The sequence below is a fragment of the Somniosus microcephalus genome, chromosome 2, assembly GCF_052327205.1.
Source record: "Somniosus microcephalus isolate GS21.2 chromosome 2, FLI_Smic_1.0, whole genome shotgun sequence".
NCBI lineage: Eukaryota > Metazoa > Chordata > Chondrichthyes > Squaliformes > Somniosidae > Somniosus > Somniosus microcephalus.
The window spans coordinates 275,882,320-276,026,498 of NC_140988.1; positions in this window are offsets into that span (position 1 = coordinate 275,882,320).

Consider the following 144,179-nt stretch of genomic DNA (forward strand, 5'->3'; position numbering starts at 1 on the left):
GGGCGGAAAACATTGGTGGGAGTTGTGTATAGGCCAGCAAACAGTAATGGTAATGTAAGGCAAAGTATCAAGCAAGAGATTAGAAGTACATATAACAAGGGCAAATCAAATTACCACTAATGGTGTGGAGGACAAATTCTTGGAATGCATGCAAGATGGTTTCCTGGATCAGTATGTGGAGGAACCAACCAGGGTTAATCAATAATCTTGTGGTAAAGGGGCCTTTAGGGACAAGTGACCATAATATGATTGAATTTTACATTAAGTTTGAGAATGATGTAGTCCAATCTGAAACTAAGGTCGTCAATCTAAACAGAGGAAACTACAAGGGTATGAGGGACAAGTTGGCCATGGTAGATTGGGAGACTACACTAAAAGGTATGAAGGTAGACATACAATGGCTAACATTCAAGGAAGTAATGCATAATTTGCAACAAACATATATTCCTCTAGGGCATAAAAACCCAAAAGGAAAAGTGATCCAACCATGACTAACAAGAGAAATTAAAGCTAGTATTAAGTCAAAGGAGGAAGCTTATAAAGTTGCCAGAAAAAGCAGTCAGCCTGAGGATTGGGATCTTTTTAGGAATCAGCAAAGGGGGACCAAGAAATTGATAAAGAAAGGGAAAATGGAATATGAGCACAAACTAGCCAAAAATATAAAAACGGATTGTAAAAGCTTCGATAGGTATGTGAAAAGGAAAAGACTGGCCAAGATAAATGTAGGTCCTTTACAGTCAGAGACGGGAGAATTTATAATGGGGAATGAGGAAAAGGCAGAGAAATTAAATAAATACTTTGTTTCTGTCTTCACGGAGGAAGACACAAAAAAACTCCCAGAAATATGAGAAAACCAAGGGTGTGACGAGAATGAGGAACTTAAAGAAATTATTATTAGTTAAAAAAAAGTACTAGCAAAATTAATGGAACTAAAAGTCGACAAATCCCAAGATGACCTACATCCTAGGGTTTTGAAAGAGGTGGCCATTGGAATAGTGGACCCATTGGTTGTCATCATCCAAAATGCTATAGGTTCTGGAACGGTTCCTGCAGATTGGAGGATAGCAAATGCAACCTCGCTATTTAAGAAAGGAGGGGGAGAGAAAACGGGGAACTACAGACCTGTTAGCCTCACATCAATAGTTGGGAAAATGCTGGAATCTATCATAAAGGATGCAGTAACTGGGCACTTAGAAACTAATAGTAAGATTGGACAGAGTCAACAGGGATTTATGAAAGGAAAATCCTGTTTAACAAACCTATTGGAGTTCTTTGAGGATGTAACTAGTGGAGTAGACAAAGGGGAACCGGTAGATGTGGTGTATCTGGATTTTCAGAAGGCCTTCGATAAGGTCCCACACAAGAGGTTGGTGAACAAAATTAGGGCACATGGAATTGGGGTAATATACTAGCATGGATTGAGAATTGGTTAACAGACAGAAAACAAAGAGTAGGGATAAACGGGTCTTTTTCACGATCGCAGGCTGTGACTAGTGGGGTACTGCAAGGATCGGTGCTTGGGCCCCAGCTATTCACAATCTATATCAATGAGGGGACTAAATGTAACATTTCCAAATTTGCTGATGATACAAAGCTAGGTGGCAGTGTCAGTTGCGAAGAGGATGTGAAAAGGCTTCAAGGGGATCTCGACAGGCTCAGTGAGTGGGCAAGAACATGGCAGATGGAATATAACATGAATAAATGTGAAGTTATCCACTTTGGTAGAGAAAACATAAAGGCAGAGTATTTCCTAAATGGTGAAAGATTAGGGAATGCAGATACTCAAAGGGACCTGGGTGTCCTTGTACATGAATCACTGAAAGTGAATGTGCAGGTGCAGCAAGCCATTAGGAAGGCAAATGGTTTGCTGGACTTCATTACAAGAGGACTTGAGTACAGGAGTAAAGAAGTTTTACTCCAATTATATAGGGCCTTGGTGAGACCACACCTGGAGTACAGTGTACAATTTTGGTCTCCTTACCTAAGGAAGGATACACTTGCCATAGAGGGAGTGCAACGAAGGTTCATGAGATTGATTCCTGGGATGGCGGGACTGTCGTATGAGAAGAGATTGAGTAAACTAGGCCTGTATTCTCTTGAATTCAGAAGAATGAGAGGGGATCTCATTGAAGCATACAACATTATTACAGGGCTTGATAGGATGGATGCTGGGAGTATGTTTCCCTTAGCTGGGGAGTCTAGAACCAGGGGTCAAAGCCTCAAGATAAAGGGTAGGCCATTCAGGACTGAGATGAGAAGAAATTTCTTCACACAGAGGGTGGTGAATCTTTGAAATTCTCTACCCCAGAGGGCTGTGGAGGCACAGTCATTGGGTATATTCAAAACAGAAGTCGATAGATTTCTGACTAGTAAGGGCATCAAGGGATATGGCGATAGGGCCGGTGAATGGAGTTGAGGCAGAAGATCAGCCATGATCTCATTGAATGACAGAGCAGGCTCGATGGGCTGAATGGCCTACTCCTGCTCCTATTTCTTATGTTCTTATGTTCTTATTAACAGAAACTTTACATGAACATTGGCTAAAGCACCCATGTGCCTACCCTTGTGTGCTGTTAGTTGGTATGATTGGACAAGGATGAGGGTGAGTTTGAGTGTTGGCTACTGAGATGGGGAAGTGATAATGTAGATGGAGAGGGATGGGTGGAGGTGCAAGGTAAGTTGGTGTGAATAAAGATGTGCAGGAGTAGGGTAGGGAAGGCAGAGTGATAGGGATGTGATGAGTGGCACAGCAGGATGAGGTTGAGTGTGGCTTTGTACAAACATTTTGTGATCTACTGAGATCAATGAAAGGTTTGCGACACTACAGCCAAGTCCTCCTGACCACATCCCTGCTTGTGTCCTCCTTTGCAATGTGCAACCAGGCTGTGTTGGTCTCCTGAGGCGGTCTCTTCCACCCATTGGAAGGGAAGAGAACCTCCCTGTGTGCTGTGACTCGGAGGGAGTCATGGGAAAGCCTGGGTGCAGCCTTGCACTTCTGTGCAGTGCTTGTCAGTGTTTGCAGCACCTCAATGCTGTAGAACACTGACAGCACAAACGTCAAAGTAAATTTGCGCATGGTCCCTTTAAGGAAATCGGCTGGTGACGTGTCATCAAATGACTTCATCAGACCCGCTTCCTTCAATTTGCCGGGAACTTCGCAGGGCGGTCTTAATAAGCCCAATCAGGGGAAAGTCATGTTGGAGACCGGGATGGCCGCGACCCGCTACCGACCTTGCCCGCCACGGACTTCCCAGGTAGGGGAAATCGCGGCCTTTGTTTCTCTCTCCGCAGATGCTGCCTGACCTGCTGGAAATTTCCAGCATTTCCTGTTTTTATACCAACATGGACTGGTTGGGCCGAACAGTCTGGGATCTTTACCTGAGCATCGGGTTGGGTGCGTGCAGGCTGCGTAGCGGGTCGCCATCCCAAACTTTTTAACAGCCCATTCTGCAATGCACGTTTAACTCAGTTGCATCAATTGAAAAAGTCATGTGGGTTTCCCGGCCCAATTAAATGGAGCGGGTCTGCTGACGTCACCGATGACTCGTTTTCAGCACAGATATTTAAAGCAGCTTTGCACACATCCCAGTTGAAGGTTGTTGTAGGAGAGATCAAGGTGTTTGGGAGAGGTAGAACTTGCTGCATATCACTGAGATTTGTGTGGGTCATGGAGTCGCACAGACAGAAGGCTGCACCAAGATTCTCTGATGCCTCCCTGGAAGTGCTGGTCCAGGGAGTCAGGGCATGCAGGGAAGTGCGGATGGGCGCAAAAGACCAGCCAGGGACACCAAGAGGGCATGGTTGGAGATTGCGGAGGAGATCAGCAGTTGGGATGTCATACTGCGGCCCTGGATCCAGTGTCGGAAAAGATTTAATGAGACTCATGAGGTCAGGAAAGGTGAGTGCAATGCCACATTCAATTATATCCTGACATGCGTGACGCCCCAAACCCATCAGTCAAAGTCATAGAGTCATATGGCACAGAAGGAGGCCATTCAGCCCATCGAATCCGTGCCAGCTCTCTGTAGAGCAATCCCGTCAGTCCCATTCCCCTGCTCTATCCCCGTAGACCTGCAACATTATTTCCCTCAAGTGCCTATCCAGACTCCCCTTGAAAACATTGAGTATCTCCGCTTCCACCACTTCTGTCGGCAGCGAGTTCCAGGTCCTCACCACTTGCTGCGTAAAAATGTCTGCTGTAGACCCCTGGAAGGAGCCTTGAGCGAAGAAGTTGAGTGCGGTGGTGACTTTGACAGCCACCGGTTAGGCATGCCCACCAGGTCCTCTGGGCAGCAGTCTTTTTACAGCAGGCTACAAATGTCTGCCACGACCTGGCACAATAGCCTGAGCCTCCTGAAGCACTGGGAGGGTAAGCTGTGAGGAGGATGTCATGAAACTCCAGTACGATTTGGACAGGTTGGGTGATTGGGCAGAAACATGGCAAATGCACTATAATGTGGATAAATATGAGGTTATCCACTTTGGTGGCAAAAACAGGAAGGCAGATTATTATTTGAATGGCAATAGATTGAGAGAAGGGGAAGTGCAAAGAGACCTGGGTGTTATTGTGCACCAGTCGCTGAAGGTAAGCATGCAGGTGCAGCAGGCGGTTAAGAAGGCAAATGGTATGTTGGCCTTCGTAGCGAGAGGGTTCGAGTACAGGAACAAGGATGTCTTGCTACAGTTGTACAGGGCCTTGGTGAGACCGCACCTTGAGTATTGTGTGCAGTTTTGGTCACCTTACCTGAGGAAGGACGTTCTTGCCATGGAGGGTGTTGTGTATGTACCTTTAAGAGAGAACTGCTTTTATACTGTAGTACCAGCAGTGACCACACCTGTATATAAAGCAGTAGCAGGCTTCTGTACTTTCAGTTCCAGCATACCCTCTGTTCAGTAAACACCTGTTATTACCGTTCTCCTGCAGTCCGTGTGTTATTGATACGCGGACACTACAGTGGCGACGAGCAGGTTCAAACTCACCTGCAGTACTGCATCACCTCACGGGGATCCATCCCTGAAAAGAAGCTTCTTGAAGGTCAAAGCCAGACCAACGGGCGTCGACCGTGGGCAACCGCCCAGTGATCCATCGGAGTTCAGAGAATCGCAGGGGAAGCTGTGGAGAGCTGGGCTTGGTTCTCCAGTCAAGGTGTCCCAGCAAATCGGGCTGGTAGCAGGTAGTGCGCTGACCCTTCCCGGACTGCGGCAGGCTAGAGCTCGATCGAGTGGCTCTGCAAGGGGGCCGAGCAGCGTCGTCGGGAAGAAAAAGAGAGAGAGAGGGTGGAGCGCACAGGGCGCGGCCGGTGCTCAAGTGTCGGGCAGCGTCGAAGAAGAATAAAACTAAGAAAATTAATAAACAAAAGAGAGACGCGCAGAAAGCCGTGGGGCGCTGCCATTACTAGTTAGAACGCTAGGAGCAGCATTGGCAGCAGGGGGAAGAAGGAAACGCGCGGGAGGCGCCATTTTAATCCATTGGGGAAGAAGGAAAAGCGCGGGAGGCGCCATTTTAAACCACCCAAGATGCCGAAGAGTGGCAGTATCACTGCTTTCGATAACGAAATAGAAGACTGGACCACGTATGTGGAAAGAATTGAAGTGTACTGCAAGGCAAATGAGGTGGCTGCTGAAAAGAAGGCGTCAGTATTATTGAATTTGATGGGCGCGAGAACGTACGGCCTATTGCGAAATTTAATTACCCCAGCTAAACCAATGGAGAAAAGTTTTGAAGAGATTGTCAATATCTTACAGGAACATTTAAACCCTACACCGCTGCTGATAGCAGAAAGATTCAAGTTCCATAAAAGAAACCAGCACAAAGACAAGAGTAATGCTGACTATCTTACGGAACTACGCAAGTTATCGAAACACTGCCAGTTCGGAGCAGGACTGGCAGATACCTTAAGGGATAAGTTTGTCTGCGGGCTCCAGAGTGAAGGAACCCAGAAACAACTACTTTCGGAAAAGGACCTTACGCTAGAAAAGGCTTTCAGCGTTGCAGTATCCTACGAAGCAGCAGCACGGGGAGCTGCGGAAATACAACAGAAACCGCAAGAATATAGCACCAATGAAATGGCATATGGAGCAGAAAAGTGCTATCGCTGTGGCAGAACAACCCATGACCAGAAGGATTGCTGGGTTAAGGACAAAGTATGCAGGCAATGTGGAAAAGTGGGACACATGGCACGAGTCTGCAGGTCGGGAAAGAAAACCAACACTAAAAGAATTACTAAGGAAAAGTACAAGAAAGTACAAAAGATGACGGACAGTAGTTCAGAAGATCAGAAGAGTGATAATGACTCCGGGAGCAGGAGACTAAGTTGTCTAAAGTTACACAACGTGATCGCAAAGGAGGATCACCGAACCATTTGAGTCACCCTCATGATAGCAGGGTCCCAGGTAAAGATGGAATTGGACACAGGATCAGCCCTAACAGTCATGAATCGAGACTACGAGCGGCTATTCTCACACATTCCCTTGAAGGATACGTCCATTGTCTTGAAGACATATACGGGGCAAAAAGTCTACCCCAGAGGAAAAATAAGGGCGCCCGTTAAATACAACGGCAAGGAAACACAGGAACTGTATCTATATATACTACAAGATGGAGGACCACCATTATTGGGACGTGAATGGATCCGAAAAATACAATTGGATTGGCATTCCATTCAGGCGCTAACTGTGGCTGACAAAAAGGATGACGACGTCACACCTGGACGACTGTCAAAAATTCTAACTGACGTGAAAGAGGTGTTTCAGCAAGGACTTGGGACTCTAAAAGGCGTAACGGCAATGATAAAAATTGAAGATAACGCAAACCCAAAATTTTTTAAGGCCAGACCAGTGCCGTATGCGATCCGCCCAGCCGTCGAAGCAGAGCTGGAGAGTCTGGAGCATTCGGGTGTGCTGTCCAAGGTGGACAGGAGCGAGTGGGCCACACCCATCATTCCTGTAATGAAGAAATCATTGAGCAGCACGCCCGGGGAACCGAAGAAGGTTCGCATCTGTGGGGTCTTTAAGGTAACTGTGAACCCAGTCCTTCACACAGTACAATATCCACTTCCGCGGATAGAAGATATTTTCGCCTCACTACCTGGAGGGAAATCTGGCCCAAGCGTATCTACAAATGGAGGTAGAAGAAGCATCTAGAAAATACCTCACGATAAACACTCACAAAGGTCTTTACCAGTACAACCGACTGGTATTCGGGGTAGCATCAGCTCCGGCTATTTGGCAGAGGGCGATGGAACAAGTCCTGCAAGGGATCCCGGGGACCCAGTGTCATTTGGACGACATCCTGGTTATGGGCGGAAATGACAGTGAACACCTTGCCAACCTGGAGCAGGTGCTCACTAGATTACAAGAATATGGGCTACAAGCCAACCGCCCCAAATGCGAGTTTTTCAGGAAACAAATCTCGTATTGTGGCCACGTGATTGATGAAGAGGGGTTACATATGTTCCCAGACAAGATTGAGGCAGTAGTCAAGGCTCCAGCACCGGAAAATGTGTCACAACTGAGGTCGTTCCTCGGGTTGGTGAACTACTACCATAAGTTCTTGCCAAATTTGTCTACAATTCTGCACCCGCTGAACGCCCTGCTGCAAACTGGAGTAGCATGGAAATGGAGTGATGAGTGTAAGCGTGCCTTTCAGGAATGTAAATGCCTAATCACTTCAAAAGAAGTATTGGCCCACTACAACCCAACACTACCGATTCTGTTGGCATGTGATGCGTCTCCCTACGGCATTGGAGCGGTGCTGTCGCACAAATTCCTTGATGGTTCAGAGAGGCCAAATAGCCTTTGCGTCACGCTCGTTAACCTCAGCTGAGCGTAACTACGCCCAGATTGACAGGGAGGCCCTCAGCCTGGTGTGGGGGGTGAAGAAGTTTAATCACTATCTGCACGGGCAGAAATTCACCTTACTGACTGATCACCAGCCTCTTGTCTCCATTTTTAACCCAAAGAAGGGCGTTCCAGTGATGACAGCATAACGGCTGCAAAGATGGTCCCTTTTTCTAGGGGTACATCAATACGACATAGAGTATAAGGGCACAAAACAGCATGGAAATGCTGATGGGCTGTCGCGCCTGCCGCTGCCTATGGTGGAGGATGCACCTGCAGTGGACCCTGTTGAGATATTCCATTCGACCATAGTCGAATGTCTACCTGTTACAAACTCAAGTATATAGAAGGAAACCTGAAATGACCCGACACTCTCTCGGGTCTATGATTTGACGGTGAAGGGATGGCCAGCACATGGCGACTCACTGTTGCCAGCATTCTTGCCAAGGAGAGAACAGCTGTCAGTGTGCCGGGGGACCTTGATGTGTGGATCCCGAGTGGTAATTCCACCCAAGTTGAGAGAAAGAGTGCTCAATGAGCTTCATGAGGGTCATCTGGGAGGGGTAAAAATGAAGAGCCTAGCCAGGGCGTTTGTGTGGTGGCCGGGAGTCGATAAACAAATCGAGGAAATGACCAAGAGATGCACAGGATGCCAGAAAGTCCAAAACGCTCCACCACAGGCCCCGCTACACCCATGGGAGTGGCCCTCATCTCCATGGCAATGGGTACACATTGATTTTGCTGGTTCATTTATGGACTCAATGTTTTTAATCACCATGGATGCACATTCGAAATGGCCAGAGGTCATCAAAATGTCCTTCACCACCACGGAGAAAACTATTGCAGTCCTACGGACCATCTTCACCAGGAATGGCTTGCCAGAACAGATTGCTCCGACAATGGACCACAGTTTGTGTCCGAGGATTTCCGGAGGTTTTTGAGGAATAATGGGGTAAAGCATTACACATCCGCCCCATATCATCCAGCCACAAATGGATTGGCTGAGAGGTTTGTTCAAACCTTTAAAAAAGCAATAAAGGCGATGTATAACGACAACATACCACTGCAACACAAGGTGGATAATTTCTTGTTTGCTTACCGGAATGCGACACATGCAGTCACCAACCAAGCTCCAGCCATGATGTTCTTTAACCGTGGGTTAAGATGTCGCCTGGATTTGCTCAAACCAAACATAAGACGAGATGTTGAGAATAAGCAATTCCAGCACATCAATGAAAAGCCAACCAGGAGCTTCAAGATAGGGCAACCAGTCTTGGCCCGCGACTACCGAACAGAAAAATGGCAGCCAGGATCGATATGCACACGGCAGGGACCACTAATGTACACAGTGGACGTTGGAGAGAGCATCGTGAGACGCCATGCTGACCAGATTCTAGAGTCACAGGAACAAGTCAAACCCATACCACGAGCATGCACACCTGGTGATGAACCCGAAGTACAGATTGCGTCTACCTCAGAATCAGTGGTATTGGAAGCTGACGAACCAACCAATGACAATGAGCCAGAATCGACTCCGCCGCAAGAACAGGATACTTGAGAAAGGCGCTATCCAGATAGGATCAGGAAGCCTCCTCAAAGACTGAATTTATAAATGATTACTTTCAGCTGATGTATATAGTACAAAGAAAATTGTAATTGAAATTAGTTATTATTTAATTGTTAAATGAATGTTATGTACTGTTTATCTAAAAGGGGAGGAATTGTTGTGTATGTACCTTTAAGAGAGAACTGCTTTTATACTGTAGTACCGGCAGTGACCACACCTGTATATAAAGCAGTAGCAGGCTTCTGTACTTTCAGTTCCAGCATACCCTCTGTTCAGTAAACACCTGTTATTACCATTCTCCTGTAGTCTGTGTGTTATTGATACGTGGACACTACAGAGGGAGTGCAGCAAAGGTTCACCAGGCTGATACCTGGGGTGGCAGGAATGACGTATGAGGAGAGTTTAGAAGATTGAGAGGGGATCTCATCGAATCCTATAAAATTCTGTCAGGTCTGGACAGACTAGATGCAGGAAGGATGTTTCTGATGGCCGGGGAGTCCATAACCAGGGGTCATAGTCTAAGGATAAGGGGTAAGCCATTTAGGACTGAAATGAGGAGAAATTTCTTCACCCAGAGAGTGGTGTCTCTGCCACAGAGGGTGGTGGAGGCCAGTTCATTAAATATATTCAAGAAAGAGTTGGATATATTTCTTGAGGCTAAAGGGATCAAGGGATATGGGGAGGAGGCAGGGACAGGGTACTGAAATTGGATGATCAGCCATGATCTCATTGAGTGGCGGAGCAGGCTCGAAGGGCCGAATGGCCTACTCCTGCTCCTATCTTCTATGTTTCTATGTCATGTCCAGGAGGCTTATCCTCGGCCTGTATACCCTGTGTTGGGGGTATTGCCTCCGGCACGGTGCAGCCCTGTGCTGACCCCCTCTCTCTTGTGGAGCATCAGGTCGCTGAAGAGAAGGCTGCTGGTATTGTTGCTGCTGCTGCTGCTGTGGCTGGTATTGTTGGTGCTAGGGCTCATCTTGGTCCGACTCTGAGGTCCAAGGTGAGACAGCATAAGTGGCACCCATGCTGATCTAATAGATGGCAGGTAAAGTGGAGATCAGGGGCATAATCCTCCAATGTAGTGAGAGTGTCTCGCAATGTGGTGAGAGTGGCTTCCGAGGTTGAAGAAATCACCTGCAAACTCCTGAAAGCTAAATCTCTGCACAAAATGGAGTCAGCAAGAGCTTTTCCCTTAGGCACAGAAGCGGCTGTAAGGGCTGAGTTTTTATGTGTTTTTTCCAGCTGTCACTTAATGAACTTGCACAATGGCCTTGTTCCTGAGCTTCTGCCACCCCTTCACAGGCGAGGTTCCCGAGGTGCGTGAATCCCGTGCGCAACAAGTAAAAACCAAAACCTGATGTTAAAAAGGCAGTTAAGGGTCTGTAAACGAGCAGTTAATTACCTCGAAACGCGCCCGAGTTAAAAGTAGAAGTCAGCGGGATGACGACGGGTTCCCGACGCGGTCAATTTCTGTGCTTTTAACCGCGGAACCGCTCCCAAACCCGCACACTCTGCAATGGAAAAATGCCGGCATTTGTTTCCATGCTGTAATTATTATGTAGTTCTATGTAATGAATGTACATCAGTTGGTTTATCCCATATGGATAAATGTTAATATATATACTTAACTTTTGTTTGTAATCTATTTGACGTTACTTTGTATTGGGATGCTAAAACGTATGCGACTGGTCTTTCCTGCTTATTATTATCAGGTAGTTTTGAGTCAGTAAAATGGGACAGTATGGATGACTGGGACGACATTGCTTCAATAAATTAACCTCAGTAAAACCTGTCAGTCTGCATGTAAACAGAAATGGAGTCAGGTCGGTGTGGCTAAATTTCTGTGTTATTTTCCCCAATTACTATCCCAAGCTCGAGCTTTGAAAGCACTTTCACTATATAAGTAGCAGTATCAGCAACACATGCTGATATCCCCGAGGCAGAAACAGTGCTGAGAATGACATCTTCATTGATATATTTGAAGTTTTGTAAAACTTTGCCTGGACATCAATTTTTGCTGTTTGGTGCTTGGTAAATGAAATTTAGATGAACAGCAATATAGATCTAACTACATAATTGCAGAAAATTCTCCCTCTATTGACAGATAAAAATTCAGAAAAAGCATCAAATTGATCATATAAGAATCCAGTAATGATGGGTCTATTTTATTAAAGCAGTTATTTCTAGTGAATGATTATTTAATACCTGAGCATATACATCATTCATCGGTGAACGTGCAAAGCATATCACTGCCATGAAACTCGGTATTCATCCCACTATAAAACTTAAAGGCTATTATTCCTTTAGATACCCCCCTCAGGTTTCCATGGTAGACTGCAGTCAAGGTGGCTGTTCATCACCAGCTTATACAGATGCAGATAATGGATTCCTCCATACCCCTAGCCAGACCTTGCAGGGTAATGTGCAAGTGACTCCTCTAGACAATCCTGCGCAGACAGAAATCTTTTATTGGGAAGATTCCGGAGGCATTGCAGCTGAAGGAGTAATGGTGCTGGCCCTCCAGACAACTAGGTGCCACCACTTGCTCCTCCTCATCCTTGCATTGTGGTTTGCCAAGTGCTACTTCCTCATGTTCACTATCTATATCCTCCAGAGTGTTTATAGCTGTACTGACGTTTGCCAAAGTTGATGAGAGTGATGCAGGGGCCTGTGAGCTGCTAGCTTGCTCGGGGACACTGGCTGTATGAGCATGCTCTCATTCCAGGCTTGCATATATCAAGATTCTGCATCCAGTAAGCACCTTCATAGAATAGAATCATAGAATGGTTACAGCACAGCAGGAGGCCATTTGGCCCGTCGAGCCCATGCCAGTTCTTTGCAAGAGCACTTTCCCCTTTCCCCATAGCCCTGCAATTTTTTTTCTTTCAGGTACTTATCCAATTCCCTTTTGAAAGCTACAATTGAGTCTGCCTCCACCACCCTCTCAGGCAGTGCATTCCAGAGTAAAAAAGCTTTTCCTCATGTCGCCTTTGGTTCTTTTGCCAGTCACCTTAAATCTGTGTCCTCTGGTCCTCGACCCTTCCATCAATGGGAACAGTTTCTCTCTATCTACTCTGTCTAGACCCCTCATGATTTTGAACACCTCCATCAAATCTCCTCTCAATCTTCTCTGCTCTAAGGAGAACAACCCCAACTTCTCTAGTCTATCCACATAACTGAAGTCCCTCATCCCTGGAATCATTCTTGTAAATCTTTTCTGCACCCTCTCTAAAACCTTCACATCCTTCATAAAGTGCGGTGCCCACACAGGTAGTTAACAGGCAGTTTTTAGCCTAATCCATATTTTTATCCCTGAAGTGTGGGCTGCCCGACGGCTCCAAACCACTCCAAGTTAGCGAGGCGGACCGTCGGGCTGAAGGACTTGGAGGGTTCAAGATGTTCAGGTGAGTGATGGGTGCATGAGTGCAGAGGTAAGTGTGTTTGGTGTGTGTAAAGTGTTTAAATAAGTTTTACTTACCTTTACTTACTAATGCAGGCTTCCTTCCTTCAGGTCTCAGGAGTCCCTCATCTCAGCTTCAAAGAGCTGTCAAACACTGATATTTTGTCTGTCAAAAGCTCTTGACAGATGAAATGTCAATCTGTGATGTCACCTGTTGCCGGGTGGCCCTTAATTGGCCTGCTGAGCCCACTGGGCGGGCTCAACAAGGTCAATCAAGGGAAAATCGAGTGGGTTGACCACAACTCGATGGAGCCGGGACTACAACCCCAAAAGTTGGAGTCCTGCCTCCATTGATAAAATCCAGCCCTATGCCTCTATTTATGAAGCCCAGCATCCCGTATGCTTTTTTAACCACTTTCTCAACTTGCCCTGCCACCTTCAACAATTTGTGCACATATACCCCCAGATCTCTCTGTTCCTGCACCCCCTTTAGAATTGTAACCTTTAGTTTATATTGCCTCTCCTCGTTCTTCCTACCAAAATGTATCACTTCGCACTTTTCTGCGTTAAATTTCATCTGCCATGTGTCCACCAGCTTGTCTATGTCCTCTTGAAGTCTATCACTATCCTCCTCACTGTTCACTATGCTTCCAAGTTCTGTGTCATCTGCAAATTTTAAAATGATGCCCTGTAAACCTTCAAATAGTCCTTGCGTTGCAATCTACTATGTAACATGTTTTTTTGAGGTTGAGCATATACTGTGTGTAGGTGAGTAAGTAGATGGAACAAGATCAGAATGGTTGTGGGAGACTTTCTCTAACCTTCAATACTCTCTTGCCCATTGATGTCCAGGGTGCCTTCTGCAATGAGGTCAAGAGCCTAACATTTATGGCACCTCCTCCAGTCTTGCTCTGCTCTGTTTTATTATGTGGCATTTTGGCCTACATGCAGAAGAGTCATCTTGAGATGTTTATGGTTAGGAAGATTGTACAATGATATAAAACTATGCATCCTGCTGCCCATCCTATTTGGCATTAAATGAATGTATACTATGCAGTGAGGTTGCTTTACATAGAATCATAGAATTATAGAATGGTTACAGCACAGAAGGAGGCCATTTGGTCCATCGAGCCCATGCTGACTCTCAGCAAGAGCACTTCAGCTGGTCCCACTCCTCTGCCCTTTCCTCGTAGGTACTTATCCAACTCCCTTTTGAAAGCCATGATTGAATTTGCCTCCACCACCCTCTCAGGCAGTGCATTCCAAATCATAACCACTTGCTGCATAAAAAAGTTTTTCCTCATGTCGCCTTTGGTTCTTCTGCCAATCACTTTAAATCTGTGTCCTCTGGTTCTCGACCCTTCTGCCAATGGGAAAATTTTCTCTCTTTATCTACTCTGTCCAGAGCCCTCATGATTTTGAACATCTCTATCAAATTTCCTCTCAACCTTCTCTACTCTAAGGAGAACAACCCCAGCTTCTCCAGATCTCTCTGTTCCTGAAGCCCCTTTAGAATTGTACCCTTTAGTTTATATTGCTTCTCCTCATTCTTCCTACCAAAATGTATCACTTACAGGGATTTCTGTCTGACTACAGTTTCAGTTTTAAGTTGATGTTTGCAAAGTTACCATGCATACACACTATTCAGTGGGCTGGTTGTCTCTGGCAGAATTGCACAGGATAAGTTTCTATGAATATTTAATTTGGCCCAGCCCAAAATAAATTATAGGTTATGAGGGTGGACTTTGTGGCGTACATATCTGGGGTAAGTAGTTTTCCTCAGGTCAGCCATCTTCTTTCTGACTTATATCCAGGTCTGCTGGGGTGAGCATGCAGCCTTGACTCATACATACCAACCTAAAAACTAGCTAAGGCTGACCACATCTTTTAAAAAAGTTGACACTGCCCACAAAATGCTTTGTTTAAGCAATAATTATACCCAATTATGCTTCACTTGTATTTGAGGAATAAAAAACGTAAGTGCATGAAAGTCTGAAGAGAAAATTCAAATGTTGAAAGTATGAAATTAGTGGTGCATTTCGAGGTGGAGTCCAGGGCATGCTCACACAGAAAAAAAATGAGTTTTAATATTAAAAATGATGCATTCTGGTTAATTTTAAACACTTTTATGCTTCACAATTAATACACTTTTAATTTTAAAAAGGAAAACAAAGTTATGTTTGGATTTTCAGCAGACCAACCATACTGTCATTGATGCAAAAGTTGCCTTAACAGTCAATACTTGCTCCACCTCCCCAGCTCACAAAGGCATTCTATCCCTTCCAGACCAAGTTCAGAAAGACACTGCACCCCATCCAACTCCCCCCACTTTTACAGCTTCAAACCTCCCATCTTATACTGACACTCTTCTTGATCTCCCTCTTCAATTCAACATGGCATTCTTCTCTCCCTCCAACCTGGTAAACATGCTACTCTTTTCCCACGCTCCTTCATTCCTGCTGGTACGCTTTGCTCCTCTCCGGAGTTTGTGCTGGCACTTTCCCTCTCTACTCCCTTTCAGTTAATGCTGTGATGAAACCACTCCGGGTGGAAATCCTGCCCACTCTGTCCTGTTGTGGGAAGTGTTTATTGTGTTTGTTACTGTATTTGCTAATTATGCTAAACATGGCCCTGAATTTCCGATTGGAGGCTTCCTGCGTGCGGATGCCTCTGATCAGGAAAAATCTATGCACTTACCTGCTGGCTCCGTAGGTCCCGAGACTTCTGATCCTGGTCCTCTGCTCTACGGAATGCGCAGAGGCCCAGGTATCCCAGGGACGTAGGCAGTTCGCAAGTGCCCCTGGGATCACGTGGGCCATGGGGAACCAAAGAAGGGAATCCCCCTGCAGACATTTGACAGGTCTCTCCGCATAGATCTGTCAAAAGTATGAATAGGGATCACCTAAAAAACACAGTTAAACAATAAATATATATTTTTTTAAATCAAGTATTTAAAATTAGTTAAAATTACATTAAATTAAATATTTTAGACAAAAATGTAATTTTTTGAAAAAAATAATTCAAGTTTTTTACGGGGCTAAAAATAAACTTAACTTTCTTAAAAGTATTTTTAAATTATAAATGAGTGAAAAAAAATGTATTTTTGATTTTTTTAAAACTCTTATACTGGTAAAAGCAGGCCTTATGCCCTTTTACCAGGCGTAAGATTTTTAAAGGTTTTCAGCGGGCGGAGGTTGTGCAGAAAGGGAAACTCCCTGCCCGCAAAGGTCCTTCTTCCGGGCAGGTGGAGGATCTGTGGATTCTTGACAGATCGGAAGTGACGGGTTTTCGCGCATGCGCTTCGCATGCCTGAAACCGGCACTTGCGAGGTCCCTACGGGTGCGTACACACCTCGTACACACCTGTGGGGGTCGGAATATCCGGCCCCATGTTTCTACATATTTGCATGAGAATTCCCAAACAAGAATATATTGAAATGATGCATTAAGAAAAGGCTAAAATGTTACTTGAGGAAAGAAAGAAAGAAAGAAAGAAAGTTTATATACAAAAGCAAAACACTGCGGATGCTTGAAATCTGAAATAAAAACAGAAAATGCTGGAAATACTCAGCAGTTCAGGCAGGATCTGTGGAGCGAGAAACAAAGTTAACGTTTAAGGTCGATGACCTTTTGTCAAAACTGGAAAAAGTTAGAGATGTAACAGCTTTTAAGCAAGTGCAGAGGCAGGGAAAGGGGGGAGGGGAGGAAAGAACAAAAGGAAAGATCTGTGATAGGGTGGAAGGCAGGAGAGATTAAATGACAAAAGGTATGGTGGTACAAAGCAAAAGTTTATATAATGCCTTGCCATGTCCTCAGGATGTTCCAAAGCACTTCACATCCAATACAAGGAAGATCTAGAAATCTCTGTTAATTGCCAAATACAAAACTATTTGACAAAGGCTCACCATTACTCAGGCCTCTTAAAAATTTGGAAAAGTATTCTCTTAAATAAAGAATCAATCCTATTTCTCCTGTTTCAGTGACATATATCCATATCTGAGTGAAGGGCTTGCCTGAAGGATAATCTCAAGGAAAAGAAGCGCTCCCTTCACTCAATACATTAAGCCTGCAGATCCATCAGGAAAAGGGGAATTACCAGCACAACAAGACTGCTTTAAAACACTAGGCCTAAGGCCTATTTGTTACACTAGATTGGGTACACTAGCATAGCGGTTATGTTATAGGACTACTGATCCGCAGACACAGAGTTCAAATCCCACCACGGCAGCTGGGCAATTTAAAAACCTGGAATAAAAGTTAGTATCAGTAATGGTAACCATGAAACTACTGGATTGTCATAAAAACCCATCTGGTTCACTAATGTCCTTTAGGGAAGGAAATCTACCATCCTTATCTGGTCTGGCCTATACTTGCCTCCAGACCCACAGCAATGTGGATGACTCTTAACTGCCCTCTGAAATGGAATGGCAAGTCACTCAGTTATACCAAACCGCGACAAAAAACAGTAAGAATAAAACCGCACAGACCACCTGGCTTCAGAAATGATAAAGGCACACCCTGCAAAGTCCTCCTCACTAACATCTGGGGACGTGCCAAAATTGGGAGAGCTGTTCCATGATACGCTTATCAATTACTTCATAAAAGGTGATGAGTCGAAGAAGAGATGATGAGTCGAAAGAAGAGATGAATAAGGCTTTTATTAGCTAAGAAGAGACCATGCTTCTTCGTGAGTGACTGAACAAGTCTGAACGAAACCCACACAGTGGTGGGTGGAGTCAGCTGAGGCATGCCTCCATACACAGCGCCACCCAGAGGTGGCAATATACAATACAGTGGTTTACCACATTCACCCCTTGTTTAATGTGAAGTCCGGCGGGGTGAAGGGTACTACAAGTTAAGTCTATCAGGAGGCCTTGTCTGACGTCCTGATCGTCGTGGTGGCGGCGGTGGTGTTACAGCATCCGACGTCGGGTCTGGTGTCTGGGTGGTTGGCGAAGATTCCTGGGGCTTTGGCATGCCGTCTGCAAGGGTTGGGTTGGGAGGGGTGGTGGGGGATAACAGTGGTAAGGGGGATAACAGTGGTAAGGGGGATAACGGTGGTAATTCAGGGGTACCCGAGGGTGCGAGATCTCGTATGGAGACCGTGTCCTCCCGCCCGTCTGGGTATGTCACCCAGGCATACTGGGGGTTGGCGTGTAGGAGGTGCACCCGCTCGACCAGGGGGTCCGTTTTATGCGTCCTCACGTGCCTCCGCAGCAGGACGGGCCCAGGAGAAGTCAACCATGCCGGTAGCGAGGTTCCCGATGTAGACTTCCGGGGGAAAACGAACATTTTCTCATGAGGGGTCGCATTAGTGGCAGTACAAAGCAGTGACCGAATGGAGTGGAGCGCTGCAGGGAGGACCTCCTGCCAGCGGGAGGTCGGAAGGCCCTTAGATTTTAGTGCTAAGAGGACTGCCTTCCAAACCGTCGCGTTCTCCCTTTCCACCTGGCCGTTCCCCCGGGGGTTGTAACTGGTGGTCCTGCTCGTGGCGATACCTCTTGTTAGCAGGTACTGCCGAAGTTCGTCGCTCATGAACGATGAGCCCCTGTCGCTATGTATATAGCTGGGGAACCCGAACAGAGCGAAGATGTCATTCAGACACTTGATGACCGTGGTACTGGTCATGTCTGGGCAAGGGATGGCAAAGGGGAAACGGGAGTACTCATCAACTATGTTGAGGAAGTACACATTGCGGTCAGCGGAGGGGAGGGGCCCTTTAAAATCGACGCTCAGGCGTTCGAAGGGGCGGGTGGCCTTGATCAGGCTTGCTCTGTCCGGCCTATAGAAGTGCGGTTTGCACTCGGCGCAGATTTGGCAGCTCTTGGTCATGGTCCTGACCTCCTCGATGGAGTAGGGCAGGTTACGGGATTTGATAAAATGGAAAAACCTGGTGACCCCCGGGTGGCAGAGGTCATTGTGGAGGGACTGCAGCCTATCACTCTGCGCGTTGGCGCATGTACCACGTGATAGGGCATCTGGGGGCTCATTGAGTTTCCCTGGCCGATACAAGATATCATAATTGTAGGTGGAGAGTTCGATTCTCCACCTCAAGATCTTGTCGTTCTTGATTTTACCCCTCTGCTTATTATTAAACATAAAAGCTACTGAACGCTGGTCAGTGAGCAGGGTAAATCGTTTCCCGGCCAGGTAATGCCTCCAGTGACGCACCGCTTCTACAATAGCCTGGGCCTCCTTTTCGACGGAGGAGTGTCTCGTCTCGGGGCCCTGGAGGGTCCTTGAGAAAAAGGCCACGGGTCTGCCCGCCTGGTTAAGGGTCGCGGCTAGGGCGAAGTCGGAGGCATCGCTCTCCACTTGGAAGGGGATGGACTCATCCACCGCGTGCATTGCGGCCTTCGCGATATCGTTCTTGATAAGAGTGAAGGCTGCACACGCCTCTGGTGTCAGGGGGAAGGAGGTGGCTTTGATGAGGGGCCTGGCTTTGTCTGCATAGAGGGGCACCCACTGGGCGTAGTAGGAGAAAAACCCCAGGCATCTCTTCAGTGCTTTTTGGCAGTGGGGAAGGGGTAGCTCCATTAGGGGGCGCATTCTGTCGGGGTCGGGCCCGATGACTCCGTTCTCCACCACGCAGCCGAGGATGGCCAGGCGCTTGGTGTGAAACATACATTTTTCCTTATTGTACGTTAGGTTCAGCCGTTGGGCCGTACGGAGGAAATTTGCTAGATTAACGTCGTGGTCCTGCTGGTCGTGGCCGCAGATGGTGACGTTATCCAAATAGGGGAAGGTTGCCCGCAGCGCGTTCTGGTCAACCATTCGGTCCATCTCCCTTTGGAAGACCGAAACCCCGTTGGTGACGCCGAAGGGGACCCTAAGGAAGTGGTAGAGGCGGCCGTTTGCCTCGAAGGCAGTATACTGGCGGTCCTCATGGCGGATGGGCAGCTGGTGGTACGCTGACTTAAGGTCGATGGTGGAGAATACTTTGTATTGCGCAATCTGATTGACCATATCAGATATGCGAGGGAGGGGGTACGCGTCCAGCTGGGTGTACCGGTTTATGGTTTGGCTGTAGTCGATTACCATGCGGCGTTTTGCAGTGGTTTTAACGACTACAACCTGGGCTCGCCAGGGGCTAGTGCTACCTTCGATAATGCCCTCCTTCAATAGCCGCTCCACCTCAGAGCTGATAAAAGCTCTGTCCCCGGCACTGTACCGCCTGCTTTTGGTAGCGATGGGTTTACAGTCGCGGGTGAGGTTAGCGAACAGGGGAGGGGGGGGGACTTTTAATGTGGAAAGGCTGCAGGTGGTTTGCAGCGGGCGATTTAAAAGTTGTTGGTTGCAGACTGTGAGTGGGGGGAGGGGTCCACCGTATGCTAGTGTGACACTCTTAAGGTGGCACTGAAAATCCAACCCTAGCAGGACGGCAGCGCAAAGACGGGGCAGGACTAGCAGTTTAAATTTTTTATATTCAGTGCCCCCTACTGACAGGGTCACCACACAGTAGCCGCTGATGTCCATTGACTGGGACTTGGACGCCATAGAAATGCGATGGTGCGTTGGCAGAATCGTGAGGGAGTGGCTACGTACCGTGTCGGGGTGGACGAAACTCTCTGTGCTCCCGCTGTCGATCAGGCAACTGGTGGCGCGGCCGTTTACCGCGATATCCATCATGGAGCTGGATAGATGGTGAGGGAGGGCTTGATCCAGCGTCACGGAGGCCAGTATGTGGCTTAGTGAGTCACTATAGTCATCCGCCGAGACGGTGGTCGGTTCCGGTGACGAAATGGCGGTTGAGTGCGTTGGATACGATGGCGGCGGATGCCATGCGGCCGGGGGTACACAAAATGGTGGATAAGATGGCTGCTCCCACGGCCCGCACGCTGCGCTGCTGGCTGGCTTCCCCTTGCAGGCGTTAGCGTAATGGCCTTTCTTCCCGCAGCCCGAGCAGGTAGCTGTCTTAGCTGGGCAGTGCGCTCTGGGATGTTTTAACTGGCCACAGAAATAGCATTTTTGGGCCTGGTTACTGGGCATCGAAGCAGTTCTTACCGGAGGCTGCTGTCTCGGTTGGGTCGCTGCAGCGGTTGGTGCCGGGGGCGGCGGTCCCGTGTCCCACGGTTTCGATTGCCATGTCTCGGCGCCGTTACGGGGGTATGCCTCGAGGTTTCGGTGGGCCTCCTCTAACGAGAGCGCAAGGGCAATGGCCGTCTTCAGGTCGGGTTCCTTGCTTTCTAGCAGTCTCTGCCGGGTGTGGTCTGACTGGAGGCCCCTGACGAAGGCATCACAGGCGAGTCCCTGCGCGTGCTCCACAGCCGTTACCGCTTTACAATCGCAGTCTCTGCAGAGTGCCAGTAGCGCCCGTGCAAATGCCCCTACCGATTCTCCCGGTTGCTGCCTGCGGGATCCCAAGAGGTGTCGGGCGTAAATTGTGTTCACTGGGCGCGTATATTGCCCTTTTAGTAGCTCGAGGGCCGCCACGTACGTATTAGAGTCCCGGATTAGCATATATACTTGATGGCTCACCTGGGCGGTCAAAATTTTCAGTTTGTGATCCTCTGTAACCTGTGAGATTGCGAGGAAGGATTCAAAGCAGCTCAGCCAGTGTTCAAACTTGGCTGATGCACCCACATCTTGAGGGTCGAGGTCCAGGCGTGGTGGTCTGAGGGCTCTCAGCAATGTCTGCTGTATCCGTTGCTGTTGTTGCTCCTCAGGTGTCGCCATTTAACTTTTAGCTAATAAAATTGATACGCTTATCAATTACTTCATAAAAGGTGATGAGTCGAAGAAGAGATGAGTCGAAAGAAGAGATGAATAAGGCTTTTATTAGCTAAGAAGAGACCATGCTTCTTCGTGAGTGACTGAACAAGTCTGAACGAAACCCACACAGTGGTGGGTGGAGTCAGCTGAGGCATGCCTCCATACACAGCGCCACCCAGAGGTGGCAATATACAATACAGTGGTTTACCACATTCCACAGACTAGTCAAGCAACAGTGACAGTCATACTCACAGAATCATACCTTTCAGCCAACGTCTCAGACTCCTCCATCACCATCCCTTGGCATGTCATGTCCCACCGGCAGGACAGACCCACTGGAGGAGGCGGTACAGTGGTATACAGTCAGGAGGGATTGACCCTAGGAGTTCTCAACATTGACTCCGGATAACATGAACTCTCATGGCTTCAGGTCAAGCATGGGCAAGGAAACCTCCTGCTGATTACTACCTACTGCTCTCCCTCAGCTGATGAATCAGTACTCCTCCATGTTGAACACCACTTGGAAGAATCACTGAAGGTAGCAAGGGCACAGAATGTACTCTGGGTGGGGGGACTTCAATGTCCATCACCAAGAGTGGCTCAGCAGCAGCACTACTAACCTAGATGGCTGAGTCCTGAAGAAAATAGCTGCCAGATTGTGCCTGCGGCAGGTGATGAGAGAACCAACACGAGGGAAAAACTTACTTGATCTCATCTTCACCAATCTACCTGTTGCAGAAGTTATCTGTCCATTAAAGTATTGGTAGCAGTGACCACCGCACAGTCATTGTGGAGATGACATCCCATGACGCGCTATGGGCCATCAGCAGCAGCAGAATTGTACTCCACCATAATCAATAACCTCATGGCCCGGCATATCCCTCACTCAACCATTACCATCAAGCCAGGGGACCAACCCTGGTTCAACAAAGAGTGTAGAAGAGCATGCCAGGAGCAGCACCAGGCATACCTAAAAATGAGGTGCCAACCTGGGGAAACTGCAACACAGGACTACATGCATGCTAAACAGCAGATGCAGCATTCTATAGACAGTGCTAAGTGATTCCACAACCAACGGATCAGATCAAAGCTCTGCAGTCCTGCCACATCCAGTCATGAATGGTGGTGGTGTGGCGACACGCTACCATTGGACATAATCCGCTCACGGCGGCACGGACAGTTTATGCAGGCGCACTGCCGGCAGCAGCTGCCCCCAGCCGTGGGCCCTTTCCTCCGGCAAATTGTTTCCCGCAGGGACAGGCTGCCGGGAGCACTTCCTGTCTGGGGAGTATTTAAGTGGTTGCGCGGGCTTTTTAACTTCACTTGTTTTGCCATGATGTAAATTAAAGCAGTTGTGTTCCATCAACTCTGGTCTCGACTCCCACGTTTGCCGCGGTATCTCAACAGTGGACAATTAAACAACTAACAGGAGGAGGAGGCGCCATGAATACCCCCATCCTCAATGATGGTGGAGCCCAGCACGCGAGTGCAAAAGACAAGGCTGAAGCGTTTGCAACCAACTTCAGCCAGAAGTGCCGAGTGGATGATCCATATCGGCCTACTCTTGAGGTCCCCACCATCCGGAAGCCAGTCTTCAGCCAATTCGATACACTCCACGTGCTATCAAGAAGCAGCTGAGTACACTGGAAACAGCAAAGGCTGTGGGCCCTGACAACATCCCGGCTATCGTGCTGAAGACTTGGGCTACAGAACTAGCCACACCTCTAGCCAAGCTGTTCCAGTACAGCTACAATACTGGCATCTATCCGACAATGTGGAAAACTGCCCAGGTTTGTCCTTCCCACAAAAAGCAGGACAAATCCAATCTGGCCAATTACCGCCCCATCAATCTACACTCAATCATCAGCAAAGTGATGGAAGGTGTCGTCGACAGTGCTATCAAGTGTCACTTACTCACCGCTAACCTGCTCACCGATGCTCAATTTGGGTTCCGCCAGGACCACTCAGCTCCAGACCTCATTATAGCCTTGGTCTAAACATGGACAAAAGAGCTGAATTCCAGAGGTGAGGTGAGAGTGATTGCCTTTGACATCAAGGCTGCATTTGACTGAGTGTGGCATCAAGGAACCCTAGTAAAATTGAAGTCAATGGGAATCGGGGAAAAATTCTACACTGGCTGGAGTCATACCTCGGACAAAGGAAAATAGTTGTGGTTGTTGGAGGCCAATCATCACAGCCCCAGGACTTCGCTGCAGGAGTTCCTCAGGGCAGTGTCCTAGGCCCAAACATTTTCAGCTGCTTCATTAATGACCTTGCCTCCATCATAAGGTCAGACATGAGGATGTTCGCTGATGATTGCACCATGTTCAGTTCCATTCACAACACCTCAGATAATGAAGCAGTCCATGCCCACATGCAGCAAGACCTGGAGAACATTCAGGATTGGGCTGATAAGTGGCAAGTAACATTCGTGCCACACAAGTGCCAGGCAATGACTGTCTCCAACAAGAGAGAGTCTAACCATCACCCCCTTGACATTCAATGGCATTACCATCGCCAAATCCCCCACCATCAACATCCTGAGGGGTCACCATTGACCAGAAACTAAACCAGCCACATAAATACTGTGGCTATAAGAGCAGGTCAGAGGCTGGGTATTCTCTGGTGAGTGTCTTACCCCCTGACTCCCCAAAGCCTTTCCACCATCTACAAGGCACAAGTCAGGAGTGTGATGGGATACTCTCCACTTGTCTAGATGAGTGCAGCTCCAACAGCACTCAAGAAACTCGACACCATCCAGGACAAAGCAGCCCGCTTGATTGGCACCCCATCCACCACCTTAAACATTCACTCCTTCCACTACTGGTGTATCGTGGCTGCTGTGTGTACCATCTACAAGATGCACTGCAGCAACATGCCAAGGCTTCTTCGACAGCACCTCCCAAACTCACGATCTCTACCACCTAGAAGAACAAGGGCAGCAGGCATATGGGAACACCAGCACCTCCAAGTTCCCCTCCAAGTCACGCACCATCCTGACTTGGAAATATATCACCATTCCTTCATTGTCACTGGGTCAAAATCCTGGAGCTCCCTCCCTAACAGCACTATGGGAGTACCTTCACCACAGGGACTGCAGCGGTTCAAGAAGGCACCTCCCCACCAACTAATCAAGGGCAATTAGGGATGGGCAATAAATGTTGGCCTTGCCCACATCCCAGGAACTAATTTTTTAAAATTACATGGATAGACTGGAGAAGCTGGGGCTGTTCTCCTTAGAGCAGAGAAGATTGAGAGGAGATTTGATAGAGGTGGTCAAAATCATGAGGGGTCTGGACGGAGTAGATAGAGAGAAACTGTTCCCATTGGCAGAAGGGTCAAGAACCAGAGGACACAGATTTAAGGTGATAAGCAGAAGAACCAAAGGCGACATGAGGAAAACGTTTTTACTCAGCGAGTGGTTAGGATCTGGAATGGAATGCCTGACAGGGTGGTGGAGGCAGACTCAAACACGGCTTTCAAAAGGGAATTGGATAAGTACCTGAAGGAAAAGAAATTTGCAGGGTTACAGGGCAAGGGCGGGGGAGTGGGACTAGCTGAAGTGCTCTTGCAGAGAAGCCAGCACGGGCTCGATGGGCTGAATGACCTTCTTCTGTGCTGTAACCATTCTATGATTCTATCCTTTGGTAGTTAGCAGCATTAATGCTACAGCATCTCTTGTCCCTTGTGAAAACTCAGAAATCAGGAGAATCCTAGCCTAACAATCATGGAAGCTGACATTGCACAGTACTGGGGAGACATAGCAGATGGCAATCCCTGAAAGTACTGTTTCTTCAGACTCCACAAGCTCATTAATGTTAAAAAGGCAGATGTCTGAAATCATGATTTAACTTCATTATTTATTATGTTTCTGTCCATTTTACAGATGACTCTGATGATACACTGGTACCAGAGTCACTTGACCATGAAAAACAGCCTTAAAACACAGGATGTATATCACCAAGAGGACAGAAGTGACAGAAGGGTAGATCTAAAGGAAGATGCCCTCCAGATACTCCAGGAGAGGAACAAAGCAAGGTGTATGAACAGAGCAGAGGAATGCATGGGGACGCAGAACAATGCAAGGAAGGTATGGAGCAACAGATGGAGTGGATCTTTTTGGGCCCTTAATAGGCGAATCCTATTCTATAGACTACGTATATTTTATAAGAAAAAATCCTTCTGTTTCCTCCATGTGTCCAGGAATAGAAGACTTGTCAGTACAGATGTTACCAAAAGCTCTAGAAGAAAAATAAAGTAACATTAACATTATTGAATTTGATATGCACAATTTTCTGTGCCTGGGGGGACACAGTGGGTGGGCTGGAATTTGGGGCAGGATGCAATTTCACTTTTGTTAATGCTGCTACATTCTGTCAGAAGTGGGGGTGGAAAGTTTGTAGTGAATTTCCTGCCCCCTCAACCTTTCCCAGCAGAGGTAGATGGCCAGTACTACTGCATATGATGTGTGCGTCCACCCCTATATGCAAATCCCCCCATTTCAGGATGTGAAATGGGGTCAGGGACTTGGCCACTGGCAGCCAGACATCACGTCCCACCACACTTCTAGTGGTGGAGCGAGGTCCCAGGAATTTCAGGCTCTATATGTGTTTAGTGACAGTGTGCTCACCATCCACCAACACTGAATATCCTCTAATTTTGTGCTACCAGCAGGAAGCTTTGCCTGGCAGAAATGCATTCTGCAAACTTAGCTGGGCCGTAATCACGTTCAACACACCCACGGATATCTGCTAAACACTCCCGGAGACTTGAGGCTCCACAGGGACATTGTAAGTTGTGCAATGTTAGAAAATTATTCCCATTCAGGCTACATCAGACTTTATTCATACAGCTATAAGTAGTTGAGGCGAATAGCATAGATGCATTTAAGGGGCAGCTAGATAAGTACATGAAGGAGAAAGGAATAGAAGGAAATGCAGATATGCAGATAATATAAGATGAAGTAGGGTTGGAGGAGGCTCATGTGAAGCATAAACTGCTACTGCTAAACTATCTTAATAGGAAACTAAATAACCTGTACATTTAAAAGGAACTTTTTAATGAGGCCCCATGGTCCAGCAGTTATAACAATGATTTGAAAACCAGATGGTCAAACAGAACGCTTATTAGTAAGACATTTTTGCAATAATTTGCTTTTCTGGGGTGTAATTCATTTGTTTGAATAACTGTTTGGAGTTAGAAAAAGTAGGCCATATTTCCTCATTGGCATTATTTTACAATAAATGCTTAATGTGCTCATACCAAATTATTGTCTGTGCTATTTTGACACAGGTGTTAACCATTTCATTTGAGCTTTGATACAAGCGTATTTCGTATTTGTACTAAAATAATGTAAATCAGAAAATATACCTTAGTATATCTTAATCATTTGTATTGATTATAATCTCTGATATAATTGTGTTCCAGGCAAGTTCATGTTGGTTTTAGCAAATCACAATAAGAAGCAGAATATCAAAATATATCTGTCCCGAGAAATTGTGTCTGAAAGCTACTTTCAATCAGAATTAAAATAGTGCAGCACTGACATATCATATTTAAACTCAAATTAAGTTTTTAATCACGTTAAATCACATTCACAGAACCCTGTGCTTTTGTTGCAATACAGTTACTGTCTCAGGTTTGGATTTCAGTCAATGCTTTAGGGCAACAAAAGCTGCCTCATCTGGCACCCCACAACAGGGTTATGTTTTAAACCAAGCCACTAAATAATTTAAAGCGCTAATTTGACAGATGACACTGGGAGGGCCCCCCTCCCACTACTGCAATCATTAGGCTGTAACATACAGCAAAATACGTGGAGCCATCCAACAAATGGTCTTCACCCGCTCATCACAAAAGAGCTGTATGCTGCACAATTAACTAATGAAGCAATATACAGTATGCGTTTTTGTGCTGAACGTATTACAAGCCAAAATTACAAGGACCAATGCAACCAAAATGAAAATGGGAATGGGAGTGATTGCGTCATGTAGTTTCCAGCCCTGTGACAAGATTATTTTGTGACATCAGACTTTTCCCAGTTTCTGGCTCAGCTCTAACAAGACATAGCCAGCTCTCATGTTAGTGCTATACACATCAGCCTGATGAAAAGAAAAGGGGAGGCAATTAAGTGTATAATAGCCTGCTGCTTGTGTATATGATGTCTGAGGCCACCAGCTTTGCAAGGATATCCCTATTTTTAACTCCTGAAGTCTGTCCAAGGCTGTATACAAACAAGCAGCCCACTGCAAATCAACAACTGCTTCATTACTGTTAATTACCTTGTAAAAAAAGGAACTCGTTGTTGCCAATGACAAAACAAAACTCCCTGTGGTGCAATGGATACCATAAAAAGACAGTTTACATTACTTCAGCTTGATGTTACCATTCATAGGTTCTCACTTCAGTAAGGTGACTGAGACCAGATGGATAACCTAATTGCAATAAACAACTTGCATATTGTAAATAGATACCATCTGCTACAGATGAGATTGAAGACTTTTTGGTGATGTCTGCAAGAACTATCTGTAGCAATGAAGCTTTATAATTTAGTCTTACACTCAAAGGCCTAGAAATTCAGTATAGCCACGTTTGGGGTGCTAAAGTCGGGCGGCCGCTAAAGTTTGCGCCCGGCGCAAAGTCGCGCCACCTTCGCCGATATTCAGTCGCATCGCCCCAAGAGGTTGCTGCTGCGCTAAAACAGGCGATGCACGACTATCTTTAGGCGCTAAGCCGGCGGTGCTGAGCGATACCCCCGAGGCCGGGCGCAGCGCAGGTGCGGCAAGTTGTTGATTGACGGCAGACACTCTGGCGCCGGTCAGCTCTTAAAGGGGGAGGGTGGATTTGTTTGCCTGCCACGCCCTGCACACTGCAGCCCTCAACCTAGGCCTGACCACTTCTACTTCATCTGCACAACGCCCAGGGCTATGGAGAAGGCCAGGGAGAGAGCGCAGCGCTTTAGCGACGGTGACCTGAGGGTGCTGGTTGGCGGAGTGGAGCGCAGGCGCCATGTTCTGTTCCCAGAAGGTGGCAGGAGGCCGCTGCCCAGTGCCTACCGGAAAGCCTGGAGGGAGGTCTCAAACAGGGTGTCTTCCAACAGCGTGGTTGCCAGGACTCCTGTGCAATGCCGGAAAAAGTTCAACGACCTCACTCGGGTTGTCAGGGTGAGTACCCTTTCCAGTGTCCTCCTCATCCCTGCATGTGCACCTCAGTTTATGGGCAAAGGGACCTGAAAGCCCTAATGGCCAGCCCTCATCCAGCAGCTATGGGACTGTCATGAAAATCACTTGCACATTCAGCACTTTACACACTGTACAAGCTATTCCACCATGGGAGGCATTGCAGGCAAGATCAGGGCTTCACACTGTACAAGTTATTCGACCATGGGAGGCATTGCAGACAAGATCAGGGCTTCACACTGTACAAGCTATTCGACCATGGGAGGCAGTGCAGACAAGATCAGAGCTTCACACTGTACTTAGAGGCTGTCCTTTCTCTTGCAGGCCAAGGTGGCACACAACCGGCGGAAACTAAGTGAGACCGGGGGAGGCCGTCCTGACGTCAAAGAGCTCTCCGACCTCAACCAGCGTGTGGAGCACATTATGGCAGGCCGGCTGATTGGCCCCATCGCCAGTGGAGATGCCGACCCTGTTCTGGGCACCAATGGTAAGGGCATCACCTTTTTGACCTCGCTCGTTCCACTTGCGCCTCAGATCAGCATCCTTTGCCACTGTCCGACCAATGCAGTGCATGGCAGCACTCATGCCTCCCTCGCTGCTGCCCTGTCCTCACTCTAAAGCTACTCTTGTGCCTTCCTGCTTTCAGATGGTGAATCGCCAGGTGAGGAGGCGGGCCCTCAAGCTGCCACTGTCAGCGATTCCGAATTCGAGGAGGAGGAAGAGGAAGCCGGCCCATCAGTGCCACCCTCAGCTGCGCCAGCCCATGGTGATGAAGGGGACACGTCTTCCCTGGAGGGGAGCCAGGGGGAAGGGTCGGAGGAGAGTGAAGCTCCGGGGCCCAGCGGGCTGCAGCAACGCGGGAGGGGTGGGGAAGCTCGGCGGACTTCTCCCCAGAGGGTGAGTGCGGCCTCCAGTCCTGCGACGGTGAGCGCAGAGGAGGTGCGGCTCCTGGAGGAAATGGCCGTCCAGGCTGAGCGCAGGCACAATGAGCTCATGGCTGCAGTGGCAAGGATGCCTAACTCCATTGAGTCTTTGTCAAGGAGTGTGCAGCAATTTGGAGCAGCACAGGCCAGGAGTCTACAGGACTTCGCGGCAGCACAGGCGGCTTCGAGCCAAGTGCTCAGTCATGCCGTCCATTCACTGGCTGTTGTCATGCGGACACAGACCAGGGCCACATGGGCACTAACTGCTGCCACCCTCGCTGGATCAGCCAGGCATCGCCAGGGCACTCGCCGCGCAGCAGCAGCCCAGCAGTCTGTTCTTCAGCTGTTTGCTGCGCATGCTGCAGTGCTGGCCCGTGCGAGTGCCAATGTATCAGGCGACCAGGGAGCACCTGCGATCTGTCAGGTTGGCACCATTCCTGCAGCCGACACTGCCACTCCGCCATTGCAGCTGCCACGAGCCGCTGGACAGACTGCTGCCGCCCAAGCAGAGTTGGAGCAGTCAGCAGCCGGCCCCTCCAGGGCCAGAGCTGGCGCAGGCCGACCCCCAAGGGCATCTGCTGTCTCGCCATCTGACCCTCAGCAGCCTTCCCCCAGCCTTGCTGCAGCCACTGGGCTCCCATTGAGGAGGAGCTGCAGGGCGGGCAGGGGCCAGGCAAGGATGCGAAAGGCATCGCCCTCGCAGGGCAAAAAGTAGAAGGTCTGCACAAATGCTTTGTGGTTGTTGAAAGGCCGAGACTGGTGTAGTTGTGTTTTTGTAAGGCCGAGACTGGTTTCTTTCTTTGTTTTTGTAAGGCCGAGACTGGTGTCTTTCTTTGTTTTTGTAAGGCCGAGACTGTTAGTTTTGTGTTTTTGGAGGGGGCTTCTCAACATGAGGTTGTAATGTGGGAATGGCAGAGGTTTGCAATAAATTAATGTTCTTAAATCGCACTGTGCATGGTTTTTTTGGCAAGTCCTGGTTGCCCTGCTCGGCTGAGGGCTTGTGGAGCGGCTACATTCATCTGCTGACATTGGCACAAGCCATTCCCTGAGAGGGGGCCTAGAACCGACGTTCAATAAGCCGGCGACGGGCGGCCCTTGCACTTTCTGCCTCCCTCCTGTGCTGGTCCTCCTCCTCCTCCTCCTCTTCCTCAGGTGGTCCTCCAATCTCTGGTGGCAGTGGCTGAGTCCTGCGGATAGCCAGGTTGTGCAGCATGCAGCACACGACCACGAAATGGGAGACTCGCTCCGGCGAATATTGTAGGGCTCCACCGGAACGATCCAGACAGCAGAACCGTTGCTTCAGGATGCCGATTGTTTGCTCAATGATGTTCCTGGTCGCTTGATGGCTGTCGTTGTATCCCTCTTCAGCAGGGGTGCTGGGCGCACGGAGCGGGGTCATCAGCCAGGTACACAAAGGATAGCCTTTGTCCCCGAGAAGCCATCCTCGTGGGTGAGGCTGGGCCTGGAACATGTCTGCCACAGAAGTCTGGCGCAGGATGAAGGCATTGTGGCTGCTGCCTGGAAAGCGGGCATTGACAGCTAGGATGAGCTGCCTGTGGTCACACACCAGCTGGACGTTGAGCGAATGGTAGCCCTTCCGGTTGCGGTAATCCTCGGAATTCTCCAGAGGTGCCCGCAAAGCCACATGCGTGCAGTCAATGGCGCCCTGCACCATGGGGAAGCCCGCGAATGCTGCAAAGCCCATTGCACGGTGTTGCTGCTTGGCAAGGGCCATGGAGAAGGAGATGAACTGACGTCTCCTTTTGAAAAGGGCATTGGTCACCTCGCGGATGCAGCAATGCATGGCGAACTGGGAGATGTTGGAAATGTCCCCAGTAGCGGATTGGAAGGAGCCGGTGGCATAGAAGTTGAGAGCCACCGTCACCTTCACTGCCACCGACAGAGACGTCCTGCTCCTCAGATGTGGCTGCAGATCACCGCCAAGCAGGTGGCAGATCTCTGTGACCACCTCCCTTCGGAATCGCAGCCTCCGAACACACTGCTCGTCAGACATGTTCAGATAGGAGAACTGCTGGCGGTATACCCTGGGTGGGTAAGGCCTCCGTTCCTGACGCCTGTTGCCCCCTCTCCGCCTAGCCAGGACTGCCACTCTCTGACGGCGTCTGTGAGCCCTTTGGATGCAATGGAGAAGGCCAGCGTTTGCACCCATTGCAGCCCCCATTATATGTTAGCAAACAATGATATGTCAATGAAGGCAAAGACAAGTGGAAAGCTGTGGCCTGAAGCCACAAGTACCTGTCCGAGTGTTGAGCCAAAGCAGAAAGCTCTCTACCTTGGTCTCTCTGCAAAGATCCGTCTCTCAAGAAGGAGTGCTGCGAAATGGCAGCCTTTTCTAGTGCAGGAGGAGTGCCCTTTAATTTGCGCCCCCCGCGCCCCGCATTGACTGAGCACCATTCCACTCTACCAGTCGCTAGGTGCGCCGGGCGCACAAGAGGGCGTCGCGACTGAATTTCCGGTTTGGGGCGCACAAAGGGCGTTGCACGAGGAAATGACGTCAGGATCTGCGCGCGCAGCTGAGCGCGCGCAAAGACTTTGCGCCGCCGCTAAATCGTGAGTGAAGTTGGGGAGAGGCGCAGATCACGCTGCGCCCGGCCGCTAGCCGCCTAGCACCCGACATCTACTCCTCCTAAGGCGCTACCGGCTGGCGCAACCAACTGAATTTCTAGGCCAAATTCCCTTATCTACAGGGATAAAATTCAGCAATATTAAATAGTTCCCAAATACTGCTTACTTCTAATAGGAACTAAATACTCCTAATATATAGGAACAAAAGGGGCGTTTTTAACCCAGCCCACCTGGCAGGAACAAGGCGGCTGCGCAATTAAAATTGCCTCCGAAAACTTGCCACCCTGTTTGCGCACCATTCGTACCTCCTGCTGCTTTAACTGGATCCTTTTTGTAGGTGGCTGAGGTGCCAACTTAACTCAGGCAGGGGCCTCATTAATGGATGTAAATCTGGGTCCTATGGTGTCATTAGGACCCTGAGGACACTTTAACTGTCGACTGAGCAGGTTGCTCACCGCGGCCAACCTGCTCAGTAAAATGTGTCAAGGAAGAAGCGGAGGTAAATTTTAAACTCAGCTTTGTAGGGCCAGGAGGATAGGAGTGTACCTCCGGGCCCCACAAGTAAAGTCAGGGCTCTGCTGCCCCAGGCTACCTCGCACCCACTTCCCTCTTGCGTGACTCTTCCAAAAACCCCCTTTTGTGATCTGCTTAAATGGCAGCGGGTGATCTCCAGGCTGCCCGAACATCACCTGCCATTAGCCAGCTGACTGCCTCTTTCCGTCCGTATTGGTAAATGAGTCTCAGGAGTTAAAATAGCCCCAGCCTCAAATTGATGTCTTTGAAGAATTTGGCGCCGGCCCCACCCCCGCTCGTCCGAAACTCACTCCAAGTCAAAATCCCCGCCCAAAATGTCCTTACATAAATCCAGATAACCTACTGTCACAGATAATAGACAGCTAAACAACCAAGTGGATTATTTCACATTTTTAATAATTAAGTTGGCTCTTTGGGTTCATAGTTTGCATCACATTTTTGTTTCACATCTTTGGGTCTGTTCTGCTATATTATCTACTATTTGAATTGGCATGGTCAAAGGCTTTTGCAAAACTGAATAGTAGAGGCATATAAACCACTCAGCCAGTGTTACAGTAAGCATATTATTTGTCCCAGACTATGAATACAGTACTAGTATTGATTTGCTATTTATAGTGACCTATCATTACCTCAGGTAAATCTTGCTAATGTCAGCATTGTTATTTAAGGATATTTTAGGATTTCAAATGAGATGTTATAATGTAAAAACACAATTTGTGTGATTAAAATACTTCCTCTTGTAGCATGGGAGAATTTGAACAAAACTAAAACCTACGTGATCTCAGTTTACAACTGTCGACATTATTTCACATTAGTGGTATTCTTGACTACATATTGAAGGACACAATAAATCACATCAACAGTATTCTTGTTTAGAGTTTAAATTTAAATGCCACAGTACTAACAATATGGTAAGTAGCAAAACCCTCTACTTGATTTAAGTAACAATAAGAAGTTTAACTGTCATCTCCCCAATCCAAATTTACTTGGAAAATGCCATGGTCCAATTTATGGAAAGCAAACCTCATGTATAGCCAGCCTACCAGAAGTGAAGCCAAAAACACTGCTCAGTTCACTTATGAATTTGATCATGCCGGCAATCACATGATTTGATTGGCTACCAGCCGTATTTAAAAATTAAAGTGCAGATATTTCAATCCCTGCCAATTTTTAAAACTCCAAGTACAGCAAGTTTATTCATCAAGAGCAAGGCATCAAAATGCATTATTGATATTCAGTTGTGGATCAAAAGTACTGATTTTTAGTTGTACAGTAATTGAATATCAGCAGTGTGCTGTGGTAGAAAATTTAGGGCAATCTGCTAGGTATCAGCCTTGGCTCAGTGGTAGCACTCTTGCCTCTGAGTCTAGAAAGGTTGTGGGATTAAAAATCCCAGTTCAGTGACTTGAGCATGTAATCCAGGTTGACACTTCAGTGTAGTAGTGAGGGAGTGCTGCACTGTCAGAGGTGCTGTCTTCAACTGAGGACCCATCTACCCTTTCAGCTGGACCAAATGAAGAAGAGCAAGTTAGTTCTCCTAGTGTCCTGGCCAATATTTATTGCTCAACTAACAAAACAGATTATGTGGTCATGTAGCTCATTGCTGTTTATGGGCCCTTGCATTGTATGCATACTTGTATACATAATTGTATACATACATGCAATCTAGTGCCTATTTTAACAAACTTAGCATAACTTTGCTAATCATCAATCAAAATAAGAGAAGATTTGAGGGTCGTTTAGGTATTCACAAGATATAATTTGATGTATCAGATGTAATAATCAAGTATTGTGGTTATATTTCTTGAGTGTATGAAGAACAACTTATATTTATATAGCACCTTTAACGTAATAAAACATCCCACAGGTGCATTAATTTAAAAAAAATTGACACTGAGCCATATAAGGAGATGTTAGGGCAAATGACTAAAAGCTTGATCGAAGAGGTAGGTTCTAAGGAGTGTCTTAAAGGAGGAAAGGAAAGTGGAGAGGCAGGGAGATTTAGGGAGGGAATTCCAGAGCTTAGGACCTAGGCAGCTGAAGGCACGACCTCCAATGGTGGAGCAATTAAAATCGGGGCCGTTCAAGAGGCCAGAATAGGTGGAGCGCAGAGGTCTAGGGGGATTATAGGGCTGGAGGAGATTACAGAGATAAGTAACGGAATAAAAAATCAGAGGAATGTTTGCGATCAATGAATTTTGTGAATTTTGCATCAATACCCTTTCCAGAACATCTAAATAATTTTGTATGTCCATGTTAGTTGGAAAATTAAACTTTTACATAAATACATAGAATTTATAGCACTGAAGTTTAAAAATTACCATTGACAGTATTAGCACATGACCACTTAACACATCCTTTTGACATTCCTTAGTTCTCAATTATAATGAAGACTGCCTGTTTATTTTAAATAACAGAGAAATGTCATAAGAATATGTTAATTATTTATCAACAAATATGGCTGGCAGTAAATTGTACTGTTGAATATTAACAGAACTAGTTTTGTGGTTCTGTATCTGGTAGTGGAATTGTGTCATTAAGTACCTTCAATTCCACCCTTAAAGGCCAGGTGGGTTTATTGTTGATTAGTTCTGCAAATGCTTTCGCCAAATTGAAAATTATTGGTACCAATAATCAAGAATGGAGGCGGCTGGATCACCCACCTATTGATGAACAGGCCCCATTTTCAGTCCACAATGGAATGAAAATCAGTTGGGTTCTACTATGGGCGGGCTATCCGCTCCACTAAATTGTAGCCAAGGAGGTGAAGATAAAAATGTAGCTCTTTCAATTTTAAGGAAGTAGTCTCAGATGATGGTTAAATAGCTACAGTAATGTTATGAAGATATTCTACTTGTTAACAGTGTTTACGGGAATGGTAGCGCAATGGTAATGTCACTGGGCTAGTAATCCAGAGGCCTGGACTAATGATTCAGAGACGTGAGTTCAAATCCCACCACGGCAGCTGGGGAATTTAAATTCAGTTAATTAAGTAAATCTGGAATAAAAAGCTAGTGTCAGTAATGGTAACCATGAAACTATTGGATTGTCGTAAAAACTCATCTGGTTTACTAATGTCCTTTAGGGAAGGAAATCTGCCGTCCTTACCTGGTCTGGTCTATATGTGACTCCAGACCCACAGCAATGTGGTTGACTCTTAACTGCCCTATGAAATGGCCTAACATGCCACTCAGTTGTAACAAACTGCTACGAAACTAAAATAATAAGAATGAAACCGGACGGATCATCCGGCATCGACCTCGGCACCGGCTATGGACATGGCAATGGCACACCCAGCCCAGTCGACCCTGCAAAGTCCTCCTCACCAACATCTGTGGACTTGTGCCAAAATTGGGAGAGCTGTCCCACAGACTAGTCAAGCAACAACCTGACATAGTCATACTCACAGAATCATACCTTTCAGCCAATGTCCCAAACGCCTCCATCATCATACAATAGCAAAATACTGCAGATGCTGGAAATCTGAAATAACAACAGAAAATGCTGGAAACAGTCAGCAGGCCAGGCAGCATCCATGGAGAGAGAAACAGAGTTAACGTTTCAGGTCTGTGACCCTTCGTCAGAACTGGAAAAAGTTAGAGATGTAACGGGTTTTAAGCAGGTGCAGAGGCAGAGAAAGGGGGAGGAAAGAACAAAAGGAATCAAACACAGGAAGGGAAAACAAAAGCAATTAAGATGAATAAGGTTGAAGAGACTGGCCTGCTGAGTGTTTCCAGCATTTTCTGTTGCTATTCCTCCATCACCATCCCTGGGTATATCCTGTCCCACTGGCAGGACAGACCCACCAAGGGTGGTGGCAAAGTGGTATACAGTCAGGAGGGAGTGGCCCTGGGTGTAGTGTATGTAACCGTTCCACCTTTAAGAGAACTATTGTATGTAACCGTTCCACCTTTAAGAGAACTATTTTAAGAGTTGCACTACTTTATCTTGGCTGCTGTATATTGTAATACCGGCGGTGACCACACCGGTATATAAGTGCTGTGTAATGATTTATTGGGCAGTTCCGCCCTGACCTTCGAATAGTAAAGTTCTGTTAAAGTTTACTCTTGTGGTCTGTGTAGTAATTCCCAATATAACACACAGGCTTAACAGTGGCAACGAGTACGATCTTACCCTGCGGCAGAGACTATCCAAGGCAGTTTAACGGGCGTCGAGAAGAGGCATCCGCCCTCATCATTCTGCTGAGAAAAGACTCGGGTCTGCAGAGCAACGGAAGAATTCTAACACGAAGCCTTCCATCAGCAACAGGCAGGATCATCCCTTCTATCACGGTGGTGGGTAAGCCGATCAGCGACGAACAGCGAGTCGGCCACGTTGACTGTGAAATAGGGGAGGGAAGAACGGAGGAGATAAGGGTGGAGAACTCGACCACGGCCGGGGAAAAGAGCCGGACAGAAGTCGGGGCCAGAGGCGCTGAGACTGGGGCAGCGTAAGGCACGGAAGCCGCGGTGAATGCAAACGCAGCCGGGGTGAGAGACCGCAGCGAATGCAAACGCAGCCGGTGTGAGAGACCGGGCTGCAAGCAGGCTGGGAGATGCAACAGCGTCGAGAGCAAGCTCGACCGCGACCGGTGAAAAAGGCCGGGCAGCTACCGAGGCCGCGAGGCGCAGCGACCGGGACAGCAAAAGGCGCGGGAGGAAATAAAAAGAAAAAAAAAAAACGCGGAGAACTCAGCCGCAGCCGGGGGGGAAAGGACCGGACTGCAAGAGGGGCTGGGAGGCATGATTGAAAACCGCTGGGGAGGGCGAACGCAGCAATACGGCAATCGCCGTTACAGACAGCGGGACAGACAGAGCCGAGCGAGCGGGAGAGACAGAGCCCGAGCGAGCGAGCGAGGGAGACCGTGCGAGCGAGGGAGACCGAGCGAGCGAGGGAGAACGAGACCGAGCGAGGGAGACCGAGCGAGGGAGACCGAGACCGAGCGAGCGGGAGTGACAAGAGACAGCCCGCGGGAGAGAAAGGCAAGCGCGGGAAACCGCCATTTTCGGAGGCGGGGAAGAAGACAAGCGCGGGAAACCGCCATTTTCGGAGGCGGGGAAGAAGACGAGCGCGGGAAACCGCCATCTTTGAAAAAAAAAGTTAAAGAAAAATTTCGTTGTTGTTTCTCAAAAAGATTGCGAGGATGCCTAAGCGTGGTAACATCAATGATTTCGATCCCGATGTGGAAGATTGGGCCACGTATGTAGAACGCATAGAGATATATTGTAAGGCAAATAAAATATCAAATGATGATAAAGCACTAACCTTACTAAACTCAATGGGTGCGAAGACATACGGGCTATTGAAGCATCTTCTATCACCAGCTAAACCGGCGGATCAGACTTTCGCTAATATTGTCGCTGTCCTGAAGGATCATTTGAACCCCACACCGCTGATGTTAGCGGAACGGTTTAAATTTTATGCGAGAACACAACTGAAAGAGGAAAGCAACGCGGAGTATTTAATTGAACTGCGTAAGCTAGCGAAATACTGTCAGTTTGGGGAAAATCTGACAGAGGCACTGAGAGACAAATTCATGTGTGGGTTGTCGAAAGAAGGAACACAAAAGCGGCTACTTGAAGAGAATGATCTTACACTTGATAAAGCTGTCACTATTGCAGCATCGCACGAAGCCGCAGCGAGAGGCACTGCGGAAATGCAGCTGAAGGCAGCGGTACTCAGCGTAGATCAAATGGCTTTGGGTACAACGAAATGTTATCGTTGTGGGAAGAAAACACACGATCAGAACCAATGCTGGTTTAAAAACCAGGAATGTAGAAAATGTGACAAGCTTGGTCACATAGCTAAAGTATGCCGGTCAGGAAAGAAGACCAGCAACAAAAAGTCACCGCAGGAAAAGTGCAGAAAGGTACATAAGGTGGCTGAGAAGAGTTCGGATGAACAGAATTCGGATTCAGACTCCAACAGCAAGGAACTGGGTAGTCTGAGAATTCACAATGTGAGTAAAGAAGCTGACCTACAAACTATCTGGGTCACGCTCAAGATAGCCGGAGTCCAAGTGAAAATGGAATTGGACACAGGATCAGCCCTAACAGTCATAAACCGAAGGGACTACAAGCGGCTATTCTCACATATACCCTTGAGAGATACTGAGATTGTCTTGAAGACATACACGGGGCAAAGAGTATACCCCATCGGAAAGATAAAAGTCAAGGTGAGACACAAGGGCAAAGAACACCAAAGAATGGACTTATATGTACTACCTGAGGGAGGTCCACCACTTCTGGGACGGGAGTGGATCAGAAAAATAAATATGAACTGGCACTCCCTAAAAACAATGACGGTAGATTCCGGGAAAAGAAAAGATGTCAAACCTGAATGATTGTCCAGAATATTGGATGAGGACATACGCAGCAGTGACAGTGACAAAGCAGAGAGTGAGAACTCGGTGAAGACAATCAGCTCAGACTCTGGAACTGATGATGGTAAGACCAGCCCATGTGCAAAAGACAAGTCTAAAATGGACTTGCAGTCTAATGATGGAAAAACGAAGGAGTGCATAAATGCTTCAGAAGAGAACAAAGTATCAGAACAGAATTCCACTGAACAACAGCAACATAGTGTGACAGAGAATTCTGAGTCTGTCCAGTCTACAAACATGCACATTTCTGAGGAACACCGGGCTCGAACTCAACTCCATTTCAAACTACAACAGCAATTAGAACAAATGATTCGCCGTTTTGAGCAAGAGATGAATGCAAAGAAAAAGTTCTTTGACACAGAGTGGGAGAATCTGGAAAGGCAGCTGAAGCAGCTGATTGAGAAAATGGAGCAGGAACACACAAACCGTCTGCGCGATGAGGCCAAACGAATCAAAGCTGAGCAAGAAAGGGAATATGTCGAATTCATCGATCAGTTGAAAGCTAAGAAGAAAGAGCACCCTTTTGTGAGCAGTGTCAGCAGTAATAAGCCACTCAGGGAATTGGTGGCAGAGGCAAAAACTGAAGATGCTGCAGAGATCAAGTTTGTTGCTGAAAGCGCTACTTCCAGAGCTTTGCTTCGAATTAAAGAATTGCCAGTTAAAATTGTGAAACCCTTGAGAGAGAAGATTGACATGGAGAAACAGCGTGTCATTTTCGAATGCAAGGTTTCCAGGCCAAATGCTGCTGTCAAGTGGTATTACAAAGACAAAGAGATTCATCCCAGTAATAAATATGAGATTGTGAGTGAAGATGTGTACAGGAAGCTCGTTATTAATAATGTCGCTTTTGAAGATGAAGGCAACTACATGTGCGACGCCATAGATGACCAAAGCACAGCAAAGTTATATGTAGAAGAGCAATCAATTGCCATCATTAAACCCATATGCGATGTGGAAGTGTCAGAGCCAAGTGACGCCATTCTTGAGTGTGAGCTTTCAGTTGCTGACGTGAAGTCTCCAAAATGGATACTAAATGGTGAAATTCTTCATGCTTCTGAAGATGTGGACATTGAGCATCGTGGCACTATTCATCGTCTCACTCTGAAAAAAACAACTTGTAAGATGACTGGCTTGCTGCAGTTTATTGCAGGGAAATCAAAATCTGAGGCAAGGCTGACTATTAAAGAGCCTCCGTCAAAGGTAGTCAAAGAACTACAGAACATTACAGTGGAAGAGAAGCATTCTGCTACTTTGAGCTGTGAGTTTACATTTACTCCCAAGATGGTCAGATGGTACAAAGACCAGAGCTTAATCGAATCTTCTGACCATTACAAATTTAAACAAAATAAGAATGTGATAGAACTTACCATTACAAATCTCACACCCAAAGACTCTGGTGAATATAGCTGCAAATCAAGTAATGCACAGACCGCAGCCACACTCACAGTTGAAGCTCCAAAAATAGAAATAATAAACCATTTGGAGGACGTAGATACTGAGGAGGACAGCAATCTAGTATATTCATGTGAGTTGTCCCATGATGATGAAGATGATGACTCATCTGAACCATTATCACCCCTACCAGGTCACGCACGTGGTCCCTCTGAACTGAGCCAAATCAGTCTGGAAGTAGGAAAACTTCCCAAGGTACTCGAGCCTTTAGAAGTCAGCAAGGCTGTTTCTGAAGTTACGAAAGTTCAAGCTGTTAAGTCCAGTGAAGGACTATTAGATGAGTCACCCCAGCAACGAGAACCTACTACACCACCGAGAACTACTACACCACCGAGGCGTTATCCGGACCGAGTCAGGAAGCGCAGGAGGCGTCTCCGCAGAGACTGAATCTGTGAACTGTTTTCCGCTGAGACTGAATCTGTGAACTGTTTTCCGCAGAGACTGAATCTGTGAACTGTTTTTACATGAAGTTGTGTATATATGTTATGATGTTATGTTTAATGGGGAATATATATACTGTAAGCTAAAAAGGGAGGATTGTAGTGTATGTAACTGTTCCACCTTTAAGAGAACTATTGTATGTAACCGTTCCACCTTTAAGAGAACTATTTTAAGAGTTGCACTACTTTATCTTGGCTGCTGTATATTGTAATACCGGCGGTGACCACACCGGTATATAAGTGCTGTGTTATGATTTATTGGGCAGTTCCGCCCTGACCTTCGAATAGTAAAGTCCTGTTAAAGTTTACTCTTGTGGTCTGTGTAGTAATTCCCAATATAACACACAGACTTAACACTGGGAGTCTTCAACATTGGCTCCGGACCCCATGAAGTCCAATGGCTCCAGGTCAAGCATTGGCAAGGAAACCTCCTGCTGATTACCACCTACCGTCCTCCCTCAGCTGATGAATCAGTACCCCTCCATGTTGAACACCACTTGGAAGAAGCACTGAGAGTAGCAAGGGTACAGAATGTACTCTGGGTGGGGGACTTCAATGTCCATCACCAAGAGTGGCTCGGTAGCACCACTACTGACCGAGCTGACCAAGTCCTGAAGGACATAACTACCAGTCTGGGCCTGCGACAGGTGGTGAGAGAACCAACATAAGGAAAAGACCTACTTGTAAGGATTTCGGGGGCTTCGTTTAAACTGGTTTAAGGTAATCTACCTGGCCAGCAGTCTTTTTGCTGCTGCACTCTGAACCAATTTACAAACAGCGGTTTCGAATCGCTACCCCTCCTTTAGTTCTGAGTGGAGGAACTTATAATTAATGATATTAAAACGGAACACGTGGTTTGGGTGAGAGAAAATTATCAAGCTTTATTAACTAAAAGAAACTACAATCACAATATCAAACTATCCCACACGAACACAGTAAAATTGTAAAACTATATATCAAGGGGGTACACACGGCAAAAACGAGGGGTACAATGGCTACAATGTATTTAAACAATCTTAGCAATTCCCTTAAATCACCATCCCCCCTTAACTCCTGCTAGGTTGCCTTGTTGAGAGTCAGAAAATCTCTGCTCACATGGTCCAGCGAAGAGAGAGAGAGAGAGAGAGAGAGCTCACCTTATCGTCCCAGGAAGTCAAGAGCCAAGAGCCAAGAGAGCGAGCTGGCTGCTCAGCCTTTTTTTTATACCTGGTGAGCCCCTCACATCCTGCCTTGCAAGGGCTGTGTGCAAAATTAACCCCAAAGCTGTGATAGGCTAACTCAAAGTGGTTAGATTGAGTTAATGTGATTTTCAGAGCTCCCTTTGCTGAAACAAAAGGGAGATACCCTGCTCTATAGTCCAGTACTGGGTGACTGGAAACCCATTCAAGCTACAAAGAGTCTCTTCTGCAGTTTAGGTGTATCCAAACAAATGCTAATAGCATTCAGTTGCTTTGTAAACAAAGCATTGTCCTTTGTCTTCATTGAACCTTACTTCCAGACACAGAAAGCTGCATTCCAAACCTCTTTTGTCATTCGGCCATGTGGTGTGACAGCCATTTTATCCCTGGAAATTTAAAAAGCACATTGCCCAGGGATACTTTAAACAAAAAACATGAATCTTCAGAACTGTAAATTATTGCGAATTCTTACAGTCCGCCCTTGGATACTTCCAGCTTGCTTGTAGTATCCTCTTGAAGAAATGAGCAATAATTTCTGACCCCCCACAAACAACCATCCCCTGTATTTACCTAATAGCTATCTGCCACTGATCCCCATCCCGTCTATTCCCCTTAAATTCAAGAAAAAAAAAACATGGTACGGTAGGCATCTTACAGATACTTCAGTTTTCACTAAGGGGTCTCATACCCCTACACGCTTGTAAAATTATACAGTGTAAACCAAATTTACAATCACCTTTTTTTTTTACATCATAAGTTATTACAAAATGTTGCAATCTTAGTTACACAATGTACTCAAAAATTATCGCAAGCACGGAGAGGGTCCTACGCCTCTGCTCAACTTGGAGTTGTCACAAACTGGTCCCAAGCATGGAGAGGACCTCACGCCTCTGCTCAACTTGGGTCTGCAACACAAAATACAAAAAATCATTAAACAACACGCTTAAGTGAACCCCGATCATCACGTGCCGATGATGGGTCACGAAATTCGAGTGGGTATTGCTCCTCCCACTCGGGCAGTAAAAGTACGTTCCACCCCCCTATGATCAGCTTAAACTTTAAAACAGGCAGAATGGATTTAGCGACCAGCCTGCTCCGACTGCCCCGAGCCGTTCCCTTGTCCTTTTGTGGAGGCGGGGTACCCCTCACGTTTAAAATTTACCTTGGCACAGACCGAGACCAGGGAGTATGGGATCTCATGACTCCCAGTCCCTCCCCCTCCCGTCTTCCCTCGACTGGCTGCAGAAAATGATGGGTGCCTGTGTGGCGGCACTCTCTGGCCCCACACTGATCCGGCCACCCACTCATCCTTCCCAGCCACAACTTCTCTTCTTTGCCCGTGGGCCCCCGGGTGAGTTCCTCCCTCCCCCGACCGCACCCACGCGACTCTTGGGTCTCCCCCTCCTCTATACAATCATTCCCGGGCCATCACCACCCACCCCCGGGGAACGCGTCCCTATGACCAGGCGCCCGCGCTTCCCCATCGTGACTCCTCAACAGCGAGGTCTCCCGCACGTGAACTTCGGTCAGGATAGTGCTGGGTTGGGGGCCATGCCCCACCCAGCTGGGGCCATCTCCTCCCCGTAGGAGGAGTCGGCAAGTTCCTCCGGACTCGGTCCGGCTTTTCCCCGAAGATCACTGCGGGGTCTCCTGGATTCGTCCAGTGGCGAGGTGATCCCCAACATTCCGTATCTTCATTCGATGTCCAGCTCGGGTTGGGCGAACATGGCTGCTTCATTTTCCCATCTCCTGCAAAAACTTAAAAGGGACATGCAGCCAGGTCTCACTGACCTGCTGCCTTAGGTGGAGACATGGTCGGGTCCCTCGACCTCGGACCAAAATACAAACATTCGGCACACATGTAAACTTAAACTCTTTGCACTTACTTAACAAACTAGTTAAATTAACAAAACTTAAAATACACCTTCCAAGCACGCTATATACACACACATAGCTTTAATACAGATGCCGCCCGTCTCCCGACGGCCAGTCTAATCTCTGGCACTGTCGCAGATTCCTGCTGGCTGCAGCGAAGCTGGACTGCCTCCTGTCTCTGGTCCCTCGCAGCTTATGGCTGTTGAGTGGGGGCCTCTGTTCTCTGGCTTTTCCCTGGCTCGGGAAATCGCCCTACTCCACTGTAAAGTGGGTGACCATGCTTTCTTAGGCTGGGGCACCCGCTGAGACCTTCTGAGGGGTGTCTCTCTGGGGGAAACTTTGGCTGGCAGACCCTGAGCTTGGGTCACAGCCCCAGCTGGCTGGGAACCTTCTCCCCCATGTCCAAATAGCCCGCACTGTATAATATATCTGGAAGCCTGCTGGTACAAATCTCTCTCTCCTGATCCAAAACCTGGTGTCAGCTCCCTCCCTATGTCTCCTACCACCCCATTGTCCACCCCTCCTCGCTGCCAGAGCTCCTCAAGACCCGGAGCTGTGGGCTGCTGTCTTGGGATCTCTAATTCCCAATCCAGCACCGTTCTGGGTGTTGCCTGTGGGATGGTTCTACTTGGGCTGCCAGTAAAGTCTGGCTTGACAGCCATTTTATCCCTGGAAATTTAAAAAGCACATTGCCCAGGGATACTTTAATCAAAAACATGAATCTTCAGAACTGTAAATTATTGCGAATTCTTACATACTTGACCTCATCCTCACCAATCTACCTGTCGCTGATGCATCTGTTCATGACAGTATTGGTAGCAGTGACCACCGCACAGTCATTATCGAGACGAAGTCCCGTCTTCACACTGAGGACACCCTCCATCATGTTGTGTGGCACTACCACTGTGCTAAATGGGATAGATTCAGAAGAGATCTAGCAGCTCAAAACTGGGCATCTATGAGGCGCTGTGGGCCATCGACAGCAGCAGAATTGTATTCCACCACAATCTGTAACCTCATGGCTCTGCATATCCCTCACTCTACCATTACCATCAAGCCAGGGGACCAATCCTGGTTCAATAAGGAGTGTAGAAGAGCATGCTAGGAGCAGCACCAGGTATACATAAAAATGATATGCCAACCTGGGGAAGCTGCAACACAGGACTACATGCATGCTAAAAAGCAGAAGCAGCATGCTATAGACAGGGCTAGGCGATCCCACAATCAACAGATCAGATCAAAGCTCTGCAGTCCTGCCACATTCAGTCGTGAATGGTGGTGGACCATTAAACAACTAATGGGAGGAGGAGGCTCCATGAATATCCCCATCCTCAATGATGGAGGAGCCCAGCACGTGAGTGCAAAAGACAAGGCTGAAGCATTTGCGCTCCAGAACTAGCCGCGCCTCTAGCCAAGCTGTTACAGTATAACTACAACCCTGGATCTATCCGACAATGTGGAAAACTGGCCAGGTATGTCCTGTCCACAAAAAACATGACAAATCCAACCTGGCCAATTACCGCCCCATCAGTCTACTCTCAATCATCAGCAAAGTGATGGAGGTGTCATCGACAGTGCTATCAAGCGGCACTTACTCACCAATAACCAGCTCACTGATGCCCAGTTTGGGTTCTGGCAAGACCACTCAGCTCCTGACCTCATTACAGCCTTGGTCCAAACATGGACAATGGAGCTGAATTCCAGAGGTGAGGTGAGAGTGACTGCCCTTAACATCAAGGCAGCATCTGACCAAGTGTGGCATCAAGGAGGCCTCGTAAAACTGAAGTCAATGGGAATCGGGGAGAAAACTCTCCACTGGCTAGAGTCATACCAAGCACAAAGGAAGATGGTTGTGGTGGTTGAAGGCCAATCATCACATGGATTGCAGCGGTTCAAGAAGGCGGCTCACTGCCACCTTCTCAAGGACAATTAGGAATGGGCAATAAATGCTGGTCTTGCCAGCGACGCCCACATCCCATAAAACGAATTTAAAATTATATATACATTTTCCTAATACACTTGGTGATACAGATTGATACTATTTATAACATACCTTAGCTTCCAGCTTGTGAGGCTCTTTCTCAGGCACAGGGCTTTTATACCTGATATGGTAACTTGACATTCTATATTTGCATACATTTCAAAACAATTGCTGAAGAAGAGCAAGTTCTCAAAAACCTTTTTATAAATCGTAAAATTATTCACTCAGAACTCAATTCTTATATGAATCCTAGCAGACTTTTTACATACTTAATTTATCTCTTCGAGTGCAGAAGCATGCAATACATCTGACCTGATTGCAGGAGAAGAAAAATTGAAATGGCTGCCTGATGGAGCTTTCTCATGGAGAATGTAGAGAAAATCATGTGTTGCTGTTTTAAAGTCTCTTAATGGGACAGGTTCCACAATTTTCACAGTTCATTCATTAATTGGGAAGAATTTTTAAACTTTTGAAAAGGACCTTATTGTGGTCAAAATTTGAAAACGATGACAGCAAACTTGCATTTCTATACCTATCCTTAATATCGCTAAACCCTCACTGTTGCCTTCAGTCAGCTTTGACCTTACTCACAGCATTGAGACCATCCTGACCATAGTCATGAGTAACATCCTCTGTAACTGTATCTTCCTGGACCTCGCTGCAGCATTTGATATGGTTGACCATATCAGCCAGCTCCATTCGCTTTTCTCCATTGTCCACTTCCGTGAGACTAAACTTATGTGGTTCCACTCTTACCTGAATCAGCCCAGCTAGTGGATCTTTAGCACTCGTGAATTAATCCTTCACCCTTGCCAAAAATAATTTATATTGAAGTGAATGGGCTGGATTTTAACTCAGGTGCGGGCTGGTGTCGTGTTATCCGAATTTCGTGTTTCCCACATGAATCTAAATGGATGTGGGAGATTGATGCAATTTTAACTTAATTGGCCAATTGATTTCCAACGTGTGAGAAGCCTTTGCAAATGGGTCCCCTCCGATGACATCATCATTGCTGCTGTATTTAAGGTCCACAGCAAGCCTTGCTTCTTCTGCAGGCTTCCAAGCTTTCTCCATTTGGTGTCAGAGGGACCTGCAGGAAAGATGACAAGTGGGAGGCCCAGATCAGCTCCTCGTTTCGACGAGGTGGCCCTGTAGGCATTGGTGGGTGTGGCTAGGGCCAACAGGGAGGTGCTCTTCCCTTCATCAGGGAGGAAGAGGCCTCCCAAGCACATGAAGGCAGTGTGGATGCAGCTGGCTGAGGAGGTCAACTCCTTGGGAGTCACACGGCGAACCTAGATTCAGTGCCAGAAAAGATTTCATGACCTTTAGCGCACTGGAAAAGTGAGTATGAATTTCCCATCACCCTCAATCTGACCCCCATTGCCTTTCCTCACCAGCACTCAGCTTTAGCAATCTGTTCCTCCACATCCCACTTGACACTGACATCCATTCACCCTTTCCCATTCCCTCTCTCTCTATGCTCACATTCACATAACTATTCGACTATGCAGCCCTCACACTCCCTATCATTCTGATGCTATGAAAACAAATGACAACACACAGGGAGGGCCCTTGGTCTTACAACCTCACTCCATCTGTGTCTCCTTCTAAGTATGTATGCTATGCAATCTCTACACTCACTCCTTCATTCTCACTCAACCTCCACTTGTCTCCCTCATTGCAGGAAAAGAGAGCTTACAACAAAAGAGAGCGAGCGAGGACAGGAGGAGGAACAGCCTCCATAGCCCACCTGGCCCCCTGGGAGGAGGCCGTCCTGGAAATTATGGGAATAGAGGATGATTCGCATGTGGGGGACGGACAGACGTGTGTAACGCAGCAAGCTGGTGACAGAAAAGTTTCCCATCTCTCTCTTTGACATTGCATGAGTCGCTGATAATGAGTGTGAAGCTGTAACAGATGGACTTATGAGCATCTGCAAAAAGCAATGTGCATGTAGTCTTGGCATCACATCTCTGACTCTTTCCTTTATTCCCCCGCAGGACCATCATAAGCATCCATCCCCCCTAGCCAGGAAGAAGAGACTGAGCAGCCAGGCTCATCAGAGGAAGCTGCAACCTCTGAGGGCGCAGCGTCACTAGAAATCTGCGCACCCAGCACCAGCGCAGACACTCACACCTCGTGGAACCTTCAGGACATAGACTATTGTTGTCACCTGGTGTATCACAGCTCACAAGTGAGCATCAGCAGATTGTGGAGACAGGGACAGCAGTGGAGAGTCCTAGTCGGAGGGCGCAGGTCTCTGCCAGCTCGGCTCAGCAGCATGTCGATCCTCTGCCTCTGGGTCCATCCATGAGATCAGCGGTGATGGAACTCCAGGAACAGATGCAGGAGTCTCTGGCAGGTTTTGTCTCTAGGGTCGCTGCGAGTGTGGAGCAAATGGAGGAGTCCATAGAGACCATGACCAGAGCCTTTGTGGAGTCATTGGCGCATGAACGCATCACCACGGAAAGGATGGCAACCTCCGTGGAAAGGATGGCTACCGTAGAGGAGAGGATGGCTACGGTAGAGGAGAGGATGGCTACGGCCATGGAGGAGCTTAGTCGCCAGGGTATGGAAAACATGGTCATTGTTCAAAATAGAATGACATCTCTTGAGGAGCAATGGGCACCTATTGAACAGAGAAACCAGATCTTCATGGAAGTCCTTCTGGGTAGGACTGCCATTGCAAATACGGGTCCCCATGGCCCCCCTGTTGTGCAGCAAGGTGCTCTCCAGCCACTTGCAGGCGCTGAGGGGGACCTGACCCATGAGAGGGAGGTTGGTGGCAGACCTCAAGGAAATGGGGCCTCCTCTCCAAGCGCTCACACTTCCATGCCACTGCAGAGCCCTCGGTCAGAGCCCCGCCGGAGTCCACACCCAAGTGAGATAGGCGTCTCAACCCCTGCACAGCCGCAGGAGCAGCAGACTGTTGACGAGCCCTCACAGGCTCGCCACCCCAGAGGACGCCCGCCAAAGGTGTCGAGACAGGAGCAGCAGCAAAGTGAGCAAGGGGCCTCCACATCTGCTGAAGCCACAGGGTAGGCACCACTTAGGAGCATGCGTAAGAGGAAAATTCTGCACAAATAGTCACAAGGGTAGTCACTTGGGTGCAATTTTGTGTTTACTGCAAAAAGGCCATCACTTCGATAATGTACATAAAATTTCTGATGGCAAATGGTGCAGTTGCATCATTTGTCATTTTGCTAGTGGGACTTCCACATTGAGGGCTTAGGCATACTTGCAACTGTCAGTATGGTGGTCAGAGTGCTAGGAATCCTCTGGTTTTTGGCCATTGTCAATGCTCCGGTAAGAAGCTGCGAGGCAAAAGTGTTTGTTTGACTAGGCTAAGCAAATCTGGCCAGGGTGAGTGCGTCCCTTGTATCCCGGGCAGCAATGTTGTCATGCGCTGGCGCCTTCTGGCCTGTGCATCTTCAGGTGGGTGACTAGCAGCTTGCCGCTCCTGCTGCTGCTGCTGTTGGTGCTGCTGTTGCTCATGGTTCTGCTGCTGCCGCGGCTGGTCTGCATCCAAATCTGATGTCCAGGAGGAAAGGAATTAAATGTTTTCCATGCTTCTGAAATATGCCTCAGTTGCAGAAGCGCTTAGTCAAGGTGGGAAGAGGAGTTTCCCAGGAGGTCACACTGGAGATGGGTGTGAGGCTCCAACCTTCCACATGTGTGGTTAGGCCTTCTAAAAGTTGCCCCAGACCTGAGACCACTAAGCCCTGCCACCTGCAAATGATGGCTGATCAAATCTCCTTTTTAATGGTTGACCTGCAGCTGATAGTCAGCAATCCAATAGTGCTCCCACCAGGTTTCACATTCGTGTTTCCCACCAGGCGTGTTTCATGTGGGAAAAGGGTTAAATTCACAAGGGCCTTTCAAAATAGGATTATAGAGGCCATTTAGTGGTTGTTAAAGGCCTTAACAACCAGTCCCGCCTGTTGGATGCAGGACGGAGTCGGGACCATCAGACACGACTAAGTTAAAACTGCTCGGAGTCGGGAACCAGGCGGGGTGGGGGGGGTCCTGCCTGCCAGTTTTTGCAATTTTAACCCCCCGCACGTCTCCAAGCCCGCCTCCACGGCTCAATGAAAATCAAGCCCACTGACTTTGATGTAAAAATAACATGGTGAAGGTTACTAAACCAATATCAATGTGCTTACTACACATTAAGAGGAAGATGAGAAAATTGTACACCTGTATGCCAAATAATCTCACTTCTCTCACATTCAATTATTTAGTAAAAAAATGGGGAAGCAAAAGGTCTTGAAAATCTTACATCATCCACCTTGTATTTCTTGCTATTATAAAGTATTAACTAATAATTTCAGAACTGCCTTTTAGCAATGTTTGGGCAGAGGTAGCTTTTATGTCAGAAACATTATTTGGAAGGCAAATATTTGTAGATATTTGTTGACTATAGTTGTATTTGTAAATACACAAGGATTTTAGACATTATTTTGGGGTTTGCCACAGTTTAATAAAGAGTCAATTTCTTGCATATAATGATATTTTGTAGATGATTTTATTTCACTGAGGAGCTGTGGTCAGATACGATCTAATGACCTTAAAAAAAAGTTTGGGCAGATTTTTTGGTGATATATGTTTAGAAACCTGCAATGTCAGTATACATCTCAAGTGGTTTTAAAAACAACATTAGAACCCAAAAGATGGCTTCCAAATGTTGTTTATTTTTACTTGACTGGATAGCCTTGAGTTGTCTGCTTTCCTGTGTCAAAGACTGCTGTTCTAAGTGCTCCAGAGTTACAACAGCTTTTTGGAGACCTGAGGCATTAATCTGCACAAGCAAGACTTCTGCGTGACTCTATCAAAGACCCCAGAGGGGAAGCTAAAGATTAGTTCAATTTAGTCATTTGAATCAACATAAGGCTTGCACCTGCCTGCAATTGGCTGTGCAGGACTTAGGAAGAGGAGGAACTTTGACAAAAAACACTACAGCATACATCATCCTACTTACCCTCATCACAGGGCCTGAGGACATATTCCCTGGGATTTTTCAAAAAATAAAATAAATTGAATTTCCAGCACTTTGGCTGGATATTTTCTCTGGATTTAAAAAAGTATATATTACGGCAACTATGGCTGTTGTATTCATTTTATCATATTTCAGAACGTAGGATAGTAAAGTGTTAGAAGGGCTGAATATGATAATAGGGTGAGGCAGAGCGGGAAATGGAAATAAGTGCCTTCCACCTGCACAAGTATTTGCAGAATATTTAATAGTTTTAATTATACAATTGTGTTTTCAGTTATGAGAACAAACCAATCCCCATTAATACTTTCTTTTAAAATTTCTGTGACCACACAACTTGCTTCTTAATGCACTGTGGACACTTGCTTAAAATCTTACAATTTAAGTAGTTTAGTTTTTTTTTAAACTTACATTTTTTTTTCGAATCCACCATTTTTCCATCATACTCAACCTGCAGCATATTGGTGTCTTGACACGACTTTCCGAGGGTCACAATACCTCTGTTGCAAACTTTAAAATGATGAGCAACCTATTACATGAAGAGTGGGATGAACAAGCTGGAACCCTACCAGATAAGATCTAAAAATGGAAACAGAAACAGGGTGGAAAGATGTGTGAAATTATAAAAATGTTATAATGTAAATCATTAGTGTTAATTGCTGTAAACATAATTACTGAAAATTACCTAATAAATTTGTAGTAATTATATTGTATTACTTAATCCCTTAGTGTGGGCATCATGACATAGTGCTCACCTAAACATCCTGGTCATTGACATTCATCTTATTTCAAACTACTAACAAAAAAACCAAGAACGTAATTAAACTGGTCACATTACCTTCATATTATACATTATAGAAAGTGAGTAGTGATTAGAAGTCTGTGATATCATGCCAGAAGACAAATCTGATTCATGGTTACCAGGCTGTGATATTATGTCAGAATTCAAATGTATTTAAAGATTTCCAGGCTGTGAAAGCTTGTACTGAATCAGATGTGATTAGTGATTACCAGGTTACGATATCGTGCTAGGAGTCAGATGTGAATAGTGATTACCAGGTTACGATATCATGCCAGGAGTCGGATGTGAATAGTGATTACCAGGTTATGATATCATGCCAGGAGTTGGATGTGAATAGTGATTACCAGGTTACGATATCATGCCAGGATTCTGAGGCGATCAGTGATTCCCAGGTTACGATATCGTGCCAGGATTCTGATGCGATCAGTGATTCCCAGGTTACGATATCATGCCAGGATTCTTATTGCAATCAGTGATTCCCAAGTTACGATATCGTGCTAGGATTCTGATGCGATCAGTGATTACTAGGTTACGATATTGTGCCAGGAGTCGGATGTGATTAACGATTACCAGGTTACAATATCGTGCCAGAATTCTGATGCGATCAGTGATTACCAGGTTACGATATCATGCCAGGAGTTAGATGTGATTAGCGATTACTCGGTTGCGATATCCTGCTAGGAGTCAGATGTGAATAGTGATTACCAGGTAGTGATATCATTGCCAGGAGTTAGATGTGATTAGCGAGTACTAGGTTACGATATCCTGCTAGGAGTCAGATATGAATAGTAATTACCAGGTAGCGATATCATGCCAGGATTCTGATGCGATCAGTGATTACTAGGTTACGATATCGTGCCAGGAGTCAGATGTTATTAATGATTACCAGGTTACAATATCATGCCAGGATTCTGATGCGATCAGTGATTCCCAGGTTACGATATGATTGCAATTACAGAGACATGGCTGCAGGGTGACCAAGGCTAGGAGCTGAATATCCAAGGATACTCAATATTTAGGAAGGACAGGCAAAAAGAAAAAGGAGGTGGGGTGACGTTGTTAGTAAAGGATGAAATAAGAGCAATAGTAAGAATGGATATTGGCTCAGAAAATCAAGATATAGAATCAGTCTGGGTGGAGCTAAGAAGCACCAAGGGGCAGAAAACATTGGTGGGAGTTGTCTATGGGCCTCCAAACAGTAGTGGTAATGTAGGGGATGGCATCAAACAGGAAATTAGAGATGCATGTAACAAGGGTACTACAGTAATCACGGGTGACTTTAATCTACATATAGACTGGCATAATTAGCAATAATACTGCAGAGGATGAATTCCTGGAGTGTTTACGAGATGGTTTTTTTAGACCAGTACGTTGAGGAGCCAACTAGGGAACAGGCTATCCTAGATTGGTGTTGTGCAATGAGAAGGGCTTAATTAATAATCTTGTTGTGCGGGGTCCTTTAGGGAAGAGTGACCATAACATGATAGAATTCTTCATTAAGATGGAAAGTGAAGAAGTCCAATCTGAAATTAGGGTCCTAAATCTAAACAAAGGAAACTACGAAGGTATGAGGAGTGAGTTGGCTATGATAGATTCATTAAAAGGCAGGATGGTGGATAGGCAATGGCTAACATTTAAGGAATGAATGCATGAATTGCAACAGTTTTACATTCCTTTCTGGCGCAAAAACACAAAAGGAAAAGTGGCCCAACCATGGCTAACAAAAGAAATTAAGGATAGTATTAGATCCAAAGAGGAGTCATATAACGTTGCCAGAAAAAGTAGTAAGCCTGAGGATTGGGAACAGTTTAGAGTTCAGCAAAAAAGGACCAAGAGATTGATTAAGAGGGGAAAAATAGAGTATGAGAGTAAACTTGCAAGGAACATAAAAGCAGACTATAAAAGCTCATCTAGAGTCTATTTAAAGGATGTGATAACAGGACACTTAGAAAATATCAATGGGATTAGACAAAGTCAACATGGATTTATGAAAGGGAAATCGTGTTTGACAAACCTACTGGAGCTTTTTGAGGATGTAACTGGTAGAATAGATAAGGGAGAATCAGTGGATGTGGAGTATTTGGATTTTCAGAAGGCCTTTGATAAAATCCCACATAAAAGGTTAGTGTGCAAAATTAAAGCACATGGGTTTGGGGGTAATATACTGGCATGGATTGAAAATTGGCTAACAGACAGGAAACAGAGAATAGGAACAAATGGGCCTTTTTCGGAGTGGCAGGTGGTGACTAGGGGGTTACCGCAGGGATCAGTGCTTGAGCCCAAGCTCGTCACAATATATATCAATGATTTGGATGAGGGAACCAAATGTAATATTTCCAAGTTTGCCGATGACACAAAACTAGGTGGGATTGTGAGTTATGTGGAGGAAGCAAAGAGGCTTCAAGGCAATTTAGACAAGTTGAGTGAGTGGGCAAATACATGGCAGATGCAGTATAACGTCGAGAAATGTGAAGTTATCCACTTTGGTAGGAAAAACAGAAAGGCAGAGTATTATTTAAATGGCAATAGATTGGGAAATGTTGATGTACAAAGGGACCTGGGAGTCCTTGTACACCAGTCACTGAAAGCAAACATGCAGGTGCAGCAAGCAGTTAGGAAGGCAAATGGCATGTTTGCCTTCATTGCAAGAGGATTTGAATACAGGAGCAAGGATGTCTTACTACAGTTATACAGGGCCTTGGTGAGACCACACCTGGAGTACTGTGTGCAATTTTGGTCTCCTTACCTAAGAAAGGACATACTTGCCATAGAGGGAGTGCAGCGAAAGTTCATCAGACTGATTCCTGGGATGGCAGGACTGTCGTATGAGGAGAGATTGGGTCGACTAGGCTTGTATTCACTAGAGTTTAGAAGAATGAGAGAGGATCTCATTGAAACGTATAAAATTCTGACAGAATTAGACAGACTGGATGCAGGGAGGATGTTTCCCCTGGCTGGGCGAGGGGATGGTCTAGAACGAGCGGTCACAGTCTCAGGATACGGGATAGGACATTTACGACTGAGATTAGGAGAAATTTCTTCACTCAGAGGGTGGTGAACCTGTGAAATTCTTTACCACAGAAGGCTGTGGAGGCCAAGTCACTGAATATATTTAAGAAGGAGATAGATAGATTTCTAGACACAAAAGGCATCAAGGGGTATGGGGAGAGAGCGGGAATATGGTATTGAGATAGAGGATCAGCCATGATCATATTGAATGGCGGAGCAGGCTCAAAGGGCCAAATGGTCTACTCTTGCTCCTATTTTTCTATGTTTCTATGTTAGAATATCATGCCAGGAGTTGGATGCGATCAGTGATTACCAGGTTACGATATCATGCCAGGAGTTAGATGTGATTAGCGATTACTAGGTTGCGATATCATGCTGAGAGTCGGATGTGATTAGTGATTACTAGGTTGTGATATCATGCCAGGAGTCAGATATGATTAGCGATTACCAGGTTGTGATATCATGCTAGGACTAGGAGTTAGATGTGAATAGTGATTACCAGGTTACAATACCATTCCAGGAGTTGCCTGCAATTAGCAATTACCAGGTTGCGATATCATGCCAGGATTCGGATGTGAATGTCAACTGTTTGAGCTTTGGTCTTGCAGTTTATGATGTCATCTTAATAATATTTGCAATTACATATTACCGTGTCATGTTTTGTTGAATCTCCAAGATTGTGATGCAATTAATTAATTTTGAAGTGTGCTGACATTTATTATGTGGGCATCAAATCTGTGGCAGCAACATCCTGCAAACAGCCCTGATATGAGTGACGGGCTAATCTGTTTTTTGTGATATTAGTTGATACCAGGACACCAGGAGAATTACCTGCTTGTATATGCACAGTGGCATGGGATATATAACATGCACTTAAACCACCAGAGCTCCAGACTGAACCTTGATTTAATGTTTTGTCAGCTTAACAAACAGTAGCTGATATGGATTCAGAAGGTCATGCCTGATCAACCTCCTTGACTGTTTTGAGGAAGTAACATTCAAGCCTATCACGTAGTAAGCATTGACTTCCAAAAAGAACTTGACAAGGTTCGTTATGCAGAACTATAGTTGAAATGTAACACCATATAGATTCAATGGATAACAAATTAGCTGAAGGATAGGGAACAGTGGGTACTTGTTGGAGGAGGTATGGCAAGATTAGGGAATCAGTATTGGGTCCCCTAATGTTTCTAATTTCCACTAACAACTTGTAATCTAATTCAAAGGTGATACCAAACCTACTAATTCTGAGAAGCAGCTCAGGAACCACACAATTATTCGATGAAATATGTAAAATGACAGAAAAGTGTAGATTACATTTAATATGGACAAGAGCAAAGTACTTCATATAGGAAGAAAAAGTGATTGGCATAACTACTCATGGATGGTGTTGAAATAGATAAATGTAAAGTTAAAAATGGTCGTGGGGATTTTAGTAGACTTTTGATATTCAACATGTCTAATCATGGCAGAGCAGAAAGCAACTGAGCAAATTGGATCCTGAACTACATCAGTGTTATCCAATAGAAAATGTTGACTAGCCACAGGCATGGCTACGATGACACCATTTTAGTACAAAATGCTTTACAGACAATATAGGTAAATACAGCTCATGTGTATATTTACTTAACTAACATCTACTACCATTGAGCATGTAACTTTGCAGTCTCTCTCTTTCACCAAAGTTTAGAATTATGGCACAAATTTCCTAGACACAGTACATCATACTCATATTGTAGGTTTTTGAGCAGCTGGTGAGAGTAGTAGTTTAACTGCATCACACAGTGAGATGTGCCAGACCACTCCTCCCCGCTGCTCTCCATCCAGAACATGGTTGGATGCTGCTTGGACAGGCTAAGTGAGTGGGCAGAAATTTGGCAGATGGAATATAATGTTGGAAAGTGTGAGGTTATGCACTTTGGCAGAAAAAAATCAAAGAGCAAGTTATTATCTAAATGGAAAGAAACTGCAAAGTGCTTCAGTACAAAGGGATCTGGGGGTCCTGGTGCATGAAACACAGAAGGTTAGTACGCAGGTACAGCAGGTGATCAGGAAGGCCAATGGAATCTTGGCTTTTATTGCAAGGGGGATGGAGTATAAAAACAGGGAAGTCTTGCTTCAGTTATACAGGGTACTGGTGAGGCCACAACTGCAATACTGCGTACAGTTTTGGTTTCCATATTTAAGAAAAGATATACTTGCTCTCGAGGCAGTTCAGAGAAGGTTCACTCGGTTGATTCCGGAGATGAGGGTGTTGACTTATGAGGAAAGGTTGAGTAGGTTGGGCCTCTACTCATTGGAATTCAGAAGAATGAGAGGCGATCTTATCGAAACATATAAGATTGTGAGGGGGCTTGATCGGGTGGATGCGGGGAGGATGTTTCCACTGATGGGTGAGACTAGAACTAGGGGGCATAATCTTAGAATAAGGGGCTGCCGTTTCAAAACTGAGATGAGGAGAAACTTCTTCACTCAGAGGGTGGTGTATCTGTGGAATTTGCTACCTCAGAGAGCTGTGGAAGCTGCGACATTAAATAAATTTAAAACGGAGATAGGCAGTTTCCTAGCAGATAAGGGAATTAGGACTTACGGGGAGCGGGCAGGGAAGTGGACGTGAGTCTAGGTTCGGATCAGCCATGAACCTATTGAATGGCGGAGCAGGCCCGAGGGGCCGTATGGCCTACTCCTGCTCCTACTTCTTATGTTCTTATGTTCTTATTGCCATTTGCTAAGGCATGCCCTGTTGGAGCTGCTTGATATTGGTTGGCTTTGCTGTCTTCTTCTAGCTTGGAGTGGTTATTCTGATTGGTCGAGCTGACCATGATGACAACTCCAGTGTTTCCGGGGCTTCCATGGTGCTGAAGTTCAATGGTTTCACCCTTGTTATTAGATAATCAATAAGCAGTAACCAAGGAAGCAAAGTACTCAAAACGATCAAAAAACATTTGCACAGTCTACTTTTCATCTTACCAGTTTACCAACAAATGCACAAAAATGTTTAAAGTATACAAGCATACAATGTGTGAATATGAGTATGAATAGTGTCTGTTAGTGATTTTTTATTTACTGATCAAAAGTGCAATTAGCCACACCTGGATTGGCACAAGTAGATAGTGGCTAACAGATTGGACAACACCGAACTATATGGCCAAAGCAGTAAAGTACAAGACAGCAGAAGTCATGTGTAAACCATATAGTGCTCATGCCCTTGTCTGGTTCTGGTCACCGAGACACAAGGGCGACATTCAAATCCTGGAGGCAGTTTAAAAAAAAAACAATAAGAATGATCCCCATCATTAGAGGACTGAGATATTAGGAAAGACTGGAGAAAATAGGGCTTTTCAGCCTTGCAGGAAGGCAACTGAGAGGAGGCCACAAAGAAGTGTCAAATGCTGGTAAATGGTACATAAAAAGTAGCTCCAGAATACTGCTTCAAACTAAACTATGACAGTAGGATTTTAGTAGTGATCTTGTGAAAGACTGCAGGAGAAAAATTTGTGTGCGCCAACAGAATAGCTGGTATCACCGGCAACTCGGGTTAACAGCTGCTGAAAATGGCTGCAGCGCTACCGGTGAAAAACTTGTGCTGGGGTTGGCGATGTGGAGCGCAGCACTAACTTACCATGGAACGCCCTCCTGGTGGCGTTAATGGAGGCCTCCGACCCGAAGTTTCCATTCACAGTCAGCGTTGTAGCTTCTTACAGTCTGTGGGAGCGAGGCTATGGAGTTCACAAGGTATTGTGGGCAATAGAACTAATAAAAATTACAATGCAGTGAAAAAAATGCAGCTATCAGCCCTTACTGCCTTTCAATAAAAAAATTACCATTAAAAAGAATTCCCAAATGGGACTCTTCAGCACTTAAAGCTAAATTCCCTTCCGAACTTCATAAAGTGGGTAAAGTGCTTAAGCAGTAACACAAATGGCTCAGCAAGCCAGCAGTGTCATCCTCACCACTTGGCTCCAGTGCCCAAAGAAGCTTCATGACCTCAGACCACTGGTCAAGGTCAGTGAATGCATCTTCAAAAGCTGTCTCCTACCAACTGCACCAATATTAGGCACTTGAGGGAAATAAACTTGCAGGGCTATGGGGATAGAGCAGGGAAATGGGACTGACTGAATTGCTCTACAGAGAGCCGGCGCAGACTCGATGGGCCAAATGGCCTCCTTCTGTGCCGTTATGACTCTTTGGCCGTGGAGGCAGGCTTGGAGGCGTGCGGGGGGTTAAAATCGCAAAAACTGGCGGGCAGGACCCCCTCCCGCTTGGTTCCCGACTCCGAGCAATTTTAACTCAGTCGTGTCTGATGGTCCCGACTCCGTCCGGCATCCAACAGGCGGGACTGGTCGTTAAGGCCCTTAACAACCACTAAATGGCCTCTATAAAACTACTTTGAAAGGCCATTGCGAATTTAACCCTTTTCCCACGTGAAACACGCCTGGTGGGAAACACGAATGTGAAACCTGGCGGAAGCACTATTGGATTGCTGACTATCAACTGCAGGTCAACCATTAAAGAGTAGATTTGATCAGCCATGATTTGCAGGTGGCAGGACTTAGTGGTCTCAGGTCTGGGGCAACTTTTAGAAGGCTTAACCACACCTGAGGAAGGTTGAAGCCTCACACCCATCTCCAGTGTGGCCTCCTGGGAAACCCCTCTCGCCAAGTTCACTCAGCGCTTCCTCAATGGAGGCATATACCAGAAGCATGGGAGCCATTTATTTCCTTCCCATCTGGGCATTAGAGGAACTTGAGCACCAGCCGCGGCAGCAGCAGAACCAGGAACAACAGCAGCACCAGCAACAGCAGCAGCAGCAGGAGTGCCAGGCTGCTGCTCACCCACCTGAAGCTGCACAGGCCAGAAGGGGCCAGCGCCTGGAAGTGGCTGGAGAGCACCTTGCTGCACATCAGGGGGGCCATGAGGACACGTATCAGCAATGGCAGTCCTACTCAGAAGGACTTCCATGAAGAACATAAGAAATAGGAGCAGGAGTAGGCCATACGGCCCCTCGGGCCTGCTCTGCCATTCAATAGGATCATGGCTGATCTGAACCTAGACTCACGTCCACTTCCCTGCCCTCTCCCCGTAACCCCTAATTTCCTTATCTGCTAGGAAAATGCCTATCTCCATTTTAAATTTATTTAATGTTGTAGCTTCCACAGCTCTCTGGGGTAGCAAATTCCATAGATTTACTACCCTCTGAGTGAAGAAGTTTCTCCTCATCTCAGTTTTGAAACGGCAGCCCCTTATTCTAAGATTATGCCCCCTAGTTCTAATCTCACCCATCAGTGGAAACATCCTCACCGCATCCACCCGATCAAGCCCCCTCACAATCTTATAGGTTTCGATAAGATTGCCTCTCATTCTTCTGAACTCCAATGAGTAGAGGCCCAACCTACTCAACCATTCCTCATACGTCAACCCCCCTCATCTCTGGAATCAACCGAGTGAACCTTCTCTAAACCGCCTCGAGAGCAAGTATATCTTTTCTTAAATATGGAAACCAAAACTGCACGCAGTATTCCAAGTGTGGCCTCACCAATACCCTGTATAACTGCAGCAAGACTTCCCTGTTTTTATACTCCATCCCCCTTGCAATAAAAGCCAAGATTCCATTGGCCTTCCTGATCACCTTCTGCACCTGCATACTAACTTTTTGTGTTTCATGCACCAGGACCCCCAGATCCCTTTGTACTGTAGCACTTTGCAGTTTCTCTCCATTTAGATAATAACTTGCTCTTTGATTTTTTCTGCCAAAGTGCATAACCTCACACTTTCCAACATTATATTGCCAAATCTCTGCCCACTCACTTAGCCTGTCTATGTCCTTTTGCAGGTTTTTTATGTCCTCCTCACTCATTGCTTTCCCTCCCATCTTTGCATCGTTGGCAAACTTGGATATGTTGCACTCGGTCCCTTCCTCCAAATCGTTAATATAGATTGTAAAGAGTTGGGGTCCCAGTACTGACCCCTGCGGAACACCACTAGTTACTGATTGCCAGCCCGAGAACGAACCATTTATCCCAACTCTTTGTTTTCTGTTAGGTCTGGTTTCTCTGTTCAATAGATGCCCATCGCTCCTCAAGAGATTTCATTCTATTCTGAACAATGACCACGTTTTCCATACCCTGGCGACTAAGCTCCTCCATGGCCATAGCCATCCTCTCCTCTATGGTAGCCAGCCTTACCATAGAGGTAGCAATCCTTTCCACGTAGGTTCCCCATGCTAAACACGCCTGCAGGGAACCCCGCTGATGAAACCTGGCGTGAAGCTTGCCGGCTTGCTTGCTGTCAGCTGCAGGTCATTCGGGAAAGCTGCAATTTAAAGGGACAGCGTTTGTATGTTGAAGGACCTTGTTGTTGCAGGTTTGGGGTTACTTCTTCAAGGCTTAGGCACAGCTGTGGAAGGTTGGAGCCTCACACACTTCTCCAATGTGATCTCCTGGGAAGCCCCTCTCACCACCCTCACTCAGCGCTTCCTCAGCGGAGGCATCTACGAGAAGCATGGGACGCCTTTTTTTCCTTCCCTTCTTGCCATTAGAGGATGTCCAGCAGCAGAGGCGGCAGCAGCAGAACCAGGAACAGCAGGATGAGCACCAGGAGCACCAGGCTGCTGCTCACTCACCTGAAGCTGCACAGGCCAGAAGGGGCCAGTGCTTGGAAGTGGCTTGAGAGCACCTTGCTGCGCTTTAAGGGACCATGGGGACCCGTTTCTGCACTGGCAGTCCTACTCAGAAGGACTTCCATGAAGGTCTGGTTTCTCTGTTCAATAGATGGCCAACGCTGCTCAGGAGATGTCATTCTCTTATAAGCACTCACCATGTTTTCCGTACCGTGGCGAGTTATCTCCTCCATGGAGGCTGCCAACCTTTCCATGGTGATGCGTTCATGCGCCAATGACTCCACAAAGGCTCTGCTCATGGTCGCTATGGACTCCTCCATTCGCTCCACACTCGCAGCGACCCTGGAGACAAAACCTACCAGAAACTCCTGCATCTGTGCATGGAGATCCATCACCTCTTCTCTTGCGGATGGACCCAGAGGCAGAGGGTCGACATGCAGCGCAGCTGAGCTGAGCTGGCAGAGTCCTGCGCCCTCCGACGAGGACTCTCCACTGCTGTCCCTGTCTCCAGAATCTGCTGAGGCTCACTTGTGAGCTGTGATACACCAGGTGACAACACTACTCTATGTCCCGAAGGTCCCCCCGAAGAGTGTCTGCTCTGGCGCTGGGTGCGCTTACTTCTGCTGACGCTGTGCCCTCAGAGGTTGGAGCTTCCTCTGAGGAGTCTGGCTGCACAGCCTCTTCCTCCTCCACAGTGGGGACGAGGGCTCTGGATGGTCCTGTGGGGGAGTAGAGGAAGGAGTTAGAGATGTGATGCCAAGGTGACATGCACATTCGAGTTAACATCTGCTGACACCTGCATCCATGCAGCCTTGGTCTCAGTGGGAGGCCTCTTCCTGCCTGACCTAGGGAAGAGGACCTCCCTGTCGGCCCTAACCCCATCCAATAATGCCTGCAGTGAAGCTTCGTTGAATTTGGAGGCAGCTCGGGGTCTGGCACTGGCCACAGCTGCTGCAGGCTCCTCTGCCATCCTGTATGGTTCGTTTGGAAGCCAACAGAGAAAGCAATGCTTGCTGTGGACCTTGAAAGCACCACGAATGATGACATCATACTGTGGGGCTTCCTGACTAGAAATGGACAATTAGCAAGGCTGCCCACATGCTGGAAATTAATTGGCCACTTGAGGGAAAATTGCGTGGAGCTGGCTGACACATTTTTTGTGTGTCAGAACCCCACATTCGGGGGAATCTGACCATTTCCCACACAAGCCACAAAATCGGGCCCATGAACTCTGTTTCTCTCTCCATGGATGCTGTCTGACCTGCTGAGTATTTTCAGCATTTTCTGTCTTCTCAGAGGTCTTCATTTACCATCCAATGTCTTGCAAGTGTCCATCAGCACTCCCTGCGCACGTAAAATCTTTTAACATGTGTTGCACCAAGTCACTTCTTCAATATATAACAAATCCGGTCCAAAAGCTTAAATGCAAGCTTATCTGAAAGATGTGTGTGTCCCTTTAAGAGGTGCTGACAGCGTCTCTGTCAGTCTGCTGAACGCTCTCTTTTCAGAGCGAGCTTAGGACCCAGCGCTGAACTCAGCGCCAAGGTCGAAGTTTGCAGGCGTGACGTCAAATCGGCAGCACCAAGGCCCTCACCAAAATGGCGGCCATTGAGTTCCACGCCAGAGAAGGGCGCTAGGGTGGCGACCGCCATTTTTTGCTACGATTCCAGCGTTAATGGGTGGTGCTCAGGTAGGGAATTTCTAGGCCCATATCCCTTAATACCCTTGCCTAACAAAAATTTATCAATCTCAGTTTTGAAATTTTCAATTCACCTGGCCTCAACAGATTTTTGAGGGAAGAGAGTTCCAGATTTCCACTACCCTTTGTGTGAAGACGAGCTTCCTGATATCACCCCGAGCGGCCTAGCTCTAATTTTAAAGTTGTACCCCCTTTTCATTGACTCATAAAATCATAGAATGGTTACAACACAGAAGGAGGCCATTCGGTCTGTCGGGCCCATGCCAGCTCTCTGCAAGAGCACTTCAGCTAGTCCCAATCCCCTGCCCTTTCCCCATAACCCTGCAATTTTTTTTTTCTTCAGCTATTGATCCAATTTCCTTTTGAAAGCCACAATTTAATCTGCTTCCACCACCCTTTCAGGCAGTGCATTCCCGATCATAACCACTCGCTGCGTAAAACGTTTTTCCTCATGCTCCTTTGGTTCTTCTGCCAATCACCTTAAATCTGTGTCCTCTGGTTATTGACCCTTCCACCAATGGGAACAGTTTCTCTCTATCTACTCTGTCTAGTCCTCTCATGATTTTGAACAACTCTATCAAATCTCCTCTCAACCTTCTCTGTTCTAAGGAGAACAACCCCAGCTTCTCCAATCTATCCACATAACTGAAGTCCCTCATCCCTGTATTTATTCTTGTAAATCTTTTCTGCACCCTCTCTAAGGCCTTCACATCCTTCCTAAAGTGTGGTGCCCAGAATTGGACACAATACTCCAGTTGAGGCTGAACCAGTGTTTTATAAAGGTTCATCATAACTTCCTTGCTTTTGTACTCTATGGGCTGGATTTTGTGAATGGAGGTGAGTTGGAGGCGGGACTGCTGCTTGTCATGTGAATGTCCCGCCTCCATCCTCGCCTGACCAACCAGAGGGATTTTCCCCTGATTGAGCTTGTTAAGCCCGCCTTGCGGGCTCAGCAGGCCAATTAGGGAGGAAGTCACTGACAGAGCACGTCAACGTCAAACGTCTGTGAAGCTGTCAAACACTGACATTCCCTTTAGTTTGATGTGCCTTGTGTTCAGGACTCATCAAACCTTTTAAATTTGTAAATTTCACATGGCTGTTGGATCGGAGGTTCCAACAGCCAGTCTGTGAAATTGACAAGGAGGATGTCGGCTCTCCCGATCCACCGTGGCTGGAGGCTGTAGGAAGAAAACAAGGTAAGTGAACACTTTTTAAAACTTATCACTCAACTTGCATACTTACCACTCCACACTTGCACCCATCACTCACCTCTATATCTTACTTCCAGGTGCCTCCAACCACCGCAGACCTCCTCCACATCTCCTCCAACCCGGCAGGGTTCTCTGAGGTCGGGAAGCCTTCACCTGTGAAGGCAAAATGGCACTAATCCTTTTTTCTGCCTGTTAACTACCTGTTAATAGGCAGTTAAAAGGATTAAATGTCTTTCCCATCTTCAGGAGACGGGACCCGAAGCTGCACATCCTCCCGCCTCCTGGCAAAAAGGCATGGAGGCGGGATGGGGCGGGTTTGCCTTCCGCCCCCACTTTCTCCGAATTGACCGGCTGTCCCGCCTCTATGCCTGCCTCCTCGGGGCATGGGAAATCCAGCCCTATGCCTCTACTTATGAAGCCCAGGATCCCGTATGCTTTTTTAACTGCTTTCTCAACCTGCCCTGCCACCTTCAACGATTTGTGCACATATACCCCCAGGACTCTCTGTTCATGCACCCCCTTTAGAATTGTACAATAGTTTATATTGCCTCTCCTCATTCTTCCTACCAAAATGTATCACTTCGCACATTTCTGCGTTAAATTTCATCTGCCATGTGTCCGCCCATTCCACCAGCCTGTCTTATGTCCTCTTGAAGTCTATCACTATCCTCCTCGCTGTTCACTATACTTTCAAGTTTTATATCATCTGCAAATTTTGAAATAGTGTCCTGTACACCCAAGTCCAAGTCATTAATATATATTAAGAAAAGCAGTGGTTTTGGTAATGACCCCTGTGGAACACGACTGTATACCTTCCTCCAGTCTGATAAACAACTGTTCACCACTACTCTCTGTTTCCTGTCACTTAGTCAATTCCATATCCATGCTGCCACTGTCCCTTTTATTCCATGGGCTTCAACTTTGTTGGCAAGCCTATTATGTGGCACTTTATCAAATGCCTTTTGGAAATCCATGTACACTACATCAAACGCATTACCCTTATCAACCCCGTCTGTTACCTCAACAAAAAATTTGATCATGTTAGTTAAACACGATTTACCTTTAACAAATCCATGCTGGCTTTCCTTAATTAATCCACACTTGTCCAAGCGACTGTTAATTTTATCCCGGATTATCATTTCTAAAAGCTTCCCCACCACTGAGGTGAAACTGACCGGCCTGTAGTTGCTGGGTTTATCCTTACACCTTTTTTTGAACAAGGGTGTAACATTTGTAATTCTTCAATCCTCTGGCACCACCTCCATATCTAAGGAGAATTGGAAGATTATGACCAGTACCTCCTCAATTTCCACCCTTACCTCCCTCAGCATCCTAGGATGCACCCTCTCCAGTCCTGGTGACTTATCTACTTTAAGTACAGCTAGCCTTTATAGTACCTCCTCTTTATCAATTTTTATCCCATCCAGTGTCTCAACTACCTCCTCTTTTACTACGATTTTGGCAGCATCTTCTTCCTTGGTAAAGACAGATGCAAAGTACTATTTTAGTACCTCAGCCTTGCCCTCTTGCCTCCATGCGTAGGTCTCCTTTTTGGTCCCTAATCAGCCCCACCCCTCCTCTTACTACCTGTTTACTATTTATACGCCTATAGAAGACTTTTGGATACCCTTTTATGTTAGCTGCCAGTCCATTCTCATACTCTCTCTTTGCCCCTCTTAATTCCTTTTTCACTTCCCCTCTGAACTTCCTATATTCAGCCTGATTCTCACTCATATTCTCAACCTGACATCTGTCACATGCCCCTTTTTTCTGCTTCACCTTACTCTCTATCTCTTTTGTCATCCAGGAAGCTCGGGCTTTGGTTGTCCAACATTTCCCACTCGTGAGAATGTACCTCAAATGTACCCTAACCATCTCCTCTTTTAAGGCAGCCCATTGTTTGATTACAGTTTTGCCTGTCAATCTTTGATTCCAATTTACCCAGGCCAGATCCGTTCTCAACCCACTGAAATTGGCCCTCCTCCAATGAAGTGTTTTTACTCTCGATTGCTCTTTGTCCTGGACTCCCCCACGAGAGGAAATTGTTTCTCTCTATCTACCCTATCAAATCCTTTAATCATATTTAACACCTCATTTAAATCCCCCTCTAATCTTCTTTTCTCAAGGGAATACAATTCTAGTCTATACATTGTCTACATAATTTAAGCCTTTTAGCCCAGATATCATTCTGGCGAATCTGCACTGCACCCAATGTTCCCATTAGGAGGTCTGTAAGTCCCACGCAGCTGGCTCGCTGGCTTTTAAATGGAAAAACTGCACAAGCGTGGAAATTTGATTTGGCCCTGCATCCCCTCCAAGTCCAACATACCCTTCCAGAGGTGTGTTGCCCAGAACTGAACACAGTACTCCAGATGTGGTCTAACCATTGCTTTATATAACTCCTGTCCTGCCTTGCTCTACAATATGGTAAATAAACAACTTAAAAATGACATTTTTGGTGGCAGCCAGAAGGTTTTGAGAAGGTCTTAAGATTTTAAGAGAAGGGAGCACCATCCATGGCTAACTAAGGAAGTAAAGGATGGTATCAAATTGAAAACAAAGGCATACAATGTTGCCAAGATTGGTGGGAGACCAGAGGATTGAAAAATTTATAAAAACCAGCAAAGGATGACTAAAAAATAATAAAGAGAGAGAAGATGAATTATGAGAGTAAACAGGCAAGAAACATTAAAACAGATAGTAAGAACTTCTACAGGTATATAAGAAGGAAGAGGGTAGCTAAAGTAAATGTTAGTCCCTTAGAGAATGAGACTGGGGAATTAATAATGGGGAACAGGGAAATGGCAGAGACTCTGAACAAATATTTTGTGTCTGTCTTCACGGTAGAAGACACTAACAACATCCCAATAATGGATAATCAAGGGGCCGCAGGGAGGGGGGAACTAAAGACAAACACTATAACTAAGGAAATAGTACTTGGTAAAATAATGGGACTAAAAGATGACAAGTCCCCTGGACCAGATGGCCTGCATCCCAGGGTCTTAAAATAAGTGACTGCAGAAATAGTGGATGCATTGGTTGCAATATACCAAAATTCCCTGGACTCTGGAGAGGTCCCAGCGGATTGGAAAACCGCAAATGTAACATCTCTATTTAAGAAAGGAGGGAGACAGAAAGCAGGAAACTATAGACCAGTTAGCCTAACATCTGTCATTGGGAAAATGCTGGAGTCCTTCATTAAGGAAGCAGTAGCAGGGCATTTGGAAAATCAAAATGCAGTCAACCAGAGTCAGCATGGTTTTATGAAAGGGAAATCATGTTTAACAAACTTGCTGGAGTTCTTTGAGGAGGTAACGAGCAGGTTGGACAAAGGTGAACCAGTGGATGTGGTGTATTTAGATTTCCAGAAGGCATTCGATAAGGAGCCACATAAAAGGTTACAGCATAAGATAAGAGCTCACGGAATTGGGGGTAATATATTAGCATGGGTAGAGAATTGGCTAACTAACAGAAAGCAGAGAGTCGGGATAAATGGACCATTTTCCGGTTGGCAAACGGTAACTAGTGGGGTGCCACAGGGATCAGTGCTGGGGCCTCAACTATTTACAATCTATATTAATGACAATCTATATTAAGGGACCGAGTGTAATGTAGCCAAGTTTGCGGATGATACAAATATGGGTGGGAAAGCAAGTTGTGCAGAGGACTCAAAGAACCTGCAAAGGGATATAGACAGGCTAAGTGAGTGGGCAACCAGTTGGCAGATGGAGTATAATGTGGGAAAATGCGAGGTTATACATGTTGGCAGGAAAAGTAAAAAAGCAAATTATTATTTAAATGGAGAGAGACTACAAAATGCTACAGTTCAGTGGGACCTGGGTGTCCTTGTGCATGAAACACAAAAAGTTAGCATGCAGGTACAGCAAGTAATCAAAAAGGCAAATGGAATGTTGGCAATTATTTCAAAGGGGTTGGAGTATAAAAGCAGGGAAGTCCTGCTACAACTGGAGAGGGTATTGGTGAGACCACACCTTGAGTACTGCGTACAGTTTTGGTCTCCTTATTTCAGGAAGGATATACTTGCATTGGAGGCAGTTCAGAGACGATTCACTAGGTTAATTCCAGAGATGAGGGGGTTGACTTATGAGGAAAGGTTGAGCAGGCTGGGCCTATACTCATTGGAATTTAGAAGAATGAGAGGTGATATTATTGAAACATATAAGATACTGAGGGGGCACGACAAGGTAGATGCAGAGAGGATTTTTCCCCTTGTGGGGAAATCTAGAACGCAGGGGCACAGTTTTAGAATAAAGGGTCGCCCTTTTAGAACTGAGATGAGGAGGAATATCTTCTCTCAGAGGGTCATATACCTGTGGAATTCTCTGCCCCAGAGAGCTGTGGAGGCTGGGTCATTAAATACATTTAAGGTGAAGATAGACAGATTTTTGCAAAATAAGGGAGTGAAGGGTTATGGGGAGCGGGCGGGGAAGTGGCTTTGAGCCCAAGATCAGCCATGATCTTATTGAATGGCAGAGCAGGCTCGAGGGGCCAAGTGGCCTATTCCTGCTCCTATTTCTCATGTTCTTATGTCCTGTAGGAGGGAAGTGTCAATATCTGGTTCAATGGAAGCTGCGACCTACCTTGTGGGAATCAGGGGAGCATGCCTGTTCCTTCTGGCCACAGAACCTAAAGTGTTACACTTACCTTGGAGGACCTCCTCAATCTGCAGAACAGTTGCAGACTTGCTTGAAATTGGTCAGGCCCCAGCACTGTGGGAGCACCTTCACCACATGGACTGCAGCAGTTCAAGAAGGTGGCTGACCGCCACCTTCTCAAGGGCAATTAGGGATGGACAATAAATGCTGGCCTTGACAGTGATGCCCACATCCCGTGAATGATTAAATAAAAAAGTAAATAAATCCAGATTCTATTGATGTAATAGGACCCTGATTTGCATAAATTCCTGAGTCCCCCGCCTGGTTTAGGTAGCTGTTTCATCCGCCTTGCAGAATCCTGTAGGTTAAATGTCAAAATAGTGCAAAAAGATAACTTTTACAAGCGGGTAAGTAACTTGCTTGTTTTTAACTACCAACCCACCCAGCAGATAGTGTTAAATCAACCCCAAGACTTAAGCACATAATCTACCTGATGCTTACGTGCATCTCTGCATTGTCGGAGATGCAGTCCTTTGGATGAGATGCAGTAAAAATGCTGTCTGTCTATTCTGGTGGGTCATGGTGGATGTTAGAGGCCTCATAGAAACATAGAAGATAGGAGCAGGAGTAGGCCATTCGGCCCCTCGAGCCTGCTCCGCCATTTAATGAGATCATGGCTGATCATCCAAATTCAGTACCCCGTTCCTGCCTTCTCTCCATATCCCTTGATCCCTTTAGCCTTAAGAAATATATCCAACTCCTTCTTGAATATATTTAATGAATTGGCCTCTACTGCCTTCTGTGGTAGAGAATTCCACAGGTTCACCACTCTCTGGGTGAAGAAATTCCTCCTCATCTCTGTCCTAAATGGCTTACCCCTTATCCTTAGACTGTGACCCCTGGTTCTGGACTCCCCGACCATCGGGAACATCCTTCCTGCATCTAGTCTGCCTAGTCCTGTTAGAATTTTATAAGTTTCAATGAGATCCCCTCTCATTCTTCTAAACTCCAGCGAGTATAAGCCCAACCGACCCAATCTCTCCTCATACGTCATTCCTGCCATCCCAGGTATCAGCCTGGTGAATCTTCGCTGCACTCCCTCCGTGGCAAGTGTAATGTAAGGAGGGAACTATTTTTTAAAGCTCATGTATACTGCAGTACCGGCAGTGACCACACCTGTATATAACACTGAGTAGTGATCTCGCTCTCCCTCCACTCCACTCCCCGGCTGTGGCTTTCCAGCACAGGCCTTCTCGCCTGACAGCCAGTCCTCCTTTCCCTTGGGCTGGCTTTCAGCCAGGAAACAGAGAAATAAATTCAAATTAGGGCCTGCTGTTAAATTCGGTAGGACCTTTGCATTACCCGCATTTCCGGGTTTCTACGACCACTATGATCCCTGCTCCCTACCCGTAAATATCGGGACCATTAATGACATGCAGGAGGAGCTGTTCAAGCACATCACTAGTACCATTGATTTTTAGTCTTCAAAACTTTACTATTACATTAAGATATAGGAAACAACATGGCAATAAGTCAAAATTAGAAGTAGAAAAGATGAAAAATGAATCGGCTGGGAAATAAAACACTGCAGAAACAGATGGGGAAAGTAATAAGACAAGTAGCTCGACAGACAGAATAGGGATCAGTTTCCAGTTGTTATTAATATTGTTACTGGCCTGCAGACATCCGGAAAAAGCAACACACAGCAACACAACTGTTCATTCTGGATGGGAGTTTCCAGTTTCCAAAATGGGTTTACAATGGTGGCAATAGTTTCACAAAAGTAAAACAGAGCCTGCCAGATTTTCATAGGAACAGGAGTAGGCCACTCAGCCCCTCGAGCCTGTTCCACCATTCAATTAGATCATGGCTGATCTGTATCTTAACTCCATTTACACACTCTTGTTCCATAACCCTTGATAACCTTACCTAACAAAAAATCTATCAATCTCAGTCTTGAAAATTTCAATTGTCCCAGCATCCATTTATAACTACAAACCCACCTAATCGATGTTTATTGGTCAAATTGTAGAACTGACTACCTCTGGAAGAATATTTTATGTAGGTAAACGAGGTAGCCAATTTGCACACAGTAAGGTCCCACAAACAGCAATGAGACAATTGACCAATTAAACAGTTTTGGTGGTGTTGGTTGAACGACCGATATTGGCCAGGATACTGGGATAACTCCCCTGTTCTTCTTCAAATAGTGCCATGGGATCTTTTACACCCACCTGCTTAGGCAGATGGTGCCTTGGTTTAATATCTCATCTGAAAAACATTTCCTGTACTGCACTGAAGTGCCAGCCTAGATTAGGTGTTCACGTCCTAGAGTGAGGCTTCTACCCACAACCTTCTGACTCAGAGGCAAGAGTGCTACCACAAACTATGACTTCTGAACTTTTAAAGGTTAGCCCCTCCTCCTTTTGTTAACAGGCTCCCTACAGAGAGCGTAGCCAGCAATGTTTTAAAGGGCTACTCCTTGTTATTAAAGGGGGAAGGCAATTTTGTTGCAAAAGTTGTATTTGAATGAGAAGATCTGTGATTAACTACAGGAAAAATGGCCAGAGATGCAACCATCCAAAATTGTCCAGAAGCAGAATTGCGGGAAACATTTTTACTTTTCTGTGGAAGACTTGGAGATCCTACTACAGGAGGTGCAGCAAAGGACAATGGCCTTCTTCAAAGAAGCAGAACACGCTCATGTCAAAGCAGAGGTTGAAGCTGCCTAGATGGAGGTAGCAGAGAAAGTGAATGGAGTTTTGCAAGTCCAAAGTATGGAGGCAACCTTTTCTATTTTTCTACAGTCTTTGATTATAGAGAAGCTGTAGGACACACTTTTTTGGGGGGTATATAAGTGGCTTTTATTGTGGTACATAAATCTTGAAAAGTGTGCTTAAAGCCAGACCGGGGGACCTATCAATGTGAGAAAGCTGTCCACATTTAGGAGATGCTTCTAGGCATTTCCATGTTGGAATCTGTGAAAGGAGTTACATAAGAACATAAGAAATAGGAGCAGGAGTAGGCCAATCGGCCCCTCGAGCCTGCTCCACCATTCAATAAGATCATGGCTGATCTGATCCTAACCTCAAATCTTCTATCACTCTCCATCCACCCGAACCCATGTGATCTCCCGGTAGAGGCGGAAAACCAGATAAAAAACCCAATGGCCAATTTGGGAGGAAAAATCTGGGAAATTCCTCTCCGACCCATCTAGGCGATCGAAACTCGTCCAGGAGATCACTCTGTCCCTATATTTTCTACAGTACTTACCTTCTGTAAAGGCGATCTCCACCCCAGCCAGGAACAGGAATAAAACCATCTCCTGAAATCTAACACAGAATTAGAACACAAGAAGTAGGAGCAGAACCAGGCTACATGGCCCCTGGGCCCACTCCACTACCCACAGGGCCATAACCATTCCGAACCTAGACTCATGTCCAATTTCCTCTCCGCTCCCCGTAACCCTTAATTCCCTTTACTTCTAGGAAACTATCTATTTCTGTTTTAAATTTATTTAATGATGTAGCTTCCACAGTTTTCTGGGGCAGCAAATTCCACAAACCTACCACCCTCTGAGTGAAGAAGTTTCTCCTCATCTCAGTTTAGAAAGAGCAGCCCCTTATTCTAAGATTATGCCCCCTAGTTCTAATCTCACCCATCAGTGGAAACATCCTCACCGCATCCACCCGATCAAGCCCCCTCACAATCTTATATGTTTCGATAAGATTGCCTCTCATTCTTCTGAACTCCAATGAGTAGAGTCCCAACCTACTCAACCATTCCTCATACGTCAACCCCCCTCATCTCTGGAATCAACCGAGTGAACCTTCTCTAAACCGCCTCGAGAGCAAGTATATCTTTTCTTAAATATGGAAACCAAAACTGCACGCAGTATTCCAAGTGTGGCCTCACCAATACCCTGTATAACTGCAGCAAGACTTCCCTGTTTTTATACTCCATCCCCCTTGCAATAAAAGCCAAGATTCCATTGGCCTTCCTGATCACCTTCTGCACCTGCATACTAACTTTTTGTGTTTCATGCACCAGGACCCCCAGATCCCTTTGTACTGTAGCACTTTGCAGTTTCTCTCCATTTAGATAATAACTTGCTCTTTGATTTTTTCTGCCAAAGTGCATAACCTCACACTTTCCAACATTATATTGCATCTGCCAAATCTCTGCCCACTCACTTAGCCTGTCTATGTCCTTTTGCAGGTTTTTTATGTCCTCCTCACTCATTGCTTTCCCTCCCATCTTTGCATCGTTGGCAAACTTGGATATGTTGCACTCGGTCCCTTCCTCCAAATCGTTAATATAGATTGTAAAGAGTTGGGGTCCCAGTACTGACCCCTGCGGAACACCACTAGTTACTGATTGCCAGCCCGAGAACGAACCATTTATCCCAACTCTTTGTTTTCTGTTAGGTCTGGTTTCTCTGTTCAATAGATGCCCATCGCTCCTCAAGAGATTTCATTCTATTCTGAACAATGACCATGTTTTCCATACCCTGGCGACTAAGCTCCTCCATCGCCGTAGCCATCCTCTCCTCTATGGTAGCCAGCCTTACCATAGAGGTAGCAATCCTTTCCACGTAGGTAGCCATCCTTTCCGTGGTGATGCGTTCATGCGCCAGTGACTCCACAAAGGCTCTGCTCATGTTCACTATGGACTCCTCCATTCGCTCCACACTCGCAGTGACCCTAGAGACAAAACCTGCCAGAGACTCCTGCATCTGTGCCTGGAGTTCCATCATCTCTGATCTTATGGATGGACCCAGAGGCAGAGGGTCGACATGCTGCTGAGCCGAGCTGGCCCTCCGACTAGGACTCTCCACTGCTGTCCCTGTCTCCACAATCTGCTGATGCTCACTTGTGAGCTGTGATACACCAGGTGACAACACTACTCTATGTCCTGAAAGTCCCACCGAGGTGCGAATGTCTGCACTGGTGCTGGGTGAGCTGAATTCTGCTGATGCTGCGCCCTCAGAGGTTGCAGCTTCCTCTGAGGAGTCTGGCTGCTCAGCCTCTTCTTCCTGGCCAGCGGGGACGGATGCTGGCGATGGTCCTGTGGGGGAGTAAAGGAAAGAGTCAGAGATGTGATGCAAAGGCTACATGCACATAGCTTTTTGCAGATGCTCATAAGTCCATCTGTTACAGCTTCACAATCATTATCAGCGACTCATGCAATGTCAAAGAGAGAGATGGGAAACTTTCCTGTTAGCAGCTTGCTGTGTTACACCCATCTGTCCGTCCCCCACGCGCGAATCATTCTCTATTCCCATAATTTTCAGGACAGCCTCCTCCCAGGGGGTCAGGTGGGCTATTGAGGCTGTCCCTCCTCCTGTCCTGGCTCAATCTCTTTTGTTGTGAGCTCTTTTTTCCTGCAATGAGGGAGACAAGTGGAGGTTGAGTGAGAATGAAGGAGTGAGTGCTGAGATTGCATAGCATAGATACTTAGAAGGAGACAAAGATGGAGTGAGGTTGCAAGACCAAGGGCCCTCCCTTTGTGTTGTCAGTTGTGTTCAAAGCATCAGAGTGATAGGGAGTGTGAGGGCTGCATGGTAGAATAGTTATGTGAATGTGAGCATAGAGAGAGAGGGAATGGGTAACGGTGCATGGATGTCAGTGTCAAGTGGGATGTGGAGGAAGAGATTGCTAAAGCTGAGTGCTGGTGAGGAAAGGCAATGGGGATCAATTTGAGGGTGATGGGAAATTCATACTCACTTTTCCAGTGCGCTGAAGGTCATTAAATATTTTCCTGCACTGTATCCAGGTTCTGCGGGTGACTCCCAAGGAGTTGACCTCTTCAGCCACCTGCATCCACACTGCCTTGGTCTGAGTGGGAGGCCTCTTCCTCCCTGATGAAGGGAAGAGCACCTCCCTGTTGGCCCTCGTCCCATCCACTAATGCCTGCAGTGCCACCTCGTCAAAGCGAGGAGCTGATCTGGCCCACCAGCTTGTCATATTTGCTGCAGCTCCCTCACACTGCACAGTCAAGAAGCTTGGCATTCTGCAGAAGAAGCAAGGCTTGCTGTGGACCTTAAATGCAGCAGCAATGATGATGTCATCGGAGCGGACTTTCAGTCATGAGAAACCCATTTGCAAAGGCTTCCCACACTTTGGAAATCAATTGGCCAATTCAGTTAAAATTGCATCAATCTCCCACATCCATTTAGATTCGTGTGGGAAACACGAAATTCGGATAACACGACACCATCCCGCACCTGAGTTAAAATCACCCCCATGACTCTATGACTAGCCTCACACACTGTGCAATGCATGACTCCCCCCACCCCTCCAATCACTCGCCTAACAACAATCTATACCAATCACGAGGCACACCTCCCATTCCTAGCCTCACCTCACCTCATTGGAGGAGATGGTGCTGACCATTCTTGGCAGGGGCATGGCTGAGACCTTGGCCAGTGGCGGGGCTGAAAGGATACAAGATGCTGGTATCCTCGTATGTTATCCTCCTTCTTGCATGCACCTCTTGCTTTCACGCCCTCCCCTCACCACAACTCCACCCTTGTGCCTTCCTTATTTCACACACCCAAGAAATGCAGCCTGCCCAGACAGTGGTTGACCAAGAACAGGGAGAGGAAAGTGAAGAAGAAGAAGATTTGACACTCTCAGCCACCAGCTCCTCAAGGTTCACCAGTTCCTCAAGGTCGACCAGCAAGACCATTTGCAGGGTCACCACTGAAAGTCAGCAGCCTTCCACCAGCTATGCTGCAACCACTGGGGTAGCGCTGTGTGACATCTGTAGGATAGGCAAATGCACACACAAGGCAGTCACTAGGAGAATGCATAAGGGTGATGAGTTGATTTCTTGATGTCACATTGGATGGATAGATGTATAAAGCTGGAATGGAAAGTTTGCTTTGTGGTGGCTTTTATTTCAGCATCGTGGCCAAAAGGACACTGTGATGGTCAGTAACAGAGGGAAGGTAAGGTGTGGGACAAAAATTGAAAGGGGAATTGGGGTTGTGGTCATTGGGATTCCATCCCAGATATCCCGACCACAAGGGGGCTGTCTGTGATCCATCCTTCCATCTGCTTCCTCCTCTTCTGCTTCTTCCTCTTCTTTGTCTTCCTCTTCCCTCTGTGAGTGGGTGCTGTAAATCTGAAATGACATCATAAAATGCTGGAAATACTCAGCAGGTCAGGCAGCATCTCAACCTGAGGCGTGAACTCTAGAGGGATAGAAATTGGGCTCCTTTGTGCCTCCCGTTAGTGCCTCCGGGGGGGTGCTAATGGGGCGCAAATGGGTTTGCGACTGGACGTGGCGATATCAACGCCTCCTGCTAAATTCAGCAGGACTTTTGCGGCAGTGGTAAGATGTTGCGCCCTGATCGCCTGCGCCCAGAGATCGTGATGTCATTGCCGTGCGCAGTGCCCTGGTAGCGCCCCGGATGTAAATTTCCCTCTTGCCCCCTGCTTGTGCGCCTGCCATTAACAACGACAGGCAGTGGAGGCGGCATTCAGTCAGATATCCCCTGGAGGAGCGCTATTTAAAGGCGGCCACAGCCAGTTTTGTTCTCGTCGGCCAACAATGCTGTGTTGTTAGTTTCACATAGGCAAAGAGGGTTTTTGTCCAATTTGAGCGTTTTGCATTTTAAAGAGTGTTCTGGCACATAAAGATACTTCAGTTTCATTGAGGGGAGATTTGAAAGTGCAATATTTGTATCCTTTCATGGGGGCTGTACTGACTCTGGACCTCACCCTCCAGCATCAACATTGGAGGCAATTGAGGCACAGAGAAAGAGTGCAAAATGTGGCCAGAGGTAGGAGGGCCAACAGGGCTCTCACCAGGCGGTCTTACCTACCCAGGGTCACAGAGCTCTGCTACCTCCTGCAGCCAGACTTCAAGCCTCAGATCAGGACCACCATGGCTCTCTCAGTGACAGTCAAGATCACCGTCACCCTCAATTTCTATGCCAGCGGATCATTCCAGTGTGCGACAGGCGACATCTCCAGCATCTCCCAGTTTACCGTCCATTGCTCCATCCGCCAGGTCACAGATGCTCTGTACAGATTACATTTCCTTCCCCATGACCAGAGAGAAGCAGAGCGAGCATGCATGTGGCTTTGCCAGGATAGCAGGCTTCCCCATGTTGCAGGGCACCATTGACTGCACCCACTTCACTTTGCGGGCATCTCATAACAATCCTGAGGTATTCTGTAACCACAAATGCTACCACTCACTTAATGTGAAGCTGGTGTGCGACCACACACGGTGAATCTTGACCGTCAATGCCCGCTATCCTGGCAACAGCCATGATGCCTTCATTCTGTGCCAGATCTGTTCTAGCCACCATATCAAGCTTGCGGCTGGCTACTGGGAGACAAGGGCTATCCACTCTCCACCTGGCTCATGACTCCCCAACACTCCTGGCCAGCACTCATATAATGAGAGCCATGCTGCCACCAGGAACATCATTGAGCAGACCATCGGAGTGCTCAAGCAACGGTTCCACGGCCTTGACCGCTTGGGAGGAGCCCTCCAGTACTCGGCTGAGCGGGTGTCACTTTTTGTTGTTGGCTGCTGCATGCTGCACAACTTGGCCATTATGAGGGCACAGCCATTGCCACCAGACATAACTCCACCATCTCAGGAGGAGGAGGGCGAGGAGGAAGAGGAGCAGGAAGAGGAAGAGCAGCAGCGATGGAGGAGGCAGCCACTCAATCGGCGTTCTGCAAGGTCGGTCCGTGACCGCCTCATCAGACTTCATTTCCAGTGACTTCAAGTCCTCGTTCCAGTTGCTGAACACGTCGCCATCATTCCATCACTTTGTGATTCCATACCACACCCCAGAACTGAAATGAGACACAGCACCAAATCTGCAACATTCCAGTAATAAATTTATCAAAAACCATTAACCACATATATACAACAATACTGACTAATTACCCTTGTGCAAACCCTTGCCTCCCCTCTTTACAGTCCCCTTTCCTAATCTAGTGATCCTACATAGTGTCTCCCCAGTGGCTGCAGCAGGGCTGGTGGCAGAAACTACAGATGGCCTTGCAGGATGCCCTCGACCAGCTCTGGGTCTGGAAGGCCCGGCTGCACACTGCACCACCTCAGGCTGGGCGGCAACAGTCTGGGCTGGCTGGATGACAGGCAGTGACAAGTGTAATGCGGAGTGACAGTGGTGGGATCAGGAATGCTGCCATCCTGAGAGAGGACAGCAGGTTCCTGCTCCACGGACCCTCTCTCACTCCACCGGGGCAGCACCTCAGCATCCCTACCAATCTGCTGGAGCACAGATTGCTGGCCTGCTGTGACACCGTGAGATCCCCAGTGGACTGTGCTGGGCCCAGCGACGATGGCAGCAGTCAGATCTTTCGTGGCATCAAGCTGAGACTGCATGAGAGCAGTCTGAGACTCGATGGTAGCAACCATTAATTGCATTACAGCACTAAGACGTTGCGTCGCTTCTGCCTGTGCTGCAATAGAAGCTGCCACATCGCCCATGACACGTGTCATGAGGTCTGGATCCGCATGGTCTCTCTGTGAATCCACTATCCTCTGCACAGTGGAAATGATGGGTTCCATGGTATGCGCAGAGTTCTGTGCAATGTTGGAGGCAGACTCCTCCATACTCCTTACCATTGCTGAGAGGCTCTCGGGCACCCTTGCCATTGCACCTATCATCTCGGTGTGCATGGCCATCACCCTTCTTGTGAATGCCTCCCCATCGAGGTCCTCAACTGAGTCCTGTGCAGCAGAACTCACACGCGAACTCACCCTCCGGGGAGCTGGCTCCCGAGCTACCCATTCTCCCTGGCCTTGCTGCAGCCCGCTCGTCCCCGGTGCATCACCCAGTGCAGAACCCTCTACTAAAGTTGCCTCTAAAGATCGCGCAGTGCCAGTATCTGGGGTGGTGCCTGAGGGTGAGAGATGCAGTGACGCAGTGCCTTGTTCCTCCTCCTCTTCTCTTTCCTCACTCTCAGTGGGGGGCTCAGGGATAGGCTGGTCATCTGGTTACTGATTATCTGAAAGCATAAAGGCACAATACTCGCGTTAAGATGAGGGCAGGGGGCAGGAATGGAGCAAGGAATGCAGACATTCTCAGGGGGTGGAAAGTGAGAAAGGTTTGTGGTGTGAGGGGGGAAGTGGGATGAGAGAAGGAGAGGGGCTGAAGATACCGTTGTTGCCCCCAATGGGGTCAACTTCACCAACGGCCATGGCGCCCACCGCCTGCTGTCCAATGAGTCGCAGCACTCGCTCCTCAAGGTCTGAGACCTGCTGGAGCTGCGCATCACCCCCGCCTGTTCTCTGCTGCTCCCTCCTATTCACAGAATCACAGAATCACAGAAACCCCACAGTACAGATAGAGGCCATTTCGGCCCATCGAGCCTGCACCGACGCATATCCCACCCGATCCCCGTAACCCCTACACCAACGCATATCCCACCCTATCCCCATAACTCCACGTATTTAATCCCCCTAACACTAAGGGTCAATTTATCATAGCCAATCAACCTAACCCGCACATCTTTGGACTGTGGGAGGAACCCGGAGCACCCGGAGGAAACCCACGCAAACACGGGGAGAATGTGCAAACTCCACACAGACAGTCGCCCGAGGCCGGATTCGAACCCGGGTCCCTGGTGCTGTGAGGCAACAGTGCTAACCACTATGCCACCGTGCTGCCCATATTGTGGGCCATCTTGGCCTGCAAGAGAAACAAATGTGTTTGAGTCAGAGTCCAGCTATGTGTCTGGGAGATATGCCTGCTGTCGTTGAATAGCTGTGATTGTAGGCAAGGCATGAGATGTGGATGTGAGATTGAGCAGGTGAAGATGTTTGGTGGGTGAGTGGTGGTGGTGTGGTTCTTTGCGCAGTGTGCACAGACTGAGGTTCAGATGCTGTAGGAGCTGTTGAAGCACGTACCCACCTTGATCACCTGACTGAGGTTGTTGAATTTCTTGCGGCACTGTGTCAGGATGCGTTTCATCACACTACTGGCCGAGACCTCCTGGGCCACTTCCCTCCACATTGACCTGAACACCTGAGGCGATGGCCTCCTTCCAGTGGCCGGGAACAGCATTGCCCTCCTTCGCTCCGCTCCAGCCACCAATGCCTCCAATGCCACGTCTGTGAACCGCCGAGCTCTCTCCCTGGGAGTGGGAACAGCCATAGCCATCAGGGGATTCAGTTGCTCGCAGGTCGCCTCAAAGCCAGCAATGCTGAAAATGAGCATCTGCACAATGATGCAACCTCCCCTTTCAGAGCTGGAAGGAACCAGTGTGAAGGATCATTGCTGAATGTATTGCACCTGAAATTCATTAGCACTCTGCTGGTAGCGCCCCTATAGTACCCACTGAGGTTATTAGGGCTTGATTTATTGCCCCAGTTCCTTTCTGGGTCGCTAACACCCAATTTAGTAGAAATTCAGAATCCTTAGCGCCTGGCGCTAAATTTTCAAAATTTCAAAAGTTAGTGCCCCAAACGGGGCAAAACCCAATTTCACCCCCTCTGTTTCTCTCTCCATGGATGTTGCCTGACCTGATTAGTATTTGCAGCATTTTCTGTTTTCTCAGAGGCCTTAGTTTACCATCTGAGGCTTTGCAAGCGTCCAGCAGCACTCCCACTACACTTAAAAAACTTTTAACATCTGTTGCAGCAAGCCACTAAAATGAAATCAATAAAATCCAAAAAACACAGTCCAAAAGCTTTAAAGCAAACTTACCTGAAAGATGGATGTTTCTCTTTAAGAGGTGCTGACAGCGTCTCTGTCAGTCTCTTTGCACATTGGGTTTCCCTGGCGTGTTTATGAACCAGCGCTGAACTCAGCACTAGGGTCGAAGTTGGTGAGGGTGACGTTAAGTCGCTAATGCACCAGTTTTATTTGTAGGGCGCTAATACTTACCGTCAGTACTACCGGGACAACAAAAATCGAGGACACCGTGGGACCTGCCACCAGCGGCTGCTGCTGTTTTGCCATTTTCTGACAGTAATGGGAGGCGTAAAGCCCCCGAATGTCTCGTCTTAAGCCTCTATAGATGCAGTACCTCCAGACCTGATGAGGGGCTCAAACCCACAAACTTCTGACCGAGAGCTAAACAAAGCTGACACTAATTTTCTTATATTACTAGATAGGGCCCAGTAATATCTTTAGTTCAAGGATTAACAGAACAAGCTGTAATTATATCACAGTAAGCTTTCATAGCCAACATCAAAGCTAATTCTTTGAACTTTGAATATGGACCCGGATTTTGTGGTTGTAATGGCGATGAAACTGTCAGTGTTCGCCGTCATTACCCTGTGAAACTGACAGCAACTTCTGACTTCTGCACATGCGCAGTTAAATGTGGAAATCCAGAAGTTGCTGTCAGTGATTCCCTGCTGCTCCACTGTTGAAGTCCCCCGCAGACGGCAATCTTTATAAATCACTGAACTGACAAGAATTTTCCCTTTTACGCTGTAATATCGCTGTTAAAAACATCCTGAAAAAGTTAAGCCTTTTGAATGAGGTGTAACTGGGTTTTAACGGTGTACTAAGTCATAATTGCTGCTAAACAAAACCTTTGGCCCTGAAAAATGAATTTTATATTTGTGGAATGTCAATTTTTGCAATTATGATAAAAATTCCATAGGTTTTTAATATAATAAAAATTATTTTTCTAAAGTTTGTTTATGATATTTCAGCTTCTACCTTAATCCCATGTGTATGTCCCAATCTTTATACAGAGGGAGAACCTCTGTAAAATTTATAAAAAGTGAAGGATAATCAGTGCGTTTTACTTTCTGGTTGCTATCTGTGAGAATTCTTCAATCTGATTGGCCACTTTGCCTTCTTGATGACATCACTGTGGCTGGACGCTGGAGATCCCCAAGAGTTGGCGCCTGAATCAAACTAATGTCAGGAAAGGTGAAATCAACGCCACAGAGATCGCTAAACCTTTGTGGGCAGCTTTCTTTGAGGTCAATGGTGAGCACCATCACTTCACCACTGATGGAAAATCCGGGCCATTATTGATAGAATCTTTGTTTAACTGCACACTGTTTTGTTTCATTAATTTAATATCTCATTATACCGATTGTACCAAAAACTGTATAATTTCTCATTTTTGACTGGAATTTACAACATATAGCAATTTCACTGAAATCATAATTTATATTCAAACTGTTTTAAATCATTTGGAATTACTGCTTTTAATAGTTGCACAAATGTTGAAATATTATAGACTTAAGAATTCAAAAAGAATGTACAATATCCATCATGCAAAAACACGGAGCATATTTTTATGAAACAAAAATAAATTATACAGCAATGGAATATTTTTCCCTTAAGTATTTTTTATAATCTACTTTTCACGATACATAGAGCTCGATTTTTCCAGGCCCGAGGAGGCGGGATTGGAGGCGTGAGGTGTCAAAATCGCAAAAAATGGCGGGTGGGCCCGATCCTGCCTCCATCCCGCCTCCGAGCAATTTTCCCACATGCTTGTTTTCTGACCCCTTAAGACCCTTAACAACCACTTAATTGCTGCTATAATCCCATTTTGAGAGGCCTTTCTGATTTTACCACTTTTCCCACATCCCGCACGTCTCCTCTGGAACACGCCAGTGAATCCTGGCAGTCTCACAAGTGGGCTGCTTACTAACAGCTGCAGCTCCACCATTAAAAAGGAATTTTCAGCAATCATCATTTGCAGGTGGCAGAAGTTTGTTCTCTCAGGTCTGGGGGAACTTTTAACAGGCATACCCATTGGGCCAGAAATTCCAGGCAAGAAGCGTGAGTACGGTCGGCTTACTCACGCTTCTGGCCGTTGGAAATGCCGGCGTTCAGCATGAACAGCGCATGCGGGGAACGCCGGCATTTCCAGACCTCGAGCGCGTGCGACTGCACAGGCAGCGCTTGCGCAGTGAACTTCGTGGATTTCATTCATGAAATCCGTGAGGTTAAGTCCTTAGAAGTTACACTTGAAACAAGCAAGTGTAAAGTTGTTCATTGGCTGCGGAGGAAGATATATTTTATCGTGGAGCTTTTGAAATGCAATGTTTTTGTTTGGGAAAGGGAGGGAAGTTATTTTAAGAAATTTTAAGTAAGTTTAAAAGTTTAAATTTTTTTTTTTTAAAGGGTTTTCAGAACGGTAGGTAGAAGGAGCAATTGTGGCTGTGTGAATGGAATGTGAGAATGAGTTATGTATGTATGTCCACATATATTCCTTTACGTATATGTATGTATGTTTTATATTCCTTTACTAATGTGTATGAATGTATGTTTTTAATTATGATTTTCCAATAAGTTACTTTCTCTGAAAGTCATAATTAAATAATACATTCATACACATAAGTAAAGGAATATATACATAACACGCAAAGGAATATATACAGACATACATACTTTCAGAAGCTCCACGATAATAAATATCTTCCTCCGCAGCCTCTGGAGCAACTGTACCCATGCTTTTTTCATGTGTAAGTTGTAATGACTGGACCTCACTGAAAGCATTAATGAAAGCAGCGAATTATACTGCGCACGCGCTGCCTGTGCAGTCGCACGCGTTCTGCCTCTGAACCCCTTCGTTCAGAGGACAGGAAATGCCGGTTTTCCCCACATGCACTGTGCATGCTGAAAACCGGCATTTCATCCGGCCAGATGCGTAAGTACCCCGACCGTACTAGCGCATTTGGAAGGGAATTATTGGGCCAACATTTTACATGTCAATAAAATAAAAAATTTAACAATTGCAGGACTTGCCCCCTCGCATCTGCGACTGAGGGTCCAAGGAGGTGCATTGCGCAAGAGGTCATCATCGGACGTATCCTCACACTGTTCCCTTTGGGGAACTGTATGAAGTGGTGGAAGGATTTATGGCCGTGATTAACGCTCATTCCGTGACCGTAACCATCTTTGAACCAGCCATTAGGGTGGTTAGTCCTATGGCGGGAGGGTTTTACGGGCTCCCACAACCCATCTGAGGGGGGGGGGGCCACCAACACCCACGGACGCAAGTATCCCGCTGGATGTCCACCCAGAATTTAAAGTTGGAGCTCCGACTCCACTTGCCGGGACTGTCTGGAGTGGGGTTCAAAACCCTACTCCTTCTGGCCCAGCGGCGGGGATGCTTACTGCTACGGAAAAGGCCCACTCCGCACAAAAGGTGACACCCATACGTTTCCTGCGCCTTTTCCCTCCCCGTGACTGGAGCCCTATGCTGCCATTTCACGTTGCTAATCGAATTGGGCCTTTGTCATAGCGGTAGGATCCCCGCCGCTGGGCCAGATCAGGGTAGGGTTTCGAACCCCGCTCCAGACAGTCCCGGCAAGTGGAGTCGGAGCTCCGGCTCTAAATTCTGGGTTGACATCCAGTGGGATATTTGCGTCCGTGGGTGTGGGTGGCCCCCCCTCCTTGTATAGCTTGTGGGAGCCCGTAAAACCCTCCCGCCATAGGACTAACCGCCCTAATGGCTGGTTCAAAGATGGTTACGGTCACGGAATGAGCGTTAATCACGGCCATAAATCCTTCCACCACTTCATACAGTTCCCCAAAGGGAACAGTGTGAAGACACGTATGACGACGACATTGCTAAATAAATGAATGGAAATAAAAAAATTCTTTTCGGGCTTTTAAAAGTCTTTAAATTGCTTTAATTCTCTTTAAAACTACTTCAGATTACTCAAAATAATGTAAACATTTAAAAAAGTTTATAAAAGTTACCAAAATCTTCAAAAAACTTCCAAAAACCTATTTAAACTGCTGCTTTGCATGTAAAAAAGCAAAGCAGCTTGACAGAAACATTGGGGGCGTGTCCAGTGAAACTGAGACCTCAAGGGGCGTGTCTCACTTACACTGCACGCTCCTGGCTCCGCGCTGGCTGCACTCCTGGGCGGCGTGACGTCATACGCTGCCCGGGATTCTTCTTTCAGTTTCTGCAAGTGCAGGCGTCCCTGGAGCTGATCGGCAGGAGCGCGGGGTAAGTGCAAATACGGGGCTTGCACGCGCTGCAAGCCCCGTTCTGGAATTTCTGGCCCAAAGTTGTGGAAGTTTGGAGCCTGACACCCATCTCCAGTGTGACCTCCTGGGAAAACCCTCTCGCCACCTTGACTGAGCGCTTCCTCAACTGAGGCATATACCAAAAGCATGGGAACCATTTATTTCCTTTCCTCTTGCGCATCAGATTTGGACTAAGCTCAGTCTTGGCAGCAGCAGAACCATGAACAACAGCAGCACCAACCTGCCAGAGACTCCTGCACCTGTTCCTGGAGTTCCAGCACCGCTCTTCTTCTGGATGGACCCGGAGGCACAGGGTCGACATACAGTGGAGCCGAGCTGGGAGCGTCCTGCGCCCTCCGACGAGGACTCTCCACTGCTGTCTCCACCATCTGCTGATGCTCACTTGTGAGCTGTGATACACCAGGTGACAACTCTACTCTATGTCCCGAAGGTCCCACCGAGGTGTGAGTGTCTGCACTGGTGATGTGTGCACTTAATTCTGCTGACGCAGTGCCCTCAGAGGTTGCAGCTTCCTCTGAGAAGCCTGGAAGCTCAGGCTCTTTCTCCTGGACAGTGGGGATGGGGGCTCTCGATGGTCCTGTGGGGGAGTAAAGGAATAAGTTAGAGATGTGAGGTCAAGGTTACATGCACATTGAATAGTGCAGCTGATCGTAAGTCAATCTATTAGAGCATCAGATTCATTATCAGTGACTCATGCAATGTCAATGAGAGAGATGCCAAACTATTCTGTCACCAGCTTGCTGTGATGCGCCCGCCTGTCCGTCCTCCATTTGGGAATCCTCCTCGATCCCGGTGATTTCCAGGGCCGCCTCCTCCGAGGTGGTGAGCTGGGCTACTGAGGGTGGCCCTCCTCCTGTTCTCGCCCTTTCCCTCTTATTGTGGGCTCTCTTTTACTGCAATGAGGGACAAAAGTGGAGTTTGAGTGAAAATGAAGGAGTGAGTGTAGAGAATTCATCGCATAGATGCTTAGAAGGAGACAAAGGGCCCTCCCTGTGTGTTGTAAGTTGTTGTTGCATCACAATGCTAGGGAGTGTGAGGGCTACATGGTTGAATAGTTAAGTGAATGTGACCATAGAGAGTGAGGCAATGGGTAAGGGTGCAGGGATGTAAGTGTCAAGTGGGATGTGGAGGAAGAGGTTGGCAAAGCAGAGTGCTGGTGAGGAGAGGCGATGAGGATCAGAATGAGGGTGAAGGGAAAGTCATACTCACTTTTCCTGTGTGGAAAAGATCATGAAACCTCTTCCTGCAATGCAGCCAGGTTCTGCGGCTCATTGATATGGTGTTGACCCCCTCGGCCACTTGCAGCCACACAGCTTTAGTCTGCTGGGGTGGCTTTTTTCTCCCTGAGGAAGGGAAGAGCACCTCCTTATTAGATCTTGCTCCCTCCACCAGAGCTTGGAGGGAGGGCTCATCAAAGCGAGGTGCAGACTTTTGCTTGCTGGTGGACATTGTCTTGTTTTGCACACTTTGTACAAAAATAATAACTTGCAGGACAAAGGAGTATTACAGTTTAACTCTTTTATTAAGCATTAGGTCTGATCTTACTCATAGCAGTACCAGTGGGGAAAAACTTGGCATTAGGACCCATAGCCTGGGTCTTCCAAACAATAGTAGTCATACAGATGCCTGCAGGCCAATGACAACTCAGCATGTGATCACATGTGAATATAATAGGTATTCCTTACAGATGCCTGTGGGCCAATGATAATTCAATATGCAAATGTTACATCCCCTTTCTTTTAAAAGAAAAATGTTATGCATTACTTTTAAACCTTTCCTCTACATAATGTTCTCGATAGCATAAACATATAAGTAAACTCAGCATTTAACTAGCACTGAAAACATCTCAACGTTTCAATAACGATGTACAGTTTTTTTTAGGGCAGCGATCCGTCTACACCCTTTGACAGTTCACAAGTCAAGGATAACTCTAGGCTTGACCTCTCGTCCCGACCTTGTGTGGTATGAAACTGAGCATGCTCCTGAATCGGTCAACAATTCAGGTTCAGGCTTAGGTTCAGGTAAGTATGATGTGTTTTGTGTATTGCTCTGTTCATCACACTCTGTTGAACTGATCCTCTCGTCTAAATGACGGTGTTGTTCCTTGGTGTTCAGGAGGTGCCTGCGATTGCGGTGGTACACCTGTCCCTCTGGGGTGTGGACGTGATACGATCGCTCAGTGTCAGCTGGCTGGATGACGACTGCTGGCTTCCAGTAGTCATGCTCCTGGATTCTGACGGATTCTCCATTGTGCAGCGGTGGCAGTAGTCGAGCTGACCTGTCATAGTATCTCTTTAGGTGTTGCTGTATCTGTACACATTTTGCATGCACTTGCTTGCAGCTGACGACCTCTGGCTGCAGCTGCTGGTTGGTGCTTGGAAGGATTGAGCGAAGTCTGCAGCTCATCAACAGCTGTGCTGGTGACTTGAAGTTGTCAACCGCAGTGTTGCGGTACTCAAGGAGACTGATGTAGGGGTCTCTTTTGTCCGCTTTGGCTTTGTCCATGAGTGTTTATGCAATCTGGACAGTTTTTTCAGCAAGGCCATTACTTTGAGGGTAATGTGGGCTTGATGTGACATGTGTGAAATCCCATACCTTGGCAAATGACTCGAACTCTTTTGATTTGTATTGGGGGCCATTGTCTGAGACTAAAGTCTCTACCATGCCATGCCTGGCAAAGGCTGCCTTTAGCTTGTGGATCACAGCTGCAGATGTGGTGCTGTGAAGCTTGTCCAGTTCAAAAAATCTGCTGTAGTAATCAACAGTCACTATGTAGTCCTCGTTGTTCCATGTGAACAGATCCGTTGCCGCGACCTGCCAGGGCCTGTCTGGGATACGGTGAGGTATCATGGGCTCTTTGACATTTGATGGGTGGTGTTCTAGACAAATGGAACATTTTCCGACAATGTCCTCAATGTGTTTGCACATTCCGGGCCAAAACATAATGTCACGTGCTCTTTGTCTGCATTTTTCCATGCCCATATGTCCAGCATAAATTTTTGTCAACATCTCTTCTCTGAGACTGGTAGGAATGATGATTTTCTCCCCTTTGAAGATGATTCTGTTGATTTGTGACAGTTCGTCTCTGTGGTTCCAGAATTCAGATATGCTCTGAGGGCATTTCCTCCTTTCCTCAGGCCATCCTTCATGTATGACTTTGCTCAGCAGTGTGAGTTATGCATCCTTCTCTGTTCTTGCTCGGATCTCCTTCAGTTTTGAGTCACTCACAGGTAAGCTGTTCTACACCATGTGCACCTGCACATCCATGCCTTCACTGAGGCTGCTGTCCTGGTAGCTAAGAGACTTTCTGGAGAGCGTGTCTGCAACAGGAATGTCTTTGCCTGGACGGTGAATGATTGTGAAGTCGTACTTCTGTAGCTGAAGGATCATTCTCTGTAGCCCTGGTGGGGCTGCGGCTAGTGGTTTCCTCATTATTGACTCGAGGGGCTTGTGGTCGGATTCCACAATGACGTGTCGGCCATAGAAGTACTGGTGGAAACGCTTACAACCAAACAGAATTGCATATAGCTCTTTCTCAATTTGAGCATAGTTGATTTCACTGTCTGTGAGAGATCTGGAAGCATAGCCGATGGGCTTTCCTTCTGCAGTAATACTGCGCCTAGTCCGTACGTTGATGCGTCCACTTGTAGTCTGAGCTCTTTGTTGGGGTCGAAGTAGGCAAGAACTGGTTCTAGTTCTCTGGTGATTAGGTCTTCCATTTTCTGAAATGCTGTGTCATGTTGTTTGTCCCACAGGAACTCATTGGATTGTTTGAGCAACTGACGCATGGGTGCGTTGATTTCGGAGAGGCTCGGGACAAATTTGGCTAAGTAGTTAACCATGCCTAGTACTGTCTCTAGCTCTGCGCGGTTCTTCGGCGGCTCCATCTTCTTGATGGCGGAGATTTTCTCTGGATCTGGCTTAATGCCATCAGTTGAGAGGTGATGCCCGAAATAACTGATCTCGGTGGATCCGATTATGCTTTTCTCAGGGTTGAGCCGGATAGCTTTCTCCCGTGATCTTTGTAGCATCGCACGGAGGTTCCTGTCATGTTCCTCTCTATTCCTGCCATAGATGAGGATGTCGTCTACGATTGCGACTACTCCGTCGAGGCCTTCATAGCTTTCGTCGATCTTCCGCTGGAATTCATCCTGAGCTGAGATAAGACCAAATGATAAACGCAGAAATCGGTAGCGTCCAAATGGTGTGTTGAACTTTGTTAGCTTAGATGACTCTTCCGTGAGCTTGATAGTCCAGTATCCTGATTGTGCGTCCATTACACTGAAGTAACATGCTCCCACTAGCTTGGGTGTGATGTCATCTAGCATTGGTAGAGGGTAGTGAGGGTGTTTGATAGCCTTGTTCAAATCTCTGGGGTCAAGACAGACTCTGAGCTTGCCTGTATGTGGTTTCTCAACCACTACTAACGTGTTGACCCACTCTGTCGGTTCTGTTTCCTGGATGATGATTTCTGTATTCTCCATACTCTGCAGCTCCTCCTTCAGGCGACTACGTAGAGCAAGGGGTATCCTTCTCAGTGGGCAAACCACAGGGGTTGCTGCTGTGTCAAGGTGAATAGTGCATTCACCTGGGAATAGTCCGATTCCTTTGAAAACGTCAGCAAACTCCCCCATGACTGTCTGCTTCTCAACTGGTGCTGTCAATGATAGCACTAGCTTGACGAGGTCCATGTCTAAACATTCCTTTAGACCTAGCACTGGAGGTGCTCAAGTGTCAGCAATGTAAAAGTGCAACATCATGTCGCTTTCTTTGTACTTGCATTTCATCACGCATGTGCCTTTTACAATGAGCTGCTCAACCCATAGCTGGTCAGTCTGCATGAGGTGGGCTGTAGCTCACACTCATCATTCAAGCTGTGATACTCACTCAGAGGAATTACATTAACCTGAGCTCCAGTGTCTAGTTTAAACTTAAGCTGTTTTCCTATCTCAATATCTGCAAAGGCTTGCTCAGTCTCTGAAATCTGTTTTTTCTGTGACACAGAATCAATAAACAGTTCCTCTGCATTTGGCTCTCTATCTGGCATTTGGCTGTCACTCACTGTGTGTACTGCTTTTCAAAAAACAGTCCTGCAGACTTTAGCAAAGTGTTTCCATTTACCACATTTAGCACATTGCCTTCCTTTGGCAGGGCAGTGCTCTTTTACCCCATGCACCTTGTTTCCACAGTATCCACAGTTTTTGAAGCATTTTATGTCTGTGTCGCTCATTTTTAGAACTCTCTCTGTTCTTTCTGTTCTGATACATGCTCTCTGTGCGATGTTCTTTGGTTTGTGTCTATTAACTGCGGGCACTGTCTGTTCATGCGAGCTGCTCATGGCGCTGGTTATGGTTTTCAACTGTGCTTGGGCTATCTCGTGCGATCTAGCTATGTCCATAGCTTTGTCCAGCGTTAGCCCGGACTCAACATTCAAAAGTTTCTCTCTCACTTTAGCTGAATGTATTCCAAACAGGATGCGGTCTCTGACCATCTCATCTTTATCTGCATATTCACAGTCTTTTACCAGCAGTTGTAACTCAGTCACGAACTGTTCAAATGACTCACTAGCTCCTTGTACTTTCTCCTGAAACTTGTACCTAGCGAATATCGTATTTGTCTTGGGCATCACATATGATTCAAAACGGTCAAAATAACTTTTCAGTACCTTTGCTTCATCCGCGGTGAGAGACCATGTGTTAAAAATGTCTCTCCCTTTTTTCCCGATCCACAGGAGTAGGTAGCTGCATCTTTCTTCCTCCCCTTTGCTTTTCAGCGGACCCGAGAACATCAACTCCACATGTTGCTTGAACTTGCACCATTCTCCAAGTAAGTTCAAAGATTCCCATTCGATTCAAGGCGAGGGGGCTCCAACGATGTCCATTTTCAATCCCTGTTCTGACACCATGTCTTGTTTTGCACACTTTGTACAAAAATAATAACTTGCAGGACAACGGAGTATTACAGTTTAACTCTTTTATTAGGTCTGATCTTACTCATAGCAGTACCAGTGGGGCAAAGCCTGGCATTCGGACCCCTAGCCTGGGTCTTCCAAACAATAGTAGTCCTTACAGATGCCTGCAGGCCAATGACAACTCAGCATGTGATCACATGTGAATATAATAGGTATTCCTTACAGATGCCTGCGGGCCAATGATAATTCAATATGCAAATGTTACAGACATGGTTGGTAAATGAAGTCCTTCATACAATTTCCAAAGCGTTTCCAGTCTCCAGAAGAAGCAAGGCTGCTTGCAGGTCTTAAATCCAGCAGCATTGATGGTGTCATCGGAGGCGACTGTCTGCATAAAAAGACTAATTGGGCCAGGGGTACCCACATGCTGGAAATCAATTGCCTAATTAGGGGAAAATCGCAATTTTTCAACACTTCACTTCAGAGTCGGGGTCCTGACACGAATCCCACCTGACATGCCCCAGTCCGCCCACACTGGGAAAATCGAGCCCATAGTATATAGCATTGTTTTTATCTCAGTGGCACTGGCTTAGGAATGTGGGAAATCATCTAGGGTTCCTGCTCCTGATTGTTATTCAGTGACCCCTGTGGTCTACTCCGCATGTGTTGAGATCAGGTAAGGCTAGATTGTGGGTCATGATCCTTGTGATCAAATAGTCCACTGACATTCACTGTGTAGGATCACATATCCAGAATGGCTACTTGGATGAGATAATTGAGCACCTAACTTGCCAGTGGAACCATATTCCAGGAAGGAGTCAACATCTTCAGGAGAAGAGGGAAGAAAATTGCTGGAAAAAGGAGGGAGGGAAAATTCTATGTAATTATTACCTATTTTTTTTCTGTATTTTGACACTGCAACAAATTTTATTAATATTACCAGCACTATTTACAAGAAGAAGAACTTGCATTTTTTAAGCAGCTTTCCCATCCTCAGGATGTCTCAAAGCGCTTCACAGCCAATGAAGTACTTATGAAGTGCAGTCACTGTTGTAATATAGGGAAATGCAACAACCAATTTGTGCAGATCAATGTCCCACAAATAACAATGGGATAAATGAACAGATAATGGTTTTAGTAGTATTGGTTGAGGGATTAAATATTGGCCAGAACACTAGGAGAATTTTCCTGCTCTTCTTCAGATAGTGCCATGGGATGTTTTTACGTCCACATGAGACGGCAGATGGAACTTAGGTTTAATACCTCATCTAAAAGATGGCATCTCTGACAGTGCAGCACTTACTCAGTAGCTCACTGAAGTGTCAGCCTAGTTTATATGCTCAAGTCTCTGGAGTGGGATTTGAAGCACTGGGTCAAGGGTATTATGTGACTGGTGCTAGTAATATTAAATATTATATGAAAGACGGCAATTGGGCCTCAGAATTTCAATGACATTGAACATTACTTGAGCGGACTGGACTTCTTGGTGGGGTGGAGACAAAAGTGTTGGAATCATTTACTAATGCTGTGTTGCACGTGCGGTTTGAGCCCTCCCAATTTCGGCCGAACCGGATGCCAGCCGAGGCATGCAGGTGAGTCCGGGGCGGTAGGCAATAGGGAGGGGAGCAAGTGCAGGCTGGCAGGCCACAGTACTAATGTGGTAGTAAGAGGTGGTGCATTCCTGCTCCTCCTAGCTCCACATTAAAATAAGTTAAAAAAAACCTTACCTGTAGGCCTCTTCTGCAGAAAGGGACAGCTGTTTAGGCTGCTGTAGAGTCTGAATAAGTAATCGGAGCTTGCAGCAACGCAAAGTCCGACTACTTTCACCAATTTCAGGAATGGGTCTGGAAATGGACACATGAGCCAATGAGATCAGCATGCAGTTCAGGCGGCTGCCTAAAAAAAATTAGAAATTAGAATTAAAATGTAGATTGTATTACAAACATATAGCTGGTTATGAGTGAATCCAGAGCAGGAAGTAATTGAATCTTGGAAGTTCTTCTAACATTCAACAAACAATGTCATCAGAAACTATCAATTGAATTACTGCTTTCTAAATCACCAACCATCTATTACCTATATACATAAAGTAACACAAAAGAAATGTCTATGTTCAATTTGAAAATAATATAACGGTCGGAGGCTTCCCGCGGGTGCAAGCCTCCGACCTGCACTTACCTAGCGCACCGGCCGTTGAGCTGTGGGCCCGCGTGGGATTCCGATCCTGGGCCTTCTCCCACTGCCGGAGCGCAGTGCTTGCGTATCCCAGGGGCGCAGTTAGTTCGATGCGTCCCCTGGGATCACGTGGGCCATGGAGAGCCAATGGTAGCAGGGAATGTTTCATTCATAAGTTTGACAGGAAGAGATGTCAAACCTATAAATACTATAAGCCCCAAAACATCACTAAAACTTCAAATAAATTTTTTAAAAATCACATTTTTAAAATAACTATAAATTACATGAAATAACTATTTTAAACAATAATTAAAATTTTTGGGAAAAAAATTACATTTTCTAACGGGGCTAAAAATAAACTTACCTTTCTTTAAAGTATTTAAAAATAATAAACCTGTGGAAAAAATGTTTTAATTTTAATTAATTCACCACTTACCTTGTTAAAAGCAGGCCTTGCACCTGCTTTTTAAAAGTGTAACTGCTGGAGACTTACCCTCCCAGAGTGTGGTAAACCACTGTTTGTATTCCACTGTGTACATGCCTGGACATGCCTCGGCTGACTCCTCCCACAAGTCCTAGTATAAAGGTGACTGCTCCCCAGCCCTTTGTATTTCTGGACCGGTCAACCACTCGAGGCAGACCTTCATTCTTTTGTTAATAAAAGCCTTTAGTTACTCTCTTAACTCTCAGTCTTTTATGAGTAATTGATAGCGCATCAATTTTATTAACAAAATTTTTAAAATGGAGAAGATCCTCACACCAGCATGCCTGGACTTAGATCATCGGGAGGCGGACTCATCCACCAAGTTTACTCACTGGCTTAAGTGTTTCGAAAAATTCGGTCACTGCTCTGCACTGCCACTAACGCCACCCCTCATGAGAAAATGTTTGTCTTCCCAAGGAAGTCCACATCGGGGACATCGCTACCACCATGGCTGACGTCCCCAGGGCCGGTCCTACTGAGAAGGCACGTGAGGACCCATAAAACGGACCCCCTGGTCGAGAGGGTCGACCTCCTCCACGCCAACCCCCAGTATGCTTACATTGCATACCCGGACGGGCGGGAGGACACAGTCTCCATAAGAGACCTTGCACCCTCGGGGGCCGCAGTAACCCACTACTCACTACCACCCCCCCCACGATCCGATATCCAGCCCCAGCAGACGGCAGGCCTGGGCCCCGCGACCCGCTCGACATCTACGAGGACGACACGCCTGTGCCACAGCCCACGCAGGACTCGACGCCGGAAGCTCCACTACCCCTGCTGTCGCCACGCTGATCACAGCGGCAGACAAGACCTCCGGAGAGACTCCAATACATTAACTTTTAATACACTTCACCCCGCCGGACTCAATTTTAAGCAAGGGGTGAATGTGGTAAACCACTGTTTGTATTCCACTGTGTACATGCCTGGACATGCCTCGGCTGACTCCTCCCACAAGTCCTAGTATAAAGGTGACTGCTCCCCAGCCCTTTGTATTTCTGGACCGGTCGACCACTCGAGGCAGACCTTCATTCTTTTGTTAATAAAAGCCTTTAGTTACTCTCTTAACTCTCAGTCTTTTATGAGTAATTGATAGCGCATCACAGAGTAAACTGGAAAAAAAATGTAAGTTCGATGCACGCACGCTGCCTCTCCGGCGCACGCGTTCGACCTCTGAACCCCTTCCTTTAAGGGAACGGAAGTTCCGGTTTCCCGCGCATGCGCAGTGCATGCACGAAACCGACACTTCCATTGGGTCTACGGGTGAGTACCCCGTGCGTACTCACCCGTGGAGACCCGAATTTCTGGGCCGTTAACATATTTTACATATAAACAAGATCTTGTTTTAATAGGGTTAAGAAAACTGAATATAATCTGGACGCAGATAAATGTTTAAAATAAGAAAATATGGCAGATAACCGGAGGATTGTAAAATGAAAGGAGATCAAGAGGAAACTATAGCAAAGAAAAAACAATGAAGAGGTTCAGAATCTCACGAGCTTGGGCTCCTTAACGAACATTGTGTAGCAGTACAGCTGTCACTTGGGGTATAACAAAATCAACAAAGAACACCCTGAACAAGGTTCTTAGGATGACATTTCTTGTTGTTGTGCAATGAACAATACAATTGATGTGCTCTTATTGCCCTCATTTATGCACAAGCCATGTGGCTTTCAAACAGAGAGATTTCTGTTACATGTACCTCCCAGTGATGCTTTGTTAGTTCACAGCAAGTGTCTGACTTCCATGCCCTGATCCTACAAGAGGAAGTCCTACCAAATTCAATTTGTGCCTGTACCATTTGGTTATCAACCACTATCCGTGTCAGCAAGCCCAAACTAATGTGGAACAGATGGACACATTTCTGTTTAATTAGATTCGGGACAGCTTGCCTTCTTGTTGCAATGTACATCGATTTAAGGATTTCACAGTTATTTTAAAACAGCAGGTGGGGTAAAACATACAATAAGAATTCAAATGTGCAACACCAGCTAACTGGTCTTATTCGAATCACATATTTAGTTGTAACACTTCCTTGATGGCTGCTACTGGATTTTGTCAACTGGTCTCATTAAATTTTTGTTTCCAACACATCCACTTCATTGCAACTTATTGTTATTTGTATGTGTGAAATGGCAAGGAATCCAAACACAATGCATGTTACTTTCTCTTTTTACCTTATTATTGAAACGAGAAATATTTTTATTATTGTTGTTACTTTTGCCACCGGTACCTAAAATTGTGCAACTGCACTAATATTTACTTATTGGCGACATGTAGAAATGTTTCTGATTCTACTTATCTGCTAAACGATTGTACATTAGTTCTTATTTTATTTTCTCCACAGATATGTTTGCCTGGGAATCACTTTGATTCTCAGCCCCACTAGAGTATGTATTCTTGGCACTGGACACAGATCAGGCAAGATTTGTACTTTTCTTTGTATCCTCTTTATTGCTTCATAGGTTTCATGTATTTGAATCACAGATGTCACTGAAGAGTGTATATACCATCTGCATATTTTAAATAATGCTGTGCCTTTATCCTTTTATTTGCTCTCTGGTCCTCTCTTCCCCTTATAATTTGGTAAACTTAATGAGGCAAAAAACAATTCTTTATTTGGTATGACCTTAGGTCAGACATCAATTTATCAATATGTCGAGTAGATTTGAAAAGTACTCTGGGGAGCCAAGCCCATGTTGTACAAATCTGACAATACATAGTATGAGAATTGTTATATTTAAGGCAAATGATTGATAAATATTTAATCAGTTCACAACTTCACCTCTTGAATGCAATATGTTCCACTACATTTAAGTTTTGAGGTGCTTCCCAACATAGCTACGAGCGAACTGTCCACTCTGAACAAATATAGCTAATTATCTGCTCACCTCCAGAGAGTTCAAGTGGCTGGTGTTAGGTCAGAGGGGCTGACCTGGTCCACCACTGTATTTTGCCATTGATTGATGGGACAACCGAGTAGTTGCCCTTCAATGAAGCAGAAAATAAAATGATTACCTTCAGTATCTATTGGACTCCAATGACCTGTCTGGTTAGTACAGTGATGCTTCTTTAGTTCATCTTCCCAAAGGTTAATTGGACTTGAACCCAGGAAATCAAGAGGTTAAGCTGGGTCATAGTGACAGCAGGCACCATGCACAGTGTTACAGGCACTGGGTAATTGTTTTCTCACTCCAACCATAATTTGTCAGTGGGCATGCTGGCAGACCTTTCACACCTGGGAGAAAGAATGACTCCACAGTAAGAAAGACTAAATAGACAGCATTGTCATAGACAAAATTATAGGCCGGAGTTTTCCCATTGCAGAGTGTGCGGGTTTGGGGGCGGTCAGTGGTTAAAAGGGTGAAATTTGACAGCGCGCCGGGAACCTACCGTCATCCCACTGACTTCTGCATTTAACTCGGGCGCGTTTCAAGGCACGCCACAGAACTGCTCGGGAGAGGCAGGTGACCTCATTGAGGTAATTAACTGCTCATTTACAAACACTTAACTGCCTTTTTAACATCAGGTTTTGGCTTTAACTTGTTGTGCACGGAATTCACGCACCTCAGGAAAGAAAGGCAGGAGCTCAGGAACAAGGCCATTGTGCGAGTTCATTAATTGGCAGCTGGAAAAAAACACTTAACTACTCACACATTACACCTGCTTCCTTGCCTAAGGGAAAGGCTCTTGCTGACACCATTTTGTGCAGAGATTTAGCTTTCAGGAGTTTGCAGGTGATTTCTGCAACCTCGGAAGCCACTCTCACCACATTGCTAGTCATTCTCACTACATTGAAGGATTGTGTCTCTGATCTCCACTTTACCTGCCATCTATTAGATCAGCATGGGTGCTGCTTATGCTGGACATGACTGAACAGCCGTGCTTCAGGAGTCTCAGGCTATTGTGCCAGGTCATTGCAGACATTTGTAGCTTGCTGAAACAAGACCTGCTGCCCAGAGGACCCGGTGGACATGCCTTATCAGTGGCTGTCAAAGTCACCACCGCCCTCAACTTCTTCACCTCAGGCTCCTTCCAGGGATACGCAGCAGTCATTTGCAGGATCACGCAGTCGGCCGCCCACAGATGCATCACCCAGGTGACCGATACCATGTTTGACAGCTAATTGTGTCAACTTTGGAAATGATGAAACCAGTGTTACTGAGCGGACGCTCAGCTTTGTGGCTCTGGCTGGTTTCCCACAGGTGCAGGGCATCATCAATTGCACACATGTGGCCATCAAGGCACCTCCACATCACCCAGGAGTGTTTGTGAACTGCAAGGGCTTCCACTCCCTCAATGTGCAGCTCATCTGCAACCATACAAAGATCATCATGCATGTGTGCGCCAGATTCCCAGGGAACTGTTATGACTCTTTTGTGCTGCACCAGTCCACCCTCCCTCAGCTCTTCGCACCTCCAAACAGATTTACCAGGTGACTGCGTGGAGGCAAGGGCTATCCACTGAAGGCGTGGCTTCAGGAGGCCAAGCAACGAGGCTGATGTTACGTCCATGTAATAATAAGAAAAGGACTGCAGAGAACGGTACAACAGGTGTTTACTCAACGTGGTTCAAACTGCAACTGAAACAACAGATTACTACTCAGCGTTATATACAGGTGTGGTCACTGACAGTACTACAGTATACATGAGCTGTAGAAAGTAGTTCCCCCCTTAAAGGTACATACATTACAATTCCTCCCCTTTTAGATTAACAGTACCATAACACTCATTTAACAATTAAATATCAAACTAATTACAATTAACACTTTTAACATGCAACATTAGCTGAAAATAGTCTATTTATAAACTCAGTCTTTGGGGAGGCTTCCTGATCCTTGTTGGATAGTGCCTTTCCCGAGTGTCTTGCTCTTGGTGCGGAGGCGATTCTGGCCCCTGTCGTCGGTTGGTTCATCAGCTTCCGATGCTACTGTTTCTGGGGTAGATGCTACCTGTACGTCGGGTTCATCACCAGGTACGTATGGGCGAGGCATGGGGTTGACTCGTTCCTGTGACTCTAGGATCTGGTCAGCATGGCGTCTCACGATGCTCTCCCCAACGTCCACTGTGTACACTAGTGGCCCCTGCCATGTGCATATCGTTCCTGGTTGCCATTTCTCTGTTCGGTAGTCGCGGGCCAAGACTGGTTGCCCTACATTGAAGCTCCTTGTCGGCTTCTCATTGATGTGCTGGAATTGCTTACTCTCAACATCTCTTCGTACATTTGGTTTGAGCAAATCCAGACGAGATCTCAACCTTCGGTTAAAGAACAACATGGCCGGGGCCTGGTTGGTGACTGCATGTGTTGCATTTCTGTAGGCTAACAGGGAATTGTCCAACTTATGCTGCAGTGGAATGTCGTCCTCGCACATGGCCTTTACTGCTTTTTTAAAGGTTTGTACGAACCTCTCAGCCAATCCATTTGTGGCTGGATGATACGGGGCGGATGTGTAATGCCTTTCCATAAATCTTCGAAACTCTTCGGACACAAACTGTGGTCCGTTATCAGAGCAAATCTGCTCTGGCAAGCCGTTCCTGGCAAAAATGGTCCGTAGGACTGCAATAGTTTTCTCCGTGGTGGTGGAGGACATTTTGATCACCTCAGGCCATTTCGAGTGCGCATCCACGGCTATTAAGAACATTGAGTCCATGAATGGACCAGCAAAATCAATATGCACCCGTTGCCATGGAGATGAGGGCCACTCCCATGCCTGTGGTGGTGCATTTTGGACCTTCTGGCATCCTGAGCAGCTCTTTGTCAGGTCCTCGATTTGCTGATCGATCTCCGGCCACCACACATAAGCACTAGCAAGGCTTTTCATTTTCACCCCTCCCAGATGACCTTCGTGAAGCTCATTGAGCACTCTCTCCCTTATCTTGGGTGGAATTACCACTCGGGATCCACACATCAAGGTCCCCTGGCATATTGACAGCTGTTCTCTTCTGGATGAGAATGCTGGCAACAGTGAGTTGCCATGTGCTGGCCATCCCTTCACCGTCAAATCATATACCCGAGACAGTGTCCGGTCATTTCGGGTCTCCTTCTCTATACCAGTGTTAGTTACTGGCAAGCATTCAATTATAGTCGAATTAAATATTTCAACAGGATCCACTGCTGGTGCTTCCTCTGCAGTAGGCAGTGGCAGGCCTGATAGCCCATCAGCGTTTCCATGTTGTTTCGTGCCCTTATACTCGATTTCATATTGGTGCGCCCCTAGAAAAAGGGACCATCTTTGTAGCTGTTGCGCAGTCATCACCGGAACGCCCTTCTTTGGATTAAAGATGGAGACAAGTGGTTGGTGGTCAGTCAGCAAGGTGAACTTCTGCCCATGCAGATAGTGATTGAACTTTTTCACTCCCCACACTCGGCTGAGGGCCTCCCTGTCAATCTGGGCGTAGTTACGCTCGGCTGAGGTTAGTGACCGAGACGCAAAGGCTACTGGCCTCTCCGAGCTTGTAGTGTCCGTGTGTAGATAAAGACACTGAAGACAGGAGTTGGTTCATAGGTATTTACGAAGCAAGTCTGGGGGGGGGTTCTAAAGGATATACACAATACACAGGCTTATATAGCCCAAGTGGCAATTACCGGCATTACGCACACCTGGGGCTCTTAAAGGCACATACACCATAATTGCTCTTAAAGGCACATACACCACAGAGCTGTCCGGGAATTTGTGTGACAGCACCACTCCAATGCCATAGGGTGATGCATCACACGCCAAACGAATTGGTAGTGCTGGGTTGAAATGAGCCAACACCTCTTTTGATGTGATCAATGCTTTGCTCTTCTGGAAAGCTCGTTTACATTCGTCACTCCACTTCCATGGTGCCCCCGTTTGCAGTAGGGTGTTCAGTGGGTGTAGTACAGTAGACAAATTTGGCAAGAACTTATGGTAGTAGTTCACCAGCCCGAGGAACGACCTCAGTTGTGACACATTTTCCGGTGCTGGAGCCTTGACTACTGCCTCAATCTTTTCAGGGGACTTATGTAACCCCTCTTTATCAATAACGTGGCCACAATACAAGATCTGCTTCTGGAAAAACTCGCATTTGTGGTGATTAGCTCGGAGCCCATATTCCTTCAATCTAGTGAGCACCTGCTCCAGGTTGGCGAGGTGATCACTGTCATTTTCGCCCGTGACCAGGATGTCGTCCAAATAACACTGGGTCCCTGGAATCCCTTGCAGGACTTGTTCCATTGCCCTTTGCCAAATAGCCGGAGCTGATGCTACCCCGAACACCAGCCGATTGTATTGGTAGAGACCTTTATGAGTGTTGATCGTGAGGTACTGTTTCGAGGCTTCTTCTACCTCCATTTGCAGGTACGCCTGGGCCAGATCAATCTTAGTGAAGCGTTTCCCTCCAGATAGCGAGGCGAAAATATCTTCAATCCGCGGAAGCGGATATTCTACAGTGTGAAGGATTGGGTTCACTGTCACCTTAAAGTCCCCACAGATGCGAACCTTCTTTGGTTCCCCAGGCGTATTACTCAACGACCTCTTCATTACAGGAACGATGGGTATAGCCCACTCGCTCCAGTCCACTTTGGACAGTACTCCTGAACGTTCCAAACCTTCCAGCTCTGCTTCGACAGCTGGGCGGATCGCATAAGGTACTGGTCTGGCCTTAAAAAACTTTGGGCTTGCATTTTCCTCTATTTTGACCATCGCTGTTATGCCTTTTAGTGTTCCAAGTCCCTGCTGGAACACTTCTTGTGCGTCAGTTAGCATTTTTGACAGTCGTCCAGGTGTGAGGTCGTCATCCTTTTTGGCATCTACAGTCAGTACTTGTATGGAATGCCAATCTAGCTGTATCTTCCGGATCCATTCACGTCCTAGTAGTGGTGGTCCTCCATCTGGCAATACATATAGGTCCATTTTTGGTGTTTCCTTGCCGTTATATATAACGTTCACCCTTATTTTTCCTTTGGGGTAGACTTTTTGCCCCGTGTACATCTTCAAGACAATCTTTGTATCTCTCAAGGGTATATGTGAGAATAGCCGCTTGTAGTCCCTTCGGTTTATGACTGTTAGGGCTGATCCTGTGTCCAATTCCATTTTCACTTGGACTCCTGCTATCTTGAGCGTGACCCAGATAGTTTGGTGATCCTCCGTTTTGATCACATTATGTAGTTTCAGACAACCCAGCTCCTTGCTTCCGGAGTCTGTATCACTCTTCTGTTCTTCTGAACTACTCTCCGTCACCTTATGTACCTTCTTGTACTTCTCCTGTGGAGATTTCTTGCTGCTGGTTTTCTTTCCTGACCTGCAGACTCTTGCTATGTGTCCTACTTTTCCACACTGTCTGCACACTTTGTCCTTGAACCAGCAATCATTATGGTTGTGTGTTGTTCTGCTGCAGCGATAGCACTTCACTGTTCTGTGTGACATTTCATTTGTGCCAGATTCTTGCAGTCTCCGTTGTATCTCTGCAGCGCCCCGTGCTGCTGCTTCATGTGATACTGCAATGCTGAAAGCCTTGTCCAGCGTAAGATCCTTTTCTGATAGAAGCCGTTTCTGGGTTCCTTCACTTTGAAGCCCACACACAAACTTGTCCCTTAAAGTATCTGCTAGTCCCATTCCAAACTGGCAGTGTTTCGATAGCTTGCGCAGTTCCGTTAAATACTCAGCATTACTTTCATCTTTATGCTGGTTCCTTTTGTGAAACTTAAATCTTTCTGCTATCAGCAGCGGTGTGGGGTTTAAGTGGTCCTGTAGGATTGACACTATGTTTTCAAAATCCTTTTCTACTGGCTTCTCTGGGGTTACTAGGTTTCGTAGTAAGCCATACGTTTTTGCACCCATTGAATTCAACAATATCAGTGCTTTCTTGTCATCTGGCACTTCATTCGCTTTGCAGTACACTTCTATGTGTTCGACATATGTCGTCCAATCTTCGACTTCATTGTCGAATGCTGTGATACTGCCACTCTTCAGCATTTTTGGGTGTGGTTAGACTGGCTTAAAATGGCGTCTCCCGCGCTTTCCTTTCTTCCCCGCTACGGCTTAAAATGGCGTCTCCCGCGCTGCTGCCAACGCCGCTCTCGGCGGTCCTCGTGGCAAATGGCGACGCCCTGTGGGATTCGTGCACTGCTCCTGCACTGCTGCCAATGCCGCTCTCTGCGGTCCTCATGGCAATGGCAGCGCCTCGCGTTTTCCTGCGCGCCTCTCTCCCCCGTTGATGCTGCTCGGCCCTTGACCACCGGCTGCGCTCTGCTCTCTCTCGCCTCTCTCCCCCGTTGACGCCGCTCGGTCCTGAACACCGGCTGCGCCCTGTGCGCTCTGCCCTCTCTCTCGCCCCCGACGATGCTGCTCGGCCTTGTTCTGTGCCGCTCGGTCGGGCTCTAGCCCGTCGCTGTCCGGGAAGGGTCTGCGCAGTACCTGTTGCCAGCCCGTTTTGCTGGACCACCGTGACTGGAAAGCCAAGCCTGGCTCTCGACAGCCTCCCCTGCGATGCTCAAATCTCCGCTGGATGACTGGGCGGTTGCCCGTGGTCGACACCCGTGCTTCTGGACTCGACCTTCTTCCACTGTTTTCCAGGAGCGAATCCCTGGGAGGTGATGCAGAGTTGCAGGTCAGTTCGAACTTGCTCTTCGCCACTGTTACGTCCGTGTAATAATAAGAAAAGGACTGCAGAGAACAGTACAACAGGTGTTTACTCAACGTGGTTCAAACTGCAACTGAAACAACAGATTACTACTCAGCGTTGGTCACTGCCGGTACTACAGTATACATGAGCTGTAGAAAGTAGTTCCCCCCTTAAAGGTACATACATTACAGCTGAGGAGCCTTATAATGACAGCCACATGTCCACCAGATGTGTCATAGAGCAAGCAATTGAAATGATGAAGATGCGCTTCAGATGCCTTGACAGACCTGGAGGAGCCATTCAGTACACACCAGCCAGTGTCTCCAGAATCATTGTTGAGTGCTGCGGGCTACACAAATAGCGCAGCAGCGAGGATTGGAGCTGCAGGAGGAGCAAGGCGTAGAGCGCACAGCCTCTTCGGAGGAGGAAGTTGAACTGGTGGAACACAAGTAGGAGGAGGAGGAACAGGTGGAGATGGCACAAGCAGTGGCGCACATTGCTGCCCGGGAGGCCCAGGATGACCTCATAATGGCCAGATTTACTTAGCTTGCTCCAGTGCACCCATATGGCTCCCAGATGCTGTACTAACTCCCCGTGCCCCTGCCACCTGCCACCCACCCCCACCGCAGCAACACTACAAAGCTGTCCTACAATGACCAAACCATTCCTGTCAGCCAAACCCCCATTGCTTGAGGTTAAGTAATATCTCACCATTCACTCCAAGTGACTAGGCCACTTCCCAGGTAGCAGGCAAAAATGGACAAGATGGGAAAGTAGTGCAAAGGAATAAATTTATGTGCAAAGAAATATAAATGAAACTTAACATTAACATTTTGTCATACACCCATGTGCATACCCTTGTGCATCTAGGATTGCGTCTTTTTTCGTTTATGAGTGCTTCTTCGAGGTGCAACTCCTGTGGCTTCAGCAGAGGTAGAGGCAGGCTGCTGACTTCCGTGCTGCAACTGGTTAGACACTTTTGCGGATGTCCTCTGTGTTTTGGAGTCTGTGAGGGCCCTGCCAAAGACTGCTCCTCCTGCAACTGTGCAGGGGCAGACTCAGCCATTGAGATCCGAGGCAGCATGTGGGGCTCTGACTGAGGGGGAGGCAATGGGGGAGAAGTGGGAGCGCTTTGAGAAGAGCCCCCACTTCCATGTCCCCTCTCAGCATCATCCCTCTCATGGGCCACCTGCACTTCCCTGCTAGCAAGGAGCTGGAGAGCACCTTGCTGCACAGCAGTGGGGCGATGAAGGCCCAAGTCTATGTTAACATCCCTCCTCGAGATGAGGTCAATGAGTGTCTGCCATCTGTTGTCCACAGCTAGCATGTGTTCTTGTGACTGCCGCATTTGCTGCTCCATGCAGGTGGCCACCCTTTCCATGGAACAGCACATCATCGCCATCACCTGCGAGATGGTGGTGCTCATGTTGGAGATGGACTCCTCCATTCTCTGTACAGTTGCACACATCGCAGCTGCAAAAGCTGCCAGAGCCTCGCGCAATTGTTGCTGCTCCTCCAAGATCACCCTCTTTCTCGATGGCCCCCGAGGCTCAGCGTCTGCATGCATCTCAGCAGAGCTTGGAGCATCCTGTGCCCTCCGGTGAGGAGTCTCCACTGCTGTCCCTGTCTCCACCATCTGCTCTTGCTCACTTGTGATGTGTGAGACACCTGTGACAACACTGCTCTATCTCGCACAGAACCCACCGAGGTGTGCATATCTGCGCTGGTGCTGCGTGTGCATGGGTCTGCTGACAGTGCACCCTCAGAGGTTGGAGTTTCCTCTGAGGTGTCATCTTCCTGGACAGTGGAGAGGTGGGGGGGGGGTGGGGTTGCACTTGATGGACCTGTGGGAGAGTAAAGAGATGAATTAGAAGTGTTATATTAAGAATAGATAATGTTACCATCATGTACATGATGACATTTCACTGGCTGCTGACATCAGTCACCATGAGTATCTGTTGTGTGCCATGTGGCTGTATGAGATTTAATTCTGTCACCAGGTTGCTGGGAGGTCCCCCTCTCTCCATCTCCCACCGCCAGCAGCTTTGCAACTTCAGAGATTTCAAGCGCCTCCTCCTCTGCTGGAGTCAAATTGGTGAATATTGCAGGGCCACCTCTGGTTCTCTGCCTCTCCCTATTATTTTGGGCTCTCTTCTCCTGCAAGGCAGGAAAAAAGAGAACTTTGAGTGAGAGTGATGGAATGAGTGTAAGGAATGGATGGGTTACATCTGGAGAGGGTGACTATGAGGGAGTGGCGTGACATTGCCAAATGGCCTCCTTCTATGATGTTACTTGCTATGATTGCGTTAGGATGAGGGTGAGTGTCAATGGTCAGATGAGGATGTGAGTAGGTGCATAGACAGAATGGATGGTGGACCTGCAAGGTAGGTTGGTGTGTGGAGTGATGTGCAAGAGTAGGCTTGGGAAGGCAGAGTGATGGGGTTGGGGTGGCACGCACATCAGGATATAGGTGAGTGTGGCATTGCGCTCACCTTTCCTGACCTCATGAGATCATTGAAGATTTTGCGGCACTGGATCCAGGTCCGCCTCACAACATCCCTGCTGCTGACCTCTTCTGCCATCTCTAGCCATGCCCTCTTAGTGGCTCTGGCTGGCCTTTTGCAGCCATCCACAGGGAAGAAGACCTCCTTTTGTGCTCTGACTCCCTGGACCAGCACTTGCAGGGAGGCATCAGGGAATCTTGGTGCAGCCTTCTGTCTGTGTGTCTCCATGACCCACAGAAGTCTCAATATTATGCAGCAATTTCTACCTCTTCCAAACACCTTGATCTATCCTACAACAACATTCAATTGAGATGTGTGCAATGCTGCTTTAAATAATCACACTGAAAACGAATCATCGGTGACGTCATCAGACACTCCCCATTTAATTGGGCCGGAAAACTCGCAACTGAGTTAAGCACGCAGTGTAGAATGCGCTGTTAAAAAGTTTGGGATGGCGACCCACTATGCAGCCCGCACACACCGGCCCTGATGCTAGGTAAAGATTCCAGCCATAATGTCACTAAGAAGAGCAACCAGAGGATTTCTTATGTCTGAATTAAAAACGTGAGGTGCAGTACACAACTGGCATTGCTCACAACTGTCACGATAGGGTAGGCTTCCTGAATATTTCCTGAGTAGGTTGGCGAGGATTCTTGAGGGCCGATTTCAAATGATTTTAATGAACAGAAAATTGCACGTATTATCCCCATGATATGCACAGCTCGTGATTTGACGTTAAAAATAACTTAAAGAATGTTGTGCCAGTTTCAAGATGGTAAAGTTAACTAACAGCTGATAAAATACTTCTCTGAAATTAGTTCAAAATTGATTTGAGTTGCTTTTTGAAAAACTGCTGCTGAAGTTCCTTATAAAATGTACCAAACATTTTTAACCATTGGAAAACTTAAATTGGCTTAGTGGCAGGAGGCAGAAGGTGAAGGTCGAAGGTTGTTTTTGTGACTGGAAGCCTGTGTCCAGTGGTGTACCGCTGGGATCAGTGCTGGGTCCTTTGCTATTTGTAGTGTACATTAAATCAAATCAATCAAATCAAATCAACTTTTATTGTCATTGTTAGTGCACAAGTGCAGTACAACGAAATGTAGGCTTGCGGCTCCCGAGAGTGTACAATTTGGATTAGGACACTTAAACATTTCAACATACATTTGTACATATATATTAGTATAAATATGACCATAATAAAGTGCATCGGCAGATGTGCAGGCTTTAGTGTTTATTTGTGGAGTTCAGTAGGATGACAGCCCTGGGAAAGAAGCTGTTCCTAAATCTGGTCGTACGGGTGCGAATGCATCTGTAGCGTCTTCCAGATGTTAGGAGGGCGAACAGACTGTGGCTGGGGTGGGTAGGGTCTTTGATGATGGACCGTGCCCTCCGTAGGCAGCGTTTCTGATATATATGTTCTATGGTCGGTAGCCGGGTTTAGATTTAGATATGAATGTAGGAGGTATGATCAGTAAGTTCGCAGGTGAGACGAAAATTGATGTAGTGGTAAATAGCGAAGAGGGAAGCCTCAGGCTACAGGACGATGTAAACGGGATGGTTAGATGGGCAGAACAGTGGCAAATGGAATTTAACTCTGAAAGTGTGAGGTGATGCATTTTGGGAGGACAAACAAGGCAAGGGAATACAAAATGAATGGTAGGATCCTAGGAAGGACAGAGGATCAGAGGGACCTTGCTGTGCATGTACATAGACCCCTGAAGGCAGCAAGACAGGTAGATAAGGTGGTTTAAAAGGCACATGGGATACTTGCCTTCATTAGCCGAGGCATAGAATATAAGAGCAGGGCGGTTATGATGAAGCTGTACAAGAGGTTAGATAGGCCACAGCTGGAATACTGTGTGCAGTTCTGGTTACCACACTATAGGAGGGATGTGATTGCATTGGAGAGGGTGCAGAGGAGATTCACCAGAATGTTACCTGGGCTGGAGCACTTCAGCTATGAAGAGAGGCTGGACAGGCTGGGGTTGTTTTCCTTAGAGCAGAGAAGGCTGAGGGGGGACCTGATTGAGATGTCCAAAATTATGAGGGGCATAGATAGGGTAGATAGAAAGGAACATTTCCCCTTAGTAGAGGGGTCAATAACCAGGGGGCATAGTTTCAAGGTAAGGGGCAGGAGGTTTAGAGGGGATTTGAGGGAAAACCTTTTCACCCGGAGGGTGGTTGGAATCTGGAACTCACTGCCTGAGAGAATGGTAGAGGTAGGAACCCTCACAACATTCAAGAAGCATTTAGATGAGCACTTGAAACGCCATAGCATACAAGGCTACGGACCAAGTGCTGGAAAATGGGATTAGAATAGACAGGGCTTGATATGGCCAGCGCGGACACGATGGGCCGAAGGGCCTCTTTCTGTGCTGTATAACTCTATGGGGGAGAAATTCGGTATCGCCCCATTTGGGGCACAATTCTCGGCCGGGTGCAAAGTTTAGCACCCGGCGCAAATTATCGCCACCCACTGCGAAATTGGTCTGTTTCACCCCTGGAGCCGATTGCAGCGCTAAATCAGGCGCTGCACAACTCTCTTAAGGCGCTAAGCTGGAGGAGCGAGGCGCTAACTCAAAGGGCGGGTGCATCGCAGGTGCTGTCAGTTAGCGATTGCACACAGACACGCTGGCGCCGGTCAGCTCTTAAAGGGGAGGGTCGATCTTGATTTGCAGCCGCACCCTGTGTATCGGAGCCCTGAATCTCGGCCTGGACGGATCTGTTGCCAAATCCTGCAGCCAAGGACCATGGAGAGGGCCAGGGAGTGAGCGCAGCATTTCAGCGAGGGGGCCTTGGAGGCTCTGGTTGGCATGGTGGAGCGCAGGCGATCTCTCCTGTACTCGGAGACTGGCAGGAGGCCTCTGCCCAGCGAGCACCGAAAAGCTTGGAGGGAGGTGGCTCACAGCATGACCTCCAGCAGCATGGTGCCTAGGACCCCTGTGCAATGCAGGAAGAAGTTCAACGACCTCACTTGGGTCGTCAGGGTGAGTGCCTTTTTCAGAAACCTCTTCATCCCTCCATCTCGACCTCGCTTTATGGCCAAAAGGGTCTTGAAAGCCCCAATGCCCAGCACTCCTCCAACACCTTTGGCCCTTTCAGGAAACTCACATGCACATTCAGCACTCTGCATACAGTAAGGGCTATTTGACGATGGGAGGCATTTCAGCCAAAATCATGGCTGCATACAGTAAGGGCTATTCGACCACGGGAGGCATTTCAGCCAAGATCATGGCTGCACACAGTAAGGGCTATTCTACCATGGGAGGCATTTCAGCCAAGATCATGGCTGCACACAGTAAGGGCTATTCTACCATGGGAGGCATTTCAGCCAAGATCATGGCTGCACACAGTAAGGGCTATTCGACAATGGGAAGCATTTCAGCCAAGATCATGGCTGCATCTTTACTCAGTCCCCATCCTTTTTCTTGCAGGGCAAGCTGGTGCATAATAGGAAACAGCAGCAATGGACCGGGGGAGGCCGGCCTCACCTTCAAGCCCTGACCAATCTGGAGCAGCGAGTCCACCGGATTGTGGCAAGCCGGATGCTTGGCCCCGTTGCCACTGGAGACGCCGACCCCGTTCTGGCCAGCAATGGTAAGGTCATCACCTTTTTGACCTCTCTCCTTCCACTTGTTCCTCACAACAGCATCCTTTGACACTCTCGATCCAAATCAGTACATCGCTGCACTCATTCCTCCCTTGCTGCCACCCTGTCCTCATGCTAAAGCCACTCTTGTACCTCCCTGCTTTCAGATGCTGATTCACCAGGTGAGGAGGGGGCCCTCAAGCTGCCACTGGGAGTGAATCTGAAGGCGAGGAGGAAGAGGAAGCCGGACCATCAGCGCAACCCTCTGCTGAGGCAGCCCATGGCCATACTGGGGACACGCCTTCCCTGGAGGGGAGCGGGGGGGAATGGTCTGATGAGGGTGAAGCTCCAGGACCCAGCGGGCTGCGGCAACGCAAGGGTGTAGGGAAGCTCGGGGGCCTTCTCCCCGGAGGGAGAGTATAGCCTCCAGTCCTGCTACAGTGAGCGCAGAAGAGGTGCGGCTCCTCGCTGAAATGAGCGCCCAGGCAGAGCAAAGGCACACTGAGCTCATGGCTGCAGTGGCAAGGATGCCCGAATCCATTGAGTCACTGGCAAGGAGTGTCCAGGACTTGGGTGCAGCACAGGCATCTGCCACGCAAATGCTAAGTGCTGCAATGCAGTCAGTGGGTGGTCTCATGCAGATGCAGATTGAGGCCACGCGAGCACTAACTGCTGCCACCCTCGCTGGATCAGGCAGATTTCCCCGGGGCTCTCACCGCGCTGCAGCAGGCCAGCAATCTGTGCTCTCGCAGATTGCTGCGCATGCTGAAGTGCTGCCCCGTGGGAGTGCCAGTGTGTCGGTCGAGTGGGGAGTTGCTGTCCTCTCTCAGGATGATAGCATTCCTGCTGCCAACACTGTCACTTCTGCACTGCAGTTGCCACCACCTGTAGGACAGACTGCTGCCGCCCATGCAGAGTTGGAGCAGTCAGCAGCCGGGCCCTCTAGGCCCAGAGCTGGTCCAGGCCGTCCCTCAAGGGCATCTGCAGTCTCAGTTTCTGACACTCAGCAGCCTTCCCCCAGCCTTGCTGCAGCCACTGGGGTCCCAGTGCGGAGGAGCTGCAGGGTGGGAAGGGGGCAATTTCGCAAGGGAAGCAGATCACCTTCGAAGGGCAAAAAGTAGAAGGTGTGGCAAAATGTGGTTCATTGTTTTTTTGAAGGCTGAGGATCATGGTCATATTTTTGTTACTGTTTTGGACATTTGGTTTCGCATTCTCCGAAATTGCATTCCAGAACTTACTGTGGGCTGAATCCACAAAAGCTGTCAGTGGACTGCAGGAACCATTTTAAAATGTCCCAAAAAGCTGGTCACGGGGTCTGGCGGCCATTTTGTGTGCCCCTTCTTCTGGGCTTCTTTTAAAACAGTCTTTAAAATTAAGGCCTTTTCTGCCAATAGACCCTTATAGGACAATGTTCAATTTTGCGAATCCTACAGTGGCAGAGCTCAGTGACCACATCCTTGCTGAATCACAGCCTTCGCAAACACTGCTCCTCAGACATATTGATGTATGAGAACTGTTGTCGAAAAACCCTGGGACGGTAAGGTCTCCTGTACCGACGGCTGTTGGCCCTCCTCCATCTGGCCATGGTTGCCACTCTATCTCTGCGTCTCTGTGCCCTCTCAATGTGATGGAGAAGCACGATGTGCCCATCCATTGCAGCCCCCATAATATGTGGGCAATCAAAGTTATGCCAGTGAAAAAGCAAAGCAGCTACAAAGTTATGGGCAGAAGCCAAAACTACCTCAGACAGCATTGGCTCAATGCAGAAGTCTCTCTTTCTCCCTTTGTCGCTCTGCAAATCTCTCTCTCTCTCTCTCGCTCTCTCAGAACGAGTGGTCCAAAAATGGCTACCACACAGAAGACAGGAAGAGCCCCCTTTAAATAGCGCCCCCCCCCCCAGCCCCACAACGACTGGGAAGCGTTCCAGTCAACCTGTCGTTGGTAGCGACAGGCGGAAAGGAGGGGGGCGCCACTGAATTTCCGGTCCGGGGCGCCCCAAGGGCGTTGCACTCTGGAATGACGTCAAGATCTGCGTGCGCAGGAGAGCGGGCGGTAGGGTTTAGCGCCGCCGCTAAATGTCCGCTCAATTTCGCGAGAGGCGCAGGTCTTCCCGCGCCCGGGCGCTAGTTGGTTAGCACCCCACTTATCGCCCTCTTAAGGCACTAATGGGTGGCGCTCACAACTGAATTTCTCACATTGTTGTAAATAAATTTAAATATGAACCAGCATGCTGAACAACACTTGACAATTTAACATCGGGATAGGTTGGAGGCAATTTTCGACAGCTCGTTCAGGGGCTGAAGAGCTTCGAGGTGGCTAAGATAAAGTCTTGAACGGAAACGCATGTTTAGCCCACGTTTCGCGCAAGACGCCATCTTGGTAAAGGAGTTGACGCTTGCTCTGGAAAGTGCTGCCCGAAGGACCGTTAAGGGGCTGATCGCCACTTAAATTGCCTGATAGAGCTTATTAACGAGACTGCATGGCATTTTGATGGATAGTGCTTGACCTAATGCCCTCTCCTAACAACAACCAGCTGTTGCTGAGAATGCTGAGGATTTTGAGCACTACTTAAAGGAATATCACCTTTTACTGTTCGCTTGCTGCTGGAGGTTTGAAGAGGACTTTTGCAACACATCGGGCGACATTTGGGGACAGTTTGTCAAGACTTCACCAACACTCTATCAACATTTATTCTGGAAATTCTCCGAGAACTTCACCAAAAAGAGTAAGTGCTGTGCTACTCTACTTTATTGGACACCTTATAGGATTCACCAGGAGAAAGGGAGTGCTTGGTCATGGGAATCTTGCTAGGGAACCCCCTTGGTCAGCACAAAGAATGGGAGGAGGACAGGAGGCCAGGCAGAGCAGCACCAGCTGCTGCAGGAGAGAGGGACAGGAGGGCAAGGTGGACTCCTTCCCTCCTGCGGGTACAGGACATCCCTCTTCCTCTGAACCTCCTCCACCAGGACCTCCAGTGCTATGTCCAAGAACCTGTGCGCCCTGTCATCAGTCCCCGAGCCTTCCTGAAACCTGCTGCTGTGTGTCAGCCAGTGCACTCCACACCTTCAGTGGAAGCGAGTACGTGCAGCCCACATATACTGCTCCACAAAAATTGCTTCTAATCAACGCTTGAGTGCTAAACCTGCAGGTATCTGGTTTAACACCTCCAGGCAAATTCACATTATGGTCATCAGCAATTAGGACCAAAATTGTATGCTAAAACCCAGAATTTCAAACAGATGTGTCTTATTAGCACAGCACCCATTTAGTGCCTGTTTTCACCAAAATAACCACCACTATTTTTTGATGGGAAGTTGATTCACGGGTCAGGTGCAGCATTTTCAGTGAGTTGTGGGGATGTTTTTTATAGATATGGGAAAATAAAATGTTAAAATTAGGTATTTGTTGGATCCGTGGTTCAGTGGATAAATAATCACACGGATGCTGTACATTAACAGGTCTTTACTGGAGGAGGGTAATCTCTAGACTGGGGTACAGAGGCATGCGCAAAGCTTATATGCCGGTGTGGTCACTGCCGGTACTACAGTATACAGGAGCTGTAAAAAGTAGTTCTGACTTAAAGGCACATACACTACAATTCCTCCCCTTTTAGATTAATAATAACCCCCTTAATATTCAAATAACAATTACATTTTTACATGTACATTAAATAACAAAAGTCCATTTATAGATTCAGTCTTTGGGGCGGCTTCCTGACCCTTTCGGGATAGCGCCTTTCCAGAGGTTCTTGTTCTTGGTGCAGAGGCGATTCTGACCCCTTTTCATCGGGTAGTTCATCGGGTTCCGCTGCTACTGGGTCTGAAGTAGATGCTATCGGTATGTCGGGTTCATCCCCAGGTAATCGAGACATGGGGTTGACGTGTTCCTGTGACGCTAAGATCTGATCGACGTGGCGTCTCACAATGTTCTCCCCGACATCCACTGTGTACATTAATGGCCCCTGCCTTGTACATATCGTTCCGGGTTGCCACTTCTCTGTTCGATAGTCACGGGCTGTGGTGATTATTCTTTATGTTTAGTAAGAAGTATTGTGATTGGTTGTTTGTTTCCTGCCTTGGGATATATGCTGTAATCTCATTGGTAGTTGATGTCATGTGATTTGTGATGGCCATCTTAAATTCAGTTCTTTCCAGCCTTTAGTTGGGACTGGGTGTTGAAGATGTGCTACCGGATTTTTAAGTTAATAAAGCCTAGATTAGAAAGGCAAATCTATTCTTTATTTCAATTTATTAACTTTATGTCAGAATGGAGCGATATCTTCAACCAGAACGATTCAATGCTGACCCTAATTCTGCAGGAGTGGATGATAAATGGAAACATTGGTATTGTACATTTAAAAACTTTTTGGGCGTGTTGGATCAAGAGTCTCTAAATAAGCTGAATATGCTGATCAACTACATTGCTCCGGATGTGTATAAGTATATTTTGGACTGTAAAATTTACGAAGTGGCTATTTCTACATTGGAAAAGATTTTTGTTAAACCAAAGAATGAGGTATTTGCACGTCACCTTCTATCTGCCCATAGGCAGCAGGTGGGAGAATCTTTGGATACTTATTTACAAGCACTTCAGTGCCTTAGTGTTAACTGTAATTATAAGGCCGTGGCGGCTGAAGAATATAAGGAAGAATTGGTACGGGATGCTTTTATTAATGGATTACTGTCTAGATCAATTCGTCAGCGGTTGTTAGAAAATAAGACTTTGGATCTTAAGAGTGCTTTTGAGCAAGCTTCTACATTGGATGTGGCTCAGGGAAGTTCGGATTCTTATGCTCTTTTTAATCAGCCTGTGACTGTGGTTTCGGCAGTTCCGGATGAAAAGGAATTATGTGGACTTAATAGGAGTGGTTTACTAGATTCTGAAACAGTTTCTACTTCAGCGGCTGTTGCCTCTAGGATTCAGAAGTGTTATTTTTGTGGGAACGTCCGGCACCCTCATCTGAAGTGTCCTGCTCGGGAGGCTGCGTGTAGTAAATGCGGCAAGAGAGGTCATTACGCACGTGTGTGTAAATCATCAGGTTCAATTACCTCCTCTGTGACTATTCAGCCTTTAGATAGGGCGTTTATTGCATCAATTTCTGCTGCATTTGCTCATGGCCTAAACAAAGCTATAGTTACGGCCCAAGTTAATGGGTTGGAAGTGAAGGCCCTTATAGATACGGGCAGTACCGAGAGTTTTATAAGTCTTCAGTTTGCAAAGGAGAAGCATTTGAAAATTTTGCCTGTTTCCTATCAGGTGTGTATGGCTCAGACGACTCTCACTTCACAAGTAGCTGGTTGTTGCCTTGTGAAATTGATTCTTATAGGTAATACGTATACTGATATATGCCTATCTATTTTGCTTAATCTCTGTGCGGATATTTTGAGTGGTCATGATGTGCTTCAGTTACACGAGAGTCTTAGTCTTTCATTTGGCGGGACTAAGCCACCTTTATCTATTTGTGGATTAACCTCTTTATCCATTGCTCCATTATCACTTTTTTCCAATTTGATGCCGGATTGTAAGCCAATTGCTACCAAGTCAAGAAGGTATAGCAGTCAGGATAGAGAATTTATTAATTCTGAAGTTCAACGTCTCTTATTGGAAGGAATCATTGAACCTAGTTGTTCGCCTTGGCGGGCACAAGTAGTTGTCACGACTAACGAGAGACATAAGAAACGAATGGTGATAGACTATTCCCAAACTATTAATAGGTATACTCAATTAGATGCGTACCCTTTGCCTAAGATTGATGAGCTTATCAATAAAGTATCTCAGTATAAGGTTTTTAGCACTATTGACCTAAAGAGTGCTTATCATCAGATTCCTATTGTTAAGAAGGATCGACCATATATGGCCTTTGAGGCTGGTGGAAAGCTGTATCAGTTTTGCCGAATACCATTTGGTGTTACTAATGGTGTTGCTTGTTTTCAACGGGCAATGGATGCTTTTATAAGTGATAACTCTCTCTCTGACACTTTTTCATATTTAGATGACATCAGTGTGTGGCAAATCAAGGGTGGAGCATGATTCTAATTTAGAAAGATTCCTTCAAGCTGCGGAAAAAGTTGGTTTAACTTTCAATAAAGAGAAGTGTACCTTTTTGACCACTGAGGTAAATCTACTGGGGTACATTATCTCGGGAAACAAGATTAAACCAGACCCAGAATGTCTGCGACCATTGATTGATTTACCTTGTCCTACTAATTCTAAGGCTTTGCAACGAGTTGTTGGACTGTTTTCTTACTATTCTAATTGGATAGCAAATTTTTCACAGAAGATCCGGCCTCTTATTCGGGTTACGACATATCCTCTATCATGGGAGGCCAGGACGTGTTTTGATAATTTTAAAAAGGATATCCTTGGAGCAGTTGTGCATTCTATTGATGAGCAGGTTCCTTTTGTGATCGAGACGGACGCTTCTGATTTTGCAATTGGGGTTACTCTGAACCAAAATGGAAGACCTGTGGCCTTTTTCTCACGTACCTTGAACAATAGTGAAAAAAGGCATTCTTCAATGGAGAAAGAGGCGTATGCAATAGTAGAAGCACTGCATAAATGGAGACATTATTTATCGGGGCGACATTTTACGTTGGTAACTGATCAAAAGTCTGTGTCCTTTATGTTTGATGTCAAACATTTTGGAAAGATTAAGAATGATAAAATAATGAGGTGGAGGATTGAGTTGGCATGTTACCATTTTGATATAGTTTATCGTCCGGGGAAGGATAATGTTGCTGCTGATGCGCTGTCGAGGGCTTATTGTTCTGTGATTCACGGAGATACGCTTATTAATCTTCACAATGCCTTATGCCATCCTGGGGTTACGAGGATGATACACTTTGTACGCAGTAAGAATTTGCCCTTTTCAGTTGAAGACGTCAAGCGGATGACTTCATCATGTTCTATCTGTGCTCGGTGTAAACCGAATTTCTTTAAGCCTCAACGAGCTCATCTTATAAAGGCTACTTCTCCTTTTGAACGTTTGAGTGTCGATTTCAAGGGGCCTCTTCCTTCAACTACTCAAAACCGATATATATTTACTGTTGTGGATGAGTTTTCAAGGTTCCCTTTTGCTTTTCCTTGTGCAGATGTATCAGCTGCTACAGTTATCAAATGTCTGACTCAACTTTTTGTCATCTTTGGGATGCCTGCGTATATCCATTTGGATCAGGGAAGTTCTTGTATGTCTTCCCAGTTGAAGGAATACCTTCAGAGTCGGGGAATTTCTACTAGCAGAACTACCCCGTATAATCCCCAGGGTAATGGACAGTGCGAACGATACAATGGAGTGATCTGGAAGGCAGTTATGTTGGCTTTGACATCCCGGAACCTTAAGCATACACAGTGGGAAATGGTACTGCCTGATGCCCTGCATTCCATTAGATCATTGCTTTCAACGGCTACTAATGTGACCCCCCATGAAAGGCTCTTTAACTATCCGCGGAGATCTACTACGGGATATTCGGTACCTTCATGGCTTACTATGCAGGGACCTGTGCTGCTTCGACGCCATGTTAGATTGTCAAAATATGATCCTTTAGTGGAGGAGGTGGAGCTGTTGGAGGCAAATTCCCAATATGCTCATATTCGATTCCAAGGTGGGAAAGAAAGTACCGTTTCAATTAAAGACTTGGCTCCTTGTGGTGGCCAGCCCTCTTCTGAGGATATTAACAATAGTCATGATTCAGATAATGTGGATGCTGTTACAGATACTACGAATATTTCCAATCCGACTGCAGTTAATTATACTTCTATTAGTCAGCCCTCGATGGATGTTCATGGCCGTCCCAGTTTACCTCCTGATGGGATTTCTAATCCGGAAACCGTTGAAAATCGGGATATGGATAGCCTTCCTGCAGAAGGTACTTCTGTGTCTCCTGGTGTGGGAGGGCAAGGAATTTCACCAAGGTTAAGAAGGTTGACACGAACAAGATATCAGGTCGACCGATTGAAAATGGACTTTTAAATTGATAGTAATGTTTTAAAATTGTTGAAATATTATATTATATTGTTTTAGTTGAGAGATACTTAATACTTATGTGCAATGTTGCTATTTGTTGTTGCTCACTTAGTATTGTGTCACATTGAATAGTTTTATTTTGTCTGTGCATAGTATTAGTTGTAAATAATTAATTATAAATTGTAAAGGTTATTTCGGTTGGAGTATATTTTAAAAGGAGGGGTGAATCTGGTGATTATTCTTTATGTTTAGTAAGAAGTATTGTGATTGGTTGTTTGTTTCCTGCCTTGGGATATATGCTGTAATCTCATTGGTAGTTGATGTCATGTGATTTGTGGTGGCCATCTTAAATTCAGTTCTTTCCAGCCTTTAGTTGGGACTGGGTGTTGAAGATGTGCTACCGGATTTTTAAGTTAATAAAGCCTAGATTAGAAAGGCAAATCTATTCTTTATCTCACGGGCCAAGACTGGTTGCCCTACATTGAAGCTCCTTGTCGGCTTCTCATTGATGTGCTGGAATTGTTTGTCCTCAACATTTCTTCGCACATTTGGTCTGAGCAAGTCCAGATGAGATCTCAACCTTTGGTTAAAGAACATCATGGCCGGTGTCTGGTTGGTAACTGCATGTGTCACGTTTCGGTAGGCTAATAAGAAATTGTCCATCTTATGCTGTAGTGGAATTTCCTCATCGCACATGGCCTTTATCGCCTTCTTAAAGGTTTGTACGGACCTCTCAGCCAATCCATTGGTGGCTGGATGATACGGGGCGGATGTGTAATGCCTTACCCCATTCCTTTTCATGAATTTTTGGAACTCGTCGGACACAAACTGTGGTTCATTATCAGAGCAGATCTGCTCTGGCAAACCATTTCTGGCAAATATGGTCCGTAGGACTGCAATCGTTTTCTCTGTAGTGGTTGAAGACATCTTTATCACCTCAGGCCACTTTGAATGAGCATCCACTGCTATTAAGAACATTGAGTCCATGAATGGACCAGCAAAATCAATGTGCACCCGTTGACATGGAGAGGAGGGCCACTCCCATGGGTGTAGAGGGGCATGTGGTGGTGCATTTTGGACCTTCTGGCATCCTAAGCAGCTCTTAGTTAGGTCTTCAATTTGTTGATCGATTCCCGGCCACCACACATAAGCCCTAGCAAGGCTTTTCATTTTCCCCCCCAGATGACCTTCATGTAGCTCCTTTAGCACTCTCTCCCTTAACTTGGGTGGAATCAACACTCTGGATCCACACATCACTGTCCCCTGGCATACTGGCAGCTGTTCTCTTCTGGATGAGAATGCTGGCAACAGTGAGTCGCCATGTGTTGGCCATCCCCTCACCGTCAATTCATATACCCGTGACAGCGTCGGATCATTGCGGGTCTCCTCTATATCCGCGTTTGTTACTGGCAATCGTTCAATTATCGACGAATAAAATATCTCGATAGGGTCCACTGCTGGTGCTTCCTCCACAGTAGGCAGTGGCAGGCGCGATAGGCCATCAACGTTCCCATGCTGTTTCGTGCCTTTTATATTCTATTTCATATTGATTCGCCCCTAGAAACATGGACCATCTTTGTAACTGCTGTGCAGTCATTACTGGCATGCCCTTCTTAGGATTAAAGATGGAGACAAGTGGTTGGTGGTCAGTCAGCAAGGTGAACTTCTGCCCATGCAGATAATGGTTGAATTTTTTTACTCCCCATACTAGGCTGAGGGCCTCCCTGTCAATCTGGGCGTAGTTGCACTCGGCTGAGGTTAGTGACCGAGACGCAAAGGCTACTGGCCTCTCCAACCCATCTGGGAATTTGTGCGACAGCACCGCTCCAATGCCGTAGGGTGATGCATCACATGCCAAATGAATTGGTAGTGCTGGGTTGAAATGGGCCAACACCTCTTTTGATGTGATCAATTCCTTACACTTCTGGAAAGCTCGTCTACGTTCGTCATCCCACTCCCATGGTACCCCTGTTTGCAGTAGGGTGTTCAGTGGGTGTAATACCGTAGACAAATTTGGTAAGAACTTGTGGTAATAGTTTACCAGCCCGAGGAATGACCTCAGTTGTGACACATTTTCCGGTGCTGGAGCCTTGACTACTGCCTCAATCTTGTCAGGGGACTTATGTAACCCCTCTTCATCGATGACGTGGCCGCAATACGAGATCTGTTTCTGGAAAAACTCGCACTTGTGGCGATTAGCTCGTAGCCCATACTCCTTTAATCTGGTGAGCACCTTCTCCAAGTTAGCGAGGTGATCACCGTCATTTTCGCCCGTGACCAAGATGTCGTCCAAATAACACTGGGTCCCTGGAATCCCTTGCAGGACCTGATCAATCGCCCTTTGCCAGATAGCCGGAGCAGAGGCTACTCCAAACACCAGCCGGTTGTATTGATAGAGACCTTTATGAGTGTTGATCGTAAGGTAATGTTTCGAAGCTTCTTCTACCTCCATTTGCAAGTACGCCTGGGCTAGATCAATTTTGGTGAAGCGTTTACCTCCAGATAACGAGGCGAAAATATCCTCAATACGTGGAAGCGGATATTGCACCGTGTGAAGGACTGGGTTCACTGTCACCTTAAAATCCCCACAGATGCGGACCTTCTTTGGTTCCCCAGGCGTATTACTCAACGACCTCTTCATTACAGGAATGATGGGTGTAGCCCACTCGCTCCAGTCCACTTTGCACAATACTCCTGAACGTTCCAACCCTTCCAGCTCTGCTTCAACAGCTGGTCTGATTGCATAAGGCACTGGTCTGGCCTTCAGAAACTTTGGGCTTGCATTTTCCTCTATTTTAATTGTTGCTGTTATTCCTTTTAGTGTTCCTAGTCCCTCCTGGAACACTTCTTTTGCATCAGTTAGCATTTTTGACAGTCGTCCAGGTGTGACGTCGTCATCCTTTTTGGCCTCAACCTTCAGTGCCTGTATGGAATGCCAATCTAATTGTATCTTCCGGATCCATTCACATCCTAGCAGTGGTGGTCCTCCATTTGGCAATACATATATATCCATTTTAGGTATTTCCTGGCCTTTATATGTCACTTTCACCCTTATTTTTCCTTTGGGGTAGACTTTTTGCCCCGTATACGTCTACAAGACAATTTCTGTAGCTTTCAAGGGTATGTGTGAAAATAGCTGCTTGTAGTCTCTTTGATTTATGACTGTTAGAGCTGACCCTGTGTCCAATTCCATTTCCACTTGGACTCCGTCTATCTTGAGTGTAACCCAGATAGTCTGGTGATCCTCCATTTCGGTTACATTATGTAGTTTCCGACAACCCAGCTCCTTGCTTCCGGAGTCTGTGTCACTTTTCTGTTCGTCTGAACCACTGTCCATCACCTGGTGTACCTTTTTGTACTTCTCCTGTGGAGATTTCTTACTGTTGGTTTTCTTCCCAGACCTGCAGACTCTTGCTATGTGTCCTGTTTTCCCACACTGTCTGCACACTTGGTCCTTGAACCAACAATCTTTCTGGTCATGTGTTGTTCTGCTGCAGCGATAGCACTTCCCTGTTCCATAGGTCATTTCATTGGTGCCATATTCTTGCGGTCTCCATTGTATCTCTGCAGCGCCCCTTGCGGCTGCTTTGTGTGATACTGCCATACTGAAAGCTTTGTCCAGCGTAAGGTCCTTTTCTGATAGAAGCCGTTTCTGGGTTCCTTCACTTTGTAGCCCACACACAAACTTGTCCCTTAACGTGTCTGCTAGTCCCGCTCCAAACTGGCAGTATTTCGATAGCTTGCGCAGTTCCGTTAGGTACTCAGCATTGCTTTCGTCTTTGTGTTGGTTCCTTTTATGGATTTAAATCGTTCTGCTACCAGCAGCGGTGTGGGGTTTAAGTGGTCCTGTAGGATTTCTACTATGCTTTCAAAATTCTTGTTTACCGGCTTCTCTGGGGTTATTAGATTTTGCAGTAACCCATAAGTTTTTGCACCCATGGAATTTAACAGAACCAGTGCTTTATTAGCATCTGGCACGTCATTCGCCCTGCAGTACACCTCAATACGTTCCACATATGTCACCCAATCTTCGACTTCATTGTCGAACGTAAAGATACTGCCACTCTTCGGCATCCTTGGTTGTGCGTTAACTATCACCAATGGCGCCTCCCGCGCTTCCCCTTCTTCTCCGCTAGCACAAAATGGCGTCTCCCGCGCTTTCCTTCCTTCCCGCGCTCGCCCTTCTCCGCTGCGACTTCTCAAAATGGCGTCTCCCGTGCTCTTCCTTCTTCTCCGTGGCTCAATGGCGTCTCCCGCGCTCTCCCTGCTTCTCCGCGGCTCAATGGCGTCTCCCACGCTCTCCCTGCTTCTCCGCGGCTCAATTGCGCCTCCCGCGCTCTTCCTTCTTCTCAATGGCGTCTCCCCTTGCTCCGCCCCGCGGACCCTGATCAGCCCGTGATCCCTGGCTGTGCTCTGCGCGTTCTTCTTTTGATATTTTTCGACGCCGCTCAGTCTAGAACCCGGCTGTTTCTTACCCTCTCTCCGGTTGCTTTATTTTTCCTCGACGCCGCTCGGTGTTCAACCCCCGGCTGCGCCCTGCGCTCTTCCCCCTCTGTCTTACCCCATCGACGCTGCTCGGCTCTCTCTCTGCCGTCGGTCGGCTCCAGCCGCCGCTGCTCGGGAAGGGTCTGCTCTGGACCTGTCGTCGGTCTCTTATTGCTCGTTGTGGCTGGGGAACCAAGCCCAGCTCTCCACAGCCTCCCCAGCGAAGTTGGATCTCTGCCTGACTGCTGGGCGGTTGCTCGTCGTTGACGCCCATGTTCTTGGCCTCGACTTTTTTTTTAATGTTGCAGGTAGATTCGAATCGACACTCGTCGCCACTGTTGGATCCATGGTTCAGTGGATAAATAATCACACGGATGCTGTACATTGACAAATAACAGGTCTTTACTGGAGGAGGGTAACCTCTAGACTGGGGTACAGAGGCATGCGCAAAGCTTATATACCGGTGTGGTCACTGCCAGTACTACAGTATACAGGAGCTGTAAAAAGTAGTTCTGACTTAAAGGCACATACACTACAGTATTCAGCATGGATTTTCATGGCAAAATGTGTCAGCATTTGGACAGCTCAGAGATAGCCTGGCAAAAGAAATGGGGCAGGGAGGCCTTCTGCTGATACACCACCTTGAAAAATAGCCAAAAGCCTTTCCTCCACTGACCCCAACCTAACCTGAATCTGCCTGCCCTGCTGCATGTGGATGAAGGCAGAGGGGACTGGCTTAGTCACCCCAGTATTTCCCCCTCTTTCTGCTAAAGTTTCCACCCCCAGAAAGCACAGCCACTATAAAAGGTGGTGGTGCTGGGACCGCTACAGTGTCCCAGAGGCAGGTAAGCATCATGAGGACAAGAGGTCACTGAATACAGCAATCCGGCAGGACTGTGAAGATTGGAAGCAATTTCAATTGGCATGTACAGCATTGCATTAAGCAGGTGCTAGATGCCTTTCTCAGGTGGGCCTCAGAGTTCATCTCCTTTTTCATGGACTTACCAGATCAGAGACAACAAGCAAAATTCAAGTGCTCAATCGAGTAGCAGGGATCCCCCAAGCAACCATGTCGCATTAAAGGCCCTGACTGAAGACATCCAAAATTTCATCAAAACAAAAGATTTTAATTCTGTGAATGTACAGCTTGTGAGTGATGCCAGCCACATCATTCTGCCTGTGAATAAATGCTACCCTGGATGCTGCCATGATTCTTTTATTTTCTAATAATAGATTGAGGAAATAAACAGTGTAAATGCCAAGGGGGATGAATTCCTCTTGAGCGTCTCTGATTTTAATCGTTCAACCATTGGTGGCTGTGCCTTCTTTGCCTAGGCCCTAAGCTCTGGAATTCCCTGCCTAAACCTCTCCGCCTCTCTACCTCTCTTTCCTCCATTAAGATGCTCCTTAAAACCTACCTCTTTGACCAAGCTTTTGGTTACCTGTCCTAATTTCTCCTTATGTGGCCCAGTGTCAAATGTTTTGTCTTATAATTCTCCTGTGAAGCACCTTCGGACATTTTACTACTTTAAAGGCACTATATAAATACAAGTTGTTGTTGTTGAAATGTGTATTGGAGAACTTCCTTTGTCAGTGAGGAAGAAAGTGGTGCTGGATCCAGTTGTGGGGAATGAAGTGGAGCAAGTACAGTAGGAGTGTATTTGGGAAACAGTGATCACTATATCAATAGGTTTAGAGTAGTTATGGAAAGGAACAAGGAACAATCAGAGATGAAGATACTCAAATGGAAGAGGGCTCATTTCAGTAAGTTGTAAAGGGATCTGGCCCAGGTGGATTGGAATCAATGATTGGCAGGTAAAACAGTAAATGAGAAATGGAAAGCCTTCAAGGAGGACACAGTTCGGGTACAAACCAGACACATTCCCACAAGGGGGAAAAGGAAGAGCAGCCAAAGCTAGAGCTCCCTGGATGACTAAAGAAATTGAGATTAAAATGAAACAAAAAAAAGGAGGCTTATGATGAACATCAGGCTCAGAATATAGTAGAGAATCAAGCAAAATAGAAAGTGCAGAAGAGAACTGAAAAAGGAAATAAGAGAGACAATTTGGGTTGAATTTTCTGCGGTGGTAGCAGACAAGATCCGTGGCGGGTCGGGTGAGAAAGTTGTTATTTTTGACAGCGGGTCGGGAACCCACTGTCGGCTAGCTCACACGTGCCTTTCCCATAGGCGCGTCTGTCATCACGGAGTCAACCTGCAGTGGCAGGGACCTAATTGAAATCAGTATGAGGTAGTTTACAGGCACTTAAGAGCATTTTTCCCCCCACTTTTTAAATTTCCCAGCTTGGCCACGGGATTCACACAGCTCGGGAACCACGTCTGTCAACCTGAGGCGGGAGTTCCATGGCCATTGCTCCAGCTGATTATTTGACAGCATGGAAAACAAACCAAAATAAAAACATGTTGATTACATCAGCTAACAGGTTGATGGAGATTCTGTTCTACTTGAAAAGCTACTGGTACATGTTCATTTAGAAATTCCTGAAGGGATGTAAATGCTACCCTGGATGGGGAGGGAAATACATTTTTCACTGGCGATTCTCGGCTGTTGCTTTCCAACAGAACAGTACTTGCAGTGAATTGTTCTGCACTATAAAAATTACATATACCATTTAAATTAATTTTTGTGTTGTTTCTGGTCAGGTTTTTCTCACAGTATACTGTGATTGTCCATTTACATGTTAAATTAAGTCATTAACCATAACAATTTTATTCTCATCACTCATTCCACTGGTTCAATTTGCTTTCAGTCCCTGAATATAACTAATTTAATTTTTCAGTCTGAGGCTTTAGGGTGAATTTCTGCGGAGGTTCTCTCACTTGGCCATTGTTAACTTCAATGGAAGAGCTGAAGAAATCCCAGAAACACATTGTAAACACCACTTACACTGTTTGTTAGGGATTCCATAGTTCTTCTGCTGAACTTGCATAAGATTTTAAATCCACCCCTTTACAATTACATTTAAAATCTGCTTCATTTTATGTATTATCTATACACACACATCTTTTATTTGTACCAGTTACTGATACAAAAGTCTATAGATTTGTGACTAAAGCACCAATAACTTCCCAATTAATGTATTTTTTAAGTTATGTTCTTGATCATATTTGTAGATGGTATCATATTACTTAATAATATTATTTAAATATTTCTTTGTCACTCATATATAACTTTTATTATATTATTGTACAGTAAAGATTCAACACCCACTATGTTAGATTAAACTTAAAATTTAATGTAGCCATGGTCCCTTTAAGGATCCCAGCTTAAAACATGTCATGAATGACGTCACCAGACCTGCTCCATCTCATTGGGCTGGGTAACATGCTGGGTGAGCTTAATAGGCTCCATTAAGGTAAGTTCATTTTCTACAGCGGGATGGAGCAAGCAGTGGGGTCGCGACCTGCCATGGACACTGGCCGCACCAGCCCCGCCAAGGCAAGGAAAATTCCAGGTATGAGCGTATGAGAAAAGATACATAAAATGACATAAAATAGAACACTAAAATCCTTCATAAACATATATAGAGTAAAAGGATAGTCAAAGGAAGGGTGGGGCCAATTAGGGACCAAAAAGGAAATCTTGGGAGGCAGAGGGCATGGCTGAAGTACTAAATGAGTACTTACGGAACTTTCCGATAATCTTGACCACAGCAGACACCCAATACTGTACTGGTCCACCATCTGCCATACTCCTCCCTCTTGGCTCGTGCTCTCGCTCTGCCTCATTAATTGTTTTCTGGCTCTTTATGCTGCAGCAACATTTTAACTGCTGCAGCTAAACTAGATTTCTCTCCCTCCCTGGGTGGAGCACCATTCAGCAGTTGGATTAATGCCTTCAACCTGTCTTGCATAGTAAAGTAAGGTCCCTAGAAAAATGCAGCTAAATGCTGGCAGGAATCACGTGGGCGACTGGAAGATCTACCCTGTCGTGTTTTTGATGGTCCCAGGACAATTCATGGCCATGACTTTGAGAAATTATATTGGATTCTGACCAAAGGGGTTACAATCAGAAATGGGGTTGAGGAAAGATCTTGGCAACTGCCAATTATGCTGTTGTTCGAAACGTTTCTGATTAAAACTAAACTATACATAACAATGTTATTTCCAAGACATATATTTCATATTTCTTCCAAAAATGTAAATGGTAATCTGATATTCAGACGGAGATATTGTGCTACAGAGGATATGTTAAGGAAGGAATTTTATTTCAATGGAAGGCTGACCAGTTAATACCAGATAATTGATGTGTAAGAATGTTTAGCATTTTAATTAAGTTTGTACATATGCACAATCATGTTTCTGATTTGCCAAAAAATCAGTGATGTTAATTATGACCTCACATTTTATATTTTAATCCAGTGTGAAATACAAAGTTGTATGCCCAGGAGAAAATAACATAATAAAGAAATGGATACATTAAAATACGGAATGCCTTAGTAGAGAAGGTAATACAGTCAATAATCAAAGTGCTAAGTACATTACCACTAATTGACTACTACCTCAATCACGTTGCCTGATCTACAAAAATAACTATGTAAAATTGTCAGAATTTTAGAATGATTTTAAACATTGAGGAACAATGCATTGTGATGTACTTTATTCTTTCAGGCATTGACTAAACCTGGGTTCCTCATGGTAAGTGTAACAAAGGTGACTGATACGCCAATAATTTATTTGTCCAGGACCCAAAGAAATATCAAACGTAGTCAAATTTCGAAGTTGGGTCAGCTGGAGAAGTGCCATTTTTGCACATCTATTAAAGAAGCACTTGGTTACGATAGTTCTTGTAAATATTTATTAAAGTAGCAATGTTGACACCAAATATTAATCAGGATACTGAAAGATTTTTAGCACATGTAAAGCACGATGATTTGAATTGAATAAGATTATGGGACATTGCTGAAAAATAGACAGGAGTGACTAAATGTGGTGGGATTATCTATTAATATGTAACCTTAAGAGTCTGCTAGGGAGGAAGATGTGCCATTAACTCAGGTGTCAATGCATTTAGTTGTAATACTTGTCTGTCACTCTGATGTTGAAAAGTTTTGGCAGATTCCAATATATGCTATATTCGCAGTCTTGATTACGCCAAAGATTTATTCATGAAGAATTTTAAGTAGTTTAAGTCGTGAACCTTTCCTGTGGGGTGTTACCTACTATTCTTACCAGTTTTACTATCAGTTCTGCATCAATGTACATTGGTTCCCTGTATTGTCTATTTAACACTATGGTTATGTCACACTACAATCAGATTATTGGTGTTATATACGTAGGATTAAACAGATGACACAGGATGTAGGTGAGGGCATATACAATATTTCTTAATCGTTATTATTCTTTATTAAACAAAACATTTTGTGCAGACATCTCAGGTAAAATCTATTTAGTGATACAGAAGAGATCACTGGGTGACATCCCTAGAGTAATCCCTCTTATGTTATCAAGTGAAGCTTCTTTGCAAAGCACTAAGTAATTTTTTCATTTCATTTCTTAAAAGACTGAAACCTCTTGTTCCTTTCACAAAATATGATTAACAACACTCAGCAGCTGAAGCAGAATTTAAAACCAATCCTATTTAGTTTAATGTCACATTGAAGGGTTTTATAAATATTTCAACAGTTTTTTTTTAACTAAATCTTGTTTTGTCCAAGAAATCGCCTAAATTTTAGTAAAATATATTTTTTCTTGGCAATGTTCTTCCCTCTACTCTCTTGAAGGCATTGGGGACAATTTTTAACTCACTATCATGTTGTTTATACCTAAAATATGGATGGTAGTGGGACCAAAATTGCAAAAGAGAATAAACTACTGATTTACGGCTGGAGGTCCACCTGTTCCGGATTTTTGGGAGGCCCTTGATTCTGGCGTTTAGAGTTTCTGTCAGAAACAGATGGGGCCTCATTTATCTATGCAAATCGGGATCAGATGGCACATTGAAGACTCCAATGACATTTTCGTCTTTACTCGTTTTGCTACCACCAGTTACTCAACTCAAATCAAGAAGTGACAATTTCCATTGGTATTTAAAACAATCCTCATCTGCTCACAGCTAAAATGCTGCAAAGATTTGGGATACAGTTTACATGTAATTAGATAGTTTTTTGCTCCTTGCATTATTTTGAAGGGCTTGTAGAGGCTGTTCAGCATTCTGAACTGTTAAGTGGCTTCTGGTGTTTATAATTGTCTTCTTGGAAACCGTCTGGCAATTCTACTCCGGCTAAACCATGAGGAGGAGCCGCAACAACAGGAAGAAGGATCAAACTGCAGGGAGCTGCAGGGAGATAAAATAGAAGGAGATGTGTTTGCAGGAATTGTCAACCTCCCAACAGGCCAACGACAGCATTCCTGCTGCATATTGGAAGGCAGTGCTTCTTTAGAGAGGCTGTCACAGAATTGCACCATCTCCTGTAAAATAAGCTGCAACCAATTGCCGCTGCTAGCTCTGAATTGCCTGTTGCAGTCAAGGTCAAATCTTTGCCTCCACTTTTTCTTCCAGGCTGCCACTTGAGTAGGGTTACCAACCCACCCAGATTGTCCGGGAGTCTCCCGGGTTGCGCCTGTATACATCGCGGACATGAGCTGCTGACATAAGAATTGAAACCCTCCCCGCCCTGGAGCCTGCCTCTTTGGTGCTTGAGGCTCCGTGTGGTGCTGTCTGCCGGAGGCTGCCAGCCATTCTCTGCCTGCTGTTTCAAGAAACGGCCTGGAACACCCTGATAGCTGATTCCCGCCCCGCCGCTGTAACTTTGTCTAGCCGCACTTCTATGGCAGACTACAACAACAACTTGCATTTATATCGTGCCTTTAACATAGTTAAATGTCCCAAGGCACTTCCCAGGAGCATTATCAACCAAAATTTGACACAATTCTGTGACAGCCTCCCCAGAGAAGCACTACCTTCCCATGCACATAGGGAGATCTTGGGACAGGTGATAAAAAGCTTGGTCAAAGAGGTAGGTTTTAAGGAACCACATAAAGAAGGAGAGAGAGGTAGAGAAACAGAGAGGTTTAGGGAGGGAATTCCAGAACTTAGGGCCGAGACAGCTGCAAGCATGGCCGCCAATGGTGGAGCGAAGGAAATTGGGGATGTGCAAGAGGCCATAATTGGAGGAGCTCAGAAATCTCAGAGGGTTGTAGGGCTGGAGAAGGTTACAGAGATAGGGTCATGAAGGGATTTGAACAAAAGGATGAGGATTTTAAAATCGAGATGTTGCTGGACTGTGAGCCAATGCAGGTCAGTAAGCATAGGGGTGATGGTGCATGGGACTTGAACATAAGAACATAAGAAATAAGAGCAGGAGTTGGCCATACGGCCCCTCGAGCCTGCCCTGTCATTCAATACAATCATGGCTGATCATTGACCTCAACTCCACTTTCCCTCCCGATCCCTATAACCATTTAAAAAATATTCTGTTTTTCTATTCTTCCTACCGAAGTGAATAGCCTCACATTTCCTTACATTATACTCCATCTGCCACCTTACTACCCACTCACTCTATCAATATCCCTTTACAGACTCTTTGGCCTCGATTTTCTGTTCGATGTCAGGATGGGTGCGGGTCAGGTGGTCTCTGGGTTCCAGTCCCACCCCCAGCTGCCTCCGCTCCACAGACGTGATTTTCCCTTGATTGGCCTTGTTAAGCCCGGGCTTAACAGCCAATTAACAGGAAGTGGGTCTGATGACGTCACTTGATGATGCATCATCTGCCGGTTTCCTTAACGGGACCACGCACAATTTTATTTTGACAGTTGATTTCTCAGTGTTTGACAGCATTGAGGTGCTGAAAACACTGGCAATCATGGCACAAAAGTGAACTCTTGCACCCAGGCTCTGCAATGACTCCCTCCATATGCTGGAATAGATGGCAGCTGCAGGTGAGATGACAGAAGCGATCTGTCACTGCTGAGAGAGGTTCTTCCAATGAGGTGGCACTGGACATAGAGTTGGATTTAAAAACTTGTAAGCTAAAGAAATCTGTATGTTTTAAAAATGCAGTAACCAACATTTTCTTGGCTCTGAAACTTACCAGGTGCAACATTGTATCCTTCACACCACTTCTGCAGCTGTCATCTTTTCACAAACATTACACCAGACTCCCAATATGCCATACTTACCTGATGTGCTGTCTGGACATCGTGAAACCCAACCCAGAAGTGGGAAAATTGAAAAATAGGCTGAAAACTGCTGACAAGTACCTGTTAATAGGCAGCTAATTGCCTTTAATTCATTTCCCGCCGCTAGGTGTCGGGTCCATTCGCAAATCGGGGACCCAACATTTGGGAAGGTTGTTTGGAGGCGGGTTGACGGTGGGTTCGGGACCCGCCATCAATAAAAAGGATTTTGACCTCTGACTCACCTCTCTGAGCGCTGGCAAAGTCACGGCCTCGGTGTTCTCCTCACAGCTTACTGTCCCACCTAGCTTTGTATCATCGCAAACTTGGATACATTACACGTGGTCCCTTCATCTAGATCATTAATATAGATTGTAAATAGCTGAGGCCCCAACACTGATCCTTGCGGCATCCCACTAGTTACAGCCTGCCAACCTGAAAAAGATCCGTTTATCCCTATTCTCTGTTTTCTGTCCGTTAACCAATCCTCTATCCATGCTATTATATTACCCCCAACCCCATGAGCCCTAATCTTGTGTAATAACCTTTTATGTGGCACCTTATCAAATGCCTTTTGGAAATCCAAATATACTACATCCACTGGTTCCCCTTTATCTACCCTGCTAGTTACATCCTCAAAAAACTCTAATAAATTTGTCAAACATGATTTCCCTTTCATAAAACCATATTGACTATGCCTAATCACGTTATGATTTACTAAGTGCCCTGATACCACTTCCTTAACAATGGATTCCAGCATTTTTCCAATGACTGATGTCAGGTTAACTGGCCTGTAGTTCCCTGTTTTTTCTCTCCCTCCTTTCTTGAATAGCGGTGTTACATTTACGACTTTCCAATCCACTGGGACCATTCTAGAATCCAGGGAATTTTGGAAGAGCTAAAGCAATGCATCCACTACCTCTTCAACCACCTCTTTTAGAACCCTAGGATGTAGGCCATCAGGTCCAGGGGATTTGTTGGCTTTTAGTCCCATTAATTTCTCTAGTACATTTTCTCTACTTATATTAATTATGTTAAGTTCCTCACCCTCGTTAGACCCTTGGTTCCCCACCATTTTTGATATGCTTTTTGTGTCTTCTACTGTGAAGACAGATACAAAATATTTGTTTAACGTTTCTGCCATTTCCTTATTCCCCATAATAATTTCTCCTGTCTCGGCCTCTAAGGGACCAACGTTTACTTTTGCTACTCTCTTCCTTTTTACATACGTGTAGAAACTCTTACAACCTGCTTTTATATTTCTTGATGGTTTTCTCTCATATTCTATTTTTTCCCTTTTTATCAATTTTTTGGTTAACCTTTGCTGGTTTCATAAACTCTCCCAATCCTCAGGCTTACTATTATTCTTTGCAACATTATAAGCTTCTTCTTCAATCTAATGCTTTCCTTAACTTTTTTAGTTAGCCATGGTTGGATCACTTTTCCCGTGGAGTTTTTGTTTCTCAATGGAATGTATTTTTGTTGAGAATTATGAAATATTTCTTTAAATGCTAGCCAATGCTTATCTACCACCATACCTTTTAATCTATTTTTCCAATCTACCTTAGCCAACTCGCCCATCATACCTATGTAATTGGCTTTATTTAAGTTTAAGAATCTAGTTTCGGACTTAGGCAAGTCACTCTCAAAATTAATGTGAAATTCTATCATATTATGATCACTTTGCCCCAGAGAGGATCCTTTACTATGAGATTGCTAATTAACCCTGTCTCATTATACAATACAATATCTAAAATAGCCTGTTCCCTGGTTGGTTCCATGATATATTGTTCTAGGAAACTGTCCCGAATGCATTCCATGAACTTGTCCTCCAGACTACCTTTGCCAATTTTATTTGTCCAGTCTCTATGAAGATTAAAATCCCCCATGATTATTGCATTACCTTTGTTGCAAGCTCCTACTATTTCTTGATTAATATTCTGCCCAACGGTATAGCTACTGTTAAAGGGCTATATACTACTCCCACCAGTGTTTTCTGCCCCTTGTTATTCCTTATCTTCACCCATACTGATTCTATTTCCTGATCTTCTGAGCCAAGATCCTTTCTCACTACGGTCCTTATGGCATCCTTTATTATAGGGCTACTATCCTTCCTTTTCCATTTTGCCTGTCTTTTCAAAATGTCAAACCCTGGAACATTTAGTTCCCAACCTTGGCCACCTTGCAACGACGTCTCTGTAATGGCTATTAGATCAAACCCGTTTATTTGTATTTGTGCCACTAGTTCTTCTATCTTGTTACAAATGCTTTGTCCATTCAGAAACAGAGCCTTTAATTTAAATGTTTTACCATTATTCCCTGCTTAGACCTTATTCTTTGCTGCACTGCTACTGTTAAACTCTCTGTCCCTTCCAGCCACACACTGCTTATTTTTACCCAAATCGCTACACTGCTCTATTGCCTTGGCCTTTCTCTTTAGATTTCTAAATTGCCCCTCACCTGACCCCTGCCCTCCCCTTTTTTAGTTTAAAGTGCTATCTACAGCCCTAGTTATTCGATTCACCAGGAGGCTGGTCCCAGCCCAGTTTAAGTGGAGCCCATCCTGACAGAACAGCTCCCTCTTTGCTAGTGCCCCATGAATTGACACCCCTTTTTCCCCATGCCACTCTTTGAGCCATGCATTAACTCTTTGATCTGCTTGAACCTATGCCAATTTGTGCGTGCCTCAGGTAGTAATCCAAAGATTATTACCCTTGTGGCTCTGCTTATTAATTTAGACCCTAGCCCCTCAAACTCCCTCAGCAGGACCTCATTATTAATTCTACCTATGTCATTGGTTCCTACATAGACCATGTCAACTGGATCCTCCCCCTCCCACTCCAAGTTCTTCTCCAGCTGCAAGGAGATATCCTTAATCCTGGCACCGGGCAGGCAACACAGCCTTCGGGACTGTCTTTCATGGCTACAGAGAACAGTATCTAACCCCCTGACTATACTGTCCCCTACTACTACCACATTTCTTCCTTCTCTCCCACTTGGATGGCCCCCTGTACTATAGTGCCATGGTCAGTTCACCCATCCTCCCTGCAGTCCTTTTCTTCATTCATACAGGTAGAAAGTACCTCGTACCTGTTGGACATGGTCCAAGACTGAGGCTCCTCCATCTCTACATCCTGGGTCCCCATACCTTCCTGACTCGCAGTCATACCCTCCTGTCCCTGACCACTGATGAACTCTAAAGTACTAATTAACCTAAAGGGTGTGACTGCCTCCTGAAACAAAGTGTCCAGGTAACTCTCCCCCTCCCTGATGCAGCTCGTACTCCAGCTCAACAATTCTGAGCCGAAGTTCCTCGAGTTGCAGACACTTACTGCAGATGTGGTTGCTCGGGATCGCGATGCTCTCCACAAACTCCCACATGCTGCAGTGTCAACACACCACCTGCCCTGCCATCTCTATCCTTGTTTTATTTATTAATTAATTAGTTAAAGATTTTATTCAATCGATATTTTAGGTTTATTGTTTGATTATTTTATTTAGTTTAAGTTATTAATTTAATAATTTGACAGGCACCCCATCCACCACCTTAAACATTCACTCCCTCCACCACCGGCGTACCGTAGCTGCAGTGTGTACCATTTACAAGATGCAGTGCAGAAACTCACCAAGGCTTCTTCGGCAGCACCTCCCAAACCCGCAACCTCTACCGCCTAGAAGGACAAGGGCAGCAGGCGCATGGACACACCACCACCTCCAAATTACCCTCCAAGTCACACCTCATCCTGACTTGGAAGTATACCGCCATTCCTTCATTGTCACTGGGTCAAAATCCTGGAACTCCCTACCTAACAGCACTGTGGGAGTATCTTCACCACATGGACTACAGCAGTTCAAGAAGGCGGCTCACCACCACCTTCTCAAGGGCAATTAGGGATGGGCAATAAATGCTGGCCTTGCCAGCGACACCCACATCTCATAAACAAATTTTTAAAAAGTACTAGCAAGTTACAGTTTCTCAGCCCTTAATTTAAGCCCCTTCCCTAACTGCTCTCCTGTGATGTCACGCTTTGATGTTTTTTTTTAATCGTAGCCTTGCCGCTGCTGCTGCTTTAATTGAGGTCCGCTCTCGGGCCGCTCTTTATGTTCTCGCCGCTGCTTTAATTGAGGTCCGCTCTCGGGCCGCTCTTTATCTTCTCGCCGCTGCCGCTGCTTTAATTGAAGTGAGATAAGATATGGGCAACAGAGTGGACAGAGCAGGACTAGCTAGCCATGAGGAAATTCCTATTCAATTGTGTTCAAAAATGCAACATGCAAGCTCTGCAGCTGGTAAGCGAAATTACAAAGAAACGTTTCTAGGCTCATTATCCTCTACACGCTGTAAGGTCTGCCGTTCATGGATTGTCTACTGCTCATTCTTCTTTTTAAAGGTGCTGTCTAGGGTACCAAGCAGGTTTCTTCTTTATTCCACTCCCCTCTCACTCCAGAAAAGTTGGAAAACATGCAACTTTGATTGACACAACATTTTTGAGATTGAGAATTGCTGACACCTTTTTAACAAAAGGACATTTTGTAACTGCATTATTAAAGATGAGTTTGTAAGGTCAAATTAATTGAGTTACAGGTATCTGGATATAGAGTTGTCAACCCTCTCTGATCGTCCAGGAGTCTCCCGGATGGAAGATGAGTCTCACGGGCACTGCTGCTAGAAATCTGGGAGAAAACTAGAGATTCGCGCATGTGGTTTGTGCCTGCATATTTCCTTCCCTACTGCCTCGACCCATGCTCCCAGTGATGAAACCAAACCCGGCCTGACCTGCTCCGGATGGGTGACCTGTGGGTGCAGATTTGAAAGTGTTTAACTGCCTGTAAAGTTGTGGGTAGAGACTCTGCTATGTCCGGGGGAAAGGGGACCCAGAGCCAAGTTGAGCAGCACTTGTACCGGGCGCTCGGCTGTGTTTATGCCAGTGGATTGAGTGACCTCATGCAGTCATTTTACAGCGAAGCCAAGTGGCACACGTGTGGATCAGGTTCCGCTGCAGTCTTGGCTGATAACTGGGTTAGTAAATCATTAAAGATCACATCCAGCACTCAGTGGGGCTAGAACCCCCTGAACTGCCCTGATTTGTTTATCCCATCACTGGGCAGCAAGGTTATTTATTTGGGTGATTTCCATTTATTTTTTGGGGCAGTGCTTTCTGGTGAAGTTCAGGTGCTCTGGGTTCAGCTGTGTGACTGTTAGAAGCTGGCTACTTGGTGCTTTCTATTTGAATGCCAGCTGATGTTTTATAGCAAACCTTTCCAGTCACTCCCTCAGAAGGGGAAGAAAGTCCTGTGTAACAAATCATAAAATGCTCTTCCTATACTTGCTGTCTTGTTTTGCACACTTTGTACAAAATTAATAATTTGCAGGACAACGGAGTATTACAGTTTAACTCTTTTATTAAGCATTAGGTCTGATCTTACTCATAGCAGCATCATTGGAAAAAGCCTGGCATTAGGACCCCTAACCTGGGTCTTCAAAACAATAGTAGTCCTTACAGATGCCTGCAGGCCAATGACAACTCAGCATGTGATCACATGTGAATATAATAGGTATTCCTTACAGATGCCTGCGGGCCAATGATAATTCAATATGCAAATGTTACATCCCCTTTCTTTTAAAAGAAAAATGTTATGCATTACTTTTAAACCTTTCTTCTACATAATGTTCTCGGTAGCATAAACATATAAGTAAACTCAGCAATTAACTAGCACCGAAAACATCTCAACGTTTCAATAACGATGTACAGTTTTTTTTAGGGCAGCGATCCGCCTACACCCTTTGACAGTTCACAAGTCAAGGATAACTCTAGGCTTGACCTCTCATCCCGACCTTGTGTGGTATGAAACTGAGCATGCTCCTGAATCAGTCAACAATTCAGGTTCAGGTTTAGGTTCAGGTAAGTATGATGTGTTTTGTGTATTGCTCTGTTCAACACACTCTGTTGAACTGATCCTCTCGTCGGAATGACGTTGTTGTTCCTTGGTGTTCAGGAGGTGCCTGCGATTGCGGCGGTACACCTGTCCTTCTGGGGTGCGGACGTGATATGATCGCTCAGTGTCAGTTGGCTGAATGACGAATGCTGGCTTCCAGTAGTCATGCCCCAGGATTCTGACGGATTCTCCATTGTGCAGCGGCAGCAGTAGTCTAGCTGACCTGTCATACTATCTCTTTTGGTGCTGCTGTCTCCGTGCACGTTTTGCATGCACTTGCTTGCAGCTGACAACCTCTGGCTGCAGCTGCTGGTTGGTGCTTGGAAGGATTGAGCGAAGTCTGCGGCTCATCAACAGCTGTGCTGGTGACTTGAAGTTGTCAACCGCAGTGTTGCAGTACACAAGGAGACTGATGTAGGGGTCTCTTTTGTCCGCTTTGGCTTTGTCCATGAGTGTTTTTGCAATCTGGACAGTTTTGTCAGCAAGGCCATTACTTTGAGGGTAATGTGGGCTTGATGTGACATGTGTGAAATCCCATGCCTTGGCAAATGACTTGAACTCTTTTGATTTGTATTAGGGCCATTGTCTGAGACTAAAGTCTCAACCATGCCATGCCTGGCAAAGGCTGCCTTTAGCTTGTGGGTCACAGCTGCAGATGTAGTGCTGTGAAGCTTGTCCAGTTCAAAAAGTCTGCTGTAGTAATCAACAGTCAATATGAAGTCCTCATTGTTCCATGTGAACAGATCCATTGCCGCAACCTGCCAGGGCCTGTCTGGGATACGGTGAGGTTCTTTGACATTTGATGGGCGGCGTTCTAGACAAATGGAATATTTTCCGACAATGTCCTCAATGTGTTTGCACATTCCGGGCCAAAACATAATGTCACGTGCTCTTTCTTTGCATTTTTCCATGCCCATATGTCCAGCATGAATTTTTGTCAACATCTCTTCTCTGAGACTGGTAGGAATGATGATGATTTTCTCCCCTTTGAAGATGATTCTGTTGATTTGTGACAGTTCGTCTCTGTGGTTCCAGAATTCAGATATGCTCTGAGGGCATTTCCTCCTTTCCTCAGGCCATCCTTCATGTATGACTTTGCTCAGCAGTGTGAGTTGTGCATCTTTCTCTGTTACTGCTCGGATCTCCTTCAGTTTTGAGTCACTCACAGGTAAGCTGCTGTACACCATGTGCACCTGCACATCCATGCCTTCACTGAGGCTGCTGTCCTGGTAGCTAAGAGACTTTCTGGAGAGCGTGTCTGCGACAGGAATGTCTTTGCCTGGACGGTGAATGATTGTGAAGTCGTACTTCTGTAGCTGAAGGATCATTCTCTGTAGCCTTGGTGGGGCTGCGGCTAGTGGTTTCCTCATGATTGACTCCAGGGGCTTGTGGTCGGATTCCACAATGACTTGTCGGCCATAGACGTATTGGTGGAAACGCTTACATCCAAACAGAATTGCATATAGCTCTTTCTCGATTTGAGCATAGATGATTTCACTGTCTGTGAGAGATCTGGAAGCGTAGCCGATGGGCTTTCCTTCTTGCAGTAATACTGCGCCTAGTCCGTACTTTGACGCGTCCACTTGCAGTCTGAGCTCTTTGTTGGGGTCGAAGTAGGCAAGAACTGGTCCTGGTTCTCTGGTGATTAGGTCTTTCATTTTCTGAAATGCTGTGTCATGTTGTTTGTCCCACAGGAACTCATTGGATTGTTTGAGCATGGGTGCATTGATTTCGGAGAGGCTTGGGGCAAACTTGGCTAAGTAGTTAACCATGCCTAGTACTGTCTCTAGCTCTGTGTGGTTCTTCAACGGCTCCATCTTCTTGATGGCGGAGATTATCTCTGGATCTGGCTTAATGCCATCAGTTGAGAGGTGATGCCCGAAATAACTGATCTCAGTGGATCCGATTATGCTTTTCTTGGGGTTGAGCCAGATACCTTTCTCCCGTGATCTTTGTAGCATCGCACGAAGGTTCCTGTCCGGTTCCTCTCTATTCCTGCCATAGATGAGGATGTCATCTATGATTGCGACTACTCCATCGAGGCCTTCATAGGTTTTGTCGATCTTCCGCTGGAATTCATCCTGAGCTGAGATAAGACCAAATGGTAAACGCAGAAATTGGTAGCGTCCAAATGGTGTGTTGAACGTTGTTAGCTTAGATGACTCTTCCGTGAGCTTGATAGTCCAGTATCCTGATCACGCATCCATTACACTGAAGTAACATGCTCCCACTAGCTTGGGTGTGATGTCATCTAGCGTTGGTCGAGGGTAGTGAGGGCATTTGATAGCCTTGTTCAAATCTCTGGGGTCGAGACAGATTCTGAGCTTGCCTGTACGTGGTTTCTCAACCACGACTAACGCGTTGACCCACTCTGTCGATTCTGTTTCCTGGACGATGATTTCTGTATTCTCCATGCTCTGCAGCTCCTCCTTCAGGCGACTATGTAGAGCAAGGGGTATCCTTCTCGGTGGGCAAACCACAGGGGTTGCTGCAGGGTCAAGGTGAATAGTGCATTCACCTGGGATAGTCCGATTCCTTTGAAAACGTCAGCAAACGTACTGTCAATGATAGCACTAGCTTGACGAGGTCCATGTCTAAACATGCCTTTAGACCTAGCACTGGAGGTGCTCGAGTGTCAACAATGTAAAAGTCCAACATCATGTCACTTTCTTTGTACTTGCATTTTATCACGCATGTGCCTTTTACAATGAGCTGCTTACCCCCATAGCTGGTCAGTCTGTGTGAGGTGGGCTGTAGCTCACAGTCATCCTTCAAGCTGTGAAGCTCACTCAGAGGAATTACATTAACCTGAGCTCCAGTGTCTAGTTTAAACCTAAGCTCTGTGCCCTGTTTTCCTATCTCAATATCTGCAAAGGCTTGCTCAGTCTCTGAAATCTGTTTCTTCTGTGACACAGAATCAATAAACAGTTCCTTTGCATTTGGCTCTCTATCTGGCATTTGGCTGTCACTCACTGTGTGTACTGATTTTCCAAAAACAGTCCTGCAAACTTTAGCAAAGTGGTTCCGTTTACCACATTTAGCACATTGCCTTCCTTTGGCAGGGCAGTGCTCCTTTTCCCCATGCACCTTGTTTCCATAATATCCACAGTTTTTGAAGCGTTTTATATCTGTGTCGCTCATTTTAGAACTTTCCCTGTTCTTTCTGTTCTGAAACATGCTCTCCGGGCAGTGTTCTTTGGTGTGTGTCTATTAACTTTGTGCACTGTCTATTCACGCAAGCTGCTCATGGCGCCGGTTATGGTTTTCAACTGTGCTTGGGCTATCTCGTGCGATCTAGCTATGTCCATAGCTTTGTCTAGCGTTAGCCCGGACCCAACATTCAAAAGTTTCTCTCTCACTTTAGCTGAATGTATGCCAAACACGATGTGGTCTCTGACCGTCTCATCTTTATCTGCATATTCACAGTCTTTTACCAGCAGGTTTAACTCAGTCATGAACTGTTCAAACAACTCACTAGCTCCTTGTACTTTCTCCTGAAACTTGTACCTAGCGAATATCGTATTTGTCTTGGGCATCACATATGATTCAAAACAGTCAAAATAACTTTTCAGTACCTTTGCTTCATCCACAGTGAGAGACCATGTGTTAAAAATGTCTCTCCCTTTTTCTCCAATCCACAGGAGTAGGAAGCTACATCTTTCTTCCTCCCCTTTGCTTTTCAGCAGACCCGAGAACATCAACTCCATGTGTTGCTTGAACTTACGCCATTCTCTAGGTAAGTTCAAAGACTCACAATTCATTTGAGGCGTGGGAGCTCCAACGATGTCCATTTTCAATCCCAGTTCTGACACCATGTCTTGTTTTGCACACTTTGTACAAAAATAATAACTTGCAGGACAACGGAGTATTAGGGCTAGATTTTCAGTTGCTTGCGCCAGCAGTTAGCGCCTTAAGAGAAGTGATTTCCGGGCGCTATGCGTGTAGCGCCCGGGCGCAGCGCAGTTTGCGCCCCGCCCCAAATTAAGTTGCCCGTTAGCGCCGGCGCAAAGTTTAGCGCCCGCCCGGATGCGCGCGCAGAAAATGACGTCACATCCTCGTGCAACGCCCTTTGGCCGCCCCGATTGCAAACTTCAGTCGGACCGCCCCATTGTGCGGCGGGCGGCCGGAGCGTTTGGAAAAAGGAACGCAACACAACCAGCGCGGGCCCCGGGGGGCGCTAATTAAAGGGAACGTCCTCTCCAGTATAAAGGCCATCCATTATTTCAGAAAACAGTCTTGTGCAACGCATTTCTGGAGACACAACAAGGAGGATAGCTAACTGGTTTCAAGCAGCAAGAGCCAGGTATTTTTGGACTCAGGCAACAGCGCTGCAAGTGGCCATTTGGAAATTAGAGTGTTTGCCAGGATTTGATGGGGGTTGCATGGGGTGCCAACGCGGAGCTGCAGCTCCATGTCCGTAGGGCTCGCAGACGTATTGTGAGAGGGGCAGCCCTGGCTAGAGGCAGAGGGGGCTACAGGCGTCGGCCACGTAGGCCTTACCCAGTCAGGCTATACCGCCAGCAGCGCTCCTACCTAAACATGAGTGCCGCGCGATGTGTTAAAAGGCTCCGATTCCGGAAGGGGGTGATTGCAGAGATCTGCCACCTGCTTCGCCGAGATCTGCGGCCAAAGCTCAGGTGCAGGACGTCTCTGTCGGTGGAAGTGAAGGTGACAGTGGCATTGAACTTCTATGCCACCGGCTCCTTCCAATACGCTGCTGGGGACATAGCAAACATCTCCCAGTACGGCGTGCATCGCTGCATCCGCCAGGTGACCGAAGCACTGTTCAGAAGGAGAAGCCAATTCATCTCCTTCCCCATGGCCCTGGAGAGCCAGCATCAGCGCGCATTGGGATTTTCCAGACTCGGGGAATTCCCCTTGGTGCAGGGCGCCATTGACTGTACGCATGTGGCTTTGCGGGCCCCTCTGGAGCATGGCGAGCAGTATCGCAACAGGAAGGGCTACCATTCTCTGAATGTGCAGCTGGTCTGTGACCACAAGCAGCGCATCATGGCAGTCAATGCCAGCTTCCCAGGCAGCAGCCACGATGCCTTTATCCTGCGGCAGAGTACTGTGCATGACATGTTCCAGGCACAGCCTCCCCCAAGAGGATGGCTACTCGGGGACAAAGGCTATCCTTTGTGCACCTGGCTCATGACCCCGCTCCGCGCGCCCAGGACCGCTGCTGAAGAGGCCTACAATGAGAGCCATCAAACCACCCGCAACATCATCGAGCTAACTATTGGGGTCCTCAAGCAGCGGTTCCGCTGCCTTGATCGCTCCGGAGGAGCTCTCCAGTATTCGCCGGACCGGGTCTCCCAATTTGTGGTGGTTTGCTGCATGCTACACAACCTGGCTATCCGCAGGACTCAGGCACTGCCACCTGACGTTGGACCAGCACCTCAGGAGGAGGAGCAGGAGGAGCATGAGGAGGAGGAGGAGGAGGAGGAGGAGGAGCAGGAGTACGTTCCCAGGAGGGAGCGACCAGGGCCAAGGGCCGCACGACGCCACCTTATTACACGGTACTTCTAAGCCCCCTGTCAGGGAATGGCCAGGGGCCATGAGGGAAGATGAATGCAGCCGCTCCGCAAGCCCTCAGCCGGCGAAGCCAACAAACACTAAGAAGAACAACCATGGAGACTGCATGAATAAAGATAATTTTTTATTAAACAAAAATGAAAAGCCCTTCCCACATGAATCCCCAAAAACAATAAACGGGCCCCACAAAAAGCCCAACAAACGACTCACTCCCACAAACTGGGGAGGAGCCACTCCACCTTTATTGAAACCGGGCCTCAACGTCGGCCTAACGCAAAAAAAAAGCCCTCCAAAAGCACAACCATGGGCAAAATAAAGATGGCCACCGCCATATTAAAGGAAAGCTGGCCACACCCTCTACTGAGTGGCCCGCGAGGGCGAGACCTTGCCCAGCATTTTGCCTCCCCTGCCCTGCCTGCTGCTCCTTCGCAAGCTCTGCCCAGTGGCTGCTGCGAGGCTGGGGGAAGGCGCCTGAGGCTCAGATGCCCTTCCGCCAGATGCCACTGGGGGGCGGCCTACACGGCGTTTGGGCCTCGAGGGGCCGTCTCCTGAGTGGCGCGCCTGAGCCTGGCCACCATCAGCTGCAGCCGCTTGCCCTTGACGCCCCAGAGGGGGAATGGCGGCGACGGATGGTGCAATGTGGGCCAGCTGGCGTCTGGGATGCGCTGGCTGGTGCTGTGGCGCGGTGGCACTCGGCCGGGCCCGCACTGCAGGATCCGCAGCAATCAGCCGACGGCCGGCTTGCTGGGATGGTCCAGCGCGGCGCCTGCCCTGGCGATGCCTGCCTGAGACAGCGCGTGTGGCAGCAGTGAGTGGCCCTCTGGTCCTGGTGTGCGCGCGCATCACATCCGCCAGGGTCTTGACGGCATCAGTTAGCATGCGGCCAGTCGCGGCAGTTGCTGCCCCGAACTCGCGCACACTGGTCGCCAGCGACTCGATGGCCTCAGGCATGCGCCCCACCACGCTCATGAGCTCCGTGTGGCGCCGGTCCGAGTCGTCGGCCATCTGATCGAGCTTCCGCACCTCCTCCGAAGTGAAGGTGTCCGGACTGGAGTCGCGACTCTCCCGCTGGGGAGGAGGGGGCCGAACTAGGGGACCCTTGCCGCGTTGGTGACGGCGAGTTTGCCGAGCAGCAGCACTCCCCTCTGATCCTTCCCCCCTTTGGGGGGAAGGCCGCGGGCCACGCGCACGGCTGCTGGGTGGCTGGACGCCACTGGTCCCAGAAGCTGCATTGCCCTGCGACAGTTCCTCCAGGCACTCGTCCAGTGAGGAGGTGTCGAGCATTTCCTCCTCTCCTGCGGGACGTGACTGTTCCCCCGAAGGTCCGGCTTGCTCCTCCTCCTCCTCCTGGTTGGAGGTGCTGTCACTGGCAGCCTCAGGGTCCTGGTCGTCACCAGCTGAAAGCAGGAATGCACAAGAGTAGCTTCAGAGTGAGGAGACGGCGTCAGCGAGGGAGTTAGGACTGGTGGGATTCAGCGCATTGGTGGGACAGTGGCAAAGGAGATAGCTCGGATGGGCCAGTGCGACGCGAGAGGGCCAAAAGGCGAGGTCCTTACCATTGCCGGGCAGTGGAGGGTCGGATACACCGCACGCTGTGGGGACAATCACACGTGCTCCCATGAGCACACACACGCGCTCCTCCAGCCGAGTGAGCTCCTGCAGCTTGGCGCGGCCACCCCTGGCATGGGCCTGGCGATTAAACGCTACTTTAGCCTGCAAGAGAAAGGACGGGCTGTAAGGGCGCAGTGAAGCCCTGATGTAGTGTGCACTGCCTCCCATGGTGGAATAGCTTGGACAGAGTGAAGCCCTGATGTAGTGTGCACTGCCTCCCATGGTGGAATAGCTTGGACAGAGTGAAGCCCTGATGTAGTGTGCACTGCCTCCCATGGTGGAATAGCTTGGACAGAGTGAAGCCCTGATGTAGTGTGCACTGCCTCCCATGGTGGAATAGCTTGGACAGAGTGAAGCCCTGATGTAGTGTGCACTGCCTCCCATGGTGGAATAGCTTGGACAGAGTGAAGCCCTGATGTAGTGTGCACTGCCTCCCATGGTGGAATAGCTTGGCCAAAGTGTAGAGTGCCGAATGGCCATTTGATGCTCATGACTGTCCCAATGCTGCTGGCTGAGGGCTGGCCAAAAGGACTTTCAGGTCCCTTTGCCCATCATGTCAGGTGTACATGCAAGAATGAGGAGGAGACTGGAAAGGCTACTCACCCTCACAATCCTGGTCAGATCGTTGTACTTCTTACGGCATTGTGTGTGGGTCCTGGGGGCCTCGCCGGTGAATGTCACCCTCTGGGCGATCTGCTTCCAGGCTTTGGTGTAGTCGTGGTGGGTTGGATTCCTCCCACTGTCTGGAAACAAGATCTTGCGCCTCACCTCCAGAGCTGTGAGCATGATGTCCAGATCACCCTCTGAGAAGCGCAGGGCACGCTGACGGGCCTTCTCTGGCGTTGCCATGACTCCCTGGGGCTGAGCAGTAGTGTTGAGGCCTCTTTGCAAGGCTGCAGTGTGCAGGGCGTGGCAGCAGACTAATTCGTCCCTTCCCCCTTTAAGAGCTGGTCGGCACCACGGGGTCTGCTGTCAGTGCAAAAATGACCGCACCCGTGCTGCGCCCCGCCTGGGCGCTATCCCTCTGGACCGCCGGCTTAGCGCCTAAAGAGAGTAGTGGAACGCCTCTTTTAGCGCTCCACCAACCTCTTAGGGCGAAGCCACTGAATTCCCGGCAACGGGGCGCTACTTTGGGGCGGGCGCTAACTTCGGGCGGGCGCTAAAGCTAGCGCCCCAAAACTGCCTAAACTGAAAATCTAGCCCTTACAGTTTAACTCTTTTATTAAGCATTAGGTCTGATCTTACTCATAGCAGCACCATTGGAAAAAGCCTGGTATTAGGACCCCT